We start from the raw sequence: 144179 nt of genomic DNA, 5'->3' as shown, positions 1-144179 counted from the left end.
AACTAAAAATAGACTTACTATGTGATCCACTCTTGGGCATATATCCAGAGAAAATTCTAATTCAAAAAGATGCATGCACCCCAATATTCACTGAAGTACTATTTGCAATAGCCAAGACAAGGAAGCAAATTAAATGTCCATCGAAGGATGATTAGATAAAGAAGTTGTAGTGTATATATACAATGGAATACTACTCAGCCATAAAAAAGAATGAAACAATGCCATTTGCAGCAACATGGATGGACCTAGAGATGATCATACTCAGTGAAGTAAGTCAGAGACAAATGTCACATGATATCATTTGTATGTGGGATTAAAAAAATGAGACAAATGAACTTATTTACAAAACAAAAAGAGACTCAGACATAGAAAATAAACTTACAGTCACCAAAGGGAAAGTGAGGAGAGGGATAAATAAGGAGTTTGCGATTAGCAGATACACATCACTATATATAAAATAGATAAACAACAAGGTCCTACTGTATAGCACAGGAAACTATATTCAGTATCTTGTAATAACCTATAATGAAAAGGAATATGAAAAACAATATGTGTATATATATATATATGTATGACTGAACCACTAGGCTGCACACCAGAAATTAACACAACATTGTAAATCAACTATACCTCAATTAAAGGAAAAAAAGAGCGGCAGACTTGGTCCAGTGATCAAAGGGCGTAGGTGGGAAGTAAATGCTGGTCCTCAATGTCAACACTGATTTTCACTGATATTTCCCGTGGCTTAAACTAACTTGCATTTTTCTGTCGACGTGGAGCTTGGCTCCCTTCCAGAGGCACTGAACGCTGGCTGCTGACCTGGAGCTGAGAAACTGTCCCTCTAACCATCTTCCAACCACGTGGTTTCTAGACACAACGCAGTCAATAACTGTGAAGGAAACATATCTTTCTATTAATACAAAGATTTATGTATTGCTGTTTTATTTCAGACATGCTGAGCAATTTAATTAGATCAAGTTATTTTGACATTAAATACCATAATGCACATGTATATTCTTTCTAATTCGATTAAAACATTAGACGTCTCAGTGAATGTTGAGGGGGTAAAATGTTAGAGACTTATACAATCACTCCCCTCCCCTTCCCACTGCCCAGGGTCAGCCATGACATTGTACCTCTATTGAAGCAGAAATCCTCCAAGTCCTTCCAGCAGAGAATTAACTCGCATGTGAACAAGACTGGTACACATTCCTGCCGCATCAGTCACCTGTGGTTCTTGTTAAAAAATAGAGATTACTAGGACTGATCCCAATCTACTGAATTAGATGTGGGCAGGGGTGCAGGGACAGGTTGTTGGAAACCTGGAGGTCCACGGATGTAAGTAGTCCTACAGGATTCGGGGGTGTCTGTTCCCATCACTCCTTCAGGACTCTTCTTGCTCCTGTCATCTCATCACCTATGACGGTTGTGACTCTCAGCGTCTCCGGCTCCCACCCACTCCCCATCCCAGGATCGTGTCTTCTGTAATAATGACAACACTGACAACAATTGTGTCCACGGCAAAGACTGCTGCTTGTCTACTATGCCATTCGTTCTCTCCTGTTTTATTAACAGAATCCCAGTTTTCACGCAGGATGACAACGTGGCCAGTCTTAAGCCCCCATTTGAGCTACGTGTCATCGTGGGGCTACACTCTGCTCAGTGCGCTGCAGTCAGAGCATTGTGCAGGATTTTTGAAAGTAAAGGTAGAGGTGCAATCTTCTATGCCTCTTGCCTCTTCTTCCTCTTGAGGGTGGATGTGTTGGCCGGAGCTCCAGAACCATCCTGGACCTTGAGGTGATGAGCTAAGGGCAATGGAGCCAAAGAGAGAGAAGGATCTGGTCTCTGACATTCAAGGAACGGCTGCTCCGGCCAGGTTCGGGACTGACTGCCTCGGGACTGTTACTGCCTGAGAGAAAAGCAAACACTTCTGTGTTTGAGCCATTGATAAGCTTGGCTTTTTAGTTATTCACTGAATCAAATCCTATGATAATAAGTAACATTTATCGACCATAGCCTCTGCATCAGGCACCGTGCTAAGCTTGTTCCAAGTATTTTCTAATTTAATCCGCATAAAAATCATTTAAGAGAGATTCCATTATTACCCTCATTTTATAAATTAAAAAAATTAACCATAGAGAGATTTTAAGTAACTTGTTTAGTATCACTCAGCTGGTAAGTTCTGGGTGCAGTATTTGAACTCCAGCAGGCAGAGCTTAGGAACCAGACCCCCATTTCTGTATATGAGGATGTCACTCTCATGAGGTTCCTTTGGTATCAAGGGCTGAGAAGGTTTGTGTTCCTCCTGAATGAACCAAACCTCTTTCTCTATTTCTCTATTATTATTGATTCTCTATTATTATATGAATTCCTGCCTACAGTTTTTTCTAGTAAACTGTCCTCAACTCTTGGTCCTCGGAGGAGGGAGTCTGGGGAGAGAACTAAGGAAATGATCTAAAGCTCTGCTCCTGGACTTCTGAATTTATGGGACCAGTTTGCAAACAAACCAGGTACAAACCAACAAACCAAAAAACAGGTGACGGACATAGAGTTCAAAATTTTTATTTTTCAAAGTAAGGGCATGAATAAAAAAAAAATACTCTCATCTTCCATGAACAGAATTTCATGAAAAGAGCAAATTTTCATGTGAGAGAAAACATTGAAAATAATCACAAAATAAAGGGCAGCCCTTTAAGCCAAAGAAATTTAATTATACATTTAGCATTTGAAAAATATAGTTCTCTCTCTCTCTCTCTTTTTTTTTTTTTTTTTTTTTTTTTGAGGACTAGTGAAAATGTCATTGGGATTTGGGAAACCTCTGGGATCTCAAAAAAGGAGCAGAGAGTTAAAAAGTGGAACTGCTACTGGAGAATGAAGTCAGGCCAAGTGATGTTGAGTACATGTAGCGAGACTGCTATTTGACACCAATACCCATTCTCTCTTTCTTCCTTAGTAATGCAGCTCTGGTGTTTATTTGGGGCAATATCCAGCTAAAACAAATTGGCTATACATCCTTGCAGGTAGGGTCAGCCACGTGACTAAATTCTGACCAATGAGATATAAGCAAACCTGGCGAATGGGATTTCTAGAACTGCGCTTCACTGGAGCTCAGCTACAAAGGGCAACCTCTTGTCTTCCCCCCTCTTTCTCCTCCTGCTTATCTCGGAGGACGTGGTGATTGCTGACTATTGCATCTCTCTTGGACTGAGGAGAGCAAGGCAGAAAGGTGGCATCCTGGGTCTCCGATGACATTTTGGAGCCCTGAACAGCTCACCTTTGGACTTCTTTTACATGAGAGGAGAATTTCTTCTTATCTAAGCTACTACTTAATTTTTTTTCTGTGACATACATCTAACCCTAACAAATACAAAGAGATAACTCCAAATCCATGTTAGACAAAGAGAATCATAATAACATTAAAAAAAACTTCAAGAAATTGACTGTCTTACTTATAGAAAATCAAAGCCAGTGCTGTGAAGTGGCTTACCCAGAGGCACATCACTCAACATTCAGCCTACGAAGATTTATTGAGCTTGTCCTGTGTGTGACTCTTTGCCAGAAGCTGGGGCCACAAAGACAAAGCAGAGTATGATTCACCTTACCCAGAAACTCACAAAATGGAACAAGATCTTTCTCCTTGCACTGTGAGCTTGGTGGTAGATGCTGTCCAGGGACCCTCAACCAGGGGGCTAAGACTGGTCCTGGGGAAAGAAGGACATGGGACAAAGAGGAGAGGTGTCAAGTTGCTGATCACTTGGGGCTATCTTGCAACTTGGAGAAAAAGCAAAGGAGGCAAGAGAAGAAATGGCTGTATTTAACTTCTGTGGTAGTCAAGACTAAAAGGATGCATGGAGACAACGATACAGATTTCCATGTTCTTTTTCTGTAACGTGCACATATGTGTGTAAAATCACATTCACATATGCACACATGCAGCACATAACACAGGAAAAACTTCTCAGGATTGCGTTTCTCTTGCTCCTTTAAAAACATCTTGTGCGTTTGGGTGCATGTTTATATGGTTTATGTGGCATGGGGGTGGGGAGGTGAGGGGCCCCTGGGGATTCTCTCTGAATTCCCTGGGATAGGAAGTTCCCTAAGAAAGCAGGAGCCACTTAAATTCCCACCAAACAACAAAGGACGCACAGCCAAGATAAAAGGAGAGTGGGGGTGGAGAGGAAAAAAAAAAACAAAAAAACCCCACCTCACCCTGCTTTGGGGAAGCAGGTGCACCCAAAACAAACAATATCATTTCTTCTATTATTTGTAGAGTTTAGAAACAAAACAAAACAAAACAATACTCCACTCCTCCCCTCTGGGGCAGGGGAGGGGAGGGGACCTCCAGGGATGCTCAGTGCAATGAGATAAAAAAAAAAAAAAAAGATTGCTTCTCAGCATATGTAACAGAAAAGAAACTAAATACAAAACTAACAAACAAAAGGAAAAGCCGGGGACTACCAGACAATGAGGAAGAGTGGGCCAAATCAAGTTAAAACAGCACAATAATGTTACCTTTGGGTGTGTTTGTGGTCAGCCTCCTGTATCACCATCAGAGTTAATGAAATGTGCCGGGCACATTTTAACGGCTCCTCACAGGGCTTTTTGCTCGAGACCAGTCCACTGAAGGACAAAGACACAGTGTTTCTGTTTACACAGGGGTTGCCGCCAGCATGTAACACACACAGGCGCTTGGCAGTAAGGACAGCAGGAAAAATCAGAGGTGGATGGTGGGACCTCAGATGCCCCACTCCTCCACTCTCCTGCACCCCTTCTGAAACCTGGGAAGGCTACGGCAATGTGTCTGCCTGGCCAGGTAACATTTGTAAAAATAAATTATTTTGTGCACTTTCAGTGGCCCCCAAATTTATAAGCTTCAGGCCTTACAAAATTTGCATCCACCCTGAGCAGGCTTTATTAAGGTTTCCACTAAAAGCTCTCCCCACTTTTTTTTTTTTACTAAAAAAATAAACCCCTTGATTTCCCAGGATGCAAGGATGAGGACCCACGGATGGCGGTAGCCAAAGCCAGAAGTCCCAGCTGACAAAGATGGAACAGGACAGAAGGTGTGTCTGGGGAGTGAGAAGATTAAAGAGCTCTAACCTGGGGCTCCCAGGTGAGTTTGGGTCCAGGTCCCCTTGGAAAAGTGTAGCAATGTCGATGGACAGGACCCCCAACTTGCTGAAGCCCTCCACAGCCTGTGCAGGGATCTGGGCTAGCTCTCTGGTATTTTACCATGTAGTATTTAATGTGATTTTGGCCGAATAGTTGAAGGCTTGAAGAACTGCTGTTCACGTCTGCTGCAGGGCTGGGTAGGGGAACTGGCCTCCACTGGGGTCCGCAGGCTGGCTCTGCCCAAGGATGCAGTCAGGTCTACGCGTATCTGGGGGACGGTAGTTACAGGAAGGACTGAGGTGACTTCTGGGAAGAATTCAGGGGAAGAGGGAACTGAGAAAAACTACCAGCCTTGGAACACCAGGGGTTGCTTTGAATACAACACGGTGTCTGTCATCTAGATTTTTCTTACAGCTCAGTCCCCAAGGTCCCAATAAAGAGGGTCCAGAAAATTAAAAAGCCGTTTCACTACAATGGCTGTAATGGCACTGAGACCCCCCAGGCTGAACCACAGCCCGCTGTGATTGTGATAAGGGTGTTTTCTCCAGAGGTCACTGTCAAAGCCCCATGGAGCACAGAACTAGCCCTGCTCCTTCCCCCGGAAGGAAGTCTTCTGAGCACAGAGCATCTGGAAAGGGTGCAGAGAAGACATGATGCTTCTGTGGTCTTGGCAGCTTCGGAGTGATGCGGACAAGTTTGGTGGCCACTTGGTGAAATTAGGGCAACAGAAAAATGTTATCACGAGGCTAGAAGAACACGTGAGCTGTCTTTGAGCCACTAAAAAAAAGCTAGCCACGGGGAGCTGGGATCGATAGTAACCACCACAGTCAGCACAAGGCAGCAGTGACAACATAATAATGACTATGAGGATGACAGCACAGGTTGATAATCTATGTTTGTAAGAATGCAATAGTTTACAGTAGCGTATGATTACCGTGGTCCAGGTATCAACACTCTGTCTCCTCTAATGTTCAAACCACAGTAAAGGAGGTGCTCTGATGGGTCCTATGATGACAGCTACTCTACAGATGGGGAAACTGAGTCTCCAGAGGTGGTAAGTAACTTGCCTGGGACTAGCACAGAGCTAGTGTGTCCTGGGGCAGGCAGTCTAGCCTGATCTGTCTGACTCAAAAGCCCACCTTAACTTTCGCATACATGGTAGTGGGAGCAAAGGAAACCAAAGAAATAGTGCTTTTGCTGCTCTTACTGTGAATTGCTTTCAACCATCAGATTGCTGGTGTGACCCGGGAAACATACAATATTATTGTGATAATTAATTAGATTGTACGTGCATTCTTTGTGTATTCATTTCTTGAATGACTGTAGCTAAGCTCTGGGCTATGCTGACTGGTGTCCTTCCATTTTATGAAGATCTCATGCTAAAATTCTAAAAAGGCTGTGTGCTCTTAGAGGTTTCCTATTTCTATTTTGTTACATTTTCCCCCCTTCTAGGCAGTTTTATTTTGCACAATCATAGCTTTTATCTACTTATATCCCAGTGTAGGAAACACCTTCTTCATTACCTATGTTTACATAATTGGACCAAAGACTAACCTTAGTTTATTTCTCGCAAGTCTGGCCAAATTGGGAAGGTTGAATTGTGCCTCTCTGACTGAAGGGAGGAAATTGGAAAAATGTTCTGCCAAAATGCGCTCACTGATTTACTGCCGTTGTATACACAAGAATCAAGGTTTATTGTCTGCTTACAGAACTCGACCATGCATAACTAAAGGCATCATTCTGTACAGGTAAGTTAAACGGATTTGTAGAGGAGTCACTGTTCTGGTGAAGAGGAAGATATTTAACTTCATGGAAGATATTTAACTTCATGGAAGTTGAGGGCCCTTTTCTGGGCACCACACCTGCTGAGAAGACAGAATCCATTACAAATGTAATGGTTGAACCAGAATTTCCACACTGCAAAACTCTATGGCTGATAAAGTTTTGCTTGCTGAGTGAGAACACAGTTTGGCGTTTAAATTCGCCTATTGTTTATAACTTATTTCATGGAAACGTTGACTTTGGAAAGGTACACGCTGTGATCTTGACTCTGTATAAAACTAGTTGGGGGTGGGGGAATCATAAGTTTAAGGGGAAACCTATTCTCTTCTGGATAAAAATAGTTCCACTCACTCGATTGCTTTGCAAGGAAAACATCAATTAGATTGAACAATGTTCCCTGCGGAACGTAGATGCCGCGTTGTCTCTGGACACCTCCTTTGAATTTGGTTTGGACTCTGTCATGTCTTCTGTTAGGAGGAAATTATCAACAACAAGAGGAAATCCTGTACTAGTATTGAATAGTCCTTATTTTAAAGGTACTTCCCTTCGTGTGGGAATTGTATGCATCAGAACAACACTACAAAATGTCTGAATTACTTTACAAGGTTGACTTTCAGCCCCATTTTTTTTTCTAAAGATCAACTTATTGTGCTTAAGATATAGTCAATTGTTGAGCTAGACAGCATTCTTCTTGAGCTGCATGGACCTCACCAAGGTGGGGTGGAGGTTAAAACAGCCACAGGAAGCAAAAGGTCCTTAGAGACACCCATGTTTTCTAGCACACACAATGGCTAATAAGTGCTAAAATTACTCTGGAAAGAACCCTTGAGTCACAAACATTTGCCCCTTTTTCACCTATCTTCCGGCTGAGGGGAACTGGGCAATCCTGCCTGTGATTCTCCTCCAGTTGGTTTGGCTCAGCCAAGGGATGGAAGGGAAGGGATGACAACTGGGTCTTGAAGACCTGAGATGGAAGAAGAAAAACTGAAACTTACTTTTCTGCTTCTGAGAGTAGCTCCTGTGGGGAAGGAGCTGCTTAGAAGCAGAAGGAGACCAAGGGAATCATCTTTATCTCAAAATCTGGCTTCTCGTTTAGTCCATGAAACTGATAAGCAGTCCGTAAGGGATGCCTGATGCAGTGTTCTGCGTGCCGACCCCGGCCGCCATGCTTCTCGAACATTCGCAGCAAAAGGAGGAGAACCTGGAGGCCCAGGGGGCTTCGCTCAAAGCAATCAGGTGCAAGTGCAAACATTCCTTGAATTCCTGTATCTTGTCTTAAACATTCATAAGCCTCTTGTATTCTGCTCCACTGGTGCATCAATGTTGGCTTCCCTGTAAGTTCAATAGACCATTCCCTGATGATGGAAATGTTCTCTATTTGCACTATCCCATACAGTAGCCACTAGTCACATATGGCTATTGAGCACTTCAAACGTGGCTACAGTAACTGAGGACCTGAATTTTTAATTGTATATCATTTTCATTTATTAATTATTTATTTTTTTGGAGGGGGGGTACTGGGGATTGAACCCAGGACCTCGTGCATGCTAAGCATGCACTCTACCACTTGAGCTATACCCTCCCCCTAATTTTAATTAATTCAAATGACTAAATGTGACTAGTTGGCTGCCCTATTGGACAGGCCAGTTCTAGATGGATACATTACATTAAGTCACCGGCTTCATGGATTTCCTGTGAATAATAAATAGTAATTACTTTTGGGGACATGTATTGCCTAATGCTCAACCCGGGTCATGGGTGGATCTAAGTCCACAAGGCAGCTATGATGCTGGCTGTTCTGCTTTCTCTCTGTGGCTCTTGGAAGCCTGGCAGAGGTAAACACCACCACCGCCCAGCACCGCTCACCAGCCCGCAACTTCTCTGTGTCTTGGTCAGCATAGCTCTTTACTGCCTGGTGGGTCCCAAGCAGCAGCCATGTGATTTCAGGAAGCCCAAAGATGCTCTGCAGAAGGACCACATGGATGCTCCCTGTTCAGAGTGCTGACCCCAGACCTGAATCCCCCACGGCCGTGTTTTCTGTTTCTCAGCATGACGGTGCACAGCGTTTCCACCAGGGAACACTAAGAAGAAGAATTCCTGCTGCCATTGTCCTTTGCCGAGAGCATCCTGCAGTTCCCACAGCAGGACTTGCTCCAAGCTCAGCGCTTGCCAAAATCCTTCTGGCTTCTAACCTCATTTTAGCAGTTGTGCTGAAGTTTCCCTTCACATGCTTTTGCTAATGAAACTTGACAGTCCCAATGTTGCATTATCTTTAGACAGGGTCCTTCCCAGCTACCCTTGAACCACCTGCGGGATTTCTCTCTTTTTACCAGTCCCAGATAGTCTGCTTTTGTAACCCCCAGCCCCCATGTCTTATGGGTAGACTTGAGTAGAGCTCAGAGGTATTTCATACATCCTGGTTTTCTGAACAAATTCCGATGAATATATAGTGCACTTCAGTTTATTCAAAAGTATGGGTGAGTAGGGCATTCCGATTGATAGACAATTTTAGCTTACTGTACCTGCCAAGTGTAGGTTAGCCAATTTTCAGAGAATTCACAACAGTAGAACAGTCTTAACGAAGCTGTGTAATGCCACGCAGTGCAATGTAATGCAATCTTTCTTTGGTGGCTCAGAAGACGTTTCAGGGTCTTGCAATGCCTTTGAGTCATTATTATGAACAGTAATTACCCTTCAGTTGTACAGCATGGAATAATTATGTTTATCTTAGTTTTCCAGTAGTTTGGATTCAAGAAAAACAGATGTTTACTGCAAATAAAACACTTTTTAATTTTATTTCTGTTAGTGATCACGTTTTAATTTTGGGGCTCCATGGGAATCAAATTTATTAAATTACATTATTGACATTAATCTTGCTCTTACAGAATGCTTAAAATTTATTTATATATTCTAGGAATTAAACTAAAATCTGAAAAACATTCCTTTTAAATGAAAGTGCTTTTGAGACAAGGTGCAATCCAGAAAGTTGAGTATCAATCAGGCTTTTGAAGAATGAATCTTGTATAAGAACATTTGTTTTTATGAATATTAAAATAATGTATTCATCATAATAAAATGGAAAGCACAACATTTTTTAAAAAGATCAATATCTTATCACAATAAATACCAGCTGTGTGATTTTTCTCCTAGTTTTTTTTCTATGCATGTGTATGTAAATGGATTTTTATGTATTTAAAAAAACAAGTACGTGAAATAAGCTTTCATATTATGCTTCTTTTATTTAAGATTTTGCCATGTAATTGAAGTTTTTGAAAATAATTCTACATGGAAACACTATAATTTATCTAACTATTTCTCTTTTTTGACATATAATTGTATTTTCTCACTATAATATATAATGAAGTTGTGAACATCCTGTTCATAAACTTTGGAGAATCTCAGCTTATTTTCTCAGCATATATTCCTAGAATCATTACTTGCAAAGAATATGAACATTTTAAAAGCCCTTCACATTTATTGCACAATTGTTTTCTAGAAAGGGTGTACCATTTGTTCATCCATCAACCACACATCCATCAACCACAAGTGTCTCCTAGCGCCCCCTGCAGGACTGGTGGTCTGAGCTGAAGCTGCAGAATGAATCTGAGGGGTCTGGGTGGACCTGGCCTCTGTCATTTTCTACCTGAGGGGCCTGAAGCAAGTTATGTAATTTTGCTGAAGCTCAGTTTCTCAAAGGTACGTGGAATAGCATGATGACAAATTGAGGTGATGATAAATCACAGCGTATTATTCAATGCACAGTAAGTGCTTAATAAATGCTAGCTGTAAATATAATGGGTAGTTGAAAGGTCTATTCTAATGGGCAATATGATACCTCATGTTATTTTATCTTGTATTTTTAAAAACTTTAAAAGTTAGTAATGATATTTACTTTCCTATTATTACAGAAACAGCCCCAGAAAAACTAGAAAAGACAAATCAGTATGAGGGGAAAAAATACATAATCCCAATTATCTTAACTTTTTGATATATTTGCATCTGTACATTTTCTTTTTTTTGGGGAGGGGAGTGTTATTGTATTGACAACTTCCTTAATGTAGTCCCTGATTGTTGTTTCATTCGTTTTATGTATTTACTTTTCAGAGTAGTGCTATTTTCTTTTAATTGGCAAACTTGCATTTATGATAGCAGGTTTGAGAGTAGGAGGGCTAAAAATCTTTCCACCCTCTTCCAGGGGGCAGGTTTACTCTGCTTCAACTGGTCTTGCATTTCTGCACCAGGATTCATGTTTCTACATCCAGTACCAGGCAAGTTATCTTAGGGTTAGCAAGCCCTGGAACGGGCAGTCTTTCCCTGGCCAGCTCCGCCCCCCAGGAAGTCAAAACATCATAAAATATATAAAATAAAAAATAAGGTGACTATAGAGTTCCATCAGGATGTTTGTACTTCTAGGAGAAGCCTCGATTGCCAAAAGGGCTAATTTCTAAAAGAGGCCCAAGCCTATTATCTATCTGGTGGGTCTTTCTTCATTTCGATCAGATAATGAGACTAGTTCTTGTGCAGTTTGTAGTCAGCTTGGCTTCCTGGTTCTCACACAGCGGCCTGACATTGTTGTGTTTGGATTCACGACACGGCCAGGGGATGTTTACATCCCCACCCAGACAGCTGTGCTCATTGAAATAGGAGTGAGGGTGATGTTTACTTCCAGAATGGTGAAACACTGAAAACCCAGGGCTCCAAAAATAGGTCACTATTTTATTTAAAGGTGAACTGGAATCGTTTACCTAATTCAGCACTATCTTCTGTTGGTTTTCCCAAGTATAGTGTAGGTTGAAAACGGTCTTCAGCTATTTTGAAAGTGTCAAAAATAGTAGGTCTTTCAAATTTGGAAGATTTTTTTCTTCCTGGCACAATCAGAAGATTTGGAATCACGGTTGAGAGACTGTTTTCATGTATTTACTCTAAGTTGGCCAAGTCTGGGAAATTACGGAGATAGCTGGTCCTTTTCTCATGAGTTCTCAGATTCAGGATGGCTGGTTTGATGGCCAAACTCTGAAAACTCTTGGAAAGCTTCCAAGGACGCCTTAATCCTAAAACATCCTGGTCCACTTAGGAAGAAAACAAAGGGTGCAGAGGAATCTACTTTACCAATAAGATGCCACTTCCAGGGGTCCTAGGAAACCAAGATAGTGCTCTTTGGGGTTGGCTTTAAAAATATTACAGTTTTCACCCTGCAATTCTCGAGATAAGACTTAGTGCTGTGGATAAGCTGAGCTTTCAGGGAAGAGCCTCATGTTGGTGGTCACTGATGCAGAAGGGCCATCTTTCTACTCCCTAGACCCAACATCAAACTTCCCTACCCCTAGAGGTGTATTTCTCACCCTTCCTATATCACTCTCATTATTTTAAAAGCTTGTATTAGAAATGTAATAAGAGAAAATTCCGATAGTGTTGCAGAAAAGCGTGTGACAGATTAGTTTTACAGCTCAGTTGTTACAGGAACCTGGATCCATGCAAGAGACAAAGCAGCACTCGGAGAGTTGGGGAACTCAGGTTTATTACACCAGCAGGCCAAGAGGAGTTAACACTCCAAGCTTTGAACCCCAGCTGTAGGTTTACACAGGCTTTTATAGGCTGCCAGTTTACACTTTGCAACATCATATGCAAATAAGGTATAACAAAAGTTGACTAATTAGGAACAAGCTTTGTAGAAATGGACCAATCAGGGAGTGAGAGAAATAACCTATCAGGAGTGAGCTTCATGCAAATGAAGTACTACAAATGGACCAATCAGGAGTTAGCTTAGGGAACCAATAGAATTTTAGGGGTAAGTTCCTCTTTCCTAAAAGTAAGCCCTTTCAGAGGCAAAAAATGAGACAGAGCCACTAGGCCAGAGGACTGGATGGTGCTGGCAGGACAGTACTGGCCCTGCTTGGGGGTCCTGCTGGTTTTTTTATGGAGCTTCCCACCTCAATAAGTCTCAGGAACTCAAGCTTATTTAACAGGAGCAAACCTCTTTCAGAAAAAAAGAAACCAGTTCCTAAAGACCCTCAAACATGCTTTGAAATCTTTGCATTCTCTGACTTGCAGAAAAGTGCTGTCAGAGCCTCAGATTTCCATTATTCACAAGCAAGTGGAATCTTAGCAGACTGTCTGAATTTAAATTAATTTTTGGCTTCCTTGCCGATTCAGGTTATCTGAGTGGCATAGACTATTCATTGCCTACTCAGTGTCTATTCCTGCCTTCTTCCTGAGTGACAGGTGTTTAGCTGAGCACATTCCTGCCTAGAACAAGACGTATTTCCAGCCCTCTTTCTGCCTTGGGATGGCCAATTCGTTCCAAGTGGAATTTGTTGGGAGGGACTTCTAGAAAGTGTATCTTGTGATGGGGACAGATGGAGGCAGGGCATTTTTCCTTGACCATCCTCACTTCCTCAGTGCCTACCTAGTTTATGGACTTGATGGTTAGATCTTCAGCATCATAATGGGCTTTGAGGTGATCTTGAAGATGGAAGCTCTTGTGTTAAGGATGTTGGAGCAGGGAGACAGGAATGTGGGTCTTTGATTATCCTGTGGTGCCACTGTCACCACTGTAGACTACTTATTCCTGGACTTCTTCACTGTCAGAAAATCATAAGCTGTCATCTGGTTCAAGCCATGAGTCCTATTTGATTTACTGTGTTAATCAATGCTTATCCTCTCATATTATTGAGAATTGAATACATTTGAGAATTTCACTTACCTAATGCTTAATGAAGCTTGTTGAGAGCAAATTCTCCATGGACTAAATGGGAGGTGGATATAAAAGTGTACAAAAAAAAAAATCTAGGAACCAAACATAGAACTTGACTCTAAAGCCTATGCTCAAAAATCATATATTCTAATTTCTCTAAATAGCAGGGAAACTGTTCACATGCACATGCAGGATTGTTGGCTTCGGCTCAGGCAGACCTGAGTTTGAATACAGGGCTGTGCCTCTGACCAGCTGTTTGCTAGTTGGCTGCATGATCTTGGGCAAGTTACTCAACTTGCAAATGGCCTCCTAGTTCTTCACCTCAAGATTGGGGAAAAGGGTACGTACCTCACATTTGTTGAGAGAGTTAAGTGAGACGGTATACCTACCACAGAAGCCAGTAAAATAAAGTGGGCTGGGCTGACATAACAGCATGGAAAACAAAATTTAGAGAGTTGAAGGGAGGGACAAAGCCCAAAATACAGACTCTGTGGCCCTTTTCAGCACATTCCTGCATTCATATATTGGTTGCGCCCTCACTTCTAGTCCCTCCGTGACCCAGCCTGTGAACCATTACCAGCTCACTCTTCTTAGGGCTGCTTCCATTGCACGACCCTGCAGCAGCCTGGCATTGAAGACACTGCAAGATCTGGTCAGTCCCTTAGTCTCCGACATCCTTTCTAACACTTCAAAACCTAAAATTTCTGCCCTAAGCGTTCCCACCTCCTTTCTAGGCCTCCCACATTTCTGTATCTATTTGGGGCACCATGGCCCAGTTCCTCATGCGTGTAAACCTCCAGAGCCAACCCAAGCCCATCTCTTCCCTAAGACCGTCCTCAGCTCTTTCTACTTTCCTGCCCATCAGTCACACGATTTAGCAGTTACTCGTTGCTTTATCTTATTCTCTGATATATGAATGCTTTTCCTCCTGGTCACAGAGCTGGTTTTATTGGTCTGTGTTAGAAACAGGTTTGATGCATGTTTGACCAAGGAGCAATGGCAGCGGGTGGTTCAGAGCCCAGGAAAGACCGGCGGGGTATCTCCCAAGCTGCTCTCAGGGAGGTGTTGCCTACAGGGATTGCCCAGGGCTTGGTGTCAAACCTTTAATCTTGCAGGCACAGAAGCCTAATTTTATTCATTTGTTCTCTCAGCAAAGTTGATTGAATTTACCATAGGCACTGACGTTTCCAGCCCACCCAATCTCTCAAGGGCAGGCTTACAGTAACCAAGTTTATTTGTAAATTAAGCATTCAGGTCCCTTTATAAGAACCAGAAGTGCTGAGGGGACTAAGACAGTGCTCTGGACCCTCAGCTGGTGCACGCAGCCTCCATGGGCCTAGGGGAGGATCCTGATTTTCCTCTGAGATTGCTCGTTGAGTTGAAGAACTTCATGTTTCATGCCCTGAGCTGCAGTCAGCCTGCTGCATCTCTCTCCCCCGCGGCTCTGCTCGCTGTTGGACCACACGAGCCAGCGCACAGTACAGGTCCCTGGCCCCCTGATATGCTGGCCGGACCTGGCCATGGTCCTGGGGCAGGTTCTCTACCCAACACTGCGAATGCCTGACCTATTCAGGAAGCTGTTCTGATGCTTCAAGTTGACCGGGTCTGTTTTTCCAGATACCGATTTCACATTTTTGTCTCTCTGAGGTCTGTCTTACCTCTTTGTTTTTAAGTTCCTTGGAGGTGTCTTCCTGCTGCATCAAAGCACTGATAGCCATGTGCTCTGTGGTCATGGCCTCCCGCCTCCCTATGGAGACTGAGGGGTGTTTAGCAAACATTTGCCACCAGATTGAAGAAGGGTGGGTATCAGAAGATTTATACCCCGAGGACGGCTTTGTTGCCTCTGAAAATTAAAAAGGGATGACTTATTTCTTAGGTTATTAGTCAATCTCAAACTGAGTTGGAAAAGGGGAGCTGTGATGGCGTTGCTCGCTGCCTGGCTGTTTGATTGGCACCAGGGGTCTCCTCTTTGCGCCCAGGCCAAGTGTGCAGGGACATGGGTCACGTATGAAAGAGCCCCAGGTACGGCCCCCTGGGTGATGGCCTCTGGACTCAACTCTCAGGGGAGCAAGACCTCGCAGAAACATCCGCAGAGAAAGGATCATGTGCTTTCAGAGCTGCCGTGGAAATAGTTGGCAGTTTTCTTTACAGGAGTGAAGATGGGGGAGCTTTGTGGGTTCCTGCCCCAGCCCAAGGCTATGAAGCCAGTACCAAAGTCCTCTTGCGATCCCTTTGGTGGGAGATCTCAGCAGCTTGGTCTCTGCGGGAGAGGTAGCCCTCTGTCTGTTTTCTTGCTGTTGTTTCAAACAGGACATGACCTCTAGTCATTGAAAAGCTGTTTTTATTCCTTCTTCCTTGAGACAGCTCATCCTGACGCTAGCTGCTTGCCTGGGAGGGAAGAGAGAGGAAGGAAAATAAAGAGAGAGGGAAGGAAGTCCCTGCCCCACATGGAGTGACCCTGTCTCCTTCCCTAGAACATTCAAGGATGCCTGTCAGCGTGCCTCCCCACCCCCACCCGACCTCCCATTGCATTTCCCCTGACTCAGCCTCCTCCAGCCGGGTCCCAGCTGGCCACACAGATCTCCCACCTGCAGCTCGCCCTGCCTCCTGCCCAGACCAGTCTGGGCAGGAGGCAGGAAACAATTAAGCAGCTCCCAGCCCTGCCTCCAGCAGCGTCGGGCCCTCCCCTCCAGACACCCTCGCCATTCTGCTCCCTGAGGATGCGCGTCCCTCTGCTGACCGCTGGGTGGCCGCCTGTCTGTCCCCTGGCCTCCTGTCTGCTGGACAGGACATCTTGCAGCTGACTTTTGCAGCCTGAGCCTGTCTCCCACTGTGAGCCCTGGTTTCTAAATCTGCCATTCCACTTGGGACCTCAGAGCAGTGACCTCAGAGGATCCTGCTCCAGGAAACTTCTCGATTCTGCCGTGTCCGGGGGTCTTGCAGTATGTGATTTGGAGGCTTTAGTTCACCTGAACTGTCCCTGGTGTGTTCACTCTCTTTATCCTGAGACTCAAGGAGAGGTGTCTGTACTTCTGTCTGTACTTTCTGTACACAAACTGGATGGGGTGAGGGACCGGGGTAGGATAGAAACTTGGCATGCCTTCAGGCAGGAAATCTTTAATTTCTATTCAGCACTTATTTAGTGGGGGCGGGACAGCATGGGGGAGAGCGGTTTCCAATTTTTTCTTCAGAATCTTGTCTCCTTTTGTGGCAGAGTTTACTTTTTGACCATTCTGTAGTGAGTCTGGGGTTCTGATCGGAGGTACAATGGCTGTGCTTCCAGGTACATTCCCTTAAGATTTTAGCAGTCCTTGTGGAGGGAAGCTCCAGACAGCTCAACAGGGCTCTGGGCCTCTCCACATATCCTTGGTACCTGGACACCCCTCACCCTTCACCAAGCTGAAGGCAGTGTGTCACGCTAGCCTCTGGCCATGACTCCAGCTTGCTCAGTTTTCCTATGTAAAACACTTTGCAGACTCACTCACCTTGAGATATAATCAGCACTTTGCAAAACAAAACAAAACAAAAGAAAAGAAAAAAACAAGCGTAGCTGTTAGAAGCAAGGATGAATTCCAACATATAGTTTATCCCCTGGGACCCAGTGGAGTTTCTTCTCTAGGGCTTTCTCTGGCCCGGATGAAAATGACCCTTCCAACGAGCCTTCCATCTGATCCCTCAGGACATGTTTCTACTCTCATAAATTTTGCTACCAAGACCATTTTAGGAAAAAAAAGCCATTTTTGTTTCTTCTCCAGGAAATTGATTTTGACATTTCCATCCTTATGGGAGGCTTCTGATGGAAGGCTGTGCGCAGCTGAATGACTGTGTGATGTGGGGTGGACTCAAAAGGCCTCAAGAAAATAAATAAAGTGGCCAAAGGCCTTCGAGGAAGGATCTATTTTCTGACAGTCTTCCAGATTTTGAAAAGGGTACAGGTGGGGCTGGTTTCAGCAGGCCCAAAAGGGTCACAGAGAATGGCCACCTGTATTTGGAATCTTCTGTCGTGAGGTTGGGAGGTAGACTGATAATTTCGCTGCTCAAGGATCTCCCCTGTTGGACATGATGGTGGAGAGCAGAAGTTCCGAGATCAGACTGCCAGCATCTTCGTCCTGACTCCACCATGGACAATGCCTCTTTTCTCGGCTACCTGACTGGTCTGTCCAACCTTAGTTACGGCAAATGTTGCATTATATTTTAATCAGATGTTCATACCTTTCTTCTTCACTAGACTGTGTGCTTTTTGAGGGCAGTGGTCATTTCCTTTTCAACCATCCATCCTGTAACAGGCACTTACAAATGTTTTTACCTTACCCTATTCTACGTACAATATTGAGTTGTCATTTAAACTCACCGCAACCCTGTAGATGGGATATAATTAGCCCCATTTTACAGAGGAAGAGACTGAGGTTTAAGTTACTAAGTTATTCACCCCAAGTCATGCAGTTAGTATGTGGAAGAGCCAGGGGAACAGCCCACCGTAAGAACCCAGAAAATGATCCCCAAATCGACTTGGTTCCAAAACTCAAGCTCTTAAGCCTGATTCTGTTTCCCTTGTTTAATCATGAGCAGTGCTTGGCGGGCCTTCAAATCTTGTGGTTGACTGATGCGCTCTGCGTCTTTGTCAGCTGAAAGGGTTTCCCTCATTGTTCTCTAACGTCTCTGATGATAAAAATGTATTCCTTTCGAGCTGCTGTCTTCTGAGGCCCAGGAATTTTTTTTTTTCCCACCACATATCTGTTTCCCAAGAAGTACTAAGTTACCAAGTAAAGGCCATTCAGTTGTTCTTACTTCTACTTCTCTGATCATACTTTAAGAAAGTTCTCTTTGGGAGCATTTCAAATCAGTTCTGGATAAAAATATACAGCTTTCTGAGAAATCTGGCCATTTTGGCCCCTGTGGGAAAGTGTGACTTTGGCCTCCAGTCATATCTTTTATGGCCTCAGAGGGAGGCTAGTGTGGGAGGTAGCAAGGCTGTGGCTCCTGTGAAGATAAAACCAGGCACGAATGGGAATTAAAAATGACCTTATTGTTTCCAGACCACCAGAGACAGCTAGGCGCGTCTTTATTTATGGGATCTACTGGGGTTGTGAATTTTGGGGACAGTGGGGTGGGGGCAGCCAGAGGAGTGGGGACTGGGGAGCAGAGTTAGCAAACCCCCATTGCAGTTATATTTTAATGAATCCAAAAGATTTCAAATACTTTCTGTGCTGACACACCCCAGGGTGAGGCGTGGAAAAATCATCACGGCTGGCCGTTGGGGGTTTCAGAGGTAGAATGAGACACAGGGGCCTGCTGATGGGAATCCCTGAAGATCTGGAGCTGAAAGGAGTGATGAGCTGAAAAGGGTGGGGTATGTGTAAAGAACCACCCCCGCCCCCACCCAGAAGATCAGGCCGGGAAGTCCGCCACCTAGTTAGTGACTCTAGCACTTGTCACTGGTGGAGCCATTAAAATGATGCTAATCTGATTCAATGGATGCTCCTGCCTTCTCAGCCAGAGAAAGCTCATGGTCTCCAGTGAGGCAGGGAGCAGAGAGCAGAGCCAGGAAGCCCGGTTTATTTCTGAAGAAAACTGAGAAAGGAAGGCCAGTGCTGAAGCCACCTGGGCACATCTGTGAAAGGATGGGTTACCTTTCATCAAGGGATTACTAAATGAAAACAATAACACAACACATGCACACACATACAAACACACTCATGCAACAAACCCAAATGCCGTATGTTGAAGCCTGAAACCACGGCCAAAATTCTGGCCATGTGTAAGTTATTTTACTTTTTACCATTGACTGACTCAGAACTCAAGGGTTGCTAAAGAAATTGGAGAGGGTCTTCAATCCTCTCTTTACTTGTGTGTCATTGACGTTCTGCTGGTATTACAGGGTTAGCAATTTGCTAGCTGGTCCCCGGCAACTGGTTTTATTTTTTACTCTACAGATTGTATGAGCTGTTTAACTGATTACTTGTATTAGATATTTGCTGAATGCAGGTGTTCTACTGGATACGTGACTTGTGCAGCTCACATCTCTAAGAGTTGAGCTGCATCACTCCCATTTCTTGGAGGAGGAAACAGGCTCAGAAGGTTCAATGACTTGCACTCAAGGCCACGGAGCTGGTTAGAGCCAGGATTCAAATGTACATATGGAGCTGGTTAGAACTGGGATTTAAATATAAGTGTCTCTGACTGCAGGGTCCTCCATGGCATTGATGATAAAGCTTCCTGGATCAGGTTTCTTCTGCTGTAATTAGCTGCCTGCTTGCTGAAGACAGATTCGTAGCCTATTTCTAGTGAGTATACAGAATCTGGTAAGTGTTAAGTATACAGAAGTTTGTCTTTCTTTGTGGTATACACATATATGGAATACTAGCCATAAAAAAATGAAATATTGCCATTTGCAGCAACATGGATGAACCTAGAGATTATCATACTAAGTGAAGTAAGTCAGAGAAAGACAAATATCATATATCACTTATATGTGGAATTTAAAAAAATGATACAAATCTTATTTACAAACCAAAAACAGACTCACAGGACATAGAAAACCAACTATGGTTACCAAAGGGGAAAGGGGAAGGGAGGTATAAGTTACGAGTTGGGGATTAACAATACACATTACTGTATATAAAATAGATAAAAATCAAGGACCTGCTGTATAGCACAGGGAACTATATTCAATTTCTTGTAGTAACATATAATGGAAAGGAATGAAAAGAAAAAATACATATGCATATGTATAACTGAATCACTTTGCTGTACACCTGAAACATTGTAAATCAAATGTACTTCAATAAAAAGTTTTTAAAAATTTGTCTTTATTTTTTCTATTCTTATTTCCCCATTTTCAAGATGTATTTACTTACTTATTTCTATCATATATATGATAAACGTATATATCATAAGCTGCCTAAAATTTTTGGGGGCAAGCTATTTAAAGGCTGCAATAGCAAATTGAAATGAAGTATCTATGTAAATAAATAATTATCTAAATTCAATAACTGCTAATAATTTTTCATAGGCAGAAAATCTAGCATATCTCCCATTTCTCATTTTTTACTGTCTTTCTTTTCTCTCTGCCTGCCCTTTCTCCCCTCCCATCCCCACTTTTGAGTTGGAAAAGCCTAAAGCTACTGCCGGACTTTTGGCTATAGGCCAATTATTTTTCTTTTTTAACTGATTGACTCAAACTTAAATATCGCTAAAGACATGTTTAGGAGCTTTTCCCATTCTTATTTTGGTGTCACTGAAGTTCAGCTGAAGTTAGTTATACAAGAGGTCCAACTGTTTTATAACAGATAGTTTGCCCAGGCAAAGTAGCAAATGGAATGCATTATTCAAAGCTAGTGTACATTATAGTTTTATCTCTTTGTTGAGAGAGAAAAAGTGACCATCCTGGTCACTGGGGCTGGGGGTGGGGCATTTCCTTTAACCAAACATACTCTCTGAGCTTGGAGACAGATTTAAATTCTTCAGGTTGATGAAGTAGCCCCCTACTCCTTCCTGAGTAAAGACAGTTATGTCCACCAGTTTTTGGAAAATCACAGATTTAGCTCACTGGCAATTAAGTCAGAACAATATTTCTTGGTAGTTTCACGGGTAGGTGCATAGAATGTGTTTAATTGGCACAATAGGGGACCTTTAATTTTTAAAGTTCTGTTGTTTTATTATGTATTAGAAAAAGTATAATTAACACATCACATCATTATTTTAAGGATATAAGTTCTTAGTATAAATCTAAAAATAAGAAAAAAATGAGTTGATTTTGGAGGCAATAATAAGTAAATAATTATCCTGGTGACAGCACACAGGGATTATTATTAAGGTGGTAAGCTGATAGCTAAAGCCTTGGAAACTTTGAGTGAGGACAATCATTCATGCAGAAATACGGGATGAAACAAGCCAGCTGATGGATAACTGGAAATCCTGTAGTAATTGAATTATTGTGCTTTGGAATTTTGGACGCCTTTCTGCCCCTCTTCACCTCCTGAAACTTCGCTAAATGTGACCTTGCACTGAATAAAGGTTGCTGTGGTTTTTATCGTTAGTGTGCTGTTGATGGAGTTTCTGCTTATCAGCATCATCCATCGCGGCAGATTCCTCTTAGGTCTCTTGGGTCATAGTTTTTCCATTTGAGTTCCAGTCTTCAAGATTTTGCCTCCATATCCCTTAACTGAAGTTTTGGACATTCAAAAAAAAAAAAAAAGGCAGCTGATATTTTTCATCCTCATTTTAAATGGTTGTCAAGGATTTATTACTAGGTTTTTAGAAATATTGACACAACAATAAAACATGTTCATCACCAAGTGTAATAAATCCAATGGAATCATGACCCATTTAAGAAAAGAATGCATGAACGGGTTCTTCTAGACCATTCAAAAACTTTACATCTCTGCTTTTCCCCCTAGAACTTTACCATTCTATGGTCTGCAAATTCCCTTTGTATGGGCCATATTAAAACCCCCCAATATAGTGGGACTCATTGGGTTGGCCCGCTCTAACCCCATAGATGTGCCTCTTCAGATGGAGTTCTGCACCAGCCACTTAATAGGAGACCGTTTCTCAGACCCAGCACATCAAGCTGTGGTCAGGTGGGGTTATTTGGTGAAAAGCATGGATTGAGGTAGAATTCTAAGGAGCTGCTTACCTCCAGTCTTGCTGCTATATGCTAAAATAACCCCAAGTTAGATTTTGCTGTTACTTGCAGCCTAAATCCTTTCTCACTGATCAACTGCTCTTCAGTCGTCTGCTTAGATGGCATTTCCTCTGAGATGCTTCCCCGAGCCTCAAAGATGGGATTTTAGGGTTCTTTCCTCTGAGGACCCTACTGTAGTAAGCAGTGCCTCCTCCGACCTTAGCGCTCAACTGTTAACTTATCTCTTTTTGTCTCGTTAGAAGGTAGGAGTTGTATGTAATACACAGTTGTGTCTTCAGCACTTACAGAGTGGATGCTCTATGACAGTTACTATACAAATTAATCAATGTTGTTTATCAACATATTCCCTAGAGAAAAGAGCTTTAAAGTAAGAGTAGAAGAAATGGCTGTCTCCCATCTCTCTGACCACATTCTCTGTCCTTATAGCTCATTTACTAAAGAACTGCCTTTTGAAAGGACGATCACAATGTCCATGGACTCTTGATCCAGTGGCTGAATTGACCCAGAATTTTTTCATATATTATTCAACTGTAGGTCCAAAACTTTTAGTGAGTGTAAGTCCACAATCTCTTCAGCTCAAGTGGATCTTGCTTTGAAAGAACTCAACTCTTCTACATGTGAACCCCAAACCCTGAGTAATTCAATTTCCATTGTTCCTTTTTAAATTAGTAGTGCACTGTCTGGTAAATGGTTTGCATATTTCTATGCATCATATTGTATTTCACAGGTACTGGGTGGCTTAATATTTATTTAGAGAACCCATACTAACTATGGACTAAGGGCACTTAAAATGGAAAACACAAGATACCTTCTAGTTTAAAGGATTATTTTGTTCTGTTCTATTGTAAGTAACGTGCAGAGGAGAACAGCAATGCTGGCAATTCCAAGAGCAATGAGTGACATGCTCAGTCACTCGGGAGAATAGATCTACAAAGTAATGAGCCACCGCTATGAACTTATTGGACGTAACCTCTCTGCCTTGGGGATAACAGAAAAACTGGCTGGACAGCATCAGAGGATCCATTTTATAATAACCCATAGTTACCTTAAATGTCATGTTCTATAATCCCTCAATGGAAAACCTACTACTATAGCATCGAGACACAATACTAGCCTCAGTCACCAAAGAGCAAAACCTTAAGTATTTCTGCAGTTTTTGGTCTGGTAAATGTGTCATGCAGTTTACTTTTCAAAAAGTGACACACAAAACACTTAATTCGATTTAACAATAAAGTTTGGCTTCCAGGCAATTTCTTGAGTGTGACTTCAACAGGTTTTCCTGGGTTGACTCCAGGCATTTGTAAGGAGTAGCGCATGAATTAACGGTGGCTGTGCACGGAAAATTAAGTGTTACCTTGCTATTTATGCTGCTACAGCCCTTGGTGCAAATCCCAGCGGAAGACCTACTTCATGAATGATTCCTAGCAGGATATCCTTCCCGGTCCATGATGCTAGAGAGAATATAAAACATATGAGGGAAAAAATGCACACTTGGGCTTTTCATTCTTTATTACCTTGGTGGCGTGGTCACACACTCCTTTTTTTTTTTTTTTTCAAAGCTATAACGTTTTGGTGCAGTGAAAATCCTTCCTGCCTGGTTGCCCAGCAACAACTGAACCTTAGTAAATGAGGACTATTTCACACTGGTTACAGAGACAATCTTGTGCAGAGTGAGATGGTCCTCTTAAGAGCCCTCTATTTCCTGTGTTTATTCAGGTTAGTTGTTTCAGCCCACCCTGGTTTACTGGGAGGCAGGCTTAGTCCTGCCTGGTCTCCATCTCTGGTCTGGCTCGGTGGAGACACACATGGGGGTGCTTGGTCAGTGTCGCCTTGGGAACAAAATTGGGAAGAGGGACAAGTTTGTCTTCAAAACATTTCAATCTGTGATCTCTTCCCAAAATCACTTTTCGTGGGAATACGTGACTACATTCTCCTTATAAAAGTGATGTGGTGTGATGAGCCTGAGTTTCCCTTGCCCACTCTTCTTAACCTCACTTGTTCCCAGAGGCCACTGTTATTATCAGTGCACTGAGGGACCATCCAAGAACATTCTCCATGCATTTATGTACATGTATATGCACAGGGAGATGGCTTTGTGTGTATGTATGTGAATTTGCTTTACAAAAAGGAATATCAGACAATAAGTTCTGTTCAGTCACTTGCGTTTTTCAATCAACAATATTCCCTGGAGATTTTTTTATATCTATGCTGTTCTTTTTAAATGTGATGTATGTTCTTTGGTGGGGTGTACAAACAAACGCTGATAAACAGGTGGTGTTTCCCGCTTCCTTTCACTCTCCTAACTCCCAGAGTTGGCCAATTTCTTCTAACTCTTGGGCTTCCAGGGTCAATGCATTGTTTCCATGACACAGAAGAGGACCCCCTGAGCCCACTGGGTCACCTCCTATCATGTAAAATTTCCCTTCCATCCACTGGGAGGGAAGTGCCAGGCTGAATTAACTTATTCCGGGGTGGTCCTCCATTTCAGAACTTTGGGATGGCTCCCTGCTCCCTGCAACAGTGGTTCTCAAACTTTTATTGAATATAAAGATTGTTCGAGGTGCATATTAAATATGCAGAGTCCCAGAATTCCTCCAGACAGCTTGCTTCAGGGATTCTGGGGTGAGGCCCAGGAACCTGCATTTCAACACATACATCCAGGGAGTCTGTTGGGAGCAGCATCTACATTTTGAGCGATAATGCCCTAATCACAAATTTCTTAGCACTTTCCCACCCCTCCCCCACCTTACCAGGTCCAACCTACCACCCTCTTCTGTTCACACATCAGGCTCCTCTCTCTGGCCTACAGACGTACTTATGTTTTCGAACTTCGCTTATTTTATTTCCTCTGCTTAGATTTCCCTTTTCATTCTGTGCTTCTAGCCCTCAATTCGACCTGGCAAATTTCTACTCATCTCTCAAGGCCCAGTTTAAATGTGACTTTCTCCACAAAGTCTTCCTTCATGCACACCCATCCTCTTTCACTTGGCCCTTTATTCTGCTGCTAATAAAATGCGTGCTTGGGCATCCATGCATGAGTGCGAACACACATATTTTTAATGTCTAGCTATACAGGGTCCCCATATATAGTTGTTAAGGTTGTGTACTGCACAAATCTGGGGGGCATCACTCACATGAAGAATTATTACTTATTTATTTTGAAAAATTTCTAGCAAATAACAAGAAGCTGTCAAGAAAGACAGCTTTTTTCAGAATTGCACAATGCACCACTAGGGAAGCCCAGAGGATGGTTGAATAGGGTCTGTTTTTTCCTTAGATTATAAGTCGTTCAGGGAAAGAATTACACATGGCAGAGGGACCTATGAGTTAACACAGTATTATGTGCATAGCCATCAGCACACAGCAAAAAAATACTCAACATCAACTGAACAGTTACTGTGAGTTAGGCACTTTCTAAAGACTTCTCATGTTTTAATTTATTAAGGTTTTTAAATTCTCGCAGTGACCATGTGAGATAGCTGCAGTTATCATCCCGTTTTAGAGATGACAAAACTGAAGCACAGGGAGGTGAAGTGACTTGTCTGAGGTCACACAGGTGGGACTTAGCTCAAGCAGCCTGACTCCTAGTCCAGTCCAAGCTCTTGACCTTCCAAATATGATTATTTGAATTATTGTGTTCTGACCATAACTGAATTTATTTACTTTTCTAAGGTAATATTTAGGGACTACACTGTGCATCCTTAGACATTATGGGGAAGGGGAAGAAATTAATAAGAACTAATGTGTGTGTAACCGTCCACACAATTATAAGGCATATGCACATATAATTGTCATAATAGTTTCCATTTTATTCTTTTTATTAAGTGCCTCTTATATGCTAGGCATCTCTCTGGAAGATTCTTTACATGCATTTGTTATTCTATTTAAAAACTGCAATTACATGCAAAAATAGGTAATATTAGTCCCACTAAACAGTGACGAAAACTGAGATTCCATGAGGCGGAGTGATTTGCCCAAGGCCACGTCACTGAGCTATGAGCCCAGGACTGCCTGACTCAGCACCCCTTGACCTGCCCATTTTATGGAAGAGGAAACAGATACTCAGAATGGTTAAGAGCCTTATCCTTGTCTTGTGACTCAAAAGCTCCTATGCTCTGCTCTACAGCATGTTGGCCCCTAGATTATCTTAATATTGGAACCAGAATGCTCCAATTGCTGTCATTTTAACTATGTGTGATTGGCAAACTTAATAATGATAAATCTACATCTTTGGTGGGGGGTGGGGATGGGGGAAGGGTATAGCTCAGTGGTAGAGCACGAGCTTAACATGCAGGAGGTCCTGGGTTCAATCCCTGGTACATCCATTAAAAAAACAAAACAAAACAGAACAAAACCCTAATTACCTGTTGTGCCGCACCTCCAAAAAAAAATCCAAAAGAAACAGGTGAAAATCATTTTTAAAAAACCCTAAAAAGCCAAAAAAACTACAGTTTACAGATGAGGAGATTGGAGCTGAGAGAGTTTCAATGATTTGCCCAACAGATCAATAAATGGCTAAGTGGGAACCTCCACCCAGAGACCCTGACTTCCAATGCATTATCAATGGCTAAATCCAAGTTCCGGACTGTGACATTAACAATTGTTAATTACTAATTCAGAAGGCCCAGTTACCCCCTGAGCATCACCAGACTGTCCCTCCAGAGCTGGTATCTCCAACAATAGCCAGCAGCTCAAATTGCCACCCTTAATGACTCGATCACTCTTGAACTTCCAGCATTAAAGCAAAGATACACATGGCTCTGATTAGAATGCCAGCTACCCTCAGCTGGCTGAGGCTCACTTGGGAAACGTGGAGCCTTCGGGGAGTGGAGGGGGATCAGAGTCACATTCAGCCCAACTCCCTGGAACTCAGGGAGAAGAAGCCACGTGCTGTGTGTGCTACTAGGTTCTGGCTGGAGGCTGATACACTTGCCCTTGCTCTGAAGTTGTGTTTTGACAGGTGTAGCTTCGAGCCCGTGTCGTCCAGGGAAGCTCCTCAGCTCACCATTCTCCCTCTTTGTTGCCAGGTGTCTGGGTAGCCAGGGCTTTGGGGAATATTTTAAGAGATGCCTGTGTGGAGCATCGGAGATGGGCTAAGGCTGGTTTGGAAGAAGGTTGTATCCGTTGGAGACAGACTGCCATTCTGGAGTCGGTGGGAGTCCCAGCTTTTAAATGCAAGGCCACCTGACTCTGAAGCCCCAGTTTTCTCCACCTCCCAACACCCACGTCACCACTGACTTCCTAGCTGGGCGTTGTGCGCATCCTCCGTTTTACAGAGCAGAGCATGGAGGAGAGGAGGGGTTCCCCGATGAACTCACACTTTAAGGGCACGATTTGATTCCTGACCTTAGGACCACACCTTTTGCTTTGTGTTGTGTTGTACTTTAACCTGGCTTAATAACAGAGCCGGCATGGGTATGGCTTTTTGAATAGGTTGTTTCGTTAATCTCATTTTATATAAACCAACAATCAGGGGCTCACTAACTAGTTGTGCACACATCACCCACTCTGCCAGACCCTATTGATAATCTCACCACCGCAAGAGGTCGTTACGTTCCAACCTCTTGTCCTGCTGCAATGCTGCAGACCCGGAGGCAGGTGCGAGGCCCGCAGGTGTTACCGCAGTCGAGTGCTCACGGTGGGTTTGAATAATGAAGCGGGCTGTGTGATTCTGTGCAGGATGTGCAGCCAGGAGGGGGTGTGAGTCAGGGGTTAGTCCATCCCTCTCCCCAACACCGGGAGTTTTTCCTTTTAAATCTACTTACCTGGCCTGGCTCCACGTGCCTTCGGCTCACTGTGTGCCTGTTCTGCACCAATGAATCTGACAGTCAGGCTGTCGCACTGGGGCTCATGGCTTCCTCCTGGGGACATGTGAGCTGGGGGGCCGTTCCTGCCTGGGGCGTGCACACTGCAGAGAAAGAAAATCCCCCAAGATTTCATAGCTCCTGTGATCCAGGCACAAAGTGATTTGAAATGAAGGAGAAGTGGGTGGGCAATCATGACAATACAGCAAAAACCAAAACCAAAAGCAAAGACAAAATGCAAGACCAGGAGCTCAGGCGAGGGACAGAATATTATCTACTTTGGGGCACATGCAGAGGCATGAACCCGAGACAGGTAGGGAGAGCAGAGGGTAGGCATAGCTCTTGCCACGAGGAGTGGTAGCTCCTCAACACCCATCGAGGTCACGGAGGAGGCAGGATGGCCCCTGGAAGAGGAAGGCATTTCCAAGCGGAAGAATCTGTGAAGTCCGACGCCTACCTGTGATGGGGAAGGCGGAACTGTGGGGTCCGATGGTCAGGGTCAGGACCTGCAAGAGATGGGCAGCCCCCGGGCGATGCTTGAGTCTGGTTCTCCACACACTTTTTGCCGCAGGATTGCAGCGCTGCCAGCAGTCAGCCTGCAGTAGGAAACGTCTGGTGCCAGCTGATAGATACCTGGCCCGGGTGTGTCAAGAATTGATAACATCCAGTTAGGAACTAGGTCCAGCCAAGCTCCAGGATCATGGTGATCACTGTTTTCTGAATTCCTGCCTGATTCCTGCCTCATTCCTCAACTGAGATTTACCCCCCTGTTTCTACAAGTCTCCAAATCACCCAGGTAGAAGCTGTGACCCACAGCTCTGAAACATTGTCTCAGAGTCCCTCAGTGCTGATCTGGACATCCCTGAAGTAGCTGTGGAAAAGTCACGATTGACTGGTGGCTGGCATGTCCCCAGAAAGCATTTCTTAACTCATGATGTAATCGTACTGATGAACTAGAGTGTAAGCCGTGGGAGGAATATTCCCGTGAGCTTCTGTTTCTAAAATTGCTTAATTCCTGCCAGTGCTTCAATGCACAATCAGAAAATGTACTGTGGACTCACTGGAAATCTTATGTCAAAAGTGAGAATATTTCTGCTGTTTTGTCACAGGCAGGGACCGATTTGGAGAAAAGTAAATCTGATGTACAAACTCCCAGACTGGATTTTTTTAGGCTCAAATTCCTCAACATCTAATAACAAAGTTGTCTCTTCCTATTAGGAGTGCCAGACCACAGAAGAGTTTTCCCCTGAGAATCTCTCACATCTGGATCGGAAATTTAAAAAACTCATCAGTCACTTCTACATAGTTGGTAGGTTAGCAAAATACAAATATAATGGCCAGCTTTTCCCCTCCCAGCAGAGAGTTCTTGCTGATTAACCTGCAGACAAATAGTTAAACACGACGACAAGGTGGAGACTCCACTGATGAAGATGAGCGCTGAGGTCCTAAGCCTTCAAGACTTTGTTCTCTAAGAGTCCTGCTGGGAAGCTCGGGCTGTAGAGAAATGATTTTGAATCACTTCGGGGAGAATAAAAATAATCCCCTTGTGCAGACCACACCCAAGCTCAATTAAATGGAGTCTGGGGGGGGAGACGTTGGTGTCTGTAATTTTATAAAAGTCCTCTAGTGGATCCAAGTGTGCAGCCGAGGCTGGGACCCACTGCTATAAACAGACCATGCTCTGCAAGGCCAGCGTCTAAATCTAAACCAGGTTGTAGGTGTGATGAGACGTTGAGTGTCTCGGCGTGACCAGAGCCCCTGGGCAGGGGCAGGGCACCTCTGGCCTCAACCTCCCCACTTAGCTTGCTGAGAAACAGGATGGTTTTCCCTGTGATACAGGCTGAGGGCACCTGGTGGTTTCAGATCAGTCCTTTCACTTTCAGGAAGTCGGCAGGAATGGCATCACGCCGCAGCAGTGGATGTCATCAGGCATTTGGGTCAAGCCTGCCAGCTGGCAGCTCCCAACAGGGGCCCCCGCCATGCGTGCGTTTCACCTCTCTCTCTTTCACTCATCTGACTGTGCCTCTGCCTGCCTGTCATTCACTTTACTTATTTATATTATTTTTCCAACAGTTTTTAAAGGCGCGCTCCAGGGAAATATTATTATAAATCTTTAATAATGGAAGACATTAACGACTGGTTGCGCAGGTTCCTGTTCCTCTGGATGTCCTTACCTGGTCCCTTATTCTGGAATTCTCTCAGCTGTGCACTTGGCGTGTCTCAGGATTTATTTACCTGTTCGATGACCAGAACCCCCAAGTCCACATTTCTCTGTTTACATACCATTTGCTGTCTTCACGGGCCACCAGCAGTCCTGCCTTCTTGGCGTACCCCGGCCGTCTGCCGCAGCGCTTGCCTAAGTCTTAAAGCACTGACTGCCTCGCACAGCAAGCAGGTAGACGTCTAAAGATATGTCTTGTCGCCAGGTGATGGATGTCATCGGTGTCACCGTGTCATCGGTGGCTCATTCACTTAATGGTAGGTTGCACTTTCCCAAATAAGCTGCAGCAATCATTTCAGCCTCGTATACCCTTCCAGAATCTTGCCATGGAACCCCTTGAGGCTGGAGGAGCCTTGTGACTTCCTGTACAAATAGGATGTGAGCAAAGTGAGGCAAAGTTAGAAAAGTCTACACAGCACCTCCCTGACTATCTTGGGACACGTGTCTTCAGAGCCCTGAGCTGTGATGTAAGAAATCCAGTGACTCGGAAGCTGCCGGGCCAGGGGGGCCATGCAGCGACCCCATAAAGACAGACAGAGATGCTGACGAGCTCCTAGTCATCTTCAGGCAGCCCGCTTCCCCAGCAGATGCCATGTGGACAGAGAAGAATTGTCCCTGCTGAGGACTGCCCAAATGGCAGACTTGTAAGTGAAATAAGATTGTTATGAAGATTGTTTGTAGGCCACAAGTTTTGGGTGGTTTGCTCTGCTTGTAAGTAACCAGAACATTACTTTTCTTCCTAACGCAGTTTTCAGTTTGTTCAGCTCTCTACCACCAGCTCACGTACCTGGCCTAGACAAATCTCAGCCCATCCCCTGTTCTAGGGGTGGCTCTATTTGGTCTAAGAGTATAGAAATATTTATCTACTTGTTAGTGACTGTTTCAGGATTCAGTTCAGGCCCCAGTACAAGAGGAGAGGTTTGTTGGGGACTTCTTGGTACATTCTTTTTCTCTCTCTTGGGAAAACTTCTGGAAGCTACTTTTCCCCTCCCCCTTTAGATTCCTGTCATGTGCAGATGTGAGGTCCAGGACCATGACATATATATCATTAGCAGTCAGAGATGAGTCTCCATCATGGAGGAGAGCAGAGGCCAAGGGTATCACAGAGGAATGGAGCCAGAGCTGCTAGATCACACCATTCCTGAAACCCACCCTACCGTAAGACTTCTCACTATATGAGTTTTCTATTAAGGTCATGTTTTGCTGTGAGTCATGCAGACCTAAAGTCACAATGACTTAAACAGGTTAGATGCCTAATTCTTTTTCATGGAAAAGTCTGTAAGAACACAGGTCAGGGCTGGAGTGGGGAATCACATTCTATGAAGTCCACAGAAACCCAGGATTCTTCCAGATAATCACTTCACTATTTCTAGGATATGGACCTGATCCTCTGGGTCTCAGGAAATGGCATCCATTTTCCAGAAGAGTAGAAGGAGGAAGGCATGAGGAAGAAGGCAAAGTATATATACCAGATGTACTGTCTCTTGGGGAAGATTGTTAGACGTTGCCAAATACACTTTGGCTTATATCTTGCTGGTTAAAACTTAGTGTGAGGGAGGCTGGGAAATTAGTTTTTATTCTGGGTGGCCAAATGCTCAAGTAATCACAGGGGTTATATGGCTATGGGATACTGGGGAACAATTCGGTCTCTGACACAGTGAGGCAATGACCTTCTTTGCCATTTAAAATGAATTTATATTGGATTTTCTGTCAAATTGTAGCCAAAGAGATCTTGACGAATACACTCTCTTTCTAGTGTATAATCTAGAATACTCTTCTTTCACCAGTCTGTGTTCCCAGAAGTTTAAGTTTATTAACAGATAGTAAGAGTAGCTGAGTCCATTTCCCCTCATTCATCTTCTGTCTTTTAAGGGAGAAGCATAGCATACGGATGGTCTAAGGCAAGGATGGAAATATCTTTCATACTAAATGCCATCCTCATCACACTACGCTTGCAGGAGGGCAGGGACCATATCCTGTAATTGTTTGCTGTTATAGCCTGGTACCAATTACAATGCCTGGCACCCAGTAGGTGCTCAATAAATCTTTGTTGAATAAATGAATGACTAAATGAGTTCTGATAGGCTGATACAGATTACCTAAGAAGGATAATGTGTTGAGGAGGATTCCAAGGCTTCATCTTGGCTGAGCTGTGATCAGTTACCGATACTTGCCGTGAGCTCAGGACAAGGGCTGTCAGGATATTTGCCGTTGCTGGTGATTGATGGAGAAATATCTCAGGTGGTTTCTTTATAGCAAATATCTGTTATTATGCATCTTATACACATTATGCAGAATTATCTTCAATTAAAAACCACCTTTTCTTATAAAATTACATTTTTTTCCACATAAGAAAACCTGTGCCGGTAACTTGCCCAGGGCAGGAATTAATCAATATTTGTTAAGTGTCAGCCATGTTTTCCAAACTCAGTGCACAATCAATTAACCGCCACTGACTGATGTGATTGAATGAAATAATTCTGCCTATGCCTTCATGTGTATTTACCCCAACTAGCACGTTTCTAACCTAAAAAAGAAATATAACCAGTGCTTCACAACTTGGAGGTCATGCTAAACCGAAGGAGTAGCAAATACCAGTGAGGGACTTGAACCAGTTAAAAAAAAAAAACCTATGTGAAGATGGTTTTCATTTACTTTCAAGGAAAGTAATTCAAAGTATATATTAAGCTGTAGGAGCAGTGATGAGGACAAGAATGTCAAAGCAGTTACAGTGATAATGGGATGTTAGTGACCCCCATGTGTGCAATGTGACCTCCAGTCGGGGAGAGCAGGACTCTTTTGTGTGGGAAACCTCATGGAGGAGAAAAGACCAGTCCTTCTCGCAGAATCTGGGCGCCAGGGCATCTAGAGTGCCAGGTCCAGATTTTGCACTCAGATGCCCCATCTTCAGAAGAGGCTCATGTGAGTGGAATAAAAAGAGAAATGCACGTGAATAAGAATGGTTCATAATAACCAACGTTGATCAAGGTCTTTTTATGTGTTGGGCACTACTTTAGTGACTTTATGTTTAATTTAGTTCTTATACAAAGCCCATGAGGTGGCTACTAATACTTCAAGGAACTAGGGATTGATTTACGAGTAGAAATACAAGGAGAGCATCATGCATAGCTTGATTGAGAAGGATCAAGGAAGAGATCAGTGTTGTTCACCCAGGAATACACTGTAATTATTTAAGACCAAACCAGGGTCACTTGTATTTGACTTAGAACATGGCGAAGAGATGTGCTTCAGGAACTCAGACTGCATGCTGAAGAAGGCATTATAATGGTAGTGGGCTGGTCCAGATTGGTTCTCAGGGTCGTGCCCTTTTGAGATGCTGGACTGTGTTAGCATGAATGGAATGGGCAGCCTCTGTGGGTGTTGAGTTTTCCTCCAGTAGCAATCCCACATAGAATATTCCCCCACCCCAGCTCCCCGGCAGGAAATGCTAGAGGAGACACAGGTACAGGAGAGATTTCTTTGAGGTGATACCCCATGATCTTTCTAACCCTTAGGGGTTATACACCTTTAGATTTGAATATCTCCAACTCTGGACATTTTATTAAAAAGTTTCCATTTCTTCTTTCTCTCTTTCTCTTTGATGCTTCCTTCCTTAAAAAGAATTAGATTACAGTGCTGAGCACAGGAGTGGGAGCATGTTAGACAGATGCACTATTGACATCTCTTCCATCTGTATGATTTTTTGTGGCCAATGAGTTACTGGAAAGAGACAGAATGTTACAGAAGAAAAGCTGGCTGGAACATTATCTTAGTAATGGTGGCAAAGGAAAGAAAGCAAGTAACAGAGGATCTCTTATAAATCCACTCATTTCTAGCAGCTCTTCTGTCACCCTACATCCTCACATGCCTGATCATCCTTCTGCCTGGAAACTTCATGAGGAACTCAGAACATATCTTAAACAAAGCTACCATGCTGAACTCTGTGACAGAATACTCTTGCCCAACAGTCTGGGAAAATGGCCAAGATGATTACAAGGATGAGGACAAGACTTCTTGTCAGGACTTGTAGAATTTGTGTCATCCAGTGTGATGAAAGGCAAGGCAAAGATGATGCTTGAAGCCCAGTTCCCTTCCTCAGGGAAGCTCTGGGTTGTTCTGGGCCAATGTCTGAATGTCCTTAGATAATGTCTAATTCACTGCTGTCCGTGAGATACTAGATTGTGGAGGGGACTCTGAAGAGAGATTTCAGTGATAGAAGAAGAATGAGCACCCGTGATTAGGAGCAGAGGAAGTCACGCAGCACGTAGGCGGTAGAACATGGGCTAAGAATGTAAATGCTTCTCCCCTCCTTGAACGTTTTCTCTCCAGTGTCCCAGCATCTGCTAGTTAACTGACCAAATGAAGGGCTGTGGTTCCCTCTCATGATTATGACTTGCGATATTCTCTCATGAAGCTACAGAGGAATTAACATCAGGTGGCATTCGTTCCACACTTTCATAGCGATTTGAGCTCAAGTTTCTGTAAAATGAAAGAGTGATTGAACAAACATATGAGACTCCTAAATGACTAAAGGGATAGATTCGATACTAACAGGAACTGAGTAATGGAAAGGGGAAGGAAGGGGCAGCAGAGAGCTGCCTCCTGCCAAGTGACATGAAATATGGAATCCAGTAAGAAGACAACTGGCTACTGAAATTATTTTGGAAATGCTTATCAGCCCCCAAGCACACACTGGGATCTCTTCCCTTCTGCCATGTGGACCTCTAAGCATTTGAGATCATATCTTCAAAGAAATTAAAAAAAAACCCTGTTGATTGACTTTTAGGACTGACTCTCTGACTGCTAGTGGAGAGACTAAGTGTGACCTTGGGCTGTTTGTCAAGGCTCTGATGTCTTCCTGTGCTTCAGGTGCCGATTGGCAAAGCTTGCTGCTCTGAAGGAGAGAATTCTATAAGAAGAATCAGAATAGCTAAGAAATTCAATTTTGCCAATAAAGGTGCTTCCATTCCTGGCATTTTCCCTCTGGGGTTCTTGCATATTTCAGGAGCGCTCTAGTGACTTGAACACTGGGAATAAAATCCGATCTCCCCGAGGTCTTCAGCATCTTCCCCAGTGATCTCAGTCCTATGCCTGAGTCTTTCTGCCTTTTCCTTCCTTCCTGCTGCTCCTTCATCTGCAGGCTTAACGTGACCTGGAGATTTTCCTTTTAGGAAAACTGAGCTTGTCTACACCCGGGGGTGTGCAAAGTGTCAGGGCTTCTGGGGGCAGAGCTAAGTGCCGATGGATGCCCGTCTGCTGCCTGAGCCAGGACCGGCCCTGCGACAGTTGCACTTTAACAGAAGCTGTCTGAAGAGTTTGCTGTGCTCATTTCCAGATTGTTCTTTAGGCCCAGGAGTGCTTCTTCATTCTTCAAATTCTAAATGCAACTTGCTAGGGAAGTTCCCTGTTTCCCAGCCTCTGTTTTGTCTCTGGTGCTAGAGAATTCTCTACAACCCCCTTCAACCAGGAATCTAGATTCTTTTTCTTCCTTTCTTCCCCCCTCTCCTTCCTCCCCTCTCTCCCTCCTTCCCCCCTCTACCTCCTTCCCCCTCCCTCTCCCCCTCCTTCCCCCTCCCTCCCCTTCCTTCCTTCCTCTTTCTTTCTTCCTTTCTTATAGTCCATGTTTGATATTAGCTCTTCAGACCTAATCTGTACCCTTGAAAACGTGTGCCCTTTCACCGATGTCTCCCGATTTCCTCCCCAGATAAGAATCTAGTTTCTTATCCTATTTTTAGTTGTTAAGTTTCAAACTGGATTAATGTCTCCTACAGCCTCTAAATTTAGCCAGGTTTCCAAGTGGAAACCTGACACTAATTCTATGACACAGGTAACTGACAGGCAACGGCTGGGGTGGGAGGCAGCTTCTGTGGCAAACACTGAAAGGCTGAGAAGAAAAATAATGAGTTTGGCACCTGGGGGCTCTTCTAAGGTGAGGAAGGAGCTTGTGATTCTTGAAACGAAACCACTGATTCTCCAAAAAAGTCCAGTGAATTCATTTCTGCTGAGAGTCCATAGAATTTTTTTTTTAAAGAATTGATGCAATTTTCAAAAACCCGAAAGACTTCTTTTTGTTTGTTTCTTTTCTTTTTTCTTTCATCATCCTTCCTCCTTTTCCCTCTTCCCTTTTTTTCCCTCTTGCCAATATTTCCTAATGAGAAGAATCCAAGGAAAGTTATTTCTTCATTGAAAAGTAGAGGATCTGCACAAATTCTCCATTACATTTTATGATGCTCTGGGTGCTTGGTTTATACCACACTGCTGTTTTATGATGACTATCAAGGACTATGGGTACAGGCATTAGGAAAAATTGCCTTTTACGTTTATTCATTTCATAGTTCTGTCATCCACTGCCTTGGCTTCCACATTTAATAGGCAAGAAATAGAACTTGGAAAGATGTGGTGTTCCAGGCATTTAAAACTCAATGCGGCCACTCAAGGGGACTCTAAGCCTGTCTCTGACATCAGAGGCCTTGCCTCTGACACTCTCGTGCCCCAGAGAACCCAGCTTAGTGTCTCACCCAGAGCGATGCTCACTCAGCTCTGTGGAGATGGAGGATATTAGTCTGAACTGGCAGTCGCCCTCAGTCTACTGTGACTTTTTGGAAGGAAGAAACTGTGTCTTTAAAAAAGAAAAACAGACCAAAGCTTTTGGTCCCCCACAGTAGACATTATTTAGCATAATAATTAAACTATAGTACATGATTTGTGCTAAGTGGTGACAGAGTTGATTTTTAGGTGTATATGCAACTCCTGGCTTTGCAGAATACACACACACACACACGCACACACACACACATACACGCATAGAGTGGTAGGTCATCTGTTTATTCTGCTATAATTTTAGAAAAGGGATAAAGGGACACTAAGATAGTTACAGCTTGGGCTGTAACCATCTAAATGTGCCCAGCCAGCTTGGGCATTATTTTAGTTATCATCCCATGTTTTATTTTTTTTAATTTTAATTTTAATTTTAATTTTTATTTTTATTGAGTTATAGTCGGTTTACGATGCTGTGTCTATTTCTGGTGTGCAGCACAGTTTTTCAGTCATACATGAATGTACATATATTCGTTTTCATATTCTTTTTCACCGTGAGCTGCTACAAGATCTTGAATGTATATCCCATGTTTTAGAATTCAGTGACTGTTGTTATTGGCTTTTCCCTGTAGAATGCTCCAGAAATCTCCCAGCTGCGAATGCTAGCATGTGAGCTTCTGCATCGCGTGAGCTCTGCGTGCAGAGCCCTGTGTGGACAACGTGTGTGACGACGCGGCAGGGCAGCGGGAAGAGCAGACACGGGGTAGACAATCACAGGACAGCTCTTTGGCTTCTGGAACCGACCATCTCGCCGGCTGAATAGAAAACGCCTGCAAACCCATCATGACTTCCCACCTGCCCATGTGTGTGTGGTTGTTGACTTGTTCTTAGCTCATCAATATCCCCAAAGAGGCTGTTAGAATTTGTTTTCCTGGAGCATCTAAAGATAAACTATTTTTTCCAAAAAGGAACTGATATCTGCAGATTCCCGTCTGCATGGCTGTATTTTGTACACACGTGTGCACACCCGTGGTTTTCCTTGGTCAGGGTGGGTCCCCTTTGGCCTTGCCTGAGGTTTGTCACATTATTTCACACGAATGGTGACGACTAAAAATACCAGGTTTTCCCCCCAGCTCCTGGCAGCCTGGCAGCTTTCAGCAGGTGTGGTTTCAATTTATATTTAGCCCCTTGGCCCCTCTTAGCAGGATCATTCTCACCACTAGGTGAGCGAGGGTGGAGGGGCCGCGCTGCAAACCCCCTTCCTGAACACGATCTCCAGGAACCACTTCTAAGGAAGTGGGATGAAGGCAGCACGTATTTTCTTTTCTTCCCCCTTTAAAAAATTCTTTGTTTTTGGGAGGGTGGAGAAGGGAGGTAATTATAGGTTCTTATTTGTTCATTCTTTAATGGAGGTACTGGGGATTGAACCCAGGACCTTATACATGCTAAACGTGCACTCTACCCATGAGCGATACCCTCTTTCCATGTGTAGAATTTTCTACCAGCAAGTTCAAACCTCTTGTAGACAAAGCCCAGTTGATCTCAGCACACTTTCTCTTTGGAGGAAGGTAGGGCATCCTATTTACAGGGAGGGAAACTGGGACAGGAGTGAATTTACTTTCTTGAGGTGGTGGGGAGCTTTTGATAGACAGGAATAAATGCCTCCAACAGGCCACCAACTTCATTTTTTTTAAATTGAAGTATAGTCAATTTACAATGTATTAGTCTCTGGTGTACAGCATAGTGATTCAGTTATACACACACACATATGTATGTTCTTTTATTATAGTTACTACAAGATATTGAACATAGTACCCTGTGCTATACAGTAGGACTTTGTTTATCTCTTTTATATATAACAGTTTGTATCTGCAAATCCCGAACTCCCATTTTATCCCTCCCCACCCATTTCCCTCCCTGGTAACCATAAATTGGCTTTCTATGTCTGTGAGTCTGTTTCTGTTTTGTAAATAAGTTCATTTGTCTTTTTTTTTAGATTCCACACATAGGTGATATCATATGATATTTGTCTTTCTCTGTCTGACTTCCTTCATATGATAATCTCTAGGTCCATCTATGTTGCTGCAAATGGCATTATTTAATTATTTTTTTAATGGCTGAGTAATATTCCATTGTCTATATATACCACAACTTCTTTTCCAGTCATCTGTTGATGGGCATTTAGGTTGCTTCCATGTCTTGGCTATTGTAAGTAGGCTGCTTTCTTGGTTACAGCCTCCTGCCTTCAGCTTGGGTACAGCAGGACTGATTTTGATTCAGAGTGGGTTCCGCTCACTGATTCTCCATCCAACAATGGGAACAAGCTCTCCTTATGCCAACCTACTTCCCCTGAAGTCCCAGAAGAACCGTTGCATGTTGAGGCTTTTGCTGAACAAAATACAGGTATTTGATCCACGAGATCTGATTGCCAAGCTAGTGGGGCCTCTTGGTAGCTGTGTGGTCCCAGGAAATCTGAGATCCAGCTTCCTTATGTGTAAAATGGGAATGCAATATTGATGACAGGACAGGGTTTTTATGAGGGTCAAATGGGATAATGCACCAGAAAGTGCTTTTCTGAGCACTCTTCCTGTGTTTCTACTTTGTTCTCCTTTATGATTTAGCAAAGAGTTTTACAGATATTGGCTTATGTCAGCACTACAGGGGACTGAGCTCACCTCCCCTGAATGAGCAGAGTGGTGGGAGCGGATGGGCTCAAAAGGAAGGTACCCAGCCAGTGCAGCTACAGTTCTTGGGAGGCAATGCAATGAAGTGACTGAAGATGTGGCTGGAGATTCCTGCTCTACCGCTTGCTAGCCATATGACCTTTGTCAAGTTATTGAACACTTTCATGTCTCAGGTTCCTCATCCATGAAATGACAATAATAAAGATTTCCACTCAATAGGGTTTCTGCTGGGAAGATTAAATATATTGATACATGTAATCTGCTTAACACAGTACCATATACTAAATATTACGTCAACTTCCTCTTTTCACCAGGAAGCTCTACTTGGGATACTAAATTTTGGAGGTTCTGCATTTTACTTTGTTAAAGGAAATGATATTGTCTTAAATTCTTCATGCCCTGAAAAATGTCCTAACCTCCCATTTGCCACTCTGATCCAGATTTTCTAGTCTCTGAATCATACGTTTTGTCTTATCACCAGGATTTCTTCCTCGGAGCACACTTTCACCATGACGTTGGGTCCATTCTGTCTGTGGAACGTCACCTTTTTTCCTTACCCTTGGCTTTGTTCAGGGCGATCTCATACACTGTGCTTGTTTCTACCTCTGTGATTTCATTAAGGATATTTTCTTGCTTGGAAAGTCTTTCATTCCCAACTCTTTCCCCACTCCCTGTCTCCCCTCCACAAACTCTACCTATTATTCCAGATCTAAATTAATCCAACCACCTAGCTTTCAGCTATTTTTTTTTAACACCTTTATTATGATATGGTTCCTGTACAGTGAACTACACATATTACAAATGCGCAATTTGATGAATTTTGATAGATGAATGGAACCACAGAAACCACTACCACAATCAAGATAGCTAACATTTCCATCACTCTCCAAGAGGTACAATTTTTGAATTCCCAGTTGACCCCTTCCCACCCTCCTTTACCCCATGGTAACCATAAGTTCGTGATGGGTTATCTTCACTAGATGGTTCACATGAACCTGGAACTCAGCATATTTAGATCTGGGCTCTTTATCTTCCATTCCTCCCATTCGTCATCTTAGAGTTTCTCTCTTATTGATGCCAGCCAAGGGTGTGAGTTGAGGATACCCAACCATGACCTTATAGAGATTAAGAACACCCAAGAGAAATACATCATCACTGACCCTTCTCATATTTTATCCTTAATATCAATTGGCTGCCATGTTGTCTTGGTTCTACACCCTACGTAATTCTTTATTCCATTCTTCTTATTAGCTTTTGTCTCAACTACTGAAATAGACTTCTAATTATTTCCTTGCCTCCAATCTTGTTCTGCTCCTAACCAATTAAAATCATCTTTCTAATACACAAATGCAATTGCCCTCATCTCCTCTTTTGATGCTGTCAAGGTTTTCCGTCGTGTAAAGCTGAAATCTCCTTCCCTTTTGCATCTGGTTTCTGCCCCCATCCTTGCTCAGCTTGTACTCTGACTTTAGCCCATCAGTGAGCCACCACACCATTTCCTGCCTCTGTGCCTTTGTGCACTCGGTTCCTTTTATCTGGAAGACACCTCACTCATGAGTCTACTTGGAAAACACCTTCAAGATTCTCCTCAAATGTCCCCTTTTTTTGAGATGTTTCTTCTAGTTCCCATCATCATCTTAAGCATTATGTTTATCTAAGTTATCTATCTACAGATACATACCTATAGATGGGTATTTGTAGACATCTATCCACAAATAGTTCAATCCTCAAAGTACTCACAGTAATATATATAGTATATGTATATTACTATACAAACACATACACACATTGAAAGTAAACCATTTTTTCACACTGCCTCCCTTACCAGTCTGAGCTCCCTGCAGGTGGGATTGTGGGTTAGTCACATCTGCCTCGTTTAGTGTGATGCTTCACATGCCATAGGTTGTCCATTAATCTTCACTGAATAAATTACAAAACAGAATAAATCATATTCTTTACAACTAGAGTGTAAAATCTACAAAGGTGAGCACCTTTTATATACACTCTTGCATCTCACTCATGTTTGGGACTTAATAGACAATCAGCAAATATCTATTGACAATCTCCGCTGAACTCTGCCACACGGAAGTAGAGTCTGTTTTATATTGTTATTAACAGACGTTTTTATGCATACATGCCATGCGCTCGTAATTAAAGTTCCTTTCGGGTAAGGACAAAATTTTATATATTGCTCTCCCCACAGTGATTCATGTTTAATGAATGCCCATTAATTGAACAACCAGGTAGGAAAGCATGGATTATTTTTTCCCAGTTTTTATGGCTTTTTATTTCCTGGAGCAGTATCTGGTCTGTCCCATTAACGATTCCTAGTAAAGATACTGCTGACGCCTCTGGGAACAACCTTCATGGGGCCAGGCAACGGCTCTAAGCTCTTTCTACACATTCCAATGTGCTCGGGCAGGAATAACATCTCTAGGTGTCTCAGATCACACACTCTTGAAAGCACCTGGCCACTGCCTTTTGCCAGGAAGTGGCACTCTCCAGGGCCTGTTCATTCCAGCCCGCAGGGCATTGAGTGATGTCTGGGCCTCCTGTCAAACTTGGGTGGCCGTTTTCAATTCTGCCCCAAGCAGCAGCACGCTCCTCTGTGTTTTCTTATCTGCCAAGCAAAAATGATAATTGCCTCTCATCTGTCTCAATGAGTCATGATGAGGCTAAACAAGACTATTCAGTATGAAGGAAGCACCAGTGGGAAGTGCTTGAACAGCATAAACGCTGAGTAGAAACCGGAAGATTCCTTCTCACTCGATATTAATACCTGCTGTGCCCCATCACTGAGTGATGAAAATTATAAATGATTAGGAAGTAGAGATCTGGTCCATCAGACAAGGATAATCAGAGAATTATGAATATGAAACGCCTCTTTTTTTCTTCCGTCTTGATACATTTTAATCCAATTACAGTATTTGTCATCTTCAAGGAGTATGTCTTTTATTAGTAACAGGAAAGGAATGAATAGCTTATGTCCGGTTCCTCTATTTCTTCACAAATGGGGCAGACAAGAGAGAGTCCCTGAACGAAATGATTTCCTGGATCAGAAGAGTTGCCGTCACATTTGGTCAGACATTGCCCCCTGGTGGTCCAAAAAGATCTCACCTTTCCTCCAGAAAGGGAAACAAAACAATCCAAAGGCGACACATCCTAGCTTGAGGGTATCTGAGAACCTCTCTCTCTCTCTCTCTCTCTCTCTCTCTCTCTCTCTCTCTCACACACACACACACACACACACACACACACGCAACTTCTTTCCCTACTGTCTTCCCTCCTCCACCATGTTATTGACACCATCATCAATCCCGTGAACACTTTCAGAATTCCAGTGCAAGCTTACTTGTTCAGCTTGACAGGTAAGGAAGCATTTATTGAGCACCTACTCTGTGCCAGGCATTTGCTACCACCTCAGGTAAGAATTTTTGGACAACTTCCTCTTATTTATCCCTGGATTCTAACAGAGCATGACTCTCAACATGTCATGGTAATTTCCCCAAGTTGGATGAATGTGCGCATATGTACATTTATACCTGTGTGTCATCACACTCCCCGCACAATCACGTCAGATCCCTGAAAGCAAGAATCTCATGTATTTTGCTCAATAGTTAGCACCTGGCCAAGTATTTGGCACTTAATCATCCATCAGTAATGTTTTGGGGGTAGGTGGGTAAAACACAAAGAACTCATTTCAACTGCAATGTGATGATTGTTGAGAGGAGCCAACGCAGGGAGTAAGAGGAACTGGACATAACATCAGAGAGGAGAGCTGGCCAACAGCGGCAAGTGGGAAGGGATGGAGACGTATTCCAGACAGGTTCCTAAAGGAACCAGTGGGTGCGGGAGCTGCAGAAGGAGGCAGGTAGCCCATAGAGAGAACAGCATGCGCAAAAGCATGGACCTGACAAAGGGCATAGCGGGTATGAGCTGTGATGATCGATTCAGTGATGTCAGAGGGCACCATGTTCAAGGCCATCCAGTGGGCAATGGGCCGCCATTGTCAGAGCAGGAGGCGACTACCTTTGTCTTCTAGGAGGATCATTCTGGATGGCCTCGGAGGTGAGGACCTGGTTGTCTGTTCATTTATAAATGAAGGGCCTGGTGTGCGGTAGTCACTCGGTAAGTGCTGAAGGCAAGGACGAATCAGTGAGAGCCGGCGGAGAAGGACAATCATGAGGGTGGTTGATGGAAGTAGAAAATAAGTGAAGGGAATGGGCACATGTCTGTGAATAGAAGAAAGAGCAAAAGATGGAGAATGAATGTGACAGTTTTCTCGGATTGTGTGAACTCCACGGTGGACCTGCAGTGAATGTTGGCTGAATGACTCAGTGAACAGTAGGGCTTGTTACCAGAGGACAGTGAGCTGAGTCTGCTGCAGTGAATTCTACAGATTGTGCAGAGTTTCCTCCCATGTTTATCATGGGCCAGGTGTTGTGCCGGTTGAATTAATCAAGTCCTACCTTTGTTCTTTGTTCTTTGTTTGATGCACTTCTCATTCTGTAATGTCTTCATTATATACGCCATTGAAAGACCTAGACCGCTAATTTGTTTAGATGTAACCTACATTTCATAAGATTTCAACTGTGAAATGAGTAGAGAAAAACCCCTTGAAACTTGGATATCACGCCTAGAAATGGACCCCTATGAAAAGTTCAGGAGCTCTGTTCCGGGTGTGTGGCCATGGAAATTATCTTTTGGTTTATTCGTAGGGTAGGATTTTCCCGTAAACTCATAGATAGAGCAAAACCCACTTTGCAGTAATTTTCCTTACATGTTTTTCTCTTTGTGGAGACTAGTTGAAATTCTAGAGGTGTTTTTTTTTTTTAAATAAATAAATTACTTGAGAGTGAATTTCACTGCACTGCAAGACCTTTCTAGTTTTTATTGCAGCTTCTGGAGGACCTGAAAATTTAAGAACTTAGCACAATTGGTCAGTAGTTGGTGGGAAAAATGGAATAGAATTGTTTTTAGTGGGGGAAATAATAGCATGTCTTTATGCTGATGCTGTGGAAAGAAAAAATGATGAAATGGGAGAGAATTCCTGGAGCAATCTATCTGAGTGTGTGAGAGGAGGTGGGATCCAGTGCACGAATGGAAGACTGGCTTTGGAACGCTCATCTGTAGTAACAGACAGGAAGGCAGAACATAAGGGTGGGAGGTGGATGGATAGGTTGGTGGGAGTCTTGGAAATTATCTTCTAATTACTTTATTTGCTCAGTGAAGGAGGCTCATAAGCTGAGTGTGAGGATAGAGGGGGAGGTGTTAGAAGTTTGAGGAGGTTTTAAGCGAGCATAAGAATAAAACTAGAGAACTGAAGTATGATTTCTGGGAAAAATTAAGGGCTGCCTTGGAGCTCATGTTCATGAATTTAAAGAAAGACCAGTGAGAACAGCTGTGAGATTTTTTACAGCTGTATTCATCTGCATGGGTACAGACATGGACTAGATGGAGAGTAGGGTAATGGGTTTGGCCAACTGAGAATGAGGCACTAAGGGAGGGAGTTGCAGAGATGTATAAGGGAGAAACTGCAATAATTTCCCCTGGAAAATAAGCTGGTAAGGAGGGGAGGAATGACTGAGGTGGGCGAGGAATCTGTAAAGTTCTATCAACAAACTGGGGTCTCCATGTGATTGAAGACTAGGAGTCAAGGTACCAAAGGGATTCGGCTGGAAAGACGGAGACAGTGATCAAAGAGTGGGATGATGGAATGGAAATAGTGGAAAGATTATTATTACTGATAACGATAAGGTCTAGGGAACAACCAGGAGACTGAGTGACTGAGGAGAAGCAGAGAAGCAAGATCACCAGAGAAAGGGACGTCAAGGAACTCAGAGCAGAATGTGGAAGCTTCATCCATGCGGATATTATTATTATTAATACAGAAACAGAGTTGAAGAGAGTGACAGTGATCCAAGAACTAAACATCAGACAAATATGAGAATGTGACCTGGGGGTTGCCGGTGAACCCCAACAATGAAGACAAGAGGCTGGATAGTCTGGTGACATAAGGTTCTAGAGTAGGCATTTGACTACAAATAACAGATGCTGGAGAGGCTGTGGAGAAAAGGGGGCCCTCCTACACTGTTGGTGGGAATGTAAACTGGTGCAGCCACTATGGAGAACAGTATGGGGGTTCCTTAAAAAACTGAAAATAGAGTTGCCATATAATCCAGCAATCCCACTCCTGGGCATTGATCTGGAGAAGACTCTAATTTGAAAAAATACATGCACTCCAATGTTCAGAGCAGCATTAATTACAATGGCCAAGACATGGAAGCAACCTAAATGCCCATTGACAGATGACTGGATAAAGAATCTGTGGCATATGTATGTATATATACTACTCAGCCATAGAAAAGAATGAAATGATGCCATTTGCAGCAACATGGATGGACCTAGAGGTTATCAGACTAAGTGAAGTAAGTCAGACGGAGAAAGACAAGTATCATACAATATCCTTTATATGTGGAATCTGAAAAAAATGAATCTAAAAGACAAATGAACTTACTTACAAAACAGAAGTAGACTCACAGACATAGAAAGCAAACCAAAGGTTACTAAAGGGGAGAGGGGTGGAGGGATAAATTAGGAATTTGGGATTAAGAGATAAACACTACTAGATATAAAATAGATAAACAACAAGGCCCTACTGTAAAGCACAAGGAACTATATTCAATATCTTACAGTAACCTATAATAGAAAATAATCTGAAAAAGAATATATGTATGTGTAACTGAATCACTTTGCTGTACACTTGAAACATTGTAAATCAACTATACTCCAATAAAAAAAAAGTGGGTGTTTTAGGGAGCAGTTAGAATGACCTAAAAGTGACAAACAATACATTCAATGAGAAGCTAACAGGGGAAGCGGAATCCTCAGAGGAGAGAGGGGAAGCCATTGTTTCCACTGGGAATTTCCATTGGGAAAGACATTGTTTACATGGGAAATTTAAGGTTGAAAGGAGACAATGTGGGTACAGTATTCAGCGTATAAATGCCAGGGATTTATTTGTTACCAAACCCTAAGAACCGTGCGGGTGCTGTCCTTTCCCATTTCGGAAAAGAGTCTAGTCCGGTTAGACTCCATTTCCTCAGGAACAAATGGGAACCTCAGGCTTCAGTGACCTGGACTGGCTGCCGACTTAAGGGATAAGACTCACGAGCAGAGTCAGCGGCCCAGGTGATGTGATCTGTTGGGACCAGTATTGGCTTGATGGTGCGTTGCTGAAAGTGTTGCCATGAAATTCCTCATCAAGGGCTGCCTCCAAGTAATTTTATTCTGTTTTTCTCTATGGTTAGATGTTAGAAAGTTTTCCGTTTTTTGCAGAAGTTTATTTTTCTGATCATCTCCAATGGCCCTTTGCAGACATCAAGCTTAATTTCAAGCTCAAATAATTTAAAACCAAGAAGACATTATCAGACTATAGAGGAAGGAAAGAAGATGGGAACTAATATTAATTAAGTGCCTACATGTGCCAAGCACTGTGCTAAGAATTTTTCTCATTTGAATTCACCAGTTCATTTTGTTCATTTGTGTGTATGTGTGTGTGTGTGTGTGTACTGAATCCGTGCTAAATACTTGGGATTCAGCAATACATTAGACAAAGACACTGTGTCTTGGAGAAGCTTATGGTTAAATGAGAGAAACGGCTAAGCAAACAAAACATAATACGGTGTGACATATGTTAATAGTGAATAATTATTGCATATTTCCTACACTCCAGGTGCTGTGCAAAATCCTTTACATTAGCTCATCTAACCTCATCAGTAGTCTCCTCAGACATTATATTAATCACCTTACAATGCTGTGTTAACAAACCATGTTAAATCTTGGTGGCTCATGACCATAAATATTCACTTTTCTTGCATACTTTTTTCTGTTTCAGACTGTGGGTCCGCTGGGCTTGGCTCCAGGCTTATGACTGGGTTCAGGTCTGCTCATGTCCACATTCTCCTCCTAACAGCAGCTCCTCCAGGACAGATTCCCAGGACAGATCATAGAAATGGAAATCTTCGCTAAGTTAAAGCCTTTACTCATGGCAAATCCATTATTATTCTATTGGCCAAGGGTCAAACCCAACATTGGTGGGGTGGGGAAATATATCCTGCTTCCTCCAGTGAGCCTTTCATGTTGTGTTAGAGATGCAGGATCATTGGTTCCCTGAACTAACCAGTCTCTTAGCCCTAACCCAGCCCCGAAGTGCTTTTTTTCTATTGTTTCATTGTCCTGCAAGTGGAGTTGTTCATCTTTTTCTTCTTGAATTCTTTTGTGTCCCACTTGTTTTGAGTAAGATTGAATGCGTTTCATTTCATGCTCCACCCTCAATGGAAAGGTGCCCTGACTGACACAGTTACCCTCGGTGTGGCCGCCACCAGGAAGCTCCACACCTGGGTCCATTTCACTGCAGTGGGGCTGCTCGAGTGAGCTTGCAGACAGACAGCATCAGTGCATCATCAGTGTTACCTGGGAGCGTGGTAGGAGGCACATCCCCAAGCTTCTACACAGACCTCAGGAATCAGAAACTCTGAGGCTGGGGCTCAGCGTCCTGTTTTTCACAAGCCCCCCAGATGACCCTGAAGCATGCCAAAATGTGAGGACCACTGGTCTAGGGATGTCCACAGACATAACCCATTCTCACCGGTGTGGTGAGATTTGGGGCTGATCTACTGATCACAAGTAAGGAGAGTAATGATGACAAGTGGGTGTTGTGACCTGGAGCAAAACCGCTTACCCCTCTCTGGGCCGTAGTTTCATCACCTTTGAGATGAGGCAGTTGGACTGATCAGCAGTTCCAGTTTAGGGACCCACAAAAGAGTATGAGAAGTGTGTTGACTTATTTCTGATATTTCAGAAAGCTTCAGAGAAATTTTGTGTTTCTCCTCCATATGCTGCAAGGACTGACCAGTTCTGGGCTGAGAGAAGTTACGAGCCTGTGAGCTGCTGGTGGTGATTCATCTTCATATTTCCAGGGCTTAATCACAGGATCTGGCTCAGTAGAAGCCCAGCAAGTAATGTTTTCTGAACTCAGTTATATAAAAATCAGAGTGAAAATGCAGCTAATCGGAAGCTCTGACTGGCTTCCCAAAGGAAGATCACAGAACTCATGTTTCTAAGGATGTGTGGCAATGGGTGCAATGCCAGGGTCCCACAAATAAAGGATGCTGAAGATCGGGGCCAGGTGGCCCCCACCCCACACTTGGCTTGTTAGCACTCCCATGGACGATGGCCCAGTTTACTTATTCATAAATCTGTGCGGTTTCAATTATTTATGATTTTCTGCTAAAACTGGCTGTGGTTCCTTCGGTCCTGCAGGGTCCATCTGGGTCATTGACAGGACCCTGCTGTGCCCATGTGTGCAGTAGCTTCATTGGCAGCGCAAAATTCAGCAGTATGGCAGGGAAATCACATTTTAGCAGGCTGGGGAACATGTCCTCTGGCCACATGGGAGCTATGAGGTGATGCCAGGAACCATCCAAGCGCTTGGAAGGGGGCTGTCTTCTGCAGAATGACTGGTCCCAATCCGTGGTATCTCCTTCCACCTTGAATGTTTTTAAGGGGAACAGATTGAAAACCTCTCCCGCTGTGTGGGCCTGTCAGAGGGAGTGAGAAAAGCCATGGTTCCCGCTGATCCAGAAGGGAAGTGAATCAGCAGGAAACCCTGGTTTCCTTCAAACTCGAATTATTGTCTCTTTGCTTAGGAGACTGTCTTATCCCATGGCCACCCTTTTAAAACCTGAACTGTAGCGTCAGACGCATGGAAGGGCGAGAGAACAGACCAAACCTGTATTAGTTCACAGAACTCCAATTCTTTATTAATCACAGCTTGCTCACAATGACATACAGGAAAATAGCACTAATGAAGAGTAAATATGCAGGCAGCAACCTTCAGGAGTTGGGAGTTGGGGGAGAAACGACTTCAAAACTGCGATAGGTACTGATGGTGGGTGTCTGGTGATTCTCGTAGTTGGCACAAATGCCCTGCCTAGCCCCTTTAGTGGCATCAGCCCTCAACAGATGGCGTGATTTTTTTTTTTAAAATAATAGGCAAGATCGCCTCACACTGGGGAAGAAAGACCAGCTTACGTGAAAGTCCGCAGTGTTTTTGACTTTGTGCGTGTGTTTTAATGCAACAACCAGCTCACAGTTTCCAAGTGGAAAAATATTCAGTAGCATTATGTACTTGTTCTATAGGTAAGAGCTTAAAAATGAACATCAGCAATCATGGCATCCACAAATAAGCCACCTGACACAGTAATTCATTCCATCAAAAGAACTGAAACTAGAGAATTAAGCCCACTTCATGAAGAGCGATTTCGCGGCTGCTTGAACCACTGGGGTTTGGATCTGTGTTCCGCACTTGAAAAGGTTCAGCTTTTTGCTTCTACCCAGATTGATCTCAGATCTGTCTTTTCGTCCATCCCTTTCTACAGCCAAAGCACATTTGTAGCACATAACCCAGTAGAAGCGGAAGTAAATGCTAGGAGTAGTGGTTTTTCTTAGCCTGGTTTTGTAGTTTCTAGGCAGTAGATTATGAGCAAACAAATGTGGTGGATCGTGTGGAGTTGTAATACCTGTGATCTAGGTGTGGTCTCAGTCAAGTTCAGAGATTACAAAGCTGTCTAGGTCATTAGGCAATGGTGGGTTTCTAGCACCAAAGACTGTCTACTGACCTCATTTTTCCGTTGGAATGAAAAGGGCAGGGAATGGAGTTAGACATGAGGGCTTTAAAAAGAACAGACCTAGCAAATTCATTTGAGTGGAAAGACACGACATCAAAAGCCTGTTACAGGACATGTAAGATTATGAAATAACTTGCATAATGCAATACTCGTATTTTTTAACAAAAATGTAAGTATTTACAAAATAAGATCCAAGGTATTTTTTTAAACATCAAGCAAAACATTCTGCCAAGAGACCGCATTGATTTTTTTTTTATTTTTGATTCTGTTTTTTTTTTTTTTTTATAATGAGTTCTTTTTAAACCATGTCATACATTTCCCATACTGATACCGCATGATCCATTATAATATAGGCAGGGGGATTTACTAATGGTGGGGCGGGCCATACCCTCCGTGGCTTCAGCCGGACAGTTCAACCTGGAGTTCCTTGTTCCTGCGCACCTCCGCGGCATGCCTCTCCTGAAAAACATGGAAGTGAGAAGAAACATCACCAGCCTCGTCTGGTCCATGGAAAACCATGAGGGCTCATCCACTCCTTTGCATCCTATGTGCTCAGCTGGAGGTAACCCAGTTTGGTGTCTACCTTTAAGAGGTAGTCTCATTTCAAAAGAAAGGAAAACATTTAGGGTCACATTACAGAAGATAATAGAAGATGAATAGTGTCTAAAAAAATGTTATCACTGCATTTGATTAAAACGATGACCTAAAGGTCCTATGATTAGTTTTTGACTCTTAGGTCTACTGTATAAATCCAGAGAATAGCAATAAAATATTGTATTGTTTTCTCTATCATTTTTAATGGTGTTTGTCTATTTCCCTCACATTTTAAAGGTTTGATAATTGCCAGTGGACACTCTGGGGGGGGGATTAGATGCAGAAAGAGGACTTTTTATGCACTTCCTAAGTTCTTAATCCATTAGTCGACGCCTTTGATGAGTCCGAATGATCTTTCTAGGCTTACTCTCCACCCTTCTCCAGCTACATGATGCTTCAGTTCAACAGAATTGCCTTTTCATGCAGTTTCAATGCTTAAGTTCCCTAGTCTTCCATCTCCACCTGTCAGGAGAGTAAATTTACTCTTTAATCCCTCTAGCAGTTGTCTTTCTCCATTAGGATTTTTTTTTTTGAAACTGAAAACTCAAAGTGATCTCACTTTCCAATTGAAAACCTGTATAAATCTTCCCTTTTATGTGGCAGCCGTAAAAGGTCAAAAAATAAAATTCTAGCTTATACTCTGGGCGTTTCTGTTCTTGTCTCATCTGCTCTGCCAGGCAGGTGCTTACACAGAAGCTCACTGAGGGCCAGGGCTGTATTTTCTCACTTCTGTTCCAGGTGCAGGGCCCATGATCGGATGCTTATTGACACAAGGAACTGAGACACTGCACTTGGTTTGGGAACTAAACTTTCTCAGGAGGGGAGCTGCTGGAGGAAAGGTGAAATGGTATTTTGAGTTCATGGTTTTGCATCGAGTGATTACAAGCACACAGTCTTGCCTATCATAGGTGCAAAGTCAGAATTTGTTAAACTGAAGTTGAAAAATGCCAGTTACTCTTAGTATTATTTATTTTTCTCTTTAGAATTTTTTATTGCTATTTCCCCCCTCTGTAGCTCCAGAAATTTCTTGTGGCTCTCTATATAGATTCCTTTAGTTCAGGGGCAATGACCTTGACCAGCTATAAAGGAAATCTTATCATTAAACCTATAAGCAGAAATGAGTCTTTGCTTATAGTTTCTTTATAATATTAAGCATTTATTAGGCACTTAATATATACCAGTTCTACACAAGCACAGACTTTACCTGTATTAACTCCCTCGATCCTCATAACAGTCCTGTGGTTTGGAGGCTCTATGATGGTTCCCATTTTACAGATGCAGAAACTGAGGCACAGAAAGGCTAAGTTGCTTGCCCAAGAGCACATGACTAACAAGCAGCAGAGCTGAAATCAACCCTGGGAACCTGGCTCTACAGCACCCCCTCTTAACCACTGCTGTGCAACCCCAATGAGAGCGTGAGGAGAAAATTTAATAGTTGTGTGGAAAAATGTGTCTTTTCAAATGCAGATTCTGGGAGAAAAAGGCACATCCAAGGCATTCCTTCAACGATACAGAATTAGAGTAAGCAGGAGTTTGACTCCCAAGAAAGAATTTAAAAGCAATTTTATTTAATTGCTTTAAATGAGCTTTTTGTCTATATAAAAAGCCATGAAAAGAAAGGGAAAAACGTGTATAGAGAAATCATGTCCTGGTTGGTAATGTCCCTGGGGAACCAGCATGGACAGCTCTCTTCCTTTCTTTTTGTTATGCTATTATGAGAAAAAAGATGCCGCAAAATGTTTTCCTCATGCAGAAAGAAACTAATCAGTAAGAGCTGAGATCCGACAAAAATTGAGAAAAAGTCCAGACCATCACTCTGCTAGGAAAAAGCCAGCCTCAAATCTAAAGATTCATATGAACTCAAATTTATAATGTAACAGGAAACATTATAATAAGTAGGCTACCTTGGAGCACACTATTTCGTCAACTCAAAATTAGTTGTAAAGAAATGGATTTTTGCTGTTGGAAAGAACAATTATAACCTTTGAGCTTCAGATAACATGAAAAAAAGGAAAAATAGTGTTGATTTTCAAGTATTTCAGTAAATCTATTATTTGAAAATTTTACATTCAATTCGTCAAATACATATTCATGAAATTGTAATGTAACCTTATATAAAAATGTGGGAGAATCAGAGGCAGATATGGAGGAGACATGTAATTTTCAGAAGAGTCTGTTTTTCTTACTAGTAAACTGTTGGCAATTACTAGTCACTGAAGCAGCTATGATTCAGAGTCAAGTCTATCATTGATAATATTCATTTCGTTTTTGAGCTTCTAATATTTGCCAGCCACTGTCAGACACACTGGGCTGGACAGACTGAAGCAGATCTAAATTTAGGATGCTCCCTGCAGTTTAGCCCCGGCCTCCCATCAATATTGTGTAATAAATAGTGTTTTAGCATTATATGCAACTGTTCCTTTGATATGCAAAAATGTATGAGAGGTGGTTTTAGAAAACATTCTGATTCTCTGAGAAAATATGATTAGAGATATTTCTGTACTGGAAGCCAAGACATCTGATATCTTTTCTTTTTTTCTTTTTTTCCCCTTACCTTTTAATATTCCCTTCACTTCACTAGATAGCAAATGTAAAAAAGCAGCTTGAACTAGATAAATTAGGGTATCAATGCATGAAATTCTGGTATGTAAGTCTATTTAAATGCAAATCGACATCATCAGAATCCTTCTTTTCACTAATAACTATGCAATTCCAATACCAAAGAGGGGTCAGGAGTGGCTGGGCGTGCAGGAAAGTGCATTTTCATACATGAAGATGACACTGGTCATGGAGGAGTATAAACTTCCATGCTGCTGCCAAGCCTGCTTACTCTGCAGTGTGTTGTGAATGACAAAGTTACAGCTTGAGCCTAGCATGCAAGTTTGGAGTCAAAGAGACACGGGTTCGAACATAGGTTCAAACTGAGACTCCATGATCTACTACTTAGCTTTGTGATCCTGGCCAAATGGCTTAACCTCCCTAAGGACCAGGTTCCTTAGATGTGAAATGAGGATGATAACAATATTTCCTTTCAGCATTGTTGTTTGGGTTAAATGTGCCTGGCCTACAGTGAGAAATCAGTAAAGGCTAGTTATAATCATCTTTTTCCTCTCATGATTCATTTTCCAGACATATCCCATAGGAAATAGTTACACAAATGGCATTTGTGAATCATAAGGACAGAAAAACATAGTCAGATGAGAAGAATGAAAGGTTGCAAGTGGATGGAAATTGATAATGGTTGAAAATCTTTATCTGTAGAGTTATTTATCATCAAAATCATCTCTTAGGGCAAGAATCAGAGTCTGACTCTCTTAAGAAAAAAAATTTTAAAAAAATCATTTTAAGCTACATCATATTATGTGATACTACTTTAACTAAAATAATAACTATAATGTTTTCACTTGATCTTTTCTCTATTGTTAGAGGTGAAAATATCAATTACATTGAAACAGGGTCTAATTTCTGGACTTTGTGGTTGGGTAAGGTAAAGGAGTTGTCAAGGAAGTCTGGTTTTTTGACTTCTCTCATCCCTGAACACCACCTGAAGCTCCTTTTTAAGTCCTGGGTATGACTATTTACAGCACTCAATTTGAGTGACAGAAACAGATGAGCCTAATGTAGGTCTCTGTGGCACAGGCATCCTTCTGCCCACACCCCCCTCATTTGATTCTTTTCTATATAATAAGCTGGAGTGTTGAGATGAAGTGCTATGGAAACAGAAATGGAAACTTGAAAAAGAGTGTAACATTACTGTTTGAAGGAAGAAAGAAGACTTTTACAGAACCAAGATAAAAAATACTTAAATATAATTATGACAGCATAACACAACCTATTTAAGAAGCCTTTGGCTCAGTGGTTCTCAACTCTGGCTAAGCTTTAAAAATAATGCCCATCTCTGGGTTCTGCCCAGACAATGACATCATTTTAAAGAAGCTCTTCAGTAGATTCTAAAGGGCAACCGGGATTGCTTTTGCTTTAGGCTTACAGTTTCAGCTAAAGGTTTTGTGCTAACATGGCTGGGATTCCCAGAGGTCTGTGGGAATTCAGCAGCAAATGATGCCGAGAATACCATCATAGCCTCCATCAAAGGACACCTTCCTCTCAGTCCAAATTGTGACCCATCACCATCTAAGGACATTTCCCCATGCTCTGCTCAAATGCTCAATTCTTTCATTTGAGGAGGAGAGGGACTGAGGGCGGGACAGTAGGCAGGTTGCTGCCAAAGCTCACGTGGAATTGTGTCACATCTCTTGGCTAATTGACAGGGCCAACGAGGGTGTCAAAACGGTTGGCCTCATGATTAACGAACAGGTATCATTTCAGTAGTAGTCATCTTGATGTGGCAGATTCCAGGAGAGCTTCTGTTGTGTTGTGTATGTGGCCCGAAAAATTATGTGGGCTGCATTATTCAGCACAGGATGAGATGCTGTCAGCTGAGATTTACATCAGAACAGGCCACAAATCTGGCTAGATACTGGAATACTGGAATAATCTAGAGAGTTTAAAAAATATATGGATGCCTTGATCCCCTCCCACCCCCATCCCCACCCCAGAGATTCTGCAGCCTGATGTCAGGAATATTAAGCATTCCACAGGTTGATTATCTCCAGGACCAACTGTATGAGTGCACGCGTGCTTGTCTGTGTGTGTGTCTGTATGACGAGGGGGAGGAGGTCGATCCCAGGTAAGAGTGGAAAGAGAGAAAAAAGGAGCTGCCCAGGGCTGGGGGGATGGGTGGCGGTAGATACACACACAAAACTTAATTGCCCATTAAAGTCCAACACTTCTGTAAATACTAGCTAAATATGCAACTTTTATGAACTATTTTACAACTGAAATCAAGAAGGATATGCCGTGCCTATGGGTAATTTCAAATACAGTAATTCTCCTGAATTGCCCTGGATTGATGTAAATCTTGCACTGGATATTAAACGTGTAATTGAGAATCCTGGCTTAAGATCAGCATGTCCCATTCCTAGAAACACCACTTGACTTTTTTTTAGAGCCTTGGGTGAGTGGTGAAGGTTGAGTCACAATCATCCTGAATTAAAGATACAGTGGTTCTGACAGGACAATTTCCAGAGGGTCTCCAGCACTGCTCATCCTGACTGATGGGAGTGGGTGTATGTTCAGGTTGGTGAGAAGAAAGGCACCAGGATATCAAATCTTGAGGAAATGAACACCCCCTGCTAGTTTTCCACGTAGATTTTCCTACATGGAATGAATGGGCTTCCCACCGTTCATAAATATTCTGTCTTTTTCTGACAAATATATTTTTCCGAATGTGTGGAAATATGTCCAAATATATTTTGACCAAAATATTTATGTAGGTAATAATACATATGAATTAAACATTAGACCAAGTATTCAATCTATTATTTTACCATAGATTATTGTAATTCATTACTATTTGGATGAAATATTTAGTATTTCCAATTTAAAATTTTCCAGTAGATGGATTCTTAAGATTTATACTGAAGCCTTTTATACATTTGAAAAGCAGGACTCAGCCTCCCTCTGGAAAATGTGACAGAATTCCAGCTTTGAGTGGCACTCCCATTCTCAACCATGTTGCCCACCAAGGCAACACAGACCCCCGGGAGACCCTGCCCATGGGCTCGGCTGTCCTCTGCACCTGCAGCAGGTTATGTCTCTGGTGCCTGGGCATTTGAGAATCCATCTGGCTGTGTTGCACATGAATGCATGCACCTGCTCAGGACTCGGTTATGATTACCTTTTCCTGCAGACGTTCAATGATAGCAGCTAGATTAGCCTCACGGTTTTCCTTAATTTGTTCCATTTTCAGGATCAGCTTCTCCTCCGCCATTTTGCTGAAGTTGTTGTTCTCCTCCAGAGCCTTCTGGAGGACTTCTCGCTCGTGTTCCCTCTTCTCTGCCAACTGCTTCAGCACCTGGGCCTCCTGAGACTGGGGAAGAAAAACATACCCATCTCAGAATCACCCGAATGCAAGCCTGGAGGAGTAATGGTCCACGGATTGGAGAGCGAGTTCTTTTCAAATAAATGGTACTTCTAGCCCTGAGCACTGTGGTCAGTTCCCTCCTCATGCGCTGGCCTTGGAGCTTCCTATAGAATATGGTGAGTGAACTGGTTAGCTGGATTGTCAGCTGTGAGTATTTTGGATAGACTGTTTTAGAAGAAGAAATGTTTAACCCTCACGGAAGAGTTTTTGTTTTTGTTTTAATAGGTTGCTGCTAAGCATTTATACAACAGGGAATGCTGTAATTAACCACCGGACGGCAACAACCATAGAAGCCCGAGGAAAACAGGTGAGGACTGGGGCAAGTTCCCTTCCTTTCTCCGGCCTCATTGTTTTTTGATCAGCCCTAGGCTGGGCCCTGCAATGAGCCTTTTGACTTCCCCCAATCAAATCGTCAAATTCACTTTCTCATTTTATTCCATTCCCACCTCCACCCTTTTCTCACCCCATGCACCAAATTCTCTATGGAAACTTGTGAACAGTGCAAACTTCACATCCATGTGGCCACAGACAACAGAAAGTCCTTTTCTGGCCCCATCGTGAACATGCCAAGGCCACCTGGGTCATCTCTGAAACCCTGTAATTGCTCAGTGATTACAGCAGAAACATCAGAGTCCTGTGCACCCCACTCCTGCACTCCCCCCATGTTTTGTGCACTGTAATTCTCCTGCAGCACTGGGAGGCTGTCTGGCCCTGTACAATGTGTGTTAACAATCATAGGGCACTTGGTAAGTATACAAAGGCTGCTATCCACCTCCAGAGATTCTGTGGTTCTTCGGTGAGACCCCGAAATCTCTATTTTTGATAAGCATACCTAATAATTGTAATGTAGGCAGTTCATAGTCTACTTTTGGAAAAAATATAGCTGCATGGGCTTTGGTGTCAGGCCTGTGTTTAAGTCCTAACTGTGTTACTGACCCTGGAGGTGTTAACATCATTCCACATTCATTTTCTCCTTCACAGTTATGCAGCCAAGAGAAGTCTTACCCAATAGTGAACTATCCAGATTTAAGACTAAATTATTACACACCCATCTTTCCTGGGTAATTCCCTGGGATCAGCTGGTCTCTGACGTGAGCCTTCACGGGAGTAGTTGTAAATGTAAATATCTAAACAATGGTAGATTAAAAAAAATCCCATGGGCTAAGCATTGATTTTCATTAAAAGCATTAATAGGAAAACATTTTAGTTGATGGTGGTCGTTGTGGGGCCTGATTGGAGAGATCTTGATGTTTAAACAGTATGAAGTCGGACGGGAAGAAAATTCTCTTCAGATAAATTCCTACAGGACTGGTAAAATCAGGCAGCCTTAAGAGTCTCTGTTGACATGTTTATTCTGAAGTTTATCAGGAATATGTCTAGTGATTCACTGGAGATTAAGCAGGTCATTCTGGGAACCAGTCCCACTTCTTGTTTTAACCCCCTAACGTTTTCACTGACACCTTCAGTAGACCCCGTTCATTCCTGCTTTGTGGCAGCTTGCAAAAAAAGAATATGAAAAATGATAAAAAACAAACAAACAAACAACAACAAAACATTAACACAAAGTCAGTTCAAACTCAAGTGGAGCCTTTTGGGAAGAAACATGGAAAAATATTTTCTAGCTTGTTCAGCCTCCTGCCTCTAGGTGGGGCTATTGGTAAAGCATTCTACATTGATTCTGCATTTCTAACGCCACCACGACTACTGAACTGTGACAGGGAAGCAGAGACTGCCTAAAGGGGTGTGTATATGTGTGTGTGTTTGTGTGTGTGTGTAAAGTTTCTCTGAGAAAAGTCCTCATGGAATTATCTTTTTGGCAGATGGAAAAAGATAGTATCTATCTCATAGGATTGTTTGTCAGCCTCAAATGAAACAATGTTGGCCAGGTACTCAGCAGTGTCTCACATGGAGTAAGTTCATACTGAGCCAACAGCAGCCATTATTATTGAAAGTAAAACTCAAAACACTTGTGATGAGGAGATGATGGAAACTGGACCTCCTGGTACAACTAAACTCAAATATAGACTCTTGGTTATCTCATGAGTGCAGGATATATGTTCCCATTCCTTTGAGTATTGACAGACAGTGGGTTCAGGGGTCCTCATGGTTGATGACAGCCCTTCCCTAACTCCCTCTGGGCCAGCACACGTCCATGGAATGAGGCTGTATTGACAGGAGTTTTCGCAGGTAAGTGAGCACCACAAAGAAGAGGCAACGACTTCAGTCTTTCATTTCAGCAAATTCAATTCAATCTATGTAACTTCCAGCCCAGAAAACGTTCTAGAGGGAGAGAAGTCTGGGTTATCACCAAAAAGCAAAAAGGGTGCGATGTATCCAAGAATTAAGAGTTAAGATGAGGGCCCTCGGTTTCTCCTGTAATGTCTAGAAAACCGTGGGGCCAGCTTCAGAAAACCAAACCAAAGCAAAACGATTAAAATAAAGCAAAACTAAATTTCACTTTTCCAACTCCGCTGTAGCAGTGCTTTCTGATGGTGTTCCTCCGTACAACACCGTCCATCAGCCAAAGCTGCTGAAGGCAGCCGTATGTGACCTTTCTGCTCAGTGTGTTAGCAAGTCCTGCCCTCTCTTTCTCCTCCCATAGATCAGTGCAGCCCACGCTGCCCTGGGTAGGAGCTACCTGGACTTTTTTTTCTTTTTGTGGTCATTTCTCACATAGGGAGTTATCACCGAGAGTTATCAACTGCGTCATTTTAAATTTTCAGATGCTGAAATTAATTTTGGCACTTTGTTAAATTGTGTTGTAACTTAATGTTTATATTTGCATTCTTCATTTTCTTTCGTTAAAGAGCCAAAGACAGTCAGGAGACAGCAGGGACACAGGATCGAGCAGGGAAGGCCTTGGCATTAAAAGGGTATTACAGCAACATACTCCTTTTCAAATCTCTTGACTTGGTGGGACACGTTTGGTCTGTGTGGACAAACGCTCCCGCAGGGCCGGGATCGGTAACAGAGTGAGGCCTTCTGCATTGAGTGGATGTGGCGTCTGGCCCAGTTTGAAAGGCCTCAGTTAATGGCGTTAGTACTTTTGTAGCCGTTGGGGCTAAATGAGATTACCCAGCCTAGGTGTCAACTGCCTTTCTTTAGCACAATTAACGGGGTGACACAGAAACAGAAGGCAGAGTGTTTTCACATGAGGCCCCCGCTAAATGACAAAGACCTGCCAGATGGGGCCAGGCTGCCCTTCAGGGCCACTCACTTCCATGGAATCTTTCCTTCACACCGGAAGGGAATGTTACAGCCACCGTTGCCGCAGCCAGTGCGTTATGTAATAATAAAATATAATAATTAATATATATTTAATTATTACATAATATAATAATATTATATATGTTTCAAATATTCAAAGCTCAAGCCCATGGAAAAAAAATACAGGGTGAGAACTTAATTATGGAAAGAATTCCTCACCAAGAAAGTATGTCTGCCTCCCTATTTTGGGGGGACAGCATGGGTCATTGGGTTTATTTATTTACTTACTTTTTAAAAAAATTATTTTTGGTGGGATAATCAGGTTTGCTTAGTCCCTTATTTTTAGAGCAGGTTCTGGGGATTGAACCCAGGACCTCAGGCACGTGAAGCCCATGCTCTACCACTTTGAGCTATTCCCCTCACCCCTGCCTCCCTACTCTGGTTCTCCCTCACAAGGTCTCCACTCTTAAATTCTTCTGTGGAGCTAATAGCCATGAGGGCCTTTGCCAAAGTCCCTAAAGTCTCTGGAACGCCATTGCTGCAGAAAATCCTAATGCTTCTTCCTTCCGACACAGCCTAGCATCCGGATGCCACTGTCTCTAGCCTCTGTACCTTTATTCCTGGGGAGAAATTGATTCTCCCATGAATGAAGCTTCATCTCCCAGTCATAGCCTCACTGGTTCTGATTCTAATATTTCTGTGCATGAGCAAATAAGCATCTGGCCCAGAGAGCTGCCCTCAAACAGGAGGTGGAGTGAGTGTGAGGGTGCGGAGTGAAGATGTGTAATACACAAGAGTGGAAGCATTTTCCTTCAGACCAGCGGAGGTAAAGGTTTTGCTACATGGTCAAATAGGTATTTTTACTTTGTTCCTTGCTTGGGCAGATCAGCCAAAAAGAATCTCGATGGCACTGAGTGATAGGGAGGCTGGAGAGTTGGGGTTAGCCGAAGATTGTTAAAGATAAATTGTTGAAGGGGAAAGGATCTGACTCTGGAGGAACATTTCTGAATAGTGCATACTTCCTGTTGAAGGTCACTGAAATATTGAAATAGAAAATAAGGGCATGATAATGATCAGCTGGTGTAATGCAAATGTCAAGGCGAAGTATTTATAGAACCAAGACATCCAATGTGACATTCTGGGAGACGAAGGGACCGTCTCCATCTTGCTGCCGTGACAGCAGAGCCGTATTAGTGGTGAACACCTATGCGAGGCATAAACTTACACTGAACTCAGTTATCACTGCAGTAATTACGTGAGAGACGCGTGAAGGGAAAAATAATGAGATGGTGAGAAGAGTTATTGTACGTTGAGGAACACTTTAACTGGATCATTTTCCAAAGAGGTTCATTACCATTTCTTATATTACTGAGTATAAGAGTTTAATTACTGTATAAATAAAATGGAAGATAAATTCGAGTTAAGCGGTATATAAAGTTCACTTTACTCTATGTACACATTGGAGTTTTAAGACGGTATTTTAAACAGTGCTACTTTCTATTTCTACGTGTTCTGAAGTAAAGACATTTCTACCTCTTTATTTTCTTGTCCCTTTTATCATTTTGATATATTACTTGCCTTCCAGAACCGTTTATCAGATGCTAGATTTCCTGCTACAGAAGTGCTTTTATGGTGGTAGGTTAGATGGTGTGTCTCTAATTTTTGGATTTACTGTTAACAATGAAAAAAAAAAAACATTAGTAACCCAGCTAGAGTCACAAATAAAGGCTTGTTAAATGTATTTATATTAATTTATTATTAAATTAAATATAATTGTGTATAATTATTAATGTTATTATTAAAATTAATTTAATTAAAATTAAAATTTAATTGTGTGAAACAAAAGGGCTCAATATTCACTTTGTGCTGAAGAGTCAGAAGCATAATAAGACATTTTAAATGACTAAAATCCAGAGACTTTTAGAATGAGCTCTTCTTCAAGAGTCTGTAATGCATTCACTGTGGTTAACTCCTAGGAAAAGAATCACGGGGGTGATTCATGGAGAGGAGAACACCTGTGTTGAACTGTGGACGACGTGTTACGTTCTCTAAAGAGGAAAACGCTCCCTGAATGTTGAATTGTGAATAAGCTAGGACTTTAGTTCATAATCCATTGCTATACAAGCCACCCCCTCTTTCCCTGGATTCGGCTTTAATTACCATCTACAATGTGAGAGGCCAACAAACGGATAAAAGAAGTCTAGCAAGTTTGATGACTAATGATCCACTTTGAGGCCGTATTATTAAAAACAAGCAAAAGCGACACAACTTTCTTTCGGAGTTTGGAGTGCCAGTATCTCCAGTAGGCCAGTTATAGCTTACTGGAGCGGTCTGAGTAACATTCTTTTTAATTTAATCTATTTGAGGGTGAGATTTTATCAATGTCATCCAATTCCTTAAGTTTTCATCATTTTTTAATAATATTAATTTTTTTCAAGCCATGTTTAGTTGGGCTGAACACTATACATCTGTTAATCATCAAACTGTCTTACTTTGTAATTTTACAGGTAATACTTTATAATATTTAAAAATATTTATGAAATATATGGTAACATTTCAGTGTCTGTGTTAATGAGAAACTATAAAATCCCGTGTTTGCTAGACCGTTATTTCCGTGAAGTTGGGAACTGGATGTGTTTTTACACAATAATAGCTGACGTTTTCAGAGTGCTTGTGAGACGTCTGCATGTGGAGTGACTCTTTTATTTCTAGCAATAACTCCAGGGTGTAGGATCTACTGTTGGGCTCTTTTTACAGATGCATAGAATAAGACATGGAGAGATTAGTGACTGGCCCAAGGTCACACAACTATTAAACGGTGGAACCGGACTTTGATCACAGGCATTCTCTTTCCCACGTGTTCTTAACCACTACGCTTTTAAAGAAGCTCTTAAACACTGTGCTTGGCTGATGATAACCATGTAATTTATTGTCCAATCTGGGATGCTTATGAGATTGAGATAATAATGATTTCAAAACAGAAGGAAAAGCTGGAGTTGTCCTGGGCCAACTGGGATGTATGGTTAATTTAGTTCTGCTGCCTCTCACTAAATAAATGTTTGTTGAATGAATAAATGGATGGATAGATAGATGGATAGATGGATGACTAAAGTGTTCATGTCATTTCATCCGCGTGGGCAAGCTGCAGTATGGAAACTTTAATTTCAGATAATGAGATTCAAGCTGACCTCATGAGGGAATATGGTCTTATAGAGATGAATACGATTCTCAGAGATAATCAAAGAAGGAAGAAAAAATCGGAAAATGGCTTATTCCTTTTCTACTAAAAACCCCTTCTACTGACTAATCAATGGAGCATTAATTCTGGTTCAAAGGACCCTGAGGAAGGAGCGTTTAATGGACTGACCAGAAGGCCAGAGCTGCACTAGTTATCAACAGATGGAGTGAGGAACTGGGGAAACTGCCAAAACATTTAACACAAAGTGCACTCGAGCCCACGTGGACATGCCTCAGTGGCAGCCCTCCAGCTATAAGTCCAGAAAGCTCTAGCAACACAGCCTAGATCACTGTTGCCAGATGTGGTCCTAAACTCCCGGAAGCAGGCCTTTCAAAGGCACTGATGGGGGGGGAGGGGGAGGGGCTCATCGCCTTTTTGTTTTAAAAGCCCAATCAGAAATCATATTTCACCTCTATGTCATGTCTCTCTTTACATTTACTTTGAGTTAGAATTATGTCAATTTAGTGAGAAAATGCTTATTTTATGATAATCAAAAATATTAACTGGCAGTTTTGGATTGTTTTGATTATAACCAAGACAAAAGGAATTTATTAGTACTTATTTAGATGTAGTATGTTTGATAGGCAGAATCTTGAAAAACTTGTAACTTATAGGAAAGGGAATGAAACCATGGCAATAAGAATGTTGCTGGTCGCTGGGCTGGGTTGGACATCTGTGTGTTTTTGAAAGCCTTTAGTGACTCCTTATTTCTTAGATAAAATGGAGTTTGATTTGCCACCTAGTCTGGCATTCGAGGCCCTCCACAATCTCACCTCGCTACTCTGCAACTCCCTACCCAAACCCACTAGCTCAAACTACTGGTCTACCCACTGCTTTGAAACCACACTTTCTGTATTCTCACCTTTGAGTATCCTTAGTCCTGAACCATTCCCTACATCTAGAACACATTCGTGTCTTCTCTATTTGGTTAACACTATTTATTTTTCTAGTCACCCAGCTTTTTAAAGCAGATAGTTCTCTGAAAAGATGCTGTGATTCACAAGTAGTGAAATGACTTTCTTTTTCACTGGAAGTCAAAGTCAAGTCCTTAAACATGCTACCTCTGACCTCGATTCCTACCGGTCTCTCCTTGCTCCTTCTGCTTCAGTCATACTGTTCTCTGTGTTATTTCTCAAACAATCCTAGCATACTCCTACCTCAGGGCCTTTGCACTTGCTATTCTCTTTACTTCAAACTCTACCCCCAAGGGAAGAGCAGCATTGCTTACTCCTTACCTTCCTGCCTTTTTTGTTTGTTTGTTTGTTTCCCCTCACTATCTTTATGTCTTCTTTCAAATGTTCTCATATTCAAGAGGCCTTTTCTGACCACCCCATACGAATAGGACCTTTCATCCCAGCACTGACAACTCTTTGTCCTGCTTTATTTAGTATCATATGATGTGTTATCTATTTATTTATTAGCTATTTCTCCCCAACTGTAATATAGAGTTGATGAAATATCACTAGTGGCTAGAACAGTGCCTGTCAAATAGTAGGTGCTCAATAAGTATCTGTCAATTGAGTGCTTTTCCCCAGACTAAGAATTCTTTGGACTGTAGACTTTATTTAGTGCAATTTCAGAAGATGTCATTGGAAACTTACTGACTAGAATTTTGTTTTAGGATAGGAGGATGAAATAAAAAGTTAAACCAAGTTACATATTGCTCCTTTAACATTCGGCCCTGCAAGTCATCATTGATTTACTTATTTTAAAATATTTTTAGTTCTAACTATTGCCAGGTGCTATTAAACAAAAGACACACTCTTTACTTTCATGGAGTTCATACTCTAATGGGATATACAGGGGTAAATAAATGCGCAAATAAATATATCCTTGCCAATTGTGCTAATTACTACAGAGGAAAGATCAACCTGAGTACCATGAGAGAGAATAACAGATATAGGCTGGGCTTGGAGAAGCCCCCTCCCCACAGTGAGGGACTGACTGTAAACTGAGACCCTGGGGTGCCATAGGTAGCCAAGGAGGATGTGTGGGATTTAGATCCTATTATTTACAGTAGGTCTTAAACGTCACTTAGGTTGGTTCTGATGATTTAAAGATTGAAATCATAGCATGGAAGTTTCTTTCTAACTTTCTGAGTTTCTATATCAATTTAATTTCTTAGAAACTAAGTAAGAAAACAAAGTTGAATCTGAATAATTATCTGGTACTAATCTGAAAAAGTTTGACCGAATGATCCCCCATTGATGATTGGAAGTTTTCTGGTCTAATCATCCGTATCTTTGCTGTCCAACTCAGTAGCCACTAGACACATATGGCTATTTTCATGTTTCTGTTTATTATATTAAATAAGACTGCTGAAAAATTATAAATACGTATGTGGCTCACATTATATTTCTATTAGTGCTATTCTATAAAGTTGCATTGATTGCTTGTTTTCTTTCTATTTGTATGAAAATAACCATGTGGGATATTGACAGGTTGAAAAAAGAGAATTACAAATCGAATAATGTAGGAGCTAAATAATTATTCTAATTGTTATAGTAACAGTAAACATTTACAGATAAAAATTGTAGGTGTCTTCTGGTAAGGACACCTCAGTTTTCTTTGGGGACTCTATTCCTCCACACGACCCTCCCCAGGGATCTCACCTCAATGCCTCTGCAGGTTAGAGGTGGTCATGTGATCCATGCTAGCCAATCAAAGTAATGCATTCCCTTGGCCACAATGACTGGCCCAGGGTTGGGCATGAGACCCAGGATAGGTCACTGGGTCTCAATTTCAGGACTTTTGTGTTAAAACTCTGAGAGAAAAGAAGCTCTTTTTCTGCTGGAATTGCTAACTGGTGAGAAAAATAATTTTGGACTGACTGCTTGAAAATAAAATTCCCTGGTATTGAAACCAATTAGATGTGGAAAGAAATGAAAGATCTAAAAAGAAAGTTTTCTGACAATACCAATCTCCTGGATCAAGTTGCTTTTGAAGCTGTAACCACTCCAAGACTTTTCAGTTACATACCCTCTTTTTGCTTTAGCTAGTTGAGTTGGGTTTTGGTTATATGCATGTCCTTACTTAGATGGCTATTGAAATATACACACTTGCTGAAGGCTCTTTAAACAGAGTTAACAGTTTTTCCAATGAGTGCTAATTAAGTGAGCAGAACTCATTAGAAAAAAATCAATTAATGATTTCTTAAGTTGGCACTTTCTGTTAATTAGTTATATTTTCTTCTAATTAAAACCCTACCACCAGGACATAATCCATATAATAATTTTTGCCTTGAAAATTTTAATAAGAGCAGAAATGTGAAGAAATACTGATTTTAAAGGGTTCCAAAAAACATTTTTCCTGGGTGCCACAATGCTAGATGATTGCATTTGTTAATGTCTTTTAGCCACGTGGCAAATTTCTAGGTCAATTCAATTGTTTAACTGTGTAGTTGTTGATAATTTATTGTCAGGGTGCATGAATTTTTACCAAAGTCAGTAATTAGTTAACTCAGGGAATATAATGAGAAAGCCCAGTTAATTTTGATCATCTGTATGTTCTTCTTCTTTTAATAATTTCTTTTGAATTAAATACACCAGCAACATCCTGAACCATGGTGTTGAATTTTCACCTCTTAAGTTTCAGCTTCAGCTCAGTTACTGACTTTGTATTCTAATCAAGTCATAGCATCTCTATTTGTCAACCTATGACCTATTCCTATACCTGTGACCTGTAAGATGCCAGTGTTTTGGTGAGAACTTAAATTGCCTTGAGTGCAACATGCTCTTTACTATTGTAGTTAGTTATTTGTATCTGTTGGCAGCACAGTCTTAAAGGACTGTAACTCTGAGTAAGTTCAGTGAGGTTTACTATGAGAAGAGAGCTACAACTAACACCAACTGAAGCTGACACACATTTTTAAAGCAATTTCCTGTGTATGTATAGGAACTTCTATTAGTATCAGTATTAGAATTAGTAACTTAATTTCCTCCGTTTGAAAGTATCTATAACAACCGTAATTCATCAAATACAATAAATACATATGTAGAAATATTTATCAAATGCTTAAAGAACTTCACTTGAGTAAGAATTGAAATTGTGATCAGTATGTTACACAATATAGAAACATTTTCCAACCACAAAGCTTAAAACAAAAAGCATTTTTGGGTTTAGAAAATTTAATCTAGGATTTATAATCTTTGAGCTTTGTGTTTTGATACTACATATGTATGAATATGAATATACGTGTGTGTGTGTGTGTATGTGTGTATGTATATATACACACATACATGCAAACACACTATGGGATTTGTTCTGCACTGCCTGTTAGAGAATTCAGTCTTTAGGGGAGGGACCATCTTCGTTTTACTTTGTAACTACCCAACATAGAAGTGCTTAATATATTGACTGATTCTTGATAAACATCTTAATAAAATAAAATTATTATAAATGCATAGTTCCCATTCAAATCATAAGACCATGCATGGAGCATATTCTTAGTGATTACATGATTCTAAAAATACATCATGATAAAGCCAGTGGAAAATACAACATAGGAATGAATTATTTGAAATAATTTCATTTATGTCAATCCAGAGCATCTCGATGGGACAGATTACCATAATCAAATAGCTGGCACATATATATTCACACGTAATTTCTGTCTCTATGTATAAAGTCCTTGAGATTTCTGAGTGCCCTCCATTTTTAATACCTTTGGCTTTTCTTAGTCATCCAATTGTGGAAAATTAAAGATTTAGCTCTCTAAGGAAAAGCTCTCTAATACAAACTAGGACCAATGGAAAAAGAGAAAAAAATGCCATCAAGGCTTAGAAATGGTTACAGGAAGATATCCAGAGATTCTGGAGAGGGCTCTGATCTTGGATGAACCAACCTGAAGGACAGGGAGTGAGACCTTGAGGACAGGGGCAAGCTTCTGGCCCTTATCCTGGAGTGAACAGCATTTCTGGGTGGGAAATATCTCAGAGGGAGAATCTGGTGATTTCTAGTTCCAAAGAAAGCCATGCGCTACACGGGGGGCAAGAAGCAGACTGGGAGGGAGGAATCACCACTTAGGCGCCACTTCCCATCCCAACCTCTGGAGTGAAGCTACCTAAGGCTGAGCTTTCTTGGCATCGAGGATGGGTCAAGGCAGGCAGGCGTCTATCAAAAAGGATCCAAGATGGGAAAAGGGCACTAGGGCATTGAATTTGGTTTCTGAGATTTCTGGTAGCCTCAAAACAGCAGTTTTTACTTGAACTAGCCTGGCTCTGTGTCTAGAAGACCTACATGTGTTGGAATGGTGCAGATTCAGGCAACACTGTCCCTTGGAACTTCTGCCAGAAGAGTGTGTGTGTGTGTGTGTGCGCAAGCGTGTGCTGGCGAGGGGCTAGGTGGGGTGGGGAAAGGGAGCGAGGGGAGAGCAGTATTTAAAAACCCATGGGAAAAGTTACCTTTCTTCTTTCCTCTGCAGCCTCCAGTTTTTTCTGGATCTCCTCCAGGGACAGATCTTTCTTCTTGGGAGAAGCTAAAGTCCGTGGGGCTTCTGAGATGGGAGATGGTGGCTTTAAGATCAGCTCAAAAGCCTGGCCGGAGGCACGCTTGTTGATTTGCTTCACTTCCATATCTGAGAGATGAACATTTGAGAATGTTAAGCAGCCCGAGAACAAGTGTGGGTTTACTCAAATAATTTGAATTCTGGCAATTAAAAGTAGCCTCGTTATTCTGACAAATAGGGAAAAAAAAGCTCCATATGATCATTTGCTTTATGTTTTTCTGAACACATAGACTTCTTTCTTTGGTATAATTATGGCTATATTTTAAATGAATACATATTTACAGAGTTGGGAAATTCAACAATGTCTATCGGGGGTTGAATAATGATGGATACATTCAGGAAAAAAGAGCCTGGATTGATTTTAAACTAAACTTTATTATCGTTTTGAATAAATATGAGTCTCAGAGGAAAATCAAGTAGCACGGATTTATATTTATTTATTTAATTTATTTTTGGGGGGAGAATGACCATGGCTGGAGGCATTTTCAGACTAAATAATGAGGAAAACAATGAGGTTCCTCCAGTTCTCTTATATAATCCTGTGGCCGGAAGTCAAGTTGCTGTGTTAGAACCGATGTAATTCCTGAATGGTTGGAAATATTTGGCCCAGTCAAGGCTGATGTGCAAAGCCTCCTGCCAGTCCCTGTTTTGCCCTCCAGTGTGTTTGTTGGTCTGAGTCTTCAAGGAGGACAGTGCCCACCCTGGGGAGGACACGGTGAAGGGGCTCCCTGTCTTCAGGGTGCTTACAGTCTAATGAGGACAATAAGACAGGATCCCACTGTAATATCTTTGCTCCTGTTTGGTTGCTACTTAGAAGGTCCTCTTTCAGCATCACTCAGCTGTAGACAGGAGCTGGGGAAGAGGCATTGTGGCGGAGGAGGGAGGGGGCGACACCTGCTTATCTAATTTATCCACTCTGTAGTACATTTAAAAGCCATTTAAAATCAATTAACTGCATAATTTGCATAATAATGAAATGAAAAAAACTAAAAAATAAATGCATCATATGATTTGTAATGTAAAAGAATATGATCGATAATATAAAATAGAGTGAGAGGTCGCATCTACTTGGACATTCGTGTAATTACACAACTTACAGCTTCATAAAATGTAACGATGCTTAAAAGCTCATTGGACAGCTCTCGTTTTTAGATGAGTATTTTTTATTTTGAGCCCCAGATTGCACTTCTCTCATTTCGGCCCCCTGGTCCTTGTCTTGTCCTCTGAACCAATCCAGGGTCAGGCCAGTCTCTGCTGTGCACAGCCATCTTTCAAGTCTTTGAAAACAGTTATGATTTTTCCATTTCAAATCTTCCCCTAAGGCTAAAACATCCGCAGTGCCCTCAGGTGGCGCTGCTTGGAGATCTTTACCACTGCACCACTCCCCAACCTCATGGTGCTCGCTGATTTATTAATGTCCCATGAAAATTGTGGCAACCAAGCTGGCCAGGTCTCCAGGTGAGTTCTGACTAGAGCAGAGCAGAGAAGAAATATCACTTCTGTTTTCTTTTTTTTCCCCTTTAATAGAGGTACTGGGGATTGAACCCAAGACCTTGTGCACACCAAGCACACACTCTACCAGTGAACTATTCCCCCCACCTTGAAATATTACTTCTCTTGATGCAAATATTAGCTTCCATTAATGTTCTTTTAGCAGCCTGGTTAGTTCATTTTGAGACTGTGGTCAGATAAAACCCCAGGTGAACAACAACTGACCTTATTTAGATCCTTGAATGCCAACAGATCAGATAGACAAAATCAATTCAATAAGTTTGTTAAAAGAGACTTTTTTTTTTTCACAAACGTAAAAATATTAAAAAATTTCCTGAAGGCATCCAAGTTTATACTTGTATCTTAAATACAATTCTATAAAAATTATAAATGGATGGAAAAGGATTTCAAGAGAACATGGGCAAATCAAAACAACTGATTTGATAAGGTGGTGAAATTTCTAAAGGGATTGAGTTAGAGACTCCGGGATCAGAACTGCCCGGATCTGCATCCAAATAGTGCCTCTTCCTAGCTGTGTGATCCTGGGGGAGATAATTCACTTCTTTAAGCTTTCATTTCCTCACCTAAATGATGGAGATAAAAAGGCACCTTCCTCATGAGACTGTTGTGAAGATTAACAGATAAAGGATACTTGTCCAAATTAATCAAATTTTATATGTGAAATATGTGCAGTGTTTTGTATGTCAGTTTCCCTCAATACAGCTGTTAAGAAATTAAATTGTAAAGAGATTCCAAAAGAAAAGGTATAAAGGTTACTAAATGTAAAGCACAAGCCATAGCACTTAGTGTTTATAAATGTAGACAATAATAATAATAGTTATTATTATTAATTCTTGTTATAACACTTGTCTGCAATAAATACTTCAGATTATTAGCTAATATAGAAACACAAGGCAAGGTTAAAGACTTTGGGAATTTGAAGTTGTCTACCAATTCTTTTTGGAAGTGGTGCACAAGCAATGTTGAATTATCTAGTCAACTTCTAAGACTCAGCTTATATATAAACATATAACTTCAGATTTTTGTTTTCGCCTCTTCAATCCCTAAGTGGGCAGAAACCATCACTGTCTTCTGGGTTTCCCAGGAAACATGTATAACGTCTGTCTCAGCATGTAACCACACTGGGTTCCAGCTACTGGTTATACGTATGTTGGGCCACAATTTCCTGGAAGAGGCCAGAGCCGTCTTCATCCTCAGAGCCTCAGTGACAACACATAATGAGATATTAGAGTCTCAGGAGAAAGAGAGCTGGTCACTGGTCACAGCCACTCCCAGCAGATTTGGGATCAGCCTAGTGTATTTGTTGACTGAATGAACTTATACAAAGTAGGCATTGGGCCTGTATTCTAATGAGACTTTTGGCTGGAAACCGAAACCTTTTGGCATGAAAGACATTTCCTTGTGAAATAATCAGTTCATATTTATGATGCTTGTGCCATGATAGAATAATTTTGGAAGAAGAATGCCGTTGAGTCTGGGAATATTTTAAAGGCACAGAAGGGGTTAATTGCCATGGACTCCTTCACTTTATCTTTAATGTATTTCTTTATACATATGGGAAAGAAAAATCATCGTGAGCCAAACAGGGAGCCAAACATGCCTCAGCTTCGTCTAAGACACATAGAACTGCACCAAACATTTTGATTAAATGGACTGAGTTAAGTGAAGATGGTATTATTGCTAATGACAGCTAGCATTTTGAGTGCTTACAAGAGGCCAGGCTCCGGGCTAAACACGAGACCATTTAAGCCCCACAGACCTGCATTAAGCCACTGAAACCCCACAACAACACTGGGAGGAAGACACTAGACTTAAATGGAGCTCAAAGAATCTCAGTTACTTGCCCAGGGTCATGTGGATAGCAGCAGAGCCAGGAAGGAAATCAGACTAAGTAGAATGAATCCAGCTAAATCAAACCCAAAGGGATTTACTGCAAAATAAAGTTCACAGCCTTGACAATTCTTTAGGATTTAAAAAAAACATCCACTTTATCTGGGGCTTTGGTTATAAGTCAGTTTTATTATTGGAACTTGTTAGGTTGTTGACATATACACAAAATATGGGGACTTTAGAAAGACCATTATACTAAAGCAAAAACTGCTGGTGGCTGATTTTCTCTCCCGAGTTTTCAAAGTATACAGCATTTTCTTGTAAATTGTGATCTGCTCTAATTACAGCCTAGTGTATTATGTTATTTGTAAGGAAAAGCCTCTGATGTATTTTGGATGTTGAAATGCTAGATGTAGCACCTGATAGCAACTCGCTTTATTTCTTAAGACACATCAATGGTGCTGTTATTAGCATCAAACTCATACTGCTTTGAGCAACAGGCAATCAGTAAGTCCTAACAGCTAGACCTGACAAGTCAACCGTAAGATCTGCCAAATCTTGATCTCATTCTACCAGGAGCTGTCAGAGAGAAACAAATGCATCCAGCAGGGGCATTTCTGCTGTAGGCAACTCACCGTCGTAAGTGTAGATGTTCATGTTGCGGGGTTCCGGGTAGAAGCAAGAGCAGATCAGTGACAGCATGGACAGCTCCTTCATTTTTTCCTTGTAGGCTGGAAGACAAGGCCCAAGATTAGCATCTTTCATTTTCTGGATTTCCTCTGAGCTCTTCTTTTAATCCGAATAATATGTGTAGTCCCCTGAAGAATGAGTAATGCCAGGGACATTGCTCTCTTTCAAAAAATGTAAACAAACAAAAGATGGAAACAGAACTCCAAGGTGCATATTCCTTATTATGGAGGACATAAAACACATTATTGCAGATGAGAGAAAGGGAACTAGAGGAGGAAAGGAAGGTAGAAGGAACTGAGATCCAGCAGGGCAGGAGGGAGAGGCAGGAAAGATACGGAGGAAGCAGAAACAGACAAAATGGGCACCAAGATAGTCCATTCCAATCTGCGTGCATGCAGGGCTGTTGTAAATAAGTCAGATTCAGGATGTGTCCTTTGTTTGAGCCTGAATCACCACACATTCATTTGGGAAGAGGCAGAGAGCTCATGGAGACAATTAGTAAGCAGGTACATCCCCCAGGGACCAACATTGCACACTTTCTTTTATCTCCCTCTTCCTGCACAAGCCAGAAACCTGGAGCTGAGATCTGATAGAGATCTCCCTTCCTCTCTGCGCACACAGTTTGGATGCCAAGCGCCTGCAGGAGTTCAGACGATGACCTCCTTCCTCCCTCGCTCGCCCCCACCTCCCAACCCCCATTCCATTTCCCCCTTTCTCCTTCAAGAGGCCTCCTGCCCAGGCCACCTTGGAGGGCCCGTTATCCCGGTTGGACATCACCAGGTGGGGATAAGGAGGTGGGATCCTCTCACCTTTGTTGATTATTTAATTAGTGAGATTAATAAATTAAGGAAAATGGAAGAAAAATAATAGAGATACTGTGCACTAACTTGTGAGAGAGTACAAACAGATGGTGCTGTCCTAACACATCAGATCTCACGGGGAGCAGGTGCCTCTTGACAGGGTCTTCTGATCGTTATGTGACCAGGGAAGAGGAGTACGTAGGGAAGACGGGCATACCTAGGTTGTTTGGGCATCGTTGCCAGGGGCGTCTTCAGTTGGCCAGTAGGGGGCGGATTCAACACCTGGATGCTTAAGAGCTACAGAAAGTCAGGTTGGGAAGGTTCTAAGACATCATTCAGTCAACTGTCTTTCTATTTGCAAAAGAAACTGGCCCACAGAGGCCAAAGTCATATACGGCCAGTGACTAAGATGTGGCCTCTGGATAAAATGTACTAAATCATTCTGTCTTAAGAGAACTTCTTCTGGCTCTACCTTTAGGATGAGGGTCAATGTGTCATGAGGGCTGGACATGCTTGCACACAGTTGAACCACATGCAAAGACTACATATTGTCAGATTGCATATAGCTCAAACTAACACATCCAGAGCGTCTCTCTAAAAGAATCTCCTTCCCTGTTTAGCTTAGGGAAACTTAACGTAAGCAACACAATTTGCCTTGTGCCAGAACAGTCCTGCCAGCACCCACTCCGAGAGATTTTATTGGATGCGTTTGGCATTTTAGAGGGCTGAAACCATATTTCTTTGTCTTAAGTGTCTATTTAGTTAATAAAATTATGTCGCTTATAAAGGTCCAAGCAGCTCTTCACACGGATGCTCAGCATGAATCCCAATATCTGTCACATGAAAGCATTTTGTGGTTCAATGCATTTAATTCCATGAACTGATTAAAACCTAAACAGCAGGCTTTGTAGGCTTGAACCTTTTTTGATAAGAGAATGCCATATGGTATCCAGCACATTTTGCAAAATTAAGCACACATTAGAAACACATATTAAAGATACCAACTTTTTTAGGTAGGGACAATCCAAAAGCAACATAAAAGATTTTCCATCTCATAGAAAAGGGACCTCTCCTACACTGTTGTTGGAAATGTAAACTGGTGCAGCCACTAAGGAAGACAGTATGGAAATTCCTTAAAAAACTAAAAATAGAGATACCATCTAATCCAGGAAATCCCACTTTTGGGCATACACTCAGAAGAGATGAAAACTCTAATTTCAGAAAGATCTATTCACTTCAGTGTTCCTAGCAGCACTATTTACAATAGCCAAGACATGGAAGTGCCCACCAACTGATGATTGGTTTAAAAAGATGTGGTGTATATACACAATGGAATATTACTCAGCCATGAAAAAGAATGAAACATTTGCAGCAACATGGATGGACCTGGAGATTATCATATTAAGTGAAGCAAGTCAGACAGAGAGAGACAAATATATGTTATCACTTATATGTGGGATCTAAAAAAAAATACGAATGAATCTATACAAAACAGAAACAGACTCACAGACACAGAAAACAAATTTACTGTTACCAAAGGGGAAAGGGGTGGGGGCAGGGATAAATTAGGAGTGTGGGGTTAACAGATACAAACTACTATACATAAAATAGATAAGCAACAGGATTTACTGCACAGCACAAGGAGCAGTATTCAGTGTCTTGTAATAACCTATTGTCCTTAGTTGGATGTACTGCACGATCTTGATTATATACTGTTTTGGGCCATTCAGTACTGGTTTTTGATGTGAAATTTTTGTTTACTAAACTATAAGCTCTCTGAAGGCAAATGTTTCATCTTAACTCACTTATGAAGCGATTTACAGCATAGTTCTGAGTGGAACAGAAAGCAGGTGCTTAAGAAATTGTTGGCTGTTTTGTTCATTGGTTTTAAATGTCTCTCAATAAGCAAGTTTTTATGATCACCACCTATGGTCAAGAATTTCTGTGAGGAATTATGGAATTACAGAGAGATACAATAGAAGTGTCCTCAGTCTCAAGGAGTTTTCAAGTCGAGGAAGTGAAGTATATTGATATAAAAATCAATAAAAACACATGCAGAATAGAGTAAGTGTCAAATAGAGGCTTAGATAATTAGTACTAGAAACTGAGAAGAACCTCAAAGTCCTGGGGCTGAGAGGAGGGTGGTCAGGAATGGCTTTACAGCCTGGGCTGCCAGATTTAGCCAATAAAAATATTGAATACCTAGTTAAGTTTTAATCCAAATATGGAATGGGATGGGACATACTAAAAAGCATTCCTTGCTTTTTTGAAATTCAAATTTAACTGGATATCTTGTATTTTATATGGTAATCAAAGCAAATGGACCAGGATCCTAAGACTGACTAGGGTTGAGGAGAACAAAGAAGAGAGAAAGTATATGTATTATTGTTGACGTGGAAATGGGCTTCTGAAGACACCATAGGGAAGGCTTTTATGGGAGGGGTAGTGAGTCCACAGAAGGACTGATGACTCAGCTCCAGCGAGCATCATTCACTGCATGGTCTTCGTGAACGGTGTTCTCTCTGCTTCAGGAGACAGCATTCATCACTCTCATAGACGACACTGCAATGGGATTTTTAGGAGTCCTGACAGTAAGTCCTCTTTGAGGTCAATTTTGCTCTGAGATTTTGCAAAAGATGCTTTGATTTTTGCTTGTGTGAAAAGGTTTTTGTGACTTAAAAGATTATGTTTACATGAAAACATTGATTTTTTGTAAGAATGTTAGAATGTCAAAAATTTTCAACATGTAAGCTTAAGAGAAATTTAAGCTTGAGAGCTTAGTTGTGAGTCTACCCTCAGGAATATTTAAGTGAGAAAGCTTGCAAGCATGCAGTTGGCAATGGGTTGGCTCTGGTTTGCCTGCATGGTTCTGGTTTAAGCCTATTCATAACATTTCCTTTCACTGTCAAAAATCTGGCCATTATAGGCATCCTAGCAATAGGGAGCCACTGAACGTTTTGAAAGTGGAGTTACCTGATCAAAGTCTCTTCTTAGATTTGGCCATCTTATGCAGGAAAGACCCATCACTAGTAGACACTTGAAAAACAACTGAATGAAGCTCAGCCGGTAATGCGGCATGGCTTTGGGAAATGGTAGTGTGAAGAAAGGAGGAAGGGAAGATGCAAGAGACTTTATGAAAGATGAATTGATGGAAAAGAATAACTAACTTTGGAGTCAAGGGCAGAGGGAAGAGAGTGAGAGATCTTTGTGGATGGGTAGCCAAGGGAAGCTTTCCAGAAGTGTCACTAAAACTGAGTCTAGTAGGATGAGTTGGCCTTGCACAAGATAGAGCAAGGGGTGAGGATCTGAAATATATATAATTTGGATAAACTATTTTTATTTACAATAAAACAAATCCCAAGCAAATGCAAAAGCTATTAGAAACATGCTAATAAGATTTCACTATTGGTATTTCATACTTTGGGTTGATGATCATTTTCTTCATTGGTTTCCAGAAATCAGCATATCTTAATATCTTCACTGTACCCGAACGCCAAGCAGAGTACGCACGTTTGTAAAGATGTGGGAGGAGATAGCTAATTCCATATAATTTTTTTCATAGCTGGTTGCATTTGCTATTAGCTATTAATGTTTGAAAGTAAGCCTATTTCTCTAGTAAATTCAGTTAAAATTCAACCCACAAAGTATGATGATTTTATAGCAATATCCACTTAACCTAGTGGCATCTGGACACTGAAAGCTTTTCCAGTCTTCTGAATGCCTACAGTGAACAATGAATAGCGGTAACAGCTGTTACTCACTGAGCACATAACGTACCAGGCATGATGCTATTTGCACGTGTCTTCTCATTTGATCATCTCATCAATACTATGAGAAGTCGTATAATTAATTCAGATTTACAGATGAAGTTAAAAGACTCAGAGAAGTGGTGTAGCTTGCCCAACGTGTGGTAGATAACAAAGCTTGGAGTTTAATTTGAATGTAGGTCTGTCTGACTCTAAAGGCTTTGCTCTTAACACGTCCCCAACAACTAGCTCAGATGCATTAACACAGCTGCACTGTCTACACATTGTTTCTGACAAGAAAACAAGGTATATTATTACTGATTTTTTAATAATCAGTCCAAGACATTTTCCCCCCACTTTTCTTTGGCGTTTGTTCTTTAATTAACTCCCTCATATGAGTTATTGACTACACGGCTACAGATAAGTGTAGAGGTTTATAGAAAGTGGAATGTCTTGTTAGTTGTGGATTTTCCTTGGTGCGGAGATGGCTGGAAAACTCAGAAAGAGTTTCTCAAAAGAGATTCTTAATATATATCCTTGTTATATGAATAAATACATCCTAATACACTCATAATACAGCTAATGAGGTAAAGGGGGAAAGCAGTCATTATCTGGGTATTTTCAGAAAAAAATACTCTTGCATCAGTTGTTTGGATATTTTAAGAATATGTTTTGGCAGGCTACCGACCACAATTTTCTTTATTTTTTATTTTTTGCTTTTCCCTGTGTGTGTGAATCTGGAGATTGTACAGTTCCTTCGAGGAACAAAGAGGAGCTGGGGAGAATGATACAATGGGTACCAGAGATTTAATTATCAGGTTAGATCCTGGGATAGATTAACACAGCAGAGATTTTGTTTACTTGGTAAAATATGAAATGGACACACACATACATATTTTCCCATTCTTCTAAATCTGTATCACGAATCTAAGTCTTTTGTTCACGCTTTCAAATACATAATTTTATACATACTGTTTCAACAAGAAAATAATGTATATTAAGAATGTTATTCATATAAATCATCATATTAATAATGTTAATAATTATTCATGACAATATACTCCATAGTTTTTGAAAGGGCCAAATAATTAAAAACAAGCGGTTTAAAAATGCTCAGTTTTTGACTTCACTTGGCTTGTGTGGGAACCACTGTCATCAGTGTGAGGTCTCATCCTTATTTGGTTATTTGATTTGGAATCAGTAATATTATAAAAATATCTTCTGTTTATTCATCCTGGGAAAAATTTTATTTGACTCCTCAGTTCTGGCTAATGCGGAGTGTAAAACAGCAGTAATATGTATTAAGACTTTCTGTTAACGTGTGAAAGACAGTTCAGGAATGCTCTGGAAATGTCACGAAAATGCTATCTTGGGAGAAGTATCTCATAATCTTGGAATGGACTGCTGGTCTGTGTCCCAGCACAGCGGTGTTCTTAACAACTGTAAGACACAGTCATTCAGGACACTGGACGCCTGACCGCAGACTTGTGTTTTGGGGACTCTGATGAAGGATGTTCAGGACCTGTTAGAATGTCCCTTTTCCTCCCTCCCTTTCTCATGTTTTCCCCGTGACCATTTTAGTCCAGCAGGGAGGTTTTCTTGGCAAGTCCTAAAATACTTGATGTGAATTCAACCTAAATTTCTTCTTCTGAAAGATCTCTGGGCAGAAAGTAAAGGACAAAGTTAGGTGATATACAGAAGGCAGGATTTTTAGGTCCCTGACACTGGTTTTACAGCAAGTAGATTTGCATTGGTTTCTAAGAGATTTCACTGACAACATGTCTTTACTTGAAGCTTTCCAATTTATATAAACTGTGAATTAAATGTATCTCTTTCTTTGGGGACTGTCATTTCCAGATAGAGGCAGCTTTAGGACCTGGTAAATTGGGAGCAATAGCTGTGGACCTTGATGCTGGTGCCAGGATTTAAGTGACAAACAACGGGAGAAACAGGGTACTCTGCAAATTGTTTCTAAAGACGGGAGACTTACACTCACAGTCACACATTACAACTGAACCCACACTCCACCACTGATCTCCTAATTCAGTCCTCCCCTCTCTCTCCCTCCTATTATCTAGCTCTTTACATAGATGGGAATTAGTTACCTTTAAGCTCATTTTTTGGTGCCTCCTTTCTCCATGTCATAAAGCAAGCTCCTGGTGCTCATTTTAACTTATTTTGACCATGCTGTATGTTACTGGGGTATATGTGTATGGACTGTGTTTGGTAATCTGATTGCTTTGGGGTCCTAGAGCCCGAAGTCACATATTTTCTGAGTCATCTGTCATCCTGTTTAGCAGTACTTCTGGGAGTTCCACCACTGTGATTTTCTTCTTGAAAGATGAACTAGACTAAAACGATTTTATTTAAAACATCTGCATGCTACATTGGCTTCCATTTGGACCTCCAAAAAAAAAAAAAACAAACAAACCCTCTGGTTGATGAATATGTAATTGAGGATTCAACATTTAAATGAAAAAGACATTTCAGATTTTTAAAGATCTATTTTAACATCCCAGAAGATCACTGATATGAGGTAATGTTCTAGATATTTCTGCTACGATGATGTAATGCTAATTGGTTTGGCACAAATACAGATTCAGTTTGCATTTATTCCACTCACCTCTCCTGACAAAAATTATGGTCTCTTAAGCTTTAGTAACCTGGGGTGGGGGGGCGGGAGTTTGAAAGATTACTATTTTGATCAGCCAAAGCAACGTACCATTTCTGTAGGAAGAGATATCAAATCAAATAAAGGGACACTTAAGAAGGTCAAAGGTATACAACCCATCACGGGCTTTTACAGAAGCATATGAGCCTCTTCATTTTCAATTCCACTGATTCTGGGCAAAGTAACTGCGATGAGGAAAAGAAATTGGGCGACACGAATCAGTCCTTGTGATCAAAGTTGTAACAAGAGCAGTAAATTGTACCAGCTTGGGGCCTCACCTTACTCCAGGTCAAGCTCCCGTTGAATTTAGTGAGCATTCTGCTATATCACGCAGGGTCTTGTTCTTTTATCAAGGGGAAAGATGAAAGAAATTCTTATAGTCCTACAGCGAGACCAAATGACACTGTGGTTTCCAGGAGTAATGGAAGCACTTTATTCTGTTTACGTTTCAGGATTTTATCACCAAGCCTAATTCAGGTGCTCAGGGATTATATTTTTCTTAAGTCCCTAAATACTACCAAGTAGTCAACACAAACCTAGGTGATAGCTAAATTGGTTGGGACTTAAATGAGATACAGCCAGAGTGCAAAAAGGAAGAGTCTGCTCTTCTGGCTGAGGGGGTTCTCACAGAAGAACGGCTCTTCTGTCCCCTCCCTGCCGTCTCCTGAGCTGGTTGCGACTGCCATTTGAGGGCTGCCATGACTTTCTCTGAACTGTGTCTCCGAAACGGCTGAATGTGGTAACCAAGTGATTGAAATCTCTCCCCATTGCTGTTGAATTTTTTGGCTGAAGAGTAGAAAAATACTTCACATCCATTCTTAATTCAGTAAAGCTCATACTTCCTCTGCAGACTGATTACTGCATGTGTGGGGTGAATTCTAGAATCAACAATGTTTTGGTCATCGGTGATAAGAATGTTGGTTTCTTTATTCCCTTTGCTGTTAACAGATAGCTTTTCATCAGAAAGTATGCCCTGACTTCCCCTTCACGTGGATCTTAGAATGAAATCTGACTATGACTCCTGTCTTGATTTTGCATAAGGTGGTATAAGACCACAATTACCTAGTATATTCTCGATGAAAGCAGGGACTTCCAGAAATGGAAAATGCAAGACATTATAAGCGCAAAATTAAAAAAACTTGTAATATACAATTCATATGACTTTTACCTAATGGGCTAGCTGACTTTATATATTATATGTCTTTTTATTGAAGTATAATTGATGTCAGTATTATATTAGTTTCAGGTGCACAACATATCAGTTTGATATTTTTATACTTTATAAAATGATTCCCACAATAAGTGTGGTTACCACCTGCCATCATACGATGTTACCACAATACTGTTGACTATATTTCCTATGCTGTACGTGACATCCCCATGACTTATTTATTTTATAACTGGACGCTTGTACCTCTTAATCTCCCTCACCTATTTCACCCAATCCGCCACCCTCTCCCCTCTGGCAACCACCAGTTTGTTCTCTATGAGTCTGTTTCTATTGTTTTGTTTTGTAGATTTCACATACAAGTGAAGCCATATATGTGCATATGTATAATATTCATACATACATATATATCTTTATTAGACCTGTGTTCTGGCCCTAGCTCTAAAGCTTACCATATGTGAACTTGACTAAATTCTTTGAGCTAAAATTTACCTATTTTTTTGTGGGGGGATAATTAGGTTTAGTTATTTATTTTTGGAGGAGGTACTGGGGATTGAACCCAGGACCTTGTGCATGCTAAGCATGCATTCTACCACTTGAGATATACCCTCCCCCCACAAATTTACCTATTTTTAAGCAGAGTGGCATGTATACTGTGCCCATCTCATAGGGATTATATGAAGGTTAAAAAGCATGGAGTGGGTGAGTATGTTCTGAGAACTACAAGGTCCCATATTGATAGATCATGTGATCTAATTTTTCTTTTGAACGTTTTCAATCTTCTATGTTTATCTGCTCCTCTTTTTTATTCTAACAGGAAAAAGTAGGTCAGAAGGACAATGAAAAGACAATTTTTAAAGTGACAGAAGTCTTGGATCTTGTAATCTGTGCATTAGAAGACTAGAATCGACTTGGGTAATTGTCCATATTTTTGAACAATGATTAGGAGAAGGATGCTAATTGGCACTTCTCAGATAAAGCTGTGAGACTTAAATAACAACAATAGATGTGAGTGTTGGGGACAAAAAAGAACCACATGGTAGTAAAAGCAATTATGTTCCAAAGCAGGGTCCCAAGGCAGGCTGCAGTAACTAACTCTTGGTAGAGTCTGGAAGTGATAAGTGACACCTTGGTGCGATTTTCTGGTCTCAGTTTTGTAACAGTCAATATTTTATAGATTGAGCTTTATCACGTGAGTTAGGTTTCTACTTACAAGGAAGCCCAACCTAAGAGACTGTTATTACGTTTACTGTAAGCAGTTTTGTTGAATGGAAATTAAATTTTATGACAGCCATTTATAGGAAAAAAAAAAAAACTTCCAAAAGAGGGAGTAGAATGAAAACTGAAACTTTAAAGCACTCTCTTGTACAAGTATTTGTGGGACTAAGTTTAGATAAATTTCATCCATTTCTTTTTATGCTGTTCTAAAGACATACAGCTAAAAGCCTGACAGTTTCATATTACTGATGATCTATTGTTATACTAAGTAAATATTTGTGCTAATGGTTGGACGTGCAAACTCTGACATCCAAAGTGCAATTATTCCAGAAGAATAACTGCTAAATAAGCACTCTTACAAGCATTGCTTTATGATTAAAAAAAAAAAATCAATTCCAGACAACATTATGTTTAATGTACTACACAAGAACTACACTTACCAATTTTTGGCACCAAAAACAAATTTTTGGAATCTTGAAATTTTTCCAAGTATTAAATATTTTAATCTGGAGGTCAACAAAATTACAAATGAGAAAAACCTTAAAATTTTGGTTATGGTTTTACAGTGAAATGTGTGGCTTCTTTTCTTGAGCACGATTTCTAGAGAAGCAGTATTTCCAGATGACTAGCAAAGTGATTGCTGAAATGCATTAATTAACCTTTACATTCACATAAAAGTGTTTTGTGAGAACAAATGTACACAAAATGTTATCTTTAATCATGACTAATAAAAATGGGTTATATAAACACCGGTTTTACTACTGCAAATGTCTACTTGACAAATGACAGGACCTGCCTCCTTTATTAAAAGATAATTAAAAAGGTCTCTCAAGGGATTCAGAGCCTTCCCACGGATCTCTCTTGCCTGCCCGCCTGCTTTGAGGTAGTAAGATGAAGAGAGTCTTGAAGTAGTATCTAATGGTTATATTAACTGTGGATGCCTGAGTTGTATCTCCCTTTTAGCTCTAGATTTATTTAATAAAACAAAATTTTAAAATTAAACATCAAGGGTTTAGGGGAAGAGCTAAGGATCCATTTTGAAATGGGTTAACCAGGCAGATAGCGGTAAGATTAAGTCAGGGCTCCTTCTCCCAGGACTGGGCATCGCTGTGTCCGCACCTGAAGTCCCTGCTGTGCTTAAATGAGCCTTCAGAGAGCCAGGTGGTTCCATGACTTACAGCCCCTAAGGTCTCATAGCTCCCTTTCCCCCGAAGCCTAAATCATGACAATTATTTTAATAAGCCCCAGGTTAGCTGCTAAAGCTAGTCATTACTGTGAAGGTATTTCCTCTTCAAGTTGCGCTCGGGAAGGTAAGACCACCAGGCCTGTTTAACAAAATGGCGGCATCACGGGTTCGACCTCCATGACGGGAGCCCTCTGACAGGGAGCAGATACGAGAGAAGCTGGTACTGGTTAAAGGCGCTGATTCTGGAGCCAGAGGCTTGGGTTCAAATTTTAGATCTGACGAACTGTATGACCTCGGGCAAGTCACTCCTCCTCTCTGTGCCTGAGTATCCTCATCTATAATAGGACCTACTTTTTAGGGCTATTGGATGATTAACATAGCTAATATGCGTAATGTGCTTAGTGCCTAGTGTGCTATATATGCTGGATAAGGATTAAATCAATTAAACTTACTTCTTGCAGACACTCTGTAATTTATATCTATGCCAGAAAAATGATTTCTGAAAAAAAGCCGTGTCACAGAAAAATTGTTGGTTGAAGGACCAGTCAGGAAATTTTGGGGCTCAGTCTTCAAGATCCACAAGTTTAGATTTTTGTTATCTCCAAATGAAGTGTAGGTACAGCCACTGCAGACTGCTAGGATTAAATGTTTAAAACACACATTATTTTTATAGCTCTGTCTTAGCACGTCTTCTACTTTTTAAAATGTACCAGGAGTTGCAAAAATGGAAAGTTTCCTAGTTTTCAAGACTCTGAAATGATCAGTTATAGACAACCGGAACAAAGGAATAGATAACTTTGAGCCTTAAGCCAAATTCATGGTGAAACAGTAGATTCTACCAACTCTCTGGCCAGTTTTATTGGGATGTTTCCTCTACTTGAGAAATGGTAAATTTCTCATTTGAGATATTTCATGCATAGAATCACTTTTGCAGGATAGCATTTCCAGAAATGTGATCATGTTTGCATGGTCAGTCACCCACTGCATGGAAGACTGACATATGATACCTTGGGTAATATTCCTTGGAGACCCATTTTTTTTTTTACCTCTAGGTTGACTTTCTTAGAAAGTTAGTATCAAATAATGGAGGTCCTTTATTGGCTTAAGTAAGCAGAAAACACACACACAATCTGTTTTCAAATATCCAGCCATACTCAATAAGTTATTAATAATTTTCTCATATGGTATCCAGTAAGAAAGGCTGTTAGGTAATTCGGTAAGTAATAAATATGGGATATATTGAGAGACAATTCTAGTGCTGCTCAGTCCTCTGTGTTACTTTCTTTAGTATGTAGAATGTTTCCAATGAATTAGCCATATGGTAAATGGAGTTACAGACACTTGCATGAGATTCCACAACTAAAAGTTTCTGAATTGAACTTTTTGTTCTGCACGTTGTTTTGTAAGTGACGGTAAACTAGCAACATTGAGTTGTCATCTTTCTCAACTGTGCCACAAGCCACATTTTTTTTCTTACACACACACGCACACACACACACACAGCCACATTCTCATTTCCACATTTCTCTTGAAGGTCTTCTGCTGAATCCTGCAATGTGAATATATTTTTAAAAATCTAATTAAAAGAGAATGATGACACAGAACACACAACTCCCAGAGGAATGAAATCCCTAAGTGTATGAGTTTGGAGGTGAAATATTTTGTAAAAATTGCCATAGGCTTGAAAATGTTAAGACATGATGCCGGAGCTTATCGTGGGAGGAGCGCGTGTATCACAATTTCATATTTCTAAAACGGATGTGTTTGGTGGTTAGAACCAGCATCAGCTGGGAGCTTTGTTAGGAATGCAGAATGTCTGACTTCAACCAGACCTACGGTATTAGAAATTGCATTTTAATGAAAATTGCAGGTAATTCACATGCATATGAAAGTTTGGGGAACATAGTAATATGAATCTATTAAATATTTTACAGATGGATTATAGTTACACGAAATATAAGATAAAAAGAATTCCCTACCAATGCAAACATAAAAGTATCCACTTTTGATAATCCTAAAAATTAGTTCCTACTTATCTGTTTCTTCTTATTTCCTTAAAATTAACATACATTTTCTACTAAACTAAGAAAATGACTACAAGGAGGTACTCAATAATTACTGAAAGCCGACAAAACATTAGATTTAAATGTTTGAGCTGAAATCACACTGGATTTGGTTTCAAAGGTATCCTTTAAATGGAAAAGAAAAAATGAACTTTTTAGAAAGTAGGAAAAATAGTAACAGCCAGTTTGGGGGCCCCCTCTCAGTATCGCATTGTATCTACCTGCTTCATCTACTAACTTGCAAGCTCCCTGAAGGTGGGGAGGGACATTCAGGTGTGTCTTCAATGCTGAGGACATTTTAAATAAATGAATAACTAAACAATGTTTTTGTTTAATTTATTCCTTAATTTAAACATTGAAACATTCTGTTCCCATATAATTTTGATATTACTACTGGCCATTTTCTACTATTTATCTACTGCAATCCCTTCAAATAACATAAATGATATTATAATAACAATGTAATGATATTATAAAGTAAAATCTTAAGAGAAAAATTAACCAGGACTGACACCTACTTCCAGATTATAAAGATCACTTATTTCATTTTATTTCCTTGAAGAAGTGTACAAACTGTTTTCATCCACTAGGTTAAGCATGCTATCAACTTATTGAAGAAGTAATTGAGTGCTCCAGATAAAAGAAAATATTTTGTTAACTAGCTAGTATTTGGGACTGGGTTTAAAATCGACCTACTTCTTTAGAGAACTTGATTGCCCTCTAGTGGAGTTAAAAGTTAATGCAGGCACCAAGGTTTTCCAATTCAGAGAACCAGGAAAGCGTATGAGCTTCGGGTTCTGGAAACATCTGGGTAACTGGCTAATTCCGTTTTTTTTTTTTTTTTCTTTGTCTGAAAATTTCTTGCATTTTTCATATAAGGTCACAGATCCTGTGACAACAGAATGATGTATGTTTTTCGAGGGCCAAAGAGGAAACTGATGTGCACCGGACTTAGGTATCAACAGCTTGGGGTGGCCACACCCAAAGCAGGTAGCCAGCTGCTCTGAGGCCAGCTTCTTTCAGCCTGCGTGAGCAAGGGGCTCCTGGGGTGGGGTGGAGTTATGGTCAGTTGGGATAAAAAACACCAGTGATTGATAAATCAGAAATTTTCCTAAAGATGCTGTGGATTTATCAGTAACAACAATCCTCAATTAATTATGTAATTGATTTGTCTTCCATTTCATTTTGAATTATACAAATTTACCTTTAAAATTCTGCTTGATAACTGCTACTAGATATTCACAGAACTGAGTAACTATTTTGATCCTAAATCATAGGGAGGAAAGCCATTTAATTGTGTGAACTGGCTTTATGGCACTGTGAGAGGACATTTCTTGAATCTGATTAAAACGTAGCCATTTGCAGCATTTCACCACTGAGAACAAGTTATCTGATGATAGACAGATTGTGCCAAATGATTAAATGCCTATCCCACGATCTATCCATTAATAATTTAAAAAAGACCATGAAAGTAAGTAAAAGTGCTTTTAATGTAACAAATAAAATTCTGCTAAAAATGTTAATGACTAAGGGCAGAGGCAATTGCTCTAACAATAAAAAACTCCCTTCTTCCTTAGAATAATTTACTACAAATCTTAAATCACGTCACAAAACCATGGTTAATTTTGACAAAATAAAGTTGTAGATTTTGATATGATAAACCATCCAATCTCAATTATTATCATTTAAAAATGTATTTTCTTTCAGAGAAATTTACCATGCATAGACAGTCGCTACCAGGTGTATTAATTTTATCATTATACCAGCTACCTGCTTAATGCTTACTTACTTCAGGCAAAGCATACTCACCTTGTATAAACTATATATATATGATTGAGTGATAAGCTACTGCTATTTCTCTTTTAATTTTATCCTGAAATTTTGACCAATTCCTCCTCTTTACACTCCTAGTTATTTATATATCCATTTAGAAGGTGCCCACTTCATTAGAGAAGATAACAGGGAATATTATATGCACGGAGTACAATCATGCTGAATACAATAATTGTTTAATGAATCAGGAAAAAGCACCCGCCCTGGTGGTTAATTGATTATGCTTTGCAACTGGAATGATTTCAAAATCCATTATTTTAATAATGCAGAGGCTGTGCTGCTTTTCATGATTTGCTTACTCATGGCAGAAAGGGCCCTTGCATTAGTCATATTTGGGGTGGGATTTTTATTAATAGGATAGTGGCTACCATCTTACGATCTAAGTTTTTATGCAGAATTGAGACAGTAGCAAGAATTAGCAATTGGAAGAACAGTTTCTAAATAAAAAGAAACAATTAAAATCGTGCATAACCTATATTTATATATTTATAGATCCAGTCTATGGAATACAAGGCGAAGATCATAATATTTTTAATATGTATATTTTCATCCATTGCAGCCACAAGCAAGTCTCTGCAGAGAACTTTCCAGCAATCGTTGGCACACAAGCCCAGCCCTTAACAAGCACCTGCACTTATATCTGACCCACATGAACACACATAATCCTTACAGGAACCAAAAATACATTTGCTTTATAACCTAAAGTGCACAGGAGAGTGAATTCTATTTTTTTTGGGGGGGGGGGAGGAAGAAAAGAAGAAAAGTGAGTACAACAAGGGTTAATTCTTAATCAGGGCAATTCAAATCTTTTGAATGAATATGGCCACTGAGTCATGAAATAATAATAATAATTTGAAATAACAGCGATAACACTGATGATGATGAGTTTGCAGACGCCTTCCTGCAGCATAAACCTCTCGGTGGGGGTGCAGAGCAGAGAGCGAGATCGCCCCCATCCCCCGTTCTCAGAACCTTTCTGGACTTGCGGGCGAGCCGCGAATTTTGGGAAGTCGGGGTAGCTCAGGACACTGCGCAGAAACCTGTCTCCTGGTCTGCACCCGCCGGGGCTAGCGCCCAGCTCCCGGGAGGGGACCGCAGGGCGCGGCGCGGGGCTCTGCAGGGCTGGCTGCGCTCCACGCGCCGCCGGCTCGCCATGTGCGCCCTCACCCGGCCAGCGGCTGTCGGGTCTGCGCCCCAGCTGGGAAGGGTGGGGTCGAGACGCCCCTCGCTAGAGGAGCAAGGGTCTCTCCTACGGAGACTATCCAAGGGGTCGCCACCCAGGAGAGCCTGGAGAACAGAACGTGGGCCGTGGGCTTTGGCTGGGGGAAAATAGCCCCAAGCTCCGGGAGCTGTGGGAGGGAGAGAAGAAAAACCCTCCCCGCACTCCTGGGAAGGGGTCACCTCTGCGGGCCTGTGGCCGGCTAGGGTGGGGCCGCGCCTTTGTCTGTCCGGGCGGGGCTCGAGCCAGCCTTTCTGCAGAGCCGCACACTTGTCTGGGAGGGGCTCGGCGCTGGGATCCGGAGCAACACCCAGTGTCTGCGCCCATCAAAGGGTGCCTGGGCTATTCTGAATTGCGGCGCTAGAAAAGGGGGCTCTAGGACTGCAGATCTCTCAACCCCTCCCCAATTCCCTTCCCTTGCCCTGCATCTGAGCCCGAGGTCTTCCGGGCTCCGCCTGGGAGGGTGGGGCAGGGCGGAGCTGTCCAAAGCGAGCCCTTTTCGCAGCTTTTCCCCTTATCCGCATCCCTCACTGGGTTCCGGGGAAGGGGTGCTTCCAGCTGCCACCCGATCTCGGACCCCTCCCTGCCTGTGCCCCTAGGGGGGACCGAGCGCCTAGCCACGGGGCACTGGAGGAGCAAGACGAATTAGGGATGGAGGCCCTGATCTGGAGCCTCGTTTGGTCTCTGTGTCTCGACTATCTGTCTGACACAGGCTGAGCCTATGAAAATTGCCGATTTTTGGCCCTGTGTGACCTACAAAAGAGATACTTCATTTGGCTCAATTAAAGACCTTGACCTCTTTTGCTTCTGTATTATTATATATACTCATATCTAGGTCCCAGAAGCTTTTCCCGAAAAAGATCGAATGAGTTCAAAGAAGCTTTTATCTGCGTCTTGCCCGAGCACCCCATGTAACGTGATTTTGAAAAGACTGTTAATCCACTTTTCCCCCTTCTCTCTGTAAAGCAGAACAATGAGGCCAGGGTGGGGAAGGCGAGGGCAACCGCCAGGTCCCACTCGGAAGCCGAGGCTGGGAGTCAGGAGCGCGAAGCGCGGGGCGTGGCGCTGCTGTCCCTCCAGGGCTGGGCTCCTGGGCGTCGCGCTGCGCTCCCCACCCGGCCCCCTTTCGGCAGAAGATGCTGCACCGGCTGGGGGGAGGGGTGAAGGCGCTGGCGCGGCTCCGCACAGGGTGGGGCCGTCCGCATTGTGTGCCCAGCGCTGCAGGTGCCTGCCCCCCCACCCCCATCCGGGACCGCCCGTCCTCACACAAAGAAACCCCACCCCAGCGCCTGCGAAACCGCTGTCCCTCCACCCCTCCCCAACCGCGCGCTTCCCCGCCCCTGCAGCTGCCCACCCGCGCCCTCTGTGCCCTCCCGACTTCCTCTCTCCTTCCCCTCCCTTTCCCTAAAACAAAGGAGTGTAGGTCCCCCCCGCCCCCGCCCCGCGCCCCCACCCCGCGGCACCGCGCCCCAGGACTAGCGGTTTTTCCGACCAGACAATACCATAAAATTTGCCCGGTTCTTTCACCCGCCTTCCTTGTCTCCACCCATCTTTCAAACAGCCTAGATGGGACCGCTTTGACTTTGCATTTTTCTCTTTCCTTTCTCCCACCCTCCTTCCTCTTCTCTATTTTCTTTTCTCCCCCCCCTCCTTTTTTTAATAGAGAATAAAGAACGTTACAAAGCACTTTTACAAATGTCCCTTAACCCCATTTAAGTCTTACAGTTAAGGTAGCCCCTTCCCCCTACGACTGAGCCCTAATTTAAAATATGGAAACAGAATAAATTCTTTACCCACGGGAAGGAAACTTACCTGCCTCTACCTTAAAAAAAATCTTCGCTTTAGATTTCCAAGGATCCCCTCTTTGCCCTCCCCAAACCCCAGAACTGTCCCCGTCCTTCCTGATTCTTATGTTCCCAATAACGTCTTTTTCTCTATAAAATATCTCTAAAATAGCTCTAAGAGAGAAGGGGAGAGGTGGGCTCCAGGTCGGGCCGAGGAAGAACGAGGCGCGATGCCTTACCCATTGCTGTTTTAGCCATTGTAGGGATGTGCAGAAGCTGAGCGGTGGCGAAGGCGGACAGTCCAGCTACAGCAGCGGAGAGAGCGAGAGAGAAGACTGAATAAGGCACTGAGTCTGCAGAGTGGGACCGTGCGAGAGAAAGAGCAAGAGGCAGGAGCCCATGAATAATTATCACTCAGAAGCTCAAGCAGATTGGCTCCCAAGGTCCCCTGACATGACTCCCGCAGAGTCAGAATCTCCAAGCATTAAATATTGATCGGCCAATGGTGCTGGAGTACAAAGTACCAGAATGCAGTTTGAAAAGGAAATCAGTCCTTCCCTGGCAGCTCCCCCCATTTTGGGGGCCTGGTAGTACAGTCCAAGTAGAGTGGAGCCTTAGCCTAGGAGCCTTCTAGGAGCTAGAACTGGGCTGTGCCTACCTGGGAGCCAGGAGGCTTGACTTGATTCACACATGTTTTGGTGCACAAATCGAAATTAAAAAAAAAAAAACGAAAGAAATTCAGAGGCCTGAGAAGTCTTCACAACATGCTGGCTGTTGGAAACATCTGTTTAAACACTGTTTTTACTTGTTCATGTTTTCTCTTTCACCTTTGGCCATGTCCTTGGTAGATTTTTGTCTCCCAGGGTGACCCCATGTCTGGCTATGGTGGCAGCTCAGAGCAGAACTGGGCTATGATCCTTTGTCTCCTAGCACAGCTGGGCTCAGATGTCTCTGGACTCTTGAGGATCTCTCAGCAGAGCAAGGCCTGATGTTTTCTACTCTTGGCACAGAAGGAAGGGGCTGTCTGGGAATAAGAACAAGTAGTTATGGTCTACCTGGGGACTTTGTGGAAGAAGACGAGAGTTAGCCTCCTGTGCCTGGGTCCTGTCCATCTGGTAACAGGGCAGAACCAGGATGACTGTTGGCCTGGGCATTGGAGGACCCATGGGTGGGTGGCTGACATGCTGCCCTGGAGATGTAGGATTACATGGGTTGAAACCTCAGTGACCTTTCCAGGGCTCTAAGGAAAACCCTTTAGACAAGAATAGAGATGAAAGGCATGATCTGGAGCATGATTTTTTTTCTAAGATCCAGAGTCTCCACTGATATAAGGCAAAGAAAGATTTGTTCATGTTTCAGGCTGAGCAGTGTGAGGATCTCTGAGACCAGTTGCAAAAAGTGACTTTACACTACAAACCAGATATTAATTAATTCATTCCTCCTCACTTAATGAATGCCATTCATTAATTCATTCTTTCTCCCTTGACTCCCATAAATATTCATTGGGCATTTACCATGTGCCAGGCTCTGAGGATACAGGAGTGAGAAAGATTTTAGGACTTGTTCTCATGGAGTTTTTAATCACTTAATTTAACACTTCTGTGACTTCGCTGAACCTTCCTCCAATCTAGGCCCATTCAGAAACTGTGGTTTTGACGTTTGAAAAATAAGGAAATAATCCCTAATTCCATTGCATTTGAAAACTAAAAGAATAGCACATTGTTGAAATCATGTACATGTACAAAACCCTGGCAAGTTTTTAATTTTATAGAAATGAGTAGAATTTTTCTCATGAATGGAATAAGTTCTTAGCAGCTTTCTATCAAACCACCTTTCAAAATGTCATGAGGTTAGAAGCCTCATGAATAATACGCAGTTTTGAAAGCATAAAACCATTTGAAAATAACCGGGTACTCTCCTTGGTGCTGAAATAAATTTCTTCACCTCCTATTAACTTGTAAGACATTTTAACTCCGTGGACATCTTGCTGAATGATAAGAAGCTACTGAGTTCTGACCTGCTGAATCATAGGAAAAATAAAAGATAAAGTGGAGATCAATAAAATCATTTATTGAACAGGAAGATTGGAAGATATTTTTCCTGTCATTGCACAGATCTGTGACTATGACACAGCAAGAGAGCAACATGGAAGTTGGCAGGGTCTGGAAATAAATCCCCTTTTCTCCTTCTCTATGGGCATTTCCCACTTTCAATGTGAGAGCCAGTTCCCTCTGAGTGGAGTAGTTACCAGTCATGAGATGACAGATGGTCAGTTTGTCTGTGTGACTAATATCTTTAAAATATTCCTCTTCTCCCCACCACACCTTTTCCCCTCAGCTATGTGTCATCTCTATCTATTCTTTAGGTTTCTTGCAGAAGAAGATTCCTAAGTCACGGCATTAATGTCTTTGACAACTACCGTTGGCAGTTGAACAAGATCTGTTGCACTTTTGATCACTACAAGTAAAACAAAACAACACACACTTTACAGTCTAATCTCTCATTCTCTGGTGGACATTACTTACTGATGGATAGAAATGTGAGATGGAGGTCAGTGTGCACAGGAGCAGGTGTAAGATGTGTTTAATTTTTTTCTATTTCTTACTTTCTAGGTGCTAGCCACCTAACCTGAGTTACGTATGATTTTTAAATAATGGCAAGCAGGGGAGATGGTAGGTAAGTATGACTTACTATAGGATATAAAGACAGTAGTCTATCATCAACCGGCTAAGAAAAATTAAATTCAAAGTGCTGAGTTACATCAATTATTGTTTCTATTTTCTTCTAACGTAACAATGTCAGTCATGCATCTCAGCCTGAAAGGGTAGGGGCAAAATAGGGACTGAGAAATTATCTCATATTCAATAGTTTAATCATTATTCATTCATTTGTTCAGCTAATTCATTCATCCAGCAAATACTTAATGAAATTTCAGGCTTTTGTATTATGAAATCACCCAGGCTTCTCCTTAGTGTTTAAAAATTATAAATAAAGAAAATATAATCCCCACCTCTTTAAGATAGTGTTATTAACTTTGGAGGATGAATATTATCCTGTATATCAGTTAGAGTACTTTTGGTTGCAAAGAATAGAAAAAAAACCAACCCAAATTGGCTTTGATAATAAAAGGGGATTTGTCAGCTCTTCTAATTACAGAGACTCAAGTGGGCTTCTGAGGTCTGAAGATGAGAATCAGCTTTCCCTGAAGCAAATGGTTTTGATGGGGATGGGTGGATACCCAAATTGAAGAATAGGTATTAGATCTGTACAGTGTAAATAAGGACAACATTACCTATCTTGCAGAATTTGTTGTAGACTGAAGAATTACCACGTGTAAACTGACTAAATCACCATACGTATTTGATAAATTGTAGCTACGATGTTTATGGCTTTCAATAAGTTTAAATTTTTGAAGGGTTTTTTAAGGGTAGGAACTGAGTAGTGTATATCTTTATAGCCCTTTTAGTGCTTGGCTCCATAATTCACATGATAGATAGTCAGTAAATGCTTGTGAAATAACAACAACAGCAATAATAATTTTCAACACTATTGAAAATAACTTAAGGTGATTGAACCCAATGAAGCCATAGCGATGCTTCCAACCACCCTTCTTTGTTTAGCGCATCTTGGGAAAGGATCCTAAGCTGTTTACTATTGTTTCTTTTTTAAAATTTTTATTTATTTGTTATTGCATTACTTAATTATTTTTTATTTTTGTGGGGAGGTAACTAGGTTTATTTATTTTTAGAGGAGGTACTGGGGATTGAACCCAGGACCTCGTGCTTGCTAAGCACACGCTCGACCTCTTGGGCTATACCCTCCCCCTGTTTCTTTACTTGTATCCTGCCTCATTTCCAAAAGGACATAGGGGGATAAAGCTTATGTCAGTAGAGGGCCCTTATTAATTTTTAAAATCTTTAACAGCAGTTAAAGGAAGTTGCGGAAATCAAAGACAAGCTAGCAGAGATTTTAATTACTGTGGGTTTCAATGTGTTGTGTGTTATCTCTGCAAGGAGGCCTGAGGTGTTGATGTCTTTCCAAACTGGAGAGGAACAGTTGCTTTGGAGGATTAGCTGATGTCATCTAATACAGTCATATGATTTTCTGCTAATAATAATCAAGTGTTTGGGGAAAAATTTTAAACTGATTATTAAAAGTTAGTGAGATATGAAAAATATTGTTAGAATTGAATTATTTTGATCTGACCTCAGTTGATTATCAAGGAAGTTTATTAAAAAAAAAAAAAGCCAAGAATTGTTTTAGGTGGTGGGAACTGCAGTAAAAGCTGAAGATATCTAGAGATGCATCTAAAATAGCAACATATGAAAAAAGTTAATTGACTAAGATTTTGATTATTTTGCCATATTTAAACACTTATAGATTAATAAAAAAAATAAGAAGGATCAGTGTCTCTTAATAGAACCATCCAATATGGTTTATTTAAAAGGAAAGTCATTCTAAGGAGAAAGTTAGTGTTCCTTATTAACAGTGAAATCTATATTGTTCAGGAATTTTTCCAATGATTTGCAGTTGATTCTGTCGTGGAGAATGAACTTACGTTATTATTTTCCTCTTAGATTAGTTATTAAAAATGAAGACTGCTTAGTTAATTATGATCTCTTTTTTTGTACCTAGGGTTTTCTTTATGTCCAAATGAGATCTAATGACCATATTAGTCATTAGAATAATTTACCAGAAGCAAAGTGACTTACTGAAATTAGTTAAGTCCTATTGATGATTTTATAATTGAACGTCTCTGGAAATGAACTTGCCCTAATCATAAGAAGGACTTGATATAAATTTAAGAAGTTGAATCCTTACATTAAATTGGTAATGTTGAAAAACTATTTGCTATCTTGGCAGCAACTACAACAACATTTTCCTTCTTTCTGTGAGTGATTTACAGCTTGAGTCCAAAGAGAGCATTAGCTGGATACCACGGAAGCTGGGAAGTTGATGCCCCTTGGGATTCCACTCAGCATTTTAGCTTACAATACTCGAGTGAGAACACAATGGAGACAATATTGAAGTGCCCGGAAGAGAAATCTCGGAGAAGTGTGACTCACTCCATTTATCCCAACGGCCTTATTTTACTTTTTAAATAAAAGGCACAATATAAGTATTGCACTATACATATAGTTAACATTAGTTACCTAAGAACTTTGTTTTATTTAAATCACATCTGGAAGGAGGAGGCGGGGCACTCAGGAAAGAGAAAAGCAAAAGCATTTCATTGTACTGCTTTCCAGAGATACTTTTCCATTAATCATTTATTAACTCACTCTCTGACCCTCTGAACTTCCTCCACCCATATCCTACTTTATTATCAGATGGACTTGAATTAATAGATGTAGGTAGAATTTTTAAAAGGCCATTTCATCAAATATTCAATTTGACAGTAACATCAGCCTTGAGTTCCACTACAGATAATAAAAATCTCATCTTTTTTTCACACCTTGATTGACTCTTCTCCCCACCCCCCAATTTCTTCCTCAATCATAGGGTAAATAATTACATCTGACTTTTCAGCAATTCAGGTCCACGACAGTGAAGCAATGTGCAGATTATGCAGCAAACGGTGCCTATTGTGGCAGAAAAAAAAAATTTCCCACAGATTTGCTATTTGGCTTTATTTAGAATGTGCAGGAAATGTCTTCTTTTGGAAGGAGGATTTCAAAAACTTGTGCATACATTTTATATTATCAAAGCTAAGGACATTTTTGTGATGAACAGTTTCAAATGGGCACAAAAGAAGAGAGAGAAAATAACAAACTAGTATCAATCAAGTTAAAAAGTTATCAAGATTTCCTTGCTTTATTTTTTCTTTATTTTCCCACCTCTGTTAAAATCTTTATGGGGAAACAAACACCACTTAAATTTGCTCTTACGTACTTAAATATCTCTAAAATATATGAAACTTTTCTTACATAAATGCAGTTCTATTATTACACTTAACAATTTTAATAATTCATTGGTATCATCTAATACCTGGCCCATAATTTTCATAATTGTCTCAAAAATGCCTTTTTACAGTTTGTTTGAGATGGTGCGTGCATTCTATTCAGTTTTATGTTTCTCAAATCCCTTTTTTTCCCCTCAAATTCTCTTTTAATCTGGAGCAGACCTCCTTTCATTTAAACAATTCCTGCCAGTGAGCTATTGCAGAAACGGGGTCACTTGTCTTATGAACTTTCTCACATTCCGGAAGTACCTGTTTGTTTCCATGTGGTCGCTCAAATTCTCCCTGTGTTTCTTGTAAATGGAAGTCAACTTTCTAGTCTTGATTAGACTCAAGATCGTCTTGTCAAAGAATAATGCAGCTCTATTCAGTTTAATTAAAAGCACAGCTGACCTTTCCTCACATGTGATGGAACCCCATCATGGCTCCAAGGCAAGGAGTGGTTTATAGAAGCAAAACCCACAGCATCTGAGGAACAGTGAAATATTATTTTTTTGTGAAAGGATTCCTTAACATTTATCAGGGGAACAATTTCCTCAAAGCAAGGTGGCATTTATCAGGAATGGGCAGCTGTCAGGGAAGGCAACTTTAGGTATTTATGAGTTTTCTGAGAAATCCTGTGGCTGAAAGTGGTATGTTTGGTTTCAGGGTATGGTTCTCACTGGACTCTTGGCTGGACTTCTGCTGAACTCTCCTCCTTAGTGAAGGTAAGACCACACTGTTTCCCTGTTAGAATAACTTTGTCCTGCTTCTGGTCAAAGTCAGCTGAGTGAACCATGGTGGCTTCAGCCTTTTTGATGCCGTAGCATCAGCTGTGTGTCAGCCTGGCACAGTGGCTTAGTGGCAGTAGAATAATTTTTAAGCATCAGCACATCATTTGGTAAAAGTGACAAGATATGAATCATAAGCATCAAAAGAAATACTTGGAATCCCACTGTTTGTACTTAGTTTTTGATTGGCTTGGAACCAACTAGGAGTATAAGTCCCATGGATCAGTTTGGCCAACTTTAAAAATTGTTGTGCCTATTCTATGATCTTCTTCAGTCCTTTTCAAGACTGTATAATATTTAATTTACCATAATTTATTTAACCAGTCCCTACCGATGAACTTTGAGTTGTTTCCACATTTAGTATTAAAAATAATTCTGCAAAGAATAACATTGTACATTACAAAATTCATAACTTGCCATTTCTTGACAAATACCTAAAAGTGGAATTCCTTTCACATATTGTCAAGTGAAACACATCCTTGAATTTGGCTATAGATAGCTTATGCCAGGTCTTCTTTAAATGCAAATAGAGGAAAAACCAGAGCAAAATTTCCAAGACACTATCCTGTGCCACACAAAGATGTGTAAGACACAGACTTTGTAATTAGGAGCTTGCAGTTTAATGAGAGAGATGGATATCCAAAAAGACTATTTCAGTGTGTTTTCAAATATAAAGCATTTGCAAAGATCTATATGCAGACTCGGAGTCTTCAAAAACAAGATGGACAGAAACTATGCAGGCAAAATAATTATATTTATTTTACGTCTATTCCTTGACTATTATTGGTCTTGTTTGTTCTAATCCTTATTTGCAAAGTAGCCCCAGAAGACTAACGAATCAAGCTGAGTAGATTAAAAGCAAAATGTAAATAAGGAGAGAAAATTACTCATGTGAAAGGCAGAATACAAGGCTAATTAATACATTCTTTGGGTTCTAGTAAAAAAGGAACTCTGCAGTTCATATTTAAAATCAGGGTACTTTATGAAAACAAAGAAACTTTGAATTCTCTCCATATTCAGTATCTGAATGTTTTCCCACTTAGGCTGCATGAGGTTTCCCCCACTTGGTGAATCATTATGCCCAGGGGCCCCCAATGCTAGATTAGACGGAATACTTTTTTACCACGTAGTCACCTGGACTTGCTTTCTGCCTGAGGTTTTTAACTCCCTCTCCTTTTCTAAAGGCTTAAGAAGGTCTATTATTATTAGGAAAGGACAGTTCTAATTTTCCACTAAAAAGCTCAGTTAAAGATCAATGTTATTCCTTCCTACTTGGCATTTGAGTGATTAGAAAAACTTCTCCTCACTTGTTAGATGCTGAGGAAACTAACCGAAAGGGGGAATCCTGGGACAAAGGCACATGAGCCTGTTTCCTCACTGGAGAAGCTGTTCAGGAAGAGCTGCAGGTAAATTAATTTCTCCTTCAAATAAATGTCAGTCCAGACTAGTACTATGTATTGCAATGCTGCCCTGGGGAGAGAGGAGAAAGAAAAGAATGTTAAGGAGATGTCTTGGCTAATAGCCTTACGTGAGAAATAACCTGCCATTTCTCAATCAACGTCATTTCCATGTCCTGCAAGGAAATTATTTATGGGCAGGGGTTATCTGGCAATTCATACATCGTTTTGATCCACATCTGCCCTCTAGGTTTGGCCAGATGGGTTTAAGAGATTTAATTTAAAAAAAGTATCACTTTCTGCTGCTCCTTTGCAGTTTGGTTGACCTCCCAGGCTGAGGTTGTATTTGTATTCATGGACTTACTGTATTTTCTTCCTTCACGCCAGGTAGAGGGGAGTACTTGAACACATATCATGAGGCATAATAAAATCATAAGCATTAGAGATGGAAAGAAATATGAAATTGACCACCTAGCTACAAAATAGGACTTACATTCCAATATACTCTCATCAGAAGAAGACACAGAAGCCTGTTTCTCAACAGCTTCCAATTCTTTTTGATTTTTAACTCATCAGATAGATGAAGTATAACCATTTCATATTAATAAGTGTACATTTTTGAGATTTACCTTGTAGTAGTCATCGTGGGCTTAATCTATACATTACTTAATTTGATTTAATCCTCAGGACAACTTTATATGATAGATACTATATCATTTTACAGGCGTGGAATCTAAGGGCTAGGAGAGCCTAATAATTTGTGCAAAGTGACAAAACCACTAAGATTTGGGCCCAAGTCTACCTGATTCCAAAACACGTGTCCTTAGTAACTATGCTTTCTCTGTGTGGAAACTTAAAAAAAATATTTTGGATTTAGAACATTATTTTAGAGTTTATATATATATGTTAGAAATTTGATGTGCTATCTTGGGGAATAATGAGAAGGGGTCATGACCAAGGATTTGAAGTCTGGGCACGAATTTCTATGGCAGAATATGTGGATTCTAACCATCTATATTTATTTAGCTCTGTGTATATGAGTGAATAAATGGGGTATTAAATGTTTAACCAAGAAATTATTATTTATACATGCACAGTTATGGACATACACAGAAATTCCTTAGCTGGTTGATGGGATTGCTGCATGCATGTTCCTGCTTATCGGGAGCCGAGTATACCATTTCCTGTGGGATTGATGTTATTCATCATGTTTATGTATTAAGACTAATCCGTAGAAAGCCCATAATTTTATTTGTTTTTTGTGGTCACATCCTCAGACTCATGAATGCTGCCTGGAATATAGTAGACAATAAAAAGACATTTTGTTGAATAAATGAGTGAAAGAAACTGAAGAATACCGCTAATCCCATTAAAGATGTAATTGTTATTTTTATTATTATAACCATTGGAGGATACATTCAGAATTCTAGCTTGGGATGTCAGTAATTTATCTCTCCTCCCTCCTTTCCTGAATACACAAAGGTCTGAGTGGAGACCCTTCATCTAGTTACTAATTTATTTTGCACAATTTGGGAAGAGGTCTCCAGTAGGCTTGGGATCATTGCTTTAGAATGAAGGGCTGAGAAGGGGACCCTGGAGGCTGGGGGCGGAGGCTTCCGGAAGAGGATCTTGAAGAGGTGTAGGGGTGTGTGGCAGGGATGTGAGGACAGGTTAGTGTGTAGAAGGAAGGGAAGAAGGGAAATCTTCACTGATGATGATGTAGAAAGAACTCCTGCAGCCTGATGTGTGTGTGTGTGTGTGTGTGTGTGATGGGAAAATACAATTTTTATTGTAGAGTTATCATAGGAATCAATCCATTCCTAGCCACAGCATAAGTATATGCATTCAAACTTCAAATCTCAAACCATTCATAAGGAGCAATCTTCAAAAGAGACAGGAGATTCAGCCATACCAGACCAACAGGATTTGGGAGTCAGGGAAATTGCGTTTAGCATAAAACTGAGGAAAATGTAGCTCTTACTCTATTTTTGATTCATTTGTATTTCTTGAGAAGAGCTACTTATAAGCAAATGATGTTTTGTGAAGCAAAAAAAGTCCAAGGAAAAAAGAACACTTCCATAGAAATGCTTGGAAGTAGGTTTGCGTTTCTTTTTGCAATATCAGTCATTATTGACACCAAAAATACTAGCAACTCTGGAAGAAATGGAAGGCATTTCATTTCTCTCCCAGTCCACATGTGCTTCCCAGAAGACCTTATTAGACTTGGAAAAACTAACGAGAATGAGGTCAAAGCAGGGAAAGGCTGTTGCCTCTGCAGTAGGAAAGGGGACTCACCCCAGAAGTGGAAGGGAATAAAATGGAGCCCTTGAAGAAACTGACTCCCTGATGAGCCTCTGTATCAGAGAACTGAGTAGGTCATAGGGGAGGCCCCCTGCCAAGCAAGACAGCGCCCGTCTGGCTGCGCACCCTTGTCAGGACTGCTTCAGTTTTTTAAGCAAGTTCGTCACTTGGAGCAGCTTCCGGGAGAGAAGTCTGCCATTGCTCCTGAGTGGAATTACTGATCAGGAAAACTTGTGAGACATCTTTCTAATTCATGCCCAGATAAAAAAAAAAAAAAACAAAACAAAACAAAAAAAAAAAACCTCTCTGGTAGGGAAGGAGGAAAGCCCTGTGTGAGTCTCTTATCTGAGTAACTTCTGGTTTGGGGCCCGAGTTGGTGGCGTGCTCTCTCATGACAACTACATGCATTGTGAGCCATTTTAGGGAGAAAGCTCAGCCTGGGAATGTGAGACGCCTGACCTGGTGCCCTCCCTTCCCAGCTCTCCAGTTCCCATGGCAGCAGCTCCCACACCAGAGAGGAGAGGGTCACCTTGGTCTCTGCGTCATTTCTGCTTCTAGTATGTTGCAGGGAGCTTTAGAAAATTCTAGGCTTGGAGACCAACCTTAGTCACCTTCCTGATGGGCAGGCCTTTTTCGTTTCTAGTAACCAAGCTCTTGCCTGCTTCCTGTGGGCAGCTCACTGCCTTCTTTCAGTAGCCAAATCCTAGGCATAGCCCTGTCTGTCCTGGTTCTCCTGTAATACTGCAGCCTTGCCTCATACCGTCTCAACTCTCCCAGGGATCGGAGTGCAGGCCCTGAATCACAGCCACCTTGGCCGGGTCCTTGCTTCCTGCTGATCAGCTTGCTGACTGCACGACTTCCTGGGCACCATGCTCCTGGGCTGGGGCCACCTCTGAAGCCGGCTGTGTTGGGAATGTAAGGCCCATGAAAGCAGAGATCCCTTCTGTCTTGTTCAGCATTATATCTCTAGGGTCCCAAATGGTGCCTCGCATGTACTTGGTGTCTAATAAGTTGTTTGTTTGTTTTTTTTGTTTTTGCTATTAATATCTGCTCTAGGCATCTGTGTTGCCCCAACTAATCCATCTTATCTAATTCTGGATGTCTGAGGTCTGACCCTCCCTCCCTGATTGATTCCCAATACTGACATCTGTAATTTAGTTGGAGTCCCACACTGATTATTATTCATAGGAATACTTAGCACTTTTCATCATCAAAATGTCTTCTAATTTTAGTTAATTAATCAACCACAGATTTGTATGGAGGTGACTATAAAATCTGATGTGTGGTGGTAAATCATTGTAAAGTAGCATGACAGTTTATATGGAAAGAGATGAGAGTGAAGTTTCTTTCAGATTAACTATTGTTGGGAAGTCAACCTGAAGAGCCTGGTGTCCCCATAGTTCCCCAGATCACCTTTGTACAATGAGTCAGGGGTACCTGGCTTCAATCTTGAGCCCATCAATTCCTGCCTGACTATCGTGGGCAGGACTTCTCACCTGTCATCTCAGCATCCTTGTATGTGAAATGAGGGTGATGCTAGTACCTACATCAGAAAGCTGTGAAGATTAATGCAGAACACCGAAAACTGCACTTGGTACAAAGGGAGGGTTCAACCTATAACTAACAACCGTGCAACTCCATAAAATTGCTAGTTAAATCAGAAAGGTGACAGGTCCTGAAATTTTGAAGCAGTGGAAATTTACTTTTTGATGCAGTTCAAAGAGTGGGAAGGCTGTGGAGCCAGAGGACCAGGGCTTCCTCTTCTCGTGAGATGGATGAATTTGGACAAACTGACTGAGTCACAGGAATGCAATGGAATAAAGCTGCTCGGAACTTGGTCTCATATCCTGGCATCTATATCTGTATCTTCCTAATCTATAAAGTGTGCATATGAGGAATTACTTTTCAGAAAGTATTAATCAAGACAATGTTTACAAAGCTTAGGGCCCAGCAAATGGTAGGTACTTGATAAGTAGTTATTATTTTGGAAAAATAAAAATATTTTTAGTGCTTAATATCATGTGTAGAGTTAGATCTAAAGACATTTTAGTTAATGAAAATTGAAACATACCTACCTTGGATTTTAAGTGAAACAATAATGTTTAGAGCTTGAAGGTCTGAAGATAATTTCTACTTTATTAAAAAAAAAAAAAAAGCAAAATGATTTTCAGAAAAAGGACATTTTCCTCCAGTTCTCCCTTTTTTTCCTTCTCTGAATCTTTGGAAGTCTGCTTCACTTGAGTCCCTCAGTCTACTGATATGCAGATTAGGTTTCTTTATTCTATTTTGGAGTTTTCCAATGCAAAACTCCTTTCTTTGGTAAAAATCTCATTGCCCTTGAACTTGGATCTTTTTCCCCTTTACATCTGTATTTCTTGACATCATTATTACCACCTTCCATCATTTAATTTTGGGTTCGCATTCCTTTTATTTGTGTTCACTCTCTGCATCTTGATTGCCACCTCTCTCCACTCATTTCTGCCAGCTTTGAAATGTGCCCTGGCACCCGCCCAGGCCCAGGGCAGACCAATGCCATCACATGAGTGACTGCAGAAAGCCTTGCATGGAGTTGTCTTAGAGTTTCAGAGGGGGTCTATGGCCAGGCAGCTGGGGAAGGTTATACATGAGAGAGCTCATTGGCCTAGGTGACGTCTTAAAGTCTCAGTCTTTGTCTAACTCAGAAGAGCTGGGCAATGCCATCAGATGTCTTTTTTACCATTGCCCTTATTGTGATAAGTGCATCACATGAAAAAAGGAATTTATGCCATTGTGTCTTTGTAGGAAAGGAGAGAGAGGGTAAAAAGGCATATTTTGGTAGTTTATAGGGCAAAGAAGTGTATGGAGGAAAAAAATACATCCTTACAATGTTAGTAAACAATTTTTATTTATTTCAAAAGTGTTCAGAATTGCCATAAAGTTCTTTTTAAGAAAAAATATAATTTTTGGCTTTTATATTAATAAAGTATAGAATTATTGTGTTTCCCCCATCAACATCTCATTCCTTCAATTTAAACCAAGTGCACAGATAGAAATGTTGACATAGGTTATTTCCAACTTCAGTCCCCTCGGAAGAAGATCAACTAGCCGCTATCCATTGACAAGACACCACTGTGAAAATCCCAGAAATCCAGCGGTGAGGCAGAAGCACCCACTTCAAAGCACAGAGATCCAGAAGGACCCAACCTTCTCTTGGGAGGGGAGGAGGAGCGGCTACACTCTGACTGCATTGCCCCTCCCCTGGGACTGCACCGCGACACACCAAGGGGCCTCTCTGGGCCTCTGGGTTCTCCATTGGGGAAAACAAACAGCCCAACGTGGACGTCCAGCTTCTTTATCATTGCTTGGTGCTTCCCAAGAAGCCCAGGGAAACCTGCACGGCTTGACTACTGAGAATCAGATAGAAACAGAGGATGGAAGAACTTACAGCAGCCAGCGCTGTCCCTGTTAGAGTGGCTACTATCAAAAAGACAAGGAGTGACAAAAATATGGGGAAAGGGAACCCTCGTGTACTGTTGGTGGAAATGTAAATTGGCGCAGCCACTATGGACAATAATATGGAAGTTCCTCAAAAAATTAAACATGGAACTACCATATGATTCAGCAATTCCACTGGAGTATATATCCTGAGAAAATAAAATCACTGTCTTGAAGAGATATCTGCACCCCTATGTTGATTGCAGCATTACTTACAGTAGGCAAGTCATGGAAACAACCTGTGTCTGTTGACAGGTGAATGGATAAAGAAAAGGCGAATGGAAAGAAAATAATGAATAGAATATATATATATTTGAAATTTTTTATTGAAGTAGAGCTGACTTACAATGTTGGTTTCAGGTGTACAGCAAAGTGATTCAGTTGTACATATACGTACATATAAGTAATGAATAGGGCATTGTTCAGCCATAAAAAGGAAGGAAATCCTGCCATTTGCAACAACACAGATGAGCCTTGAGGACAGTATGTTAAGTAAAATAAGTCAGGCAGAGAAAGACAAATACTGTCTGAACTCACTTATATGTGGAATCTAAAAAAAACTACAACTCAAAAACAGAACCAATTGGTGGTCGCCAGGTAAGAGGTGAGAGGGGAAAATGGGGGAAGGCGGTCAAAGGGTAAAAACTCCCAATTGTAAGATGAGCGAGTTCTGGGGATAGAATGTACAGCATGGTGACGTAGTTAACAAGAGTGTACCGTATTTTTGAAAGTTGCTAATATTAAACTGACAATATTAAACTGACAAGAACAGATACTACACTTGATCTTAGCCAAAAGACCGAGAAGCGACTACCTCCAAACTTCTTTAAATCCTCCTTTTCTCCCATTGAACTGCTCAGTTCAGCTTGACAACCCAGTACCTAATCTCCACAGAGCCCACTGTCCCTTCCCCACCCCACCCCACTTTCATTCTCAAGTTCAGAGATTTTATTTCCTAGTCCCTGTTTCCTACACATCTGAGCTCTTTATTATGAAAATTGACTTAACCTCTTTGCTAAACTGTTGCCTTCTCCTAAGAATACACATATTCTAAATCTGCTCAATTTGCTAGCCCCCCTGTAGCTATTGAGCACTGGAAATGTGGCTAAGTCAATTTGAGATATGAGGCAAGTGTATACACACTAAATTTCAAAGACTAAGTATGAAAAAAGTATGTAAACTATCTCCTTAATAATTTTAAAAATTGATTGCATATTGAAATGATAATATTTTGAATTTATTGGGTTAAATAAAATATATGATTAAAATAAAAAAAAACCAGGTGCACAGCATTCACCTTCATATAACATTTCTGAGAGCTTGACATGAGAAAAACTTTGCTTTTATTATGTAGTATTTTAAATATTCAAACTCTTTTTCTTCTAGCTCACGAGCTCATCATTTTTCACGTTTTCATTGTCGCCTCAATGAATGAACTTATTTCATTGCCACCAGGAGAAAAAAAGACCTTTATTACACTACAGAATCAAAAAAGATTATGAATAATTATTCATATAAGCTACATCTGCAAGGCAATTAGAAGGAGCCACTTTTGTTTTTTAACGTCTCTGCGAGATTCCTCCTCTGACTCTGCTATTACAGGTCGATGCTTCCAAATATGAAAAAATAGAAATAACCTGATTTTCAAATGGAAAAAGATACAGAGAAATGCTGCCTAAAAAAGAGTCAAATATCCACTCAAGTGCATTATTCCGAAGTGTATCTTGTTTTATTCTTTTTCTTCCTAACCTTATCCCAGGCTAAACTGAGAAGTAGGCAATGCTTGCTCTTAGCATCCTTTCTGAGCCACCTTATTCTGTCGCATTCATCTGTATGGTCCTCAGGCTACTTGGGGAGGGTCCTCCACTAAGTGCAACACTTGGTTCCTCCTTCCTAGATGGTATCCCAGATCAGCTCGTTAGCGCATGTATGCAGAAGGTCATATCTGCAAATGACCTACCATAGCTAGGAAAAAATGATGTATGATTTTTAAAACACAGAGACATCCAAATGACAAATATCCCTAGGATAAAAAAATAGCACAGAGGAAAAGAATGGATGGTTATAAAATTAATTGAAACATTTATTCTAAGCAAATATAGATTTAAGTAAACGTTGTCTTAATATCATTCAAATCTTGCCTTTTTTTTTTTCAAAATGGTTTTATTCATTAGGAAAGATTATATTAAACATCATTTAAATATTCAAGCCCTGAGGCACACCAGGTCATGAATTGTATTAATTTGCACAAAATGAAAGTTTGCGTAAATGGCCAAACATAGTTTCCATCCTAGAATATTTTATCATAATTATGCAAGATCGTATTCAAGTGCTAGTGGATGGCTTGAAGAAACTGGAAACATATCACCAGTTCAGTGCTCTGACTGTGAAATGAGCAGTATTTACTCTTGAAAACTTCACTCAAGTAATGAGGCACATTAATTCTGAGCAGTGTTTCAGTTATTGCTCTGAATTTAATCTGATCTTTTAATTCTTCTCTGCCTATAAAAAATTCATGGACTGGGTTTGATGTATCCCCTGTTTCTGGTAAGCACATACCTTGCTTCTAATTTGAGATATAGCTAAGAACAAGACAGGGCAGGGGAAAACGCTTGATCTTGCTATAAAGTACAAAGTACATGACCAGAGAGAGCTCATTAAAGTCAGAAAACACCTTATGTGAAATTTTGTGAGAATCTCTGACTAACTCTACTCTTGTGATAGTCTACTTTGGAATTCAAATACTACAAAAAATACTCATTTTTTCCCTCTGTACTTCCCTGAGCTCTGAGATCACTCATTTCTGTCTCTGGTTCATCCTCTCTTTTCCTGCTTTTTCCACACCTCAAAACTCCTTCAAGTTCAGCCTACCCATGCCTGGCCCTTAACTATCCTCTCTTGTGTTTTATTTTTTTTTTTTTATTATTTTTTTAATGTAAGCTTTAGCTCACTGCTAGAGATTTTCCTTGAGACTTTCTTTACTCTTTCAATGGAAATGTGGCTTCCTCAAATAGCACTATAGATGTAGATATGGATGTGGATATAGATGATAGACTGTTGCCTTCTTTTGTGATTTTTGTGAACTCAGGAAAGCTCCACCTGTTCTCAGCATTTCAGTGCCTTTTGCATTTCAACTATGTCCTGCCTTTGCTTCATTTGGACATTGGGTCCATTCTACTGTTCACATTACTCTCTTCCTATTTCTTATCTCCCACTAAGCAAATAGCAACTTGAATATTCACATTGAACATAAGATGCCAAACCAAAGTTCCTTACTCAACATACTACCAGTGACCTTAACTTCCACTTCCTAATGCTATTCTTATTACTCTCACATCCTGGATTTTGTCATTACCAACCCAGCTCCATTGCATAGATTGCTGACTTGTTGTTATCTGACACTGAGCTGACATTTTTTTTTGGTTACAGTTGCTACATCTTAGTCACTTTTTTCAGGAACAAGCATTTTCTCTCTCCTCCTTTGTCCCCTTTGCACAGGTTGGTGCAGTAGACAGAGTAAGAGGCGGAAGGTCTGAGTCTCTGTCTTCTTCCACCACGAGGTAGCTGAGTGACCTTAGTTCACTTCTTTGGTTTTCAGCTTCTTTTTTTGTACAATGGAAACAAAATAAAAACCTATTTCACAGGATGAAGTGAATTCTCAGTGGACTGAGTTGAAGTTCTGGTGAAGATTATTGAACCTATAAATCATCTTGAAGTTGTTGTTTGTGGTTGCAATCACAAGGGAAATATTTTTAACCAAGCACCATAACGAGCAGTCACCAAGCATGCCCAGTCATCTTGTAACTGTAAAATGATGACATGTTCATAGGCATGTGATAGGGAAGTTCGTCAAGAAGAAGTGACCACTGGTTTGACCTGTAGGCTGGACCTGGCATTGGAAGGCTGCTCACTCCACCCCTGCCCCCATCCTTGGAATGCGTGCTCCACTTGCCTTTCCTGAGCTAGGAGCTACCCAAGGACACAGCCTTGAGATAGTAATGTGGTGTTGCAACCATCTGGACTAGTATGTGACTGAACGTTTTAAAGCCTCTCTGGAAACTTACAAGATTTGGAAGTGGGTGCAGAAATCTACTTGTCTTGAGGCTGCCCAAGACAAGTCGTGTAGGTCGATCCCCCCTGCCACCTACCAGTCTGGAGCAACCTGCCTCTTTCTTCTGTCTCACCTGAGCCTCCGTGTCCAGGAGCAAATTCCAGATATGTCCCTGGAAACTTTTGAGGAGGAGCATATGGAAAGTTCTAGGAGGTCTGACCAATGCAGATCTACTACACAGCCTTCGGTGAGTAATAAATGAGCTACTATTTGGAAAACATTTTGGCACATGGATTTATTTACCTCTTTGCCTTTCTGTGGTATCATTTCTCGGATTTGCTTTATCTGCTTTTGCATCTAGCTCACAGAATATTGCTGAAAAAGTCATTTAGTGGTGAAATGATTTATTACGCTGAAGATTTATGACATCTAATTTCAGCTGGGCTTCCACCATCACTCCTTTCTTTTCTTGTTTCTCTCATAGATCACTCTCCCTGACCTGTCATCCTTCTCTCCCTAGGCTCCTAGTACCATCTTCTCTCTTCATTTCAGTCCAGCTCATCTCACAAAGTAGACTTATGTCTTTTAACTGGACTTAGCAGCTATGAGAACTTTGTTTTAAATTAATGGTGTATCATTCATAACTATTCCTTCCAAGGTGAATCACAGAGGCAAATTTGAGTCTTTTGCCTTTTAATTCTATTTGCCTTTAATTCAGTTTAATTCAATTCCTTTGCACCTCCAATTACTTGCTAAATCCTATTTTCTTTCGTATTTTTCTTATTAAAATTTGTGCTATTGCCCTAGGTCCAGTTCTCATCATCAAAATCTGAGTGTCCTCAATGAGTCCTACCTATTTCTTATCCAGTTCATCTTGCACATTTCTCTCAACCTAGATTTTTCTCCAGAGCCAGGCCTCTTGGCAACACACCCACCCTACCCTGGTCCCAAATATTACATACACTACTCAGCTTCCATTACTGCATGGAACTATGGAAAAATCACCAAAGTTTTCACAAAACACTGAGCCAATTGCATAAATCTTCCTGAGAAAACAACTTGTTTTGATTAAAGGAGGGAAGGTGTACTTCCAAGGAATGAGACTCATGGAATAGTCTAGCTTCCAATCTTACACAGTGGTTGTAGAAACCATGGGGTGAGTCAGGAAAGAGGTATTTGGATACAAAATTCACTTTTAAGTTCTGACTACTTGATTTTCAGATGGTTTAAAGGAAGTTTTTGCTTTCATCATCCAAGAGTTCTCCATGAAACAGTTGTCCGTAAGAAGTCTGATGCCAAGAAAGATTGAATACATTGGCACTGAAAATGGCTCACTCCCTGAGAGGTTATTGGCATCAGTAACCCATGTTATCATTAGAGAAACTTAAATATTTCTTTATTCATTAATTCTTTATTAATCAAGATATTTTGTGTGTGCCTATTACATGTCAAGCACAGAGCCAGTTCGTGACAAAATCAAAGTCCGTGTCAGGTCTTACATATCAAAGCCCACGTGTGTTAGACCACAGCCTGAGGCCTTTTCCTAAGCACATGCCCAGGGTGAAAATATTTTGCTCTGTTTCATTGAAGAGTAATAAAATGATTTCTAAACCACAGTAATCATAACTTCAAATGAAAGCAGTCAGATTCACAAAGCCTGCATGCTTAGGGCAACTAACACTTTTGATTCTCGGGCAATTACGGATGGAACAAGGGACAATAGATCATCTCACTCTATGATCCTCTGAGATGGTTCCAGGGACATTTTCAGTGCTCTCCATGGAGCAAAGATCTGAAAGCTTCTTCGTAAACATAGATTCTTATGAGACGCTGAGATCAAGTTCAGATGAATGCAGTTTAGGTTCATGAACGTGTAATATTGTTTTGAGTGCTTTTGATAATTAACACACAAACAGGCACAGATGTAAGGCCTAGTCTCTGATTTCAAGGAGGTGAGAGTCTGGTTGGGAATAAAGGGCACATACAAGTGAAACAGTAAGCAACAGTACCAAATTCTATTAATTAAAATAATGTGTGATGGCCCAGGAGAAGATAGGCCGATAGAGCCAAATAAACTACAGAAGTAGAACAAAGTGTGTTAGAGAATTTGGCACAGAAAAAGGTCAAGTTTCAATTCCTAAGAAAAAATGGGCTTTCTCTACTATTAAAAGTAGAATTGGGAATTTTGTCAGGGAACTGAAAAATAAAAAGTATCTGACAAATTAGAAAATAATGCAAAAAAAAAACATTATTAAGGACATAGACATTTCATAATGATAAAAGTTTCAAGTTGCCATTAAAGTATAGCTCTTCTAAACTTGCATGTGTCTAAAGATGGCTTCAAAATATAGAAAGCAAAAAGTGACCTAATTGAAAAGAAAAATAGACTAATTCACAATCAGAGTAGGAGATTTGAAACAATTGTCTTGCTAACTGATAGATCAGGCAGATAAATAAATGTCAGGGTGTAAAAGAGTTTAACAACATCAAGTACAGACTGCACCTAATTCACGTTTAGCTGATGTTTCACTCACCAACTGACATATACATATTCTCTTCAAGTACATGTGGAATAGTTACCAAGCTTTTATGTGCTGCCCGTAAAGCGAGTTTTAACAAATTTTAAAAATTTTTGATTATACAGAACATGTTCTTGGATCTCAGAAATAAATTACAACAGACACTCAGGAAATCTCCTTGTGTTTGGAATTTAATCAATACACTTTTAAATGAATGATGGGTCAAAGAAGAAATCATAATGGATTTTATAAAATCTTTTGGACTGAATAAAGGAAGTCACATGTCAAAACTTGTGATGCCACTAAAGCAGCGTTTGAAGGGAAATGTGTGGCCTTAAATGCATATATTAGAAAATAAGAAATATTAATTACCTAAACCTGAGATACTATAGAAAGAATGTCAAAATAAATGCGAAGAAAATAGAATAGGGCACATTATAAAATAGAATACTCTGCAGCTTTAACATAAAATGGTATATATCTAAAGAATTAATGTGCCACGTTGTGGAAAGAAAGAAATAGTTTGTTAAAGGGGTTATCAGGGTTTCCTCCTGTTTATATAAAAATATATATGCATTGAAATATGTATGAAAGTACACACACCAAACTCTAAAACAATGATTCCCTATGATGATAGTATTTTGGGTAATTTTTCATGTTTTCTTTATATGCCTCATATTTGAAGAATTTAATTCATATAAAGTAATTATTAAAAAAACTCAATTAAACTCAGTAATAAAACTATTTTTATTCTAAACCCCCTCCTCCCAAATTGATATGAGATAATGAAAGAATCATCAGTGACCAACCTCTGAAATGTGTGGATTTAGCCATTGGGTAACTTGCTTGCTCAGAGTAAGGAGAGATCAAAGAAGTCTTGGAAGTGGTGTTGGTCAGGAGAGCCTTCAATGAGAAAGTCAGAGCATAAGCTGGGCCTTGAAAAATGGATAGGTGGAATGCAGTGGTTCTGATAGGCCAATATGGGTATACTCTGTATAGGGGCAAAACTGTACTTCACTATAGATTAGGTTTTCTGTGTGTGTGTGCACATTGAAGGGGTGTCAGTGGAAGATAAAGCAAGCGTGATTGATTCTAATCTCATTTAATGGCATCAGCCTTAAGTTAAGACAGAATCTTATCTTGGATATTTTAGACTCTTTCCTCTCTCCCCATGCCCATATCCAATTGATTTTCAAGTTTTACAGATTTTAGATTTCAAATATTTCTCATCTGTAACATCCTCCCTACTCTTCTTTGAGATTCTGATTACTTCTTGTATATATTCTGCAATTTCATACCTCTGTGCCTGTGCTCTGGATGTTTGCTCTAGCTGGAATGCCTTCCTCACATGTTTTTCCTCCTGGCTAAGTTCTTTTCTTTTCTTTTCTTTTTTTTTTTTACTTTTAAATCCATGCTTAAGTGACTTTTTTTTTTAAACATTTTTTATTGATTTATAATCATTTTACAACGTTGTGTCAAATTCCAGTGTAGAGCACAATTTTTCAGTTATACATGAACATATATATATATTCATTGTCACATTTTTTTCTCTGTGAGCTACCATATCTTATATATATTTCCCCGTGCTATACAGTATAATCTTGTTTATCTATTCTACAATTTTGAAATCCCAGTCTATCCCTTCCCACCCTCCGCCCCAGTTCTTTTCATTTTTAAGATTAAGGTGAGGCATCATCTCCTCAAGGATATCTTTCTTGAGGGATAAATATTTCTCTCCTAGGCTTCTATGTTGTCTTTACCTTTATCCTAGTGGTTACCATGTTATATAAAGATGATCTCTTGATATACTTATTTCTGCTACTTGACTATAAACCTTGGAAGGGTAAAGGCTGTGTCTTATTCAATTTTGTAACCACAGAGATGACACAGGCACATAGTAGGTGTTCAATAAATGTTTGATAATTCTTGTCATTGTAAAATGATGAGGAGTTTGGACCTCAGTCTGTAGGCTTTATTGATTCCTATAGGGTCCCAAGATAAGTTCAGATACACAATGAAATAGGTGAAAAAATTTTCCTATTCTCTTCTGGAATTTTTAAATATTTTTCTTTGTTAAAGTTTTAAGACGATATCTTACTTAAGTTATAATTTAACTCTAACCAGGTATGTCATTGAATTCTTCAGTACATGATCAAAAACCATTAGTCATCAACTTCGCTATGTTATGTCTATGACTGCTTCCCATTGATACTATTTTAAAAAGGGTAATTTGGAGATGACGTTATAGAGACCTATCTATTTGTATTGGGCTTCAGGTGATTTTGAAGATGTCAAAGCAGAGAACGTATAATTTAGCTGGTGAATTCATTGATGTCACTTTTATCACTGCCTGTGTTGAGACAGAAAAGCTAAAGACCTTCTCTCCTGTAAAGACTTCATGCAACAGAAGCACAAAGCTCTTGGAATCAATGATCCCTTCATACTGGTCAATCAACAGCACAGACAAAAAATGTGTCTTGAAGAGGGCTGAATTTAAAGCCTGGAATTTCACCAAGACTAAAGTGTTCTCCAATCCACAGTTTTCTCAATCCATCCTCCAAAATTGCTTTTTATAATGTCAAGTAAAAGAAGCCTTACATAATGAGTGACTTTGGTGAATCCACTTGTCTTGGAAATGGTGGAGCTTATTTGTAATTTGCAGCAGAATGAGAACAGAATTAGTCTCTTTAAATGATGTCATATACTCCAGAATCGCTGACATTTTTTCTAATAATCTGAAGTGGGGAGTGAAGGAATATATTTTCTTTCAACATGTGACCGGGTAAAACTACAGGTGTCTTAGTGACCTCATTTTTGGACTTTCACATATTGTGCATGTGCTGATATCATTTTTTGGGCTTTTTGGGAAATTACAAAGTTGACTTCTTCAAAATGGTTACAGTTACTTTACTAAGAAAATTCATTTGGAAGAAAATGTCATCTACTCTGCCTATAGAGGGAGCGCTTGTTGTGCTTGAGAATACACCTGGTTTTATTGATTTGTTGCAGAATGATGTCCACTGTCTGTTAGTCATTCTCTATTAGCATCCATGGCATCAGAGATTCTGAGAAGAATCCCAAAGTAGTCTATGCGCCACAAAAATCCTCCACTTCAGGAGAGCCAGAATCTTGAATTAACATATCTTCAGTTAATTTGTTAGAAAATAGTAGAGAATAGAAATATGCCTTTAAAAATAACCATGTAATATATAAATTCATTTATATACATATATATAATACACAATAAATAAATATGCTTTTAATGTTTATGCTTTAAAATACATATGTAAATAATACATATGAAACATAATAATGTTTTAATAAAAACATAATACATGATATAAATATGTACATATCTTGAAATATATATAATACATATGTCTTTAAAAACAGTTGTACACCAGAAAGGAATACAACATTGTAAATCAACTATACTTTAATTAAAATATATATACCTTTAAAAATAAAGATATTTAAGTTAATATACATATAATATAAATATGCACTGCATTCCAAGAAGAGGAATTTGATTGCAACCAGCAACATATGAAAGTACCTTGCTTCCTAAACCCTTTCCAACATTGGATATTATCACTGGAAAATACTTTCCATCACTTTGGTAAGTGAGAAAAGTATATTATTATTATTATCATCGTTATTTCTATTTTTAATTCTTCGATTAGTATTGTGATCAAGTTTCCTTTTAACATCTTGATTTTTCTTTTGAGGTTGATTGTCGCATTCATTGCCTATTTTAATGAGAGTTTATTTATCTTTTTTATTATCTGTCTGTTCTCTTTATGTAGTAAAGAGTATGTACTCTTTCTTCATCACACATATTGTGAATTTGTTTTTCATTAGTGTCTTGTCTTTCAACTTTGTTTAGGATGATTTTTTAAATGTTTTCTCACCTTAAAAATGTGTAGGTTATTCAGTTTAATAAGCCAGTGGAAGAGTCCTCGTTACACTTTGAAATGGACTGAACTTTAGAGAAGAGATCTTAGAGACTTTGGTACTTGGATACATATGAGTATTTCCGGGTGCTTATCTCCCCAACTCCCTAATTTGTAACCAGTCATTCTTCTGGCACTTGTGGAAAATAGTCTGGGGTTAGTATAGTTTTTCCTTTGCATGGACTGTTTTTGCTGAAACTCTTCAACATTAGAACTTAGTTTGGTGAACTGTATTTACTGGCTTTAGCAACTAGTAAATAACAGATTCCATCCAGTTGTCTGAAGAGCATCTTGATGTTTTTCAAGGAAACCAAGTTGTTAAGTACTCTGTAATATATTGGTGAATGACTCATTTCAAGATAACGCATACATGGAAAAATGAAACTTGGAGTCTAGTTCTTATTGTTGAGTATTACTCACGCTCACTACGTGTCACAGACACTGAAGTATGGCACAGATATTGAAGGAGTAGGGAAGAGAGATTTTCCAGGCTAGAAAAACAAAGAGAAAACTGGAATTCAACTACAAGTTCACTTAAGGAGAGACAGTAGGGATATTCTCCCTAGTGATTGGTGCATCCAAGGTCTGACATAGAAATATTCTCCCAAAGACAGCTTCTTCTATTGTAAGAAAAGAATGCAAAACTTGCATCCTTTCAACTTTCCTTTAAGCGAAGTAACATTCTCTTTGGAGTCTCTCTTTCAAAGGATGCTGCTGTTGCTGTCAGTATTTAAGAGAGGAGTTCAGGTCAGAGGCACAGTATGCAAACATCTTTTAAAATGTGGAAGTAAAGACAAGGGTTGGCAAGGAAAGGGACATTTACAGATGGAAAATTTATAGGCATTTTGTGTCAGACGCAGACCTGTTGTAAGAGTTGTTGCGATCTTCTGTCCTTTCCCAGGATTATGGGTCCTGACAGAGGAATAGGAAATCCTTGTTCCCCAGGAGGAGTGATGGTTTGTTGGCGATTTCTGCTTGGAGGGTCCCCATCTTAGGTCATCCTGCTTAGGCTGCTGGACTAATGAAAAGGCAAATTTCTTGGATCTTCTGCCTGTTTTTCCCTCAAGGCATAGGCTTGAGTATTGTATTTCCTTCTAATTACAGGGCATTAACGTAGAGCTAGAAGTTTACACGCTACAAATGAGTCTTATGTAGCACGTTTATCACCTCGTTAACATCTCAAGTCAAAGTTTTATTATACCATATCACATTCTGGAGATTTTGTAAACTGAGATTTGGTAAAATTGCCGTCGTAAAAATCTACCATATAAATCAAATGAGAAGACCCAAGATCCGACGTACTAAAATTATTTTTTAATAAAGAAACTATGCTTGAATAGGAATAATTATAGTAAGATGACAGCTAGTATATGGACAGTAGCTGATTTATAAAATCTTTTGGCTTATTAATAGAAGCTTAGGGAAGGGAGTGTGGCTTTAATTTTTTTTTTTTTTTAAAGATGATAGGCTATTAGAATAAAATAAAGACTGATGTTTCACTGCACCTTTAGAAGGATTTTAAGATGACCCATCCAGACTGACACTGTGTTGATAATGTATATGCTAAACAAATACCGGAATGGGGGCTGGGGGTAGGTTGAGGGAAGAGAGGGAAGTCTTTAGTTTGGGTTGGTGGAATAAGCTTCACTGCAAGAAGGAAACAATTTAGCAACGTTAAATGTTCATTTGACAGAAGTGTGACTATGTACATTTTGATTTTCTCAGCGAGTGGGGAGAAAGCACAACTAGTTTAAAAGCACAGTAATACTAGTGATGATAGCAGTAAAACGGCTCAGCATGTAATGCAGGTTATGGATTACAGAGATGTATTTTTTAAATGTTAAAGAAGCCAAATTTTAATACACAGATAAACATAAATTTTATCTAACAGGGATTTCTGTGTGTAAATGGTGCTTTTAGAAATTGAAGTTACAGTGTCTTACACTTTTGTTCATACTATGTATCTGTACAGACTAGTAAATGCTTCATAACTGCATAATATTTGAGGGTAGCTAAAATAGTTACTGACAGTTTTTAATGAGTATTCTTTTCAGTCATCAAGTTTACAGTGAGCATTTTCAGTGTTTCTGGCTTTGTGCCAGATGTTTTGTGTGTGTGTGTGTGTGTGTGTGTGTGGTGTGTGTATATATATATATCCTTTCAAGTGAGTTGGAGGATTTCTTTAAACAGCTTTATTGAGGTATAGACTGAACTTCTTTAAAGTGTTCAATTTGATAAATTTTAACCTCTATATGTAACTGTGAAGCTATCTTCACAGTGTGGATTGAACAATCCATTACCTTGAAAAGTTCCCTTGTCCCCTTTTGTAATTCTTCTGTCCCTCTTCCTCCTGTCCCCAGTCAGCCACTGATTTGAGTTTTCCTCTTATAGACTAGTTTGCATTTTCTAGAATTGTACACAAATGGGATCATATATTCTGCACTATTTTTTGTCTGGCTTATTCTATTCAGCATGATTATGTTGATACCCATTCAAGTTGTCATGAGAGTCCCCAGTACCTCCATTAAAAAATAAATAAACCTAATTACCTCCTCCCTCAAAAAATCCCTACTTGCCTGTCTGCGTCTTCACTTCATCTTCCCTCTTCTTATAAGGATATTAGCGTATTGGATTATGGGCTCACTGTACTTCAGTATGACCTCATCTTAACTACTAATTACATTGGCAATGATCATATTTCCGGATAAGTTCAAATTCTGTGCTACTGAGGGTTAGAACTTCAACATATCTTTAGGGAACACAATTCAACCCACACCAGGTGTTTTTGTCATATTTAGTAGTACCATTATTTTGGGGTTAAAAAATCTAACACCCTTCTATTTGTCCCTTCTGTTCCCCTCTTCCTTTCCTTTTGCATTATTTTGGGTTAAGAACTTTTAATTTCCCTTTTTGGCATATTTTAAACAATCTTTCCTTTTAAAACATTAATGTCTTGTATTTTACAGTACACTTCTTTAATTTAACACAACTTTTCTTCAAGTGGTACTGTATTATGTCATGTGCTGTATAGAACTTAATACATTTACATTCCCTTCCTCTGGGTCTTTGGTTTTTTTTTTAATGTACATTTTATATGCAACTCATGTCACATCTCACAATAGATTGTTGTTATTTTTCCTTTAAGCAGTCAGTTACTTAAAAATATGCAAATATAAGACATACATCTAAAATTGACCCAGATGTTTTACTTCTGGGACTCTTCATTCCTTTGGGTGGATCTAGATTTCTATCTGTTAAATGACTTTCTTTGCCTTGTAGTGCACTTCTGTTGAATTTGAATTCTTTTAGTTTTTGTATGTTCTCTTATTTTTTAACACTTTTACTTAGAAATAACTATAAACTGCAGAAAGTTGCAAAGAATAGTACAAAGAAGTTCTTTATACCCTTCCCCCAGATTTTCTTAAAGGTGACATCTTGCATAGTTATAGTACAATATTAAAATCAGGAACTTGGCATTGATGCAATCCATACACCTTGACAGCATTTTCACTAGTTTCACATGACCTTGTGTGAGTGCGTAGTCCTATGCAGCTTTATCGTGTGTATCCCACGTAACCATAGAGGTTCCTTCGTGCTATCCCTCTGATTCATCCTGGCCTTAGCTCCTGGGAACCATTAACCTTTCCTCCATCTCTACAAGTGTTACTTCCTTTTAATGATACTTTAAGAATTCAGTACTTTAAAAGTCTTTCTTCACGTCGGCTGGCTGGCTTAGTTGCTGAGAAGTCTGGGATTACTCTTTGCTCGCTGTACGTAACGGTGTCTGTTTTTACTTCAGGCTGCTTTTAGGATGCTTCTCTTTATCATAATTTTAAGTGTTTGGAATTTAATGTCCCTGATTGGAGTTTTATTCAGACTTTAGATTTGTGGATATGTGGGTTTATAATTTTCATCAAATTACAAGGGAAAAACCGTCAATCGTTATTTCATCAAACTTTTTTTTTCCTGTCTCCCCTCTCCCTTCTCTCTTTATATGTATGTTAGGTCACTTGAAACTGTCCACATCTCTGGAGCTTTATGTATATTTTCCTCGCTGTGTTTCATTTTGAATTGTTTTTATTGCTATGTCTTCAAGTTCACGGATCTTTTCTTAATATGCTGTTAATCCACCCAGTGTAATTTTCATCTCAGGCATATTTTTATCTTCACAAGTTTGATATGGGTCATTAGTAGACCATCTATTTCCTTGTTTAATATGGTCAATCATCCCTCTGGTTTTCTGAATGCATGGAATACAGTTATAATTGTCTTAAGGTCCTTGCCTATTAATTTTATTATCTGTCTTATTTCTAGGTCTATTTCCATTGAAGAATCATATGGTGCAGCTTGTCTGTATGCCTTGTAACTTTTATATTGAGTGTCAGAATGTGCCTTTTATTGAATGTGAATTTTACCTTGTCGCGTGCTGCATATTTTTATAGTCTATAAATACGCTTGAGCTTTCTGGGACAAAGTTAAGTTCCTTAACAGCTTGATCCTTTTAAGGCTTGCTTTTATATATATAGATGGGACCATGCGGCTTTCATTTTACGTCTTCTTTTTTTTTTTTTTGAGTATTGGTACAAGACAATTGCCTCTGACTGTTCTACCTGAGACTATGAGATTTTCTGCCCTAGCTGGTGTAGAGAATACAGCATTCTCAGCCTTGGGTGAGCCCCAGGCATTCGTCCTTCCACAGACTTTAGACACATGTACTGATGAGTACCACCTGAAGACTCAAAGAAGCCCATTCATAGATCTCTCGAGCTCTCTCTGCGCGCAGGTCTCGTCTCTGCGGGGCTCTGCCCTGTGAACACGAGCAGCTTTGGCTTTCTAGGCTCTCAGCTCTGACTTCTCAACCTGAGGGGAGTCCTGGGGTCCATTTGTGTTCCAGCTCCCTCTGCCACTGCTGGGAGAGCCTCAGGCAGCCAGCTGAAGTAATTACGGGGCTCACATCATTTGTTTCCCTTTTCCCAAAAACCACTGTCCTGAATTCTTGCTGTCTGATGTTTGAATACCACTATTTCTTATATTTTCTCCTTATTTTTTATTGCGTTATAATACAAAACAAAACAAAACAGAAACAGACCCACAGATACAGAGAACAAACTGGTGGTTGCAGGAGGGGAGGTGGCGGGGTGGGCAGGTGAAACAGGTGAAGGGGATTAAGAGGGATGAATTTCCAGTTATAAAATAAATATCATGGGAATGTAATGCACAGCATAAGGAATACAGGCAATGATGTTGTAACACTGAGTGATATGAACAGTAACTGAATTTACTTAGTCTGATGATCTTTTCATAATATATTTTTCCCTTTTTTAAATTAAGTTTTTAATTTTTTTCCCAGGTAGGAAGAAAAGTCTGGTCCTTGATACACAATCTTGACTGGAAACAGAAATTCCAACGCACATATTTTAATGAATAAATGTCAGTGGATTCACTATACATCACTTAACTCTAATTATTTCTTTCAGAGTTTTTACCACGATTTAAAACTGTGCATTTATTTTTTGCCTGCTTGGATATTGTCTCTCTAACTATACCATAAGTTCAAAGAAGCACAAACTATTTATTACTCACTAATAAATGCTAACACAATGTTTAGATTCTCAAAGGAAGGTTTTTAGACAGAGATAAAATATAGCCTACCTACAACCCAAATTATCAAAATTCAAAATGTGGCATTTATTCCAGGCTCCAGAACTGTGAGAAATATATTTCTGTTGTGTATAAGCCCCACAAAATGTGGAATTATAATGTTTGAGGTGATATAATTATGAATTGACAGGTGAAAAGTATTCTAAACTTATTATTATTTATTTCCAACAAATCACAGAACAAACCTAATGAGTGAAGTTGTATATAGAAAATTATTGCCTAAAAGGAATAAGTAAGCAGTAAGTGTAAGAAACTTGTTGACTTTTTGATTAAATAAAATTTTTCCTTTTGTCAGTGAAAATCCAGCTGTGCTTCTTCATTGCCACTAGGGCTGTGTCTCATTTAAATTCCTATCTATGTACATAAAATAGAAAGTTATCTGCATCAGGGTAAATTTATTGTTCTCGTCTGTGATGGGAGGAGGAGGAAATGACTGTCAATATCATGGCCAGACTTCCCTTACCCTCCTGTTGTACTGTGTATATTTTCTTTAATTTTCAAACTGTTGCTTGAGTTTACAGAGAAATAGATCAGAGATCCCTTGAAACTGAATTTGGGTGAGAAAAGTTCCTCTCGTGAAAACACTCAAACCAGAAGCTATAACAAAAATAGAAGCCAAATTGGGCTTTTGTTTATGATTTATAATGGAAAATGACAAGAACTCATCGTATTTTTGGGCAGTTGATTTGGGGTTCAAGATCACCATCAAACTTTTGTGATCATGCTGATTTACTCTGGGTTCTGAAATTTGAAAGAGAGACGTTTTTCAGCCTTGGAAATTTGAAACACACAAACGTGGGTAGAATAGTTATATCCAATCATATTTCATTTCTATTCTCACCAGTTCTCCAGATTATTTTGAAGCAAATTTTAGACATTGTGTAATTAAAAAATATTTTTATAGGTATCTCTAAAAATATTAATGCTTTAAAAATAACCACATATCATTATAACTCATAAAAATTAAAATCTAATTTTATAATTAACCACAATTATGTTTAGATTTTCTTGATTATCTCATAAGTGATTTCAACATTCAGTTTGTTTGAATGAATGAATGAATACAATAACATTGCAATTGTTTGATATATCTCTCAATTGTCTTTTTAATCTGTATATTTACCGGTCTCTTTTCTCTACTTACGATGTACTTGTTGAAGGAATGAGTTCATTTGTTCTACAGAATTTCCTATAGTCTGGATTTTGCTGATTACATACCTGTGATATTAACTAATAATTTCCTCTGTCCCTTGCTTTTCTGTAAATTGGTGGTTGGATCTACAGATTCAGGTTTGACTTTCTTGGCAAGACTACTTCATAGGTAACGTTGTGTACTTACATCAGGACACACATAGTATCTAGTTGTCTCTCATTTAGTGATGTTGGCAGTCACTGAAGATCAGTGCATAGATCTGTTAATTCATTAGTGTTTGCAAAATAGTTGTATTTAAATCTATCAATTTTTCTTCATTTGTTAGCTGTAATACTTCTCTAAAGACACACTTTTCTAATTCACTGTTACTCAGAGGCTCATTTCATACAGGAAAGGCAGGATAAATGCTTCATTCTCTTTATTGGTTTTCAGATTGATTGTCTTCCTAGAATTCTCTAACTATGATCAATTAGTGTTTTTTTTTAATAAGAGATTTTTAAAAATGGAATAATCAGGCCATTTGGTGATCTCTGATCTAACTCACCAGTTCTTATAAGGGTTTTTGGATAATAACAGTAAAGAAATGAAGAAACATATAAACTAACATAAAAGAAGGCTTATGATACACTCAAAAATAAAATGCATTAAAATAGATGCCACACTGATCTTCTGCCTCCCCTCCCTTACCCAGTTGATATGCAAAACTAAAACGATATCTTTATATTTAAAAACTTAAAATCTTCATTTTACTTAAGATGACATGATATATTTTATAACAAGTAGCCTAGAAAAACTATATTAAAAGTTGGGTCCTTTAAAAATTATAGCAGACTGATCAGACAGACATGCACAAGTCTTGTTGGTTATTCTCCTGGCTCCGTGACTAGTTTCTTTGCTGGCACTTGAGGCAGAGAAACACCGACTACCTGTGTAAGTAGAAAGTATCGGAAAGCATTGTCTATGAAATATTTCCAAAATATCACAGAATAATCTGTGAATAGCAAACCATAACCCTTCAGGTATTCCCATGTCTGCTATGGAATTTGCAGACATATTTGATACTGCATGGAGCATTCTGTGTGTTATACATCTAAGTTGTAAAAATCACACTGATTAGCCTGTGTATTGCCTGGCATCCTCCCTCAGTTTCATGCCTTCCATTTTTTTTACTGACAGGGGATTAATGTTCTCTAAGATTGACAAGTCGCGAGTTCCGGTTACTGAGTGAAATAATTAAAACCTAACTTTACGTGTCATCGCTTTTGAATTGATATCAACGTATGCGTTGCCCAGGACACCAGACGGTCCTTCACGAGGACCATCCATATGATTATCTGCCATTTCAGATAAAAGCAACATCATTATAGTGATTATCAGTTCGAATTGTTTAAGTTAGTGACAAGAACACGAGAAGTAGATTTACCAGCTGCCCAAGTGTTACCTCGCACAGAACTTATGAGCACTTTTACTCTTACTCAGATGCTTTTTCCTTCATCTTGGTTGGAGGTTTAGTTCTTGTCTTTGGAATTGTATCCGTTCACAGACCACAGTGCCCACATGGCGACATCATACCAATTTCTCTCTGGGAAGCTCAGGGATGACTTGGTGGCATTCCCACACATCATTATCAGTATAATCATGATCATTGCAAACACCTGTTGAATGTTTACTGTGGATGAGATTTTTTACAGAGCACTTCACGTACGTTATGCTATTTCATCATCCCAACTACTTTGTAAATGTTTTTCTTTGTGGACCAGATGCTAGATAATTTGTTTCTGACTTAACCATGAACCAATTTGTCTCTTCCAAACCATGAGAGATCACTGTGCCTCAGCTTCTTGATCTTGAGAATGAAAATGATAACATACCAGCCTGATGGGGCTGCTTATATGCCCAGTGCTTAGAACTGGGAGTGCTCCATAATTGTTAGCTTTTAATAGCTAATCAGTCATTAGCTTTTATCCGTCATTATTATGGGACTGCTGCACAGAAAAGTAATCTTATAAAAATAAAGGACAATTACTTTGGCTAAAATGGAACTTGGCATTAAGAGTATTAATGTGTTATTAAACTCGACCGTTTGCGGAAGCTGAGGCACGCTGTCTTCTGTCTTCATTTTGGTGTGGATGGATGCCTTGCCATCTGTGGTCCAGCCTCTGTTGTCCGTGGAATTGCAGCAACTGAAAAAGGGAACTGAGGCTGGTACTCTTAGGTGAGGTGACAAAAAGATTTATAATCTCTGCCTCCTGGAATTCAAAGAGCATCTTTATTGGGATCAGTTTAATAATTTTCTGTAGTACTGAAAGCCACTCTGTATGAGTCACTAGAAGCCAGATTATTTTTCAGTAACAAATTAAGCCTGAAATTGCTGTGGCTTAGCTTCAAAAAGATTTATTCCCACTGGATGTTTGCCAGTCACCAAGGCAGAGAGAAAGCACGTGAACTTTTTGCTACCTCAACCCAGAAATGATGTGTGTCACTTCTGTTCACATTTAATTCTCCAGAACTAGGATGTGTTTTTGTCCAATAAAAGGGCCAGGAAATGTAGATGAGTAAATGGGATATTTAATATTGCCTTTTCTGCACACCTTCAGATGGCTCCTGAATACTTACTGACTGCAGGTCTAACCATGTGTTCTGAGCGCCCTGCAGTTGTTGGTAAGCAAGGAGAGACTGACGAATTCACCACCGGGGACGGACGCCATGCGGCACAGAGGAGCTGGTACTGGCTCACTGATTGGATCACAGACGGGCATAGGCTGCAGGTAACAAGTAATAAAATATTTTCCCAAGAAAAGAAAGGGTCTTTGTGTTTTGCTGAAACAGTTCCCCATTATCCCTTTGGACTTGGCCAAGATCTAAGGCATTTTTCCCCCTTTTTACAAAACATAATTTTAAAATTCTACGTAAATGTGATAGCCCAGGATCTCATAGTGGCAGGTGCCAAGCTGATGTCTGTCTATTATTATATTTGTTTTATAGAAAAGATACTAAAGGTCAGGGACATTAAGCAATTTATCCAAAATCCACAGCAAGGGAATGTCAAAGAATTTGAACCCAGGTCTGCCTGACTCTAACGTGTTTCTCATCTATCACCCTCCACTGTCCCCCCATGCTCAGCATTTTTTCCTCTGTCTTTTTCTTTCAAGTTTTTGTTGTTGTTGTTTCAATATCTTTTTTTTTTTTTTGCTAGAATGTTGTATTTCCCATCTTTCATGTCCAATACCTAATGTACTACTTTATTTGACAAAGATGTTCAGTAGATCTGGAATAAAACAGTAAAAGAAGAAAAATCTAATCTAGAATTAAGCCTTAAAAACTGATTAATGTTTTGTATAATGACCCCCAGAAAATACTAGGATATGAAATTGTGTGATGGAAGTTGCTGTGCACGTTGTATCTATTCCACCGACCAGGCCAAGCCTCATGCAGAATTCCCCACTGAAAGGTCGCTCCTACACAAGGCTGGAAGCCTCCATCATGCAGCATTGCCCCATCCAGGGCTCATCTGACCAAGAGAGGGCGTTGAATGTGAGGGCAGTCAGTCAATAGCCTGGCTAAAACCCTGTAAGTTGTCCTCGTGTGAATCTTTGACCAATGGAAGCTTGATACTTATGCAGAAAGACAGTTAGTGATTTGGCAGCAGTTTTATAATGGGGCTTAACGTCTGAAAGGAGGCAGCACATGAGAGGTCCAAGTAGAAACTGTGGAGGAGGGGAAGCCGGCTAAGAGAGAGTGAGCAGAGGCATGTAGTAGCAGAGATTGGAGGCACAGAGACCCAGAGACCAGCTGAGTTTTAGTCACTGCTGTGATCTCCGAGAAAAGAGATAAATAAATACTTTCTGCTTCGGGATGGTAGGAGAACCCTTTTGCTGAAGCTGGATTGGATTCTGAGTGACTGCTCACTTCCTACACTGTGGGCTAGTCCTTTCTATAAAATATGGTGGTTGGATTTGTAGCAACATGGATGGATTTGGAGCTGATCATACTAAGTGAAATTATGTCAGACAGAGAAAGACAGATATCATATGATACCACTTACATATGGAATCTGAAAAAAATGATACAAACAAACTTCCTTACAAAACAGAAGAAGACTCACAGACATAGAAGACAAACTTATGGTTACCAAAGGGGAAAGGAAGGGGGAATGATAAATTAGGAGTTTGGGATTAACAGATACAAACTACTTTATATAAAAGAGATAAACAACAGGGTCCTACTGTATAGCACAGAGAACTATATTCAATGTCTTATAATAAATTATAAAGGAAAAGAGTATGAAAAATAATATATATATATTTATAACAGAATCACTTTGCTGTACATCAGAAACTAATGCAACGTTGTAAATTGCTTACACTTCAATTAAAAAAAAAATCTGGTGTTCAGACTTTTCCAGGCTAACACAAGGCTGGTAATGTGACTGGCATTTCTGTCTGTCTTATTTCCGGGTGATATTATTTCCTTCTGCAGGTGACCAGGCTACTTCTTATAGACAGAAGGTAACATCTTTTTTCCACAATTATCCCCACTGTGATTTTAAAAACAAATTAATTTTGAAGTTAAGCAGCTCACCTTTATGTTTACTTGCCATGACTGTATTTAAGGAGGGCAGAGATATAGGTCATGCGAATGAAAGTATCAAATTTGTGTCCAGGTTATTGTTGAATGGAAATCAACAATTCTTTTATGAAAAATAAAGCTAATTCTTTAGTTTATTTCAGCAGTTCAGCTGAGTGTTTCTCAGTGAGCTTTCAATATGTTTTGCTCTGGTGTCTTTTTTCTTTTCTTATACATCTGTGGACAAAGAACATTTCTAGCTCGTTTCTCCCACTTGTATTTTCCCAATTTTATCCCTCTTCACCAATTCTATACTTCTCTTTAATCTTTTTAAATAATGTATAAAGAATTGCTTTCCACTACTCCAGGGATCTCTCCCGTAAATGAAAAGCAGACCTAAAAATACCAGAAAGTGCGTCTTTATACTTGAATTTGTATTAAATGGAATGAGATTTTTAGCTTATCTTGTTGACATTAAACAACACATTGGCTTGAAGCTAAAGAAAAACCCTTCTACTTCTTTTTCTTTAACCCTGGTGTGCAAAAGGATCTTTGGATAAAATTGCTTTATTCATATTTTATAGGAGAACTTTACTGTAATATAGGATAGTGGCCAAGGAAATGAAGGTTCTTGGGAACACAGAAATTCACTTACACCTGACGGGCAGTGTGTGATGTTCTGGAAAAAAAAAAAAAAAAAAAAAAAGACCTTCAGTTGGATGTCACCAGGTTTCGCATTTTTCTAGTAAATACTTGATCGCTCTGCTCAGAATTCTTTTATTAAGCTTAGATTTTTAGTAAGTCTGATAGAACTATGAGCAACATTTCAACTACTTATTTATCCACTCCTGCCAAAAGAATACACAAAAATGTCTTTGAAGATTACCCTTAAGCCTCTATCCAGGGCTATAAATAACTTGGGAAAGACTTTTGGTGAACCTCTTTGATATGAGATGTGTCACGTTCAGAGGAATAAAAGCAGATGTTTCAGTTTAAATGAAAGTCTAAGACCATGACCTACAGACACACCATTTCTTGTCCCTCTGAATTTGTATTTTGTATTTATTGTAAATTTTCTTCAGACTTCTGTTTTTGACGTACCTTGAATATAGTATTACTAGAAGAAAATAATGATTTCTATGACAATGACAACTACATCTCTTAAGGTCCTCCTGACTTCAGAAATGTCAAAATGTGACAATGCTTAAAAAATATTTGCATGCCCGCCACCTTGTTTATGAGGGACAATTCCCAGCACTATTAAAACCCTTGTATACATGACTCTGATGACATCTCTCCCCTTTCCAACCGAGAGGTAGTTGTGTTCCTCTAATTTTGCCAAGTATATGCTCTAAACAACATGGTCTTGCTTTTGAACTGTTCTGGAAATGGAACTACAACACACATGCTTTAGGTGACTTGCTTTCAACACTCAGTGAGGTTCACCCATGCCGACGTAGCTGCCATTACTGTAACGGTACCCAACCGTATGCTATCTTTGATCAGTTTTCCGGTTGATGGACAATTTGGGCTATTTCTAATGTTTAACTCTTATACATTGTTTTGCTACAAACATTCTTACAGTTGTCTCCTAAAGCAAAGCGCACGTGCGAGAGTCTTTTCTCCAGGTTACATAGCCTCAAAGTGGAATTGCTAAGTCTGGATGGAAGCCTTTCCTATTCTGATTGCCAACAAATGCTGCTGTGCCCCCTTCCTTCCCTAAATATCTGGAGGGGATATGCATCCTGTTTTTGCTTAATTGATGGGCTGGATTTAATTTTATGTTCAGGGGCCTTCAGAGGGAAGACGAGGAATGGGAGAGGGAGGTGCCTGGTGCTCCCCAGCCCGCAGGATGGCTTTCAGCCCTGGCCTGGAGAAACAAAGGCAGACAGTGCTGGAGGTGGATGAAACCTTGCACTGGCCCTGTTGAACATGGCTGTGAGGTGGGGCTCTGCTCTCCTGGAGGCTGGGGTGTCAGGCTGAAGCAGAGGTGATGTCACAGAATCCTCTGTGAGGTCACCACTGTGCTATGAAATATGTCAATATTTAAAAAGATAGCATTCCATTCTGAGACTCTAGGGCTTTATTTATTTAAAACTAAAGAAGCTGAGCTGGAAATAGCTTGGTCCCCATGCTCTGGCTCCTTTTGATGGGCTTCAAAAGGCTTCTTGATCTCAGATATCACGGTACTAGTGATCTCTGTCCCTTGTCACCTTCTGCTGGCTGCATGTGACCTCCATGCTGCTTCCACAGTCTTTGACATGATGTCCACCTCTGAATCATGCACAATATGGTGGCTTTGAGGTTCTCCAATAAGGAGCCAATCCTGCTGGGTTTCCTGTTTTCAGAACCTCTAGTATCCTGTGGTTAAATGGGCGTTGAGGGTCTTCTGGGGCTCTTGGAAGATCCTGAACTGTTCTGAGATTGTCTCCTCCCCAGTTTTTGAGAGGACTGCTAGGTGTTTGTGCCTCAAGCACAGGTAGAGCCATTATTGCCCCAGATGGGATGGTCTGGGGACTAGTGTAACCCACCACTGCTGGGCTCAGGAGGTAAACACATTTTTTTTCCCAGTTAATGAAGAGATCTCATGCTTCTAAAGGGACAAAGGACTGAAGGTAAGAGAGCATCCGGTGGCAAGCCTGAGGCATGGCTGTTTTTCATGGCCACGAATGGATATCATTGCAGACTTCCGCAGAAGCAGCCTGCCCAGCTGTAAGGTCTTCTAAGGCTCGCAGCCCTTCCCCGGCGGCCCTTTTCCCAGCTTGCAGCTGGTGCGGCCCGCAGCATGGCCTCAGGGAGTGGGAGGCAGGGCAGGTGCATGTGACCCCCAGTCACCATTCGCACTTGGATGTGCATACTGCTCACTTGTCTTTTGTTGATCTGGATAAAGTTGCTTTCAAACCCTGATGCCTCCGTGAATGCAGCGTACTCTCCCTTGCAGGGTTGTCGTGGTTTCCCCACGGAGATAATATTCATGACTCTTGCTCTTCGTGGCTCTTATCAAGACAACTCCTGAGTCTCCTCCACACCTTTCAGAATGGTTTGCAGGGCATCTCTGTTGCTCTGGGCTGGTAGGCAGGTAGGGGAATGAGGTCTTTTCCCAGGTCCCCTTTTTGCTTCAGCGTCCTGCCGGGAGGGAGGGGCCACCCAGAGTGACTGAAGACAGGATGGGGGACCCCAGTTACAGACCATTCAATCTTTTGTTCCAGGGATGCTCTGGTTGCCTGGACCCAGATTAAGCCCTTCCCAGAACATGAGACTTGGAGTGGGCTGGGAAGTAGCCTCCCTCGAGGAGCCACACACACCCACTAACCATTATTTCTGCATTTTGATCTCTCAGGTCGAGCAGCCAACTGGAACCTGAAACTGCTTATTCCCCTCCGGAACCTCCGCCTCCACCTAAGTCACCTTGTGTGGCCGACCGCTTTTATCCTTTCCTGCCCACTCTGACCTGTCACCATCACACATCCCTTTCTCCTTGTCCCCACATAACTGCGCCTTCTAGGCAGGGACTCTGTGCTCCCTTCTACCAGTAAGCCTCAAACCAGGTGACCCTGCCCTTAGCCAGAACGAAGGCCGAGTCTTTTTTTTTGAATGATCTCTTGCCTCTTGGAAATACTGTGTGACATAAAAATAAAGTCAAATTCTAAAGGACTTGGCTTCCTTTCAAGAAAGCGTGAAACTGTTAGTTGGTATATCAGCCAACTGCTAGTTGGTAACTGGGCTTTTGAGTATTAATAATGGAACATAAATCTAAGAATGGAAGAGCAGAGAGTAAGCAGATTTTATCAATGGACAAGTTTGACAATGTGAAAATATATTATCCTCTCCACGGAGGCTGATCCACTATGAAGCTTATGAAACTCAGTCTCCAAGACCCTCACTTGCTTAAATTTCTTCCAAGATGCTGGGAGGGACCCTAGCAATGTGTTATGTAATTCTGTGTTCTTTTTTAATTTGTAAAAATAAGTTATTTTACTCACAATCAGAGATGCTATCCAGTTCCATTAAAACTTCCTTTCAAGCATTTTTATAATATATAGGATATACACCAAGTAAATTTTTAAGAATGAATTAATCTTCATTATTGAAAATTTCTTGACAGACTTCATACCTTTATTTTTCCATACAAATGTTAAACATATGTCATCTAGTTAAAGAAAACTAATGGGATTTTGTTTACAATTGCATTAGATTTATATATTAATTTGGGAAGCATTACTGTTTTTATTTTGCCTTATTTACTCACATTTTACATTCTGTCCTTTGATAATGTATTATGATTTTTTGTGGGGAGGGGAGGTAATTAGGTTTATTTATTTATTTTTTTAGAGGAGGTCCTGGGGATTGAACCCAGGACTTCATGCATGCTGAGCATGTGCTCTGCCATTTGAGCTATACCTTCTTCTAAATATTATGATTTTTAAAAATAAAGGTTATTTTGATTTTGCTTATCCTTGGTTATATTATAATTTTTGTTGCCATGAATTAAGATTTCTCCCCTTATTTTTATACTAAATGCCTTATTCAGTGCTCATTGGTTTGGTATTTTTAAAAAATCAATTCTTAGGTATATTTGTGGCCTCTCAAATCTCCCCAGGTAAGCCCTAATTTTTTAATTGAGATATAATTGACATATAACATTGTGTAAGTTAAAGATGTAAATGTTGATTTGATACATTTATATATTGCAATACAATTACCATTGTGTTAGCTTACACCTCTATCACATCACATAATTATCATTTTTTTTGTGTGTGGTGAGAACAGTTAAGGTCTAGTCTCTAATATTTTTTAAGTAGAGTTTTCTCAACTGGGAAGGAAAAGAGGACATAAACTTGTAATTAGGTTGCCATCTTCTCATCCCCTTCCACTCCCTAATTTAAAGGAGAATCTGAAGCCCAGAGTGACTTTGAACTGCCCAGGATCACAAGGCTAGTGGGATTAGAAGTTTAAAAATATACTTAATGAAGGAAGAAATGTAGTACACATAGAGGTACTTAATACTGATTGAAGCTTACCAAAATGAAATACTCTAAGCGTCACTGAAAAAAAGGTGGGTATAAGAGTTACCTTCAGCTGCCTGAGCAATTTATTCAGGGTTCACATATGGTACACTTTGGAACATTAAGAGGACTACCCGTGGTGAAAATCCTCTGGGCTCACAAAGAATGATGCCAACTTAATGAAACACATTTTCCTAATGAAGAATGAGGACTATCAAGTTGACTTGAACCACTGTGTAGGTGAGTAGCTGTTACAGGCTTAAGCAATCAGCATTACACTTATTAGTGACAATTAGTATGCACAGCTTACTCAGCATATTCAATTAGCACCTTAATGTATTCAGATTATATTAAGTGAGAGGATGATCTTTTAGTATAATTAGGAAGAGAAGTGGGAAAAAAAAATCATCCAAGACTCTCACTAGAAGGACCCTGTTAATTGCTGAAGTAAAATTTAAATAATTCTCATGAACTTCTACATATTTTGTTGATTTTCCCAACAAAGCCTAGGACTGTTTGTAATGATGGAAATATTCTGATGTCCAAGATGATAGCCACTAGCCACATGTACCTAATGGGCACTTTAAATAAGACTAGATTTGAAGTGCTAAATTTTTAATTTAATTTAATTTAATTAATTTAATTAGCCACAAGTAAACAGCATAGATCAAGTTGTTTAAATTTTTGGAGCTGCTGAATTAAATCACTTCTCATGTGAGAAGGAAGATAATTCTTTTGGGATAAGGTTTTACACTTACACAATACTTTAAAATTCCTAAAATTTTCAAAATGACCCTGTGATTTAAGTATTATTTTTACTTTGCATTTGATGCAATAAAAGCTCTTATTGATAGATATAAATAAGTAAATAAGATAGATAACTTGCACAAGGTCACCCAAATAGTAAGCATATTTTTATTTTTGGATTTATAATTAATTTTCAGTTTCATTGCATTGTGATCAGAGAATGTTGCCTGTATTATTTTAACTTTTTGAAATTAGTTATGATTTTCACTGTAGCCTAATATAATGGTCTTTTTTTAATGAGGGCTCTATGTAAAAATAAGTTGTTATTTTTATTTCAGGGAACAGAATTTGATCTATTTTAGTTAGTCCTACTTTATTATATCATTTAAGTCTTCTATATTATTCTTATATATTTTATTTTTCCTTCTTAATCTGTCAAGGACTAAGAGAGGTGAAATAAATTCTATTACTTTTGTAATTTTCTTTATAATTCCTATAGTTTTTGCTTTGTGAATATTGATGCTATTTATTTTGGTGCTTTGCCAATCTTGACATTTTTTTGATCTTCCCTGTGAATATCTACTTTTAATATTATATAGTGACTTTTTGTCCCATTTCATGTTTTATGACATGAATTCAACCTGTCCTGATATTAAGGACAGCTCATTTTTTTCCTTCCTTCTTTCTCTCCTTCCTTCTTTCTTTCCATTCTTCCTTCTTTTTTCTTCCTTTTTCTCTTCCCTTTATACATTTGCCTTATATACCTTTGTTCATCCTTTTATTTTCTTTCCTTTCTTAAAGATATGAATCTAGCCCATTTATATTTATTGATATGACAACTATGTTTGAATCTAGTTCTTTGAAATTAATTATACTTTATGTTGTTGCTGTTTTAAAAAATCATTATGGTTCACTTTACTTTTACTGTATAACTTTTGCGATATTAGGAAGTTTTGCATTTGTAGTCCAGTGGCTAATTTTAGAACTATTATGTTATATAATTTTCTTAATTATTTAATATTTTAGACATTATCTTTTACTTTCTTGCTGTGAAGAAGTGAATAAAACTAGTGTATTTCTTTCCTTTTATCCTTTCCCTACCACCCTATTTTAGTTAATTTCTCATTTTAGTACTCTTCTTTGCAATAATAAATATGCCTTTGCTATTTCAGTTGAGGGCTTTAATGACATCTTTTGAATTCTAGTTGTTATAGATAAATTTCATGGTAATATTTAAAGCTTTCAAAACTTTAATAGGAGTAAAACAATTTTTTCCCTTAAGAAAAATTGTCATCACAGATAAAATAGATAAAACTGGAGCTGTGGTTGAATGGCAGTAGAAAAAGGGGGAATTATGAAAGACCCAGAAACCCACCCATTCTTCTCACCCCTCAATGTTGCCCTTGAGTCATCTCTGAGGAACCCTGAGGCTCAGCAAGATACAGTTACATGGTCATTGCTTAGACTTTTGAAAATACTAATATGTTGAGAAAACAGATTAATAAATTACTAGTACTTACTGCTAACGGTGTTATCTGAATCTTTAAAAGTGGCATGTTTTATGTTCTTAAATTGCTTTCTAATTTTTATTTTAATATCTTGAGGTACTTGAAAATTATAAAGAAAGAATTTATATAAGGTCAAATTAATATAATCACTCAAACCATCAGACAATTTTTGGGGAGTTAAAAGATAAATATTATACCTTTATATGCATATGACTTTATAAGGTTTTTGGTTCAGAATGCTTTTGGAGATTAAAACAAGCAAACAAAAACTCCTCTAGAGGTCCTAATTGTCTAATCCAGAATTCTAATCTTAAGACTATATTAATTAGAAACATTTTTTTCCCTCCTCCTCATCCATCCATGGAATTATACATTTATTCACATCACTTTTCATACTGTTTAATTTATATTTCTGTTAGAATATCTTTAATATCTGGCTAGTATTTTATTGTAGATTGAAGTTCTTCCCAATAGTTAATGTTCAGTTAAATCACAGTAGTCCCATGGAGCTCAAATACTTAAAATCTAGGTTGATCTAGTCAAAATGTTAAAATCAGTACCCAATATTTATTGAGAGCTTGCCAAGTGCTAGTCCCTGGGCTAAGTTTTGTGCTCATTAAATCCTCCTAGCAACCTTATATTATATAACCCCATTTTCTTCATGAAGAACTTAAGGCACAAAGAAATTAAGTAACTTGAGCAAGGTTAAGTTGGAAGGGCTAATCTTATGAAATACACTGACTAGCTTGTAAGACTTTAGTTCATTTGTCCTGCTCTTTAAATGTAACCTTTCTGTATACACATATGCCATTTCTTTGTTCCCCATTTAGAACATACTGAGATGTGCTTTTTAATTGAATGCCCCAATACATTGATTGCAAAACTGTGAATATGAAGAAGACCAGAGGAATGACTCGGTTATAGGAAATTCTGAGGATTGGGGTATATTTGAGTAGTTAATAGTTGAAAAGTCAGTTCTATTAGATTAAAAGGAAACTTATTTCTTATATAAAGATGAAAGCACACCTGGCTAGCCTGATAGCGTATTTAAAATTTTATCAGTCTATTCCAATTTGAAGCTGTTTGCCTAGGTTTTTGCAGTTTAGCTTCAGTCATCCCTGAAAGTACAACAGCCAAAGTTTGCGTTTTCAGGAGAGCCACATTGTCATAAGTCAGGAAGGACATGGAAATTTCATTCATGCACTCCAACCTCCTGTTGGCTTTCAGAATATTTTACAACTTTGCTAATTACAGACATCTGCATGGCACTCAGCCTCTGGCAATTAAACTCAAACTGAGGTAATTTGATAGAACCCTGATGTTAAAAATGCATTTCACTTTTCGAGTCTTTTCCTTGACTAGAATTTATAATATGCTCCAGGATCATGCTAGAGTCACACCAATGCTAGAAATATTGGTGAAGAATTCTGGATGGAAAGTGCTTTGCCAGTGACTCCATTTTCATGCTTTAAAATTTTTTTTCTAAGTATTTTCGAAATAAAGCCCCAAACACAGAAATTAGTCTCTTGAAATCTGTTTCTGAGAATCAGCAAAAGTAGTTATTCTCTATACTTCTCCATCCTTGGCTTATTTACTTGATTCTCCTAGTGGCAACTTAGGAATGTAGAAGATTCTAATTTAAATGACAGAATATATTGTTTTTACTCCAAATGTACACCACACTCCACTGACATAAATATCATTTGCAATTCGTATGTAGCAGTTTGGGGACAACTTTGGCCAGACATCTTTTCACTGAGACCAAAAAAAAAGAATGTTTTGAAATAGTTTAACTTCATGATAGGGTCACGCTGAGGAACACACTTCACTCAGAATATACCAAAACATGTAATGACATCTCCTCAATGTCATAAAAATGTTTGAATCAATATTTTATTGATCTTTCAAAATTTTCCTGTTTTAGGTTTCAAGGTGAATGTACCTTTCCATTGTCTGATAAAGTGACACCAACCTTTTTATATTTCTTCAATGCTAAACCCATATGTGTTTTGAGATTCTAAAATTTTCTATAGGAGTGAGAATGTTCATCATTCATCTATTTTTTCCATATAGTGGCTATCATTTGCAAATCTCAAACTCCCCGAACTAACCCTTCCCACCCCCTTTCTCCCAGTAACTGTAAGTGTTTACTATGTCTGCGACTCTATTTCTGTTTTGTAGATGAGTTCATTAGTGTCCTCTTTTTTCTTTTCTTTTTTCTTTCTTTTTTTTAAGATTCCACATATGAGTGATATCATACTGTGTTTTTCTTTCTTTTTCTGGCTTACTTCACTTAGAATGATGATCTCTAGGTCCATCCATGTTGCTACAAATGGCATTATTTTATTATTTTTTATTGCTGGCTGGAAAAGCAGGATCAGAGGAAGTGAGAGAGGAAGATTGGAGGGCTGCTGATGGTCCCTCTGACTTCACTCTGGTCCAGCTGGAAATCCTGAGAACAAAGGACAGAGAGAAGGTCTGGGAAGGAGCATAGTAACCCCCAGGACTTACCAGGTAAACTCCCACTATTTTCTATAGACCATTTGGTATGTGTTCAGTCAGTCATATGGAATATTTTGCAAAGGTGACATCTAATTGGATACCCTTCTCTCTAAAAAAATTGTGTGTGTGTGTGTCTCTGTTTGGGGTTAAGGAATGAAATTAAACAAAAAGAAATATTATGGAGTCCCTAGGTGTATACTTTATCTTTTTTTTTTTTTTTTTTTTGACCCAGATAATGACTATCTGGGACAAAGAAGCAGACATATCTATTCAAATTTTATATCCATGTTTCTGAGAACTTATTCATTTTCTAACTGGAAGTTTGTTCCTTTGACCAATATCTCCTCAGCTACCCCAACCCCAGCCCCTGGTAACCACCATTCTACTCTCTACTTTTATGACTTTGGCTTTTGCAGATTCCACATATAGGTGATATCATACAGTATTTGTCCTTCTCTGTCTGACTTATTTCGCTTAGCATAATTCTGTCAAGATCCATCCATGTTGTTGCAAGTGGCAGGATTCCTTCTTTTTCATGGCTGCATAATATTCCACTGTTTATATTTACCACATCTTCTTTGTCCATTTATTCACTGACACTTAGGTTGTTTCCATATCTTGATTATTGTGATCATTCCTGCAATAAACATGGGAGTGCAGATATCTTTTCGATATCCTGTTTTTATTTCCTTTGGCTATATACCCAGAGATGGGATGGCTGGGTCATATGGCAGTTCTAATTTAAATTTTTCAAAGAAACTCCATACTGTTTTCCATAGTGGCTTTACTAATTTACATTCCTACCAATGGTGTGCAAGGCTTCCCTTTTCTCCATACCCTCGCCAGCACGTCTTATCTCTTATCTTTTTGATAATAGCTACTCTGAGACTAAGTGAAACTAAACAGCTTTTGCATAGCAAAAGAAACAATCAACTCAATGAAAAGATAACTTACAGGGTGGGAGAAAATGTTTGCAAATCATGTCTGATAAGAGGTTAATATTCAAAATATATAAAGAATTCATATAACTAATTAACAACACTCCCCCTCCAAACAATGCAATCAAAAATGGGCAGAAAAACTGAATAGACATTTTTTCCTAAGAAGACATACAAATGGCCAACAGGTACGTGAAAATACGCTCAATAATCTAGTCACCAGAGAAACAAACATTAAAACCATGAGACATTGCCTCACCCCTGTTAGAATGGGTAGCATTATTTTTCACTAATGCTCTCAGAGATGAAAGAGATCTAAATAAATAGCAACAACGTTTTAAGGAGTATGGGTCTGTTATCATTTATTGTATAATCAGCATTGTTTACTAATTAAAAGATATCAAAATTTAAAAAGATAAAATTAACCTAAGATGCTCACAAATCCTAAATATCAACACAACTTTATGTGTTCTCATCCACGACTTATTCACATTTATGCATATATTTTTACTTAGTATAGTCGCATTTTCTATTTATATAGTTCTATTATTAATGTTATATCACAAAAACTAGCATATTCTCTATGGTGTTACATAGCTTTTAAAATTATTATTTTTAATAACTACATAAGAGTTCACTGGCTTTTCAAAACCATTCTCTAACTGTTCGTCATTTAGATTGTTGCCAGTTTTTTGGTGAGTCTAAAAAATGTATGAAATAGAAACCTTCATACTTATAGCTCTATTATGCTGCTTCTAATGTAATTTCTTAAGAAACGCTCCCAGCAGTGGGATCACTGAGTGACCAGATATGAACATTTTTATTCCTCCTGATAGGCATTGCCAAATGGCTCTCCAAAAGCCTTGTACCGATTTGTATTGCCATTAGTGATGAATGAGTTTGACCTTAACCACACTGGTATTAATATCCCATTATCTTTATCTACCCCTCTTGTTTTCTTCTGTAATCATGTGATAGATTAAAGACAATATTTGTCTTTGAAAAGCTCATGGCTATCAGTGACTTTTGAAGAAAATAAACACCTCAAAAGAAATAGAGCATGGACATTTTATCTTTCAAAACATCAATCTGCCTTTATTGAACAGATCTACATAATTCCCTTGATACTGGGTCCTTTCCCTCCGGAAGGAAGTTCATAGCTACAACTTAGCTCCCTCCCTCCCACCCCCAAATGTAGAGCTGTGCACTTATCTTTTATTATTATTATTTGCAATTGTTCATTTAATACATAGTTTATTTGACAAAGGTAGGCAGAATGGGCTTGACTCTTCCTTTATTGAGATTCTATTAAGAGCATTAATCTCCTATTTAAAATTCAGGAAGTGCTGGCCTGTATAGTGAAAAGTTGACCTTGCATATATGAGACTCCAGGAAGCAATATAACTGACTCATAAATACTCCAAATAAAAATTAAATTATTGATTCTTGGAAACAAAATCAAGGGTTCAAATAACTGACTAGTCTAAAATTTCCAAGGGACTGGAGGTCCTAATGGAGGAATACATTTCACTCCAGAACTGCCTCTCCTGTCTGGGAAATTTGACTTCATTGTCTTAACTTGTCACTTAAGGAGGGAATTGTGAGAGAGAAGGGGGAGAAGGTATCACTTTAAGCAACCATATCAACCCAAATAAAACTGGAAGCCATTGGTGTTACAGATGTCATGGCTGGATAATCCTAACTTCTTACTTGTGGTGGTCATTTATGATTCTGTAGCAAATTACCCCCCAAAACTCAGTAGCAAAAACCAACCCAAATTCTTTGGGTCAGTAATTTGGAGACAGCTCAAGGAGAGCAGCTTGTCTCTGTTCCATGATATCTGAAGTCTCAGTTGGAAGACTTGAAGGCTGGTATCTGATATCATCCAAATACTCACTCACTCACTTGTTAGTTTCATGGTAGATGCTGGTTTTTGGCTGGCTCAGATTGCAAGAGCTAATGTCCAAGAAGAGAAGCCATGTGGGTGCATCTCCTCTTGTTGACCCAGCCTTGAAGTCATATGATGTCACTTCTACTATACTGTATTGATCAGAGCAGGCACGAGCCCCACTTAGACTCATGAGGATGGGAGACATTCAATGACAGCTTTTGGTGGAGAAGTGTTAAAGTCACTTTGGAAAACAAACAAAAGGGATGGGGAAGATATGTTGTGGTCACTTAGGAAAACAATCTGCCACATATGTGATATGAAAAATAGATTTGACATACACAAATTTTTTCTGAGCCTTTTAAGAATTCAGTTTAGGAAATGTTTTGTATCTAGCAATGACAAAGCAATTCCTATCGGACCAACCCTCCTCCGGATAACAGAAAAGTTAAATAGTTAAAAGTATAAAAAATGACTATTTGAAGGAGGACTATTAGTTGACTCTTTTTGCCTGAGTGCAGACTCCTGCCAGAATCATGCAGACTGGCTGACACTCTGATAGAAATATGCAGTCTTACTGGCTTGAAAAACCAGAGGCGAGGGTTTGGATTCACCACAACAGGGAGGAAAAAGAAGAGGATTTCAATCCCAGAAATATAACATCAATTGAACTAACGACCTCACCAGTTTCTCATGTGAAAGTCAGAGAATTAACTAGGAAAGAATGGGATTCTGAAAATTAAAATGAGGAGATCTGGTTGGAATAAGAGGAAACAAAATACTGAACCTCCCCAAGTCACTCTGAGTCTCTCATGACACAGGGAAATAGCTAGAAAGGCTGGGCCAAATGCATTGCTATGGGTGCGGTTACTGGAAATTCTGGATTTTATCTGTTAGTTCATGGAGTTGGAGGTGACACTGACAACTTATTTGGTTGGTTGACCAAAACTTGAAGTCAGTGGTGGTCTATTTTAATGAGGCTGGGATCCAGTGCTTGCATGATATGATGTGGAAGAAGGAATTAAAAGGCCCAGAATTCCACCCCTTCACCAGGATCTTGATGCATACATTGAGGGGACCACCTGCATCCTTGACAAAGTCTGAGGTTGCTCTCCTTTCTAGCCAGGTGTGACTGTGGGTAACACCACTGTTTATATGAGTTTCCTGATTTTAATAAAGATAGTAGGATACCAGAGAATCAGAGGCCAAGTGGCCAAATGACAAAGACAAAGTAGGCACATTACTATAGAGGCCAGCAGGGATGTAACAGCAATCAGAACACTCTGGTCCACAGGGACCACTGACTGTAGCTAATGGATCACAGTGTCTTTAAGAATAAAATAGATGGGAAGTCTGCAAGAACACTGCTTGAATTATAACAGAAAGCCCTCTGGGATCAATGATTAAGTGCTTGAGGAGGGTCACGGACTTTCACTAGGTTTCCAGTCCTAAGCCCGATCATAGTCCCGGAGCCCCTTAGCTCTACTGAAGGAGAAGGGAAGGTCAGGCTTCTCTGAAGGGAAGGTCAAGTTCTCCTGAGGAAGAGCCCTGCAGCATTTCCATGAGTATATACCGTGAATCTATCTTCAAGTCTGCATACATTTACAGAGTGACTGTGCACTAGGGAAAAATACCCAGACCTTTGGGAATTACTCAGTACGGGTTCTCAATTGTTGCTAATTCCTGATGACCCAAAATACCGCTGTGGCTGCGGTCAGGTCATACACATGGAGTCACCCTGGACGCGACTCACAGAGCACCCAGTTAATTCACAGGCCCATTTTGTTGTTGTTTTACTAGGTTCTGAATGTATAATTGGATTGGAAATATTTGGCACCTGGAAGACTCCCCACACTGGCCTTTGACGGATGGGGTAGGAGCCATCATGTAGGAGGAGCTCATGGAAACTTCTGAATTTTTCTGCTCCCCACCAAGATAGTAAACCAGAAGCAATGCCACCTCTGGGGGGGATTTTCAGATATTAATGACACCATCAAAGCCTTGAAAAATGATAAGTGGTGATATCCATCATATTCTTCTTTAATTCATCTGTTTGGCCTATGCAGAGGTTCAGTGGGTTTTGGAGAATGGCTGTGGATCATTGTAAACGTTCTCAGGTGGGGATCTGCAGTGTCGTTGTGATATATTATCTTTACTGAAGGATATTAGCTCAGCTTCTGGCATTTGATATGCAGTTATGATCTGGTCAGTAGTCTCTCTCCATATTGTCAGAACCACCATAATCCGTTTGCTTTTACCTGGCACAGCTGACTTTATACCATTACCATGTTGCCTGCCTGTGTCTACCCTCCTGCTCTCTGCTCTCAGATATATTTAAAATAGGACAAAATTGAATCCATTAGGATAAATTCCAAATGGCTCAGAGATTTTTTTTTATGGCTAGCAACAATCTTTTTTATTATAAAATCAATATAAATATTTCAAACACATCTAAAACAAAAGGGAGGAGGACCCTTAATTCAATCAATCTAAAAAAATACTATAGCATTATTCTATTATTGAAACTCTTGTATGATATCTTATTTAGCCATGTGTATAGTCACACAGTGTTTGTCATTTTCAAATATGAAAATTATGAAGAATTAAAATAACTGAGAGAATATCACCTATTCAAAAAGAATCAGAAATAAGAGACTAAAATATTAATACATGTTTTGCAGACATATAGACCAATGGAACAGAATAGAGAGCCCAGAAATGAATCCACAAACTTTTGGTCAACTCATCTTTGACAAAGGAGGCAAGAATATACATTGGAATAAAGACAGTCTCTTCAGCAAATGGTGTTGGGAAAACTGGACAGCAGCATGTAAAACAATGAAGCTAGAACACTCCCTTACACCATATACAAAAATCAACTCAAAATGGATTAAAGACTTAAACATAAGACAAGATACAATAAACCTCCTAGAGGAAAACATAGGCAAAATATTATCTGACATACATTTCAAAAATTTTCTCCTAGAAGAAATAAAAGCAAGAATAAACAAATGGGACCTAATGAAACTTACAAGCTTCTGCACAGCAAAGGAAACCAGAAATAAAACAAGAAGAAAACCTATGGAATGGGAGAAAATTTTTGCAAGTGAAACCGACAAAGGCTTGATCTCCAGAATATATAAGCAGCTCATATGACTCAATAAGAAAAAAATAAACAACCCAATCCAAAAGTGGGCAGAAGACCTAAACAAGCAATTCTCCAAGGAAGACATGCAAATGATCAAAAAGCACATGAAAAAATGCTCAATATCACTAATTATCAGAGAAATGCAAATCAAAACTACAATGAGGTATCACCTCACACCAGTCAGAATGGCCGTCATTCAAAAATCCACAAATGACAAATGCTGGAGAGGCTGTGGAGAAAGGGGAACCCTCCTACACTGCTGGTGGGAATGCAGTTTGGTGCAGCCACTATGGAAAACAGTGTGGAGATTCCTCAAAAGACTAGGAATAGACTTACCATATGACCCAGGAATCCCACTCCTGGGCTTGTATCCAGAAGGAAATCTACTTCAGGATGACATCTGCACCCCAATGTTCATAGCAGCACTATTTACAATAGCCAAAACATGGAAACAGCCTAAATGTCCATCAACAGATGACTGGATAAAGAAGAGGTGGTATATTTATACAATGGAATACTACTCAGCCATAAAAACTGACAACATAATGCCATTTGCAGCAACATGGATGCTCCTGGAGAATGTCATTCTAAGTGAAGTAAGCCAGAAAGAGAAAGAAAAATACCATATGAGATCGCTCATATGTGGAATCTAAAAAACAAAAACAAAAACAAACAAACAAACAAAAACAAAGCGTAAATAAAGGACAGAAATAGGCTCACAGACAGAGAATACAGACTTGTGGTTACCAGGGGGGTGGAGGGTGGGAAGGGATAGACTGGGATTTCAAAATTGTAGAATAGACTACACTGTATAGCACAGGGAAATATACACAAAATGTTATGATAACTCACAGAGAAAAAAATGTGACAATGAGTGTGTATATGTCCATGAATAACTGAAAAATTGTGCTGAACACTGGAATTTGACACAACATTGTAAAATGATTATAAATCAATAAAAAATGTTAAAAAAATAAAATATTAATACATGTTTTGAATTCACAGAGATCAAATTTAGTAATTTATTTATAAAGAAAAAAGGGCAAAATTTGAAAAAAAAAGAGAGAATTGTTTGGTTAAATTGGTAAGCAAGTAAAATGTTGTTAAGTACTGTTTTGTTCAACTAGACTCTCTGGAGGTCATGACTGCACTGATGCTTGACAAAACATTACAGTGACCCCCTACGTCAAGGACATCATGCTGATTGGATATAATATGCAATAAGCAGTGGAGTATTTCTTTATGCTTTAGTAAGACCTATGTGATCCAGAAGGTGGGAGATAATCACAAAATTTTAGGAGGCTGCCATTTTAGTGAAGTTTGAGAAACCCAATGGTCAGGAGCCCATTGGGATTTCTCTTCCAAGGTGGGGACAAGTTGCTGTACCTTGCACCACTTATAAGGAAAAAAAAAAGGATATTTGGTGGGTCTTTTTCTTTTTAAGTTCAAGTTTGAGATTTACAGAAAACATGAGCAGATAGTACAGAGAATTCCCATCTGCTCCCTGCCCCTCCAGCCCCACATCTAGTTTCCCTGGTTATTAATGACTTGCATTAGTGTGGTATGCTTGCTAAGTTAATGAACCAATATTGATACATTATTATTAACTAACATCCATAATTTATTCAGATTTCCTTAGTTCTAACCTAATGTCCTTTTTCTGTTCTAGGGTCCCACTCGGTGTAACACATTAAATTTCACTACTGTCTCCCCTTAGGCTTCTCTTGCTTGTGACAGTTTCTCATGTTTCCTTTGTTTTCAATGACTTCGACAATTTTGCGAGTGCTGTTTAGATATTTTGCATCATGTCCTTTAATTAGGATTTGTCTGATGATTTTCTCGTCATTAGACTGGAGTTATGGGCTTGGGAGAGGGAAACCACAGAGGTAAAATTCAGTTCTCATCCCATCACACCAAAGGTAAACACCATCAACACCACTTACTGCTGTTGCTATTAACACTGACCACCTGGCGCAGGTAGCGTTGTCAGATTTCTCTCCTGTAAAGTTGCTCCTTATCCCCCTCTTTGCTTCCCGCCTGTGTGCCTTGAAAAGAAGTCACTCTGACAGCCACGCTTAAGGGTTGGATAGCTATACTCTCCCCGAGGATAAAGTATCTGCATAAATTATTTTGAATTCTTCACAGGAGGATTTGTTTATCTTCCCCTCTTCATTTTTTTTTAATAGTCAGTTTATACTGTGTCAATTTCTGGTGAGCA

The 144179-nt window shown here is 40.1% G+C and overlaps 1 protein-coding gene, 1 long non-coding RNA gene and 1 pseudogene across 2 annotated transcripts; 1 reads left to right on the top strand and 2 right to left on the bottom strand.

The window, feature by feature from the left end:
• Window positions 1–49277: 49277 nt before the first annotated feature.
• On the bottom strand, window positions 49278–91043 carry STMN2 (stathmin 2). The gene is made up of 5 exons (XM_010979401.3): window positions 90660–91043; window positions 72678–72773; window positions 68597–68769; window positions 56504–56695; window positions 49278–50631 (listed from the first exon to the last, which is right to left on the bottom strand). Exons 1-5 carry the CDS (start codon window positions 90676–90678, stop codon window positions 50572–50574), a joined length of 540 nt encoding a protein of 179 aa, XP_010977703.1. The 5' UTR covers window positions 90679–91043; the 3' UTR covers window positions 49278–50571.
• A 13986-nt stretch (window positions 91044–105029) lies between these two features.
• LOC116149681 (U2 spliceosomal RNA) lies at window positions 105030–105132 on the bottom strand (annotated as a pseudogene).
• A 3071-nt stretch (window positions 105133–108203) lies between these two features.
• Window positions 108204–129872, top strand: LOC135319695 (uncharacterized). Its single transcript, XR_010378520.1, has 3 exons — window positions 108204–108619; window positions 124256–124426; window positions 129565–129872. It is a non-coding gene; the product is annotated as an uncharacterized LOC135319695 (long non-coding RNA).
• The last annotated feature ends 14307 nt before the right edge of the window (window positions 129873–144179 follow it).

The sequence above is a fragment of the Camelus dromedarius genome, chromosome 30 (genome assembly GCF_036321535.1).
Source record: "Camelus dromedarius isolate mCamDro1 chromosome 30, mCamDro1.pat, whole genome shotgun sequence".
In the NCBI taxonomy this organism is placed as follows: domain Eukaryota; kingdom Metazoa; phylum Chordata; class Mammalia; order Artiodactyla; family Camelidae; genus Camelus; species Camelus dromedarius.
This window is presented reverse-complemented; position numbering and strand designations above follow the sequence as displayed.

Excerpts from the sequence above, each read along its gene's own strand:
- STMN2 (XM_010979401.3), bottom strand. Across the intron at positions 68,770-72,677 it reads GAACATCTACACTTACGACG|ATATGGAAGTGAAGCAAATC; the intron begins GTGAGTTGCCTA and ends TTCATCTCTCAG. Across the intron at positions 56,696-68,596 it reads CTGCAGAGGAAAGAAGAAAG|TCTCAGGAGGCCCAGGTGCT; the intron begins GTAACTTTTCCC and ends TTTCTTCCCCAG.